At 40.1% G+C, this 116,839-nt stretch overlaps 6 protein-coding genes across 12 annotated transcripts; 4 read left to right on the top strand and 2 right to left on the bottom strand.

The window, feature by feature from the left end:
- Nucleotides 1-13,822: 13,822 nt before the first annotated feature.
- On the top strand, nucleotides 13,823-25,336 carry plrg1 (pleiotropic regulator 1). The gene is made up of 15 exons (XM_084094515.1): nucleotides 13,823-13,962; nucleotides 14,167-14,273; nucleotides 16,463-16,599; nucleotides 16,730-16,783; nucleotides 16,914-17,007; nucleotides 18,129-18,219; nucleotides 18,908-19,006; nucleotides 19,215-19,307; nucleotides 20,534-20,683; nucleotides 20,788-20,889; nucleotides 20,982-21,084; nucleotides 21,215-21,323; nucleotides 23,536-23,675; nucleotides 24,304-24,497; nucleotides 24,727-25,336. The coding sequence occupies exons 1-15, from the start codon at nucleotides 13,954-13,956 to the stop codon at nucleotides 24,784-24,786; spliced, it is 1,542 nt and encodes a 513-aa protein (XP_083950641.1). The 5' UTR covers nucleotides 13,823-13,953; the 3' UTR covers nucleotides 24,787-25,336.
- Nucleotides 25,337-29,846: 4,510 nt separating this feature from the next.
- Nucleotides 29,847-34,037, bottom strand: fgg (fibrinogen gamma chain). The gene is made up of 9 exons (XM_084105833.1): nucleotides 33,759-34,037; nucleotides 33,609-33,665; nucleotides 33,314-33,497; nucleotides 32,066-32,150; nucleotides 31,818-31,948; nucleotides 31,590-31,723; nucleotides 31,087-31,271; nucleotides 30,421-30,698; nucleotides 29,847-30,315 (listed from the first exon to the last, which is right to left on the bottom strand). The coding sequence occupies exons 1-9, from the start codon at nucleotides 33,816-33,818 to the stop codon at nucleotides 30,134-30,136; spliced, it is 1,296 nt and encodes a 431-aa protein (XP_083961959.1). The 5' UTR covers nucleotides 33,819-34,037; the 3' UTR covers nucleotides 29,847-30,133.
- Nucleotides 34,038-44,185: 10,148 nt separating this feature from the next.
- Nucleotides 44,186-45,940, top strand: lrata (lecithin retinol acyltransferase a). Its single transcript, XM_084095818.1, has 2 exons — nucleotides 44,186-44,722; nucleotides 45,022-45,940. Exons 1-2 carry the CDS (start codon nucleotides 44,204-44,206, stop codon nucleotides 45,172-45,174), a joined length of 672 nt encoding a protein of 223 aa, XP_083951944.1. The 5' UTR covers nucleotides 44,186-44,203; the 3' UTR covers nucleotides 45,175-45,940.
- Nucleotides 45,941-46,925: 985 nt separating this feature from the next.
- LOC311071422 (lecithin retinol acyltransferase) lies at nucleotides 46,926-50,587 on the top strand. Of its 2 annotated transcripts, none has more exons than XR_014603833.1 (2): nucleotides 46,926-47,008; nucleotides 49,883-50,013. XR_014603833.1 is itself a non-coding variant. In XM_084095827.1 (2 exons), the coding sequence occupies exons 1-2, from the start codon at nucleotides 47,828-47,830 to the stop codon at nucleotides 50,036-50,038; spliced, it is 663 nt and encodes a 220-aa protein (XP_083951953.1). In that variant the 5' UTR covers nucleotides 47,787-47,827; the 3' UTR covers nucleotides 50,039-50,587. The 2 variants fall into 2 exon arrangements, 1 of the variants encoding a protein (XP_083951953.1); XM_084095827.1 differs by lacking the exon at nucleotides 46,926-47,008 and adding an exon at nucleotides 47,787-48,334 and having other exon boundaries at nucleotides 49,883-50,587.
- Nucleotides 50,588-53,752: 3,165 nt separating this feature from the next.
- npy2r (neuropeptide Y receptor Y2) lies at nucleotides 53,753-56,185 on the top strand. The gene is made up of 2 exons (XM_084106688.1): nucleotides 53,753-53,979; nucleotides 54,706-56,185. The coding sequence occupies exon 2, from the start codon at nucleotides 54,728-54,730 to the stop codon at nucleotides 55,871-55,873; it is 1,146 nt and encodes a 381-aa protein (XP_083962814.1). The 5' UTR covers nucleotides 53,753-53,979; nucleotides 54,706-54,727; the 3' UTR covers nucleotides 55,874-56,185.
- Nucleotides 56,186-57,785: 1,600 nt separating this feature from the next.
- On the bottom strand, nucleotides 57,786-114,822 carry map9 (microtubule-associated protein 9). 6 transcript variants are annotated; one of them, XM_084096532.1, is made up of 14 exons: nucleotides 114,250-114,305; nucleotides 114,070-114,158; nucleotides 113,763-113,886; nucleotides 112,978-113,595; nucleotides 112,128-112,327; nucleotides 110,630-110,729; nucleotides 110,408-110,463; nucleotides 110,112-110,182; nucleotides 79,050-79,206; nucleotides 78,850-78,939; nucleotides 78,287-78,448; nucleotides 71,135-71,280; nucleotides 58,625-58,760; nucleotides 57,786-58,190 (listed from the first exon to the last, which is right to left on the bottom strand). In XM_084096532.1, exons 2-14 carry the CDS (start codon nucleotides 114,142-114,144, stop codon nucleotides 58,071-58,073), a joined length of 2,055 nt encoding a protein of 684 aa, XP_083952658.1. In that variant the 5' UTR covers nucleotides 114,145-114,158; nucleotides 114,250-114,305; the 3' UTR covers nucleotides 57,786-58,070. The 6 variants fall into 6 exon arrangements, with proteins under 6 accessions (XP_083952658.1, XP_083952663.1, XP_083952662.1 ...); XM_084096537.1 differs by lacking the exons at nucleotides 114,070-114,158; nucleotides 114,250-114,305 and adding an exon at nucleotides 114,359-114,822 and having other exon boundaries at nucleotides 78,287-78,442; nucleotides 110,630-110,726; XM_084096536.1 differs by lacking the exons at nucleotides 114,070-114,158; nucleotides 114,250-114,305 and adding an exon at nucleotides 114,359-114,797.
- Nucleotides 114,823-116,839: the final 2,017 nt, after the last annotated feature.

Raw genomic sequence — 116,839 nt, 5'->3', positions numbered from 1 at the left:
AACCACAAATTATCCATGGTTTTGCTACACTAACCATAGTTTAACAATGGTATTATTTGTTGTAAAACTGTTATATGTTAATCAATCCGACGGTATCCCATGGTTACTACACTTTTACTTTTACTATAATAAAACCATGGTAAATTTTCGTATGATGATTTATTGAATCATCCAAGATATTTTAGGCAAATAAATTTAAACTATTTTTAGTTGTTATAGGTAAAATCATTATAGTAAGATCCCAGTGACCCAGTGAGTTCAGAATTAAATATAAATAGCATAGACTCAAAAAGGAACTTTCACTGTTTTACTGAATGTCTTGTCCATGTTACTCAGCAAAACAAGAAATGTCCTCTCACCTTCAACTGCTTTTATTTCCAGTGTTTTTACACCCTTTTTAAGGTTTTTTATTCTGATAGATATTTGAAGCTAACAAGATGTAGGCCTACTTCCCCTGTTTTTGCATAGTTGTTTTTAAGGTGGTTGTTCATTCTGCTATGTCTCTAGCTGTTGCCCTGGGGAAAGGGGCTTGCACACCTTTGTATTAGATGTAACAGTGTTGGGGAACCTCCAGGGAAACGTGAAGTTGGCCTACTACTGGCCTATCCTGTGGGTCCTCAAAATTTAAGGCCATAAAATATCTTAAATATCTTAAAAATCTTAAATTGTATAAGAAAAGCCTTAATTACATTTTCCAGAGGACTTGAATTTGGGGACGAAGCAACAGAACTCACAATATGGCATAGTGTGATTATTAAACTTTAAAGAGCTATGATTTAATCACACATGAGTGCTGCATGTTTCAAAGCACACACACACACACACACACACACACACACACACACACACACACACACACACACACACACACACACACATATATGTCTGGTTCACTATCTTTGTGGGGACTCTCCATAGACTTAATGGTTTTTATACTGTACAAACTGTATATTCTATCTCCTTACACTAACCCTACCCCTAAACCTACCCATCACAGAAAACTTTCTGCATTTTTACATTTCCAAAAAAACTCATTCTGTATGATTTATAAGCTTGTTTACCCATGGGGACCTCTATTTAGGTCCCCACTGTGACACGAGCCCCCATGAGTCTGTGTGCATTCAGGTTGAAGTCCCCATCGGGATAGAAAAACATGAACACACATTACACACACACACACACACACACACACACACACACACAAGGAAATCAAGGTCTTCAGGATTATTAGGGTGTGTCTCACAATCAGCTCCCTAGCTCCCGAGCTTGTGAATCAGTATATCGTGTTCACAAAATCAGACACTGGTGAGGACAGTAAAGGATGCTGGCTCACTAGGACACTGCTATTTCCGGTGTTGTGACAATGTCCTTATTGTACAACATCACTACTGGTATTTATGAACAACAGCACAGCAGATATCTTTCTGACATTATAATGATTATAACTCTCAGAAAATAAGGTAAGCTGTCACTGGGACAGTACCCTTCAAAAGGGTACTAATACGTACCATTTAGGTACTAATATGTACACTTTTGGTACCAAATGTATGTTTATGCTAATATAATAAAATAATGGTTTGAATCTTTTAAAAACATCCATCATGTGTCATTATGTGTAGTGAGTTGGCTCACAGGATTTAAGTTTCACACTGCAGAACTTCTGTAGCCTAACATAGTGAGCATCGATGCTCCTTGGTTTTCACGGTGAATTGTGGAATTTTTCAGGGAGCGAACGTTTCAGTGCCCTGGAAGGATTTTGCGATTGAGACAGCCCTTAAAATGGCCAAGACCCTGATCAGTGCCCTGACTGAACTAGGGAGCTGAGCTCTGCTGGAAAGTGAACCTTGAGGGCCAGAGTTGAGAATCCCTGGTTTAGTACGTTACTAGACAATGTCCTTCCCCGCTCATAACAATTTAAGGCTTTTTAAGATCTTTTTTAAGACCTGAACATATAAAATTAATACCCTCAAAAGGTATTAATTTTATATGTTCAGGTCTTAAAAAAGATCTTAAAAAGCCTTAAATTTGATTTTTAAAACCCTGCAGATTCCTTTTAGGCTGGCTGTGGTGGGCCTAGAGAGCCCCAAGTGGTGTGGTGGACGGAGTGATAGACAAGAAATGTCAAAAGATGTCAAAAGATGTCAAGATGTGCTACCCATTTGACATCATTTATAAGGTGTTCAGTCTGATAGATATGTCAGATGTTCTACACCTCTATATCTTTAATAAAATGTTATGCTATATATTATATTAAAATAGAAAAAAATATATACTGGCAACCCAACTGATAAATACGTATTTATTAGGATCCGTAAAAGAAAGGTATTTAGTGATATATGGAGATCACAGATTTCTTTCCAAACTATATTAAACTCTGGAGATACTGTAAGTGTGCAATGGTTGTAGAAATGAACATTTATTTATGTGAACCTATTGAACTATTAGTTAATTAGTTAATTAGTTTAGCTTTATTATCCCCCATGGGGCAATTTAGTTTACAGCCAGCAGTCACATACAACGTACCATCAACACAAAACAAAGAACACATAATAAAATAATACATTAAATATACTCATTCATTTAAAAGACTAATCGCTCTGGGGATCATGGACTTTTTGAACCTGTTGGTGTTACACCGTGGAACATTATAACGACGCCCGGAAGGAAGCAGTAAAAACTCTTGGCACAAGGGGTGAGAAGGGTCAGCAATGATAGCCTTAGCCTTCCTCACACATCTGACCCTGTACACCTCGCTAAGGTCATTTAAGACAATTCCAGCAATTTTACTACACACTTTGACAACATCAAGATGGTTCTTTTGCTTCTCCAAGAGGAAACCGTGCCAACAGATAAATGAGAAAGTAAGAATTGATTCAATAAAACAGGAATAAAACATTTTCATAAAAGTAGTGTCCAGGTTAAAATTTCTAAGTTTCCGATAAAAATAATGTTGATGAGCCTTCTTGCAGACAGCACCTGGGACTCAAAGCGCAACTTATTTTCAATGACCGTCCCCAGGTATTTGTAGTTCTCTACCTGATCCACAGCCTGGCTGTTGATAAGAGCAGGAGGAAGAGACACAGGTGACCTGCCAAAGTTGATGTACATTTCTTTAGTTTTGTTTACATTTATGTTTAGAAAGGCAGTTTCACACCACTCAACAAAATCTGATAAAACAGGACCATGCCCACAGTCTTTCTGACTTAGAAGTGAAACGATGACAGAGTCATCTGCAAACTTAACAACATGACGACCTGGATAGCTGCTCTGACAGTCATTAGTATACAGGACAAATAAAAGTGGCGACAGGACACAGCCCTGCGGAGATCCGTTTGATGACAAAATAACATCCGATTGGATCCCATTCACCCTGACTTGCTGAGGCCGCTCTGTTAAGAAGTCCATCAGCCAACTGATCAAGCCTGGATCAATGTTGAAGTTTTGTTTCAGTTTATCAGCTAAAACATGAGTCTGAATACAGTTAAATGCGGAAGAAAAATCAACAAAAAGCAAACGGACCAGAGAACCTGCCCCTTCGAGATGTTTAAAAAACAGATTTAAAAGTGTTCCCGTGGCATCATCCACACCTCGACCTGGTCTATAAGCAAACTGTAAAGGGTCCAGTCTGTCCTGCAGAGTCCATTATGGCAGTCTTCACCAGTTTTTCAAATGATTTCATCACCAGGGAAGTGAGTGCTACAGGTCGAAAATCATTCAGTAACTTTGGGGCTTTAATTTTTGGGACTGGAACAATTATAGAGTCCTTCCAAAGACGAGGGACCATATGCAACTGCAGTGATAGTTGAAAGATGTATGTGAAGATGTCCGCCAGCTGCACAGCACAGTTTTTAAGAAGTCGTCCTCCAATATGATCAGGACCAGGGCTTTTCCGCTCTTTAACTGATCTAAAACCTTTAATGACAGCACATTTATCGATGTGAACATTAGGGGGAGTACAAGCAGTATCCTTAAAGACAGACACCTCTTTGCTAAAATTATGCTCATCATAACTATTCAAAAAAACATTAAATTCATTTGAAAGTTGTAAGTCATTTATCCCATTAAGTGAGACTACACTCTTCTTTGTTGGCATACCCATCATATTTTTCACACCTTCCCATGCAGGGCGTGCATTACCTGCACTCAATACGTTTTCAACTTTATCTTTGTAAGCGAACTTTGCAAGTTTAAGTTCTCTCTTAACTTGCTTTGAGAGCTCCCTATTGTTGCGTGTCTCTTTGATTAAAAGAAATATTCCTCTGATCAGTGATTAATCAGTTTCTTGACGGATTTTGAGACCCACTGTTTATTATTAGCATAAATTGAACGGGATTTCTTGGGGACAATGTTTTCACAAAAAGAAATGTAACTAGAAACCGTTTCTGTTAATTCATATATCCGTGCAGGCATTCTTAAAAACGTCCCAGTCAGTATCAGCAAAACATTCTTGTAGATCCTGCACCGATTCATCCGACCAGACCGGCACCAGAGTTCGCTCAGGCTTGTTCCTCTTCAGGACAGTTTTGTATGTCGGAACAAGATAAACAACACTGTGGTCGGACGCACCAATGGAGCTCTCGGGAGCGATTTATATGCTCCTTTGACTGTCCCAAAACAAAGATCAAGACACTTAGAATGCCGAGTCGGGCAAGTGACATATTGAAAAAAGTGACCAAGCGCTTTCCCCGGGTTTGCAGTGGTTAAAGTCTCCCATTACAGTTTTTCTCGATTGCTTAAACACATTTCTTGAAACTATGCCTCGTATTCTCAAAACTATAAACACAAATCCATAACGTCTCACCCAGTTCCCCAAACATCCTATTTTCAGGTCAAAATGAAGCTCTACACTCAAAACCATTCACTCTTGCTGAAAAACCAAACTTTGCCCTCAGACAGGACACACAAGCCCTCAAAATCACACACACTACAACATAGTCTAACACACTGGTGCAATAAATTCAAAACAACATTTCCAAAACTGGTAAGTTATGTTGCTTGTGGTTCCCCCCCTCACAAACCTTTTCACATGATGAACACAAAAGACACAACCAGTGGATACATTGGCACATTTTTATTCATACACAGAAAACACACACACACAAAAATATTTTTTTTTTCCTGTTTTACTCTTTTTTTTTTTTACTCTTTTTTTTTATTCTCTCCTCTAATTTTTTTTATTTATATTTACTTACAGTAAGATTTGTGTGACCAACATATGACAGTAAAAGAGCACACACAAACCATATTCTAATATGGAATTCGAATTGTATTGGAATAGTAAAGAGTGTTGGTCGTGACAGGAGGGTCTCCACTCAAGGATACAATATGATGGATACGTCTAAGGATGTTCCACATATGGTTGAAATACCATCACTGGCCTAGAAAGACAACATTCTGGGAGTCAAGACTATAAAGGATGAAGGATGCCCTCCCTTCACTGTCACACTCTGCAGCCACTCTGTGTGACTGTACGACTGCTGGCCTTGTCTTGCAAGAAAATAAACCTCATCAAAGACTATTGGAAATGTTTGTCTCTTATTCAGTGATAGAATTTTGTTTGCCACCACACCTCCCTGAAGGTTCTCGAGGCGACGGTAAAGCGACTCAAATTTGGCCTTACTCGTAGCCCAGCCTCCCTCATAGTCATACCATTGACCAGGGGCGATTCTAGGATTTTCATTTTAGGGGGGCTCAGCCCCCAATGAGGGTATGATTTAAAAAAAAAAAAAAAAAAATTATGGTCTAATGCTCATTATTAACTAGTTTCATTAATTCATCCAGTAACGTGCATATGGCACAGTTTTATAATCACTGAGGAACCGAATGTGAGGTATTTAGGGGGGTTGGGGGGCATGCTCCCCCGAGAAAATTTTGATTTCTCTGATCTACATATGTGCATTTTAAGATGTTTTGAAGGCCAAAGAAATTGGATAACAATAGCTTTAAAATCATGTGCGGGCAGCTGTTTTTTTCTCTCCTCATCAGCATCACACTTTTTCTCTTTGTTTTTCTCTTGCTCTGTCTCTTCCCCTCCTAAAGCTGAGCTTTGACTGATATAGGCTTTTCATTTTTGTCTGTCAGTGAAGAAAGTAAACATAGTGTCAACTGATAGGTTGATTTATGAATAATTTTTTCAGACAAAGCTACCAGGAAAGCTAGGTAACTAAGTTTATTAAATTCATTCACAATATGTACACATTCATTATTGATCTAGGCCTAATATATGGCCATAGACAGGGCTTTATAATTAAAGAGGTCATACATTTGAGGTTGTTATGGGGTTAAACATTTTTATTTCTGATATGTGCATTTCAGGACGTTTGAAGGCCAAAAAAAGGATAAGAAATAGATTTAAAACCTGCTCTCTCCTCATCTCCATCACTGTCTTTTTCTCTCAGTCTCCTGATCTTGCCCTGTCTCTTCCCCTCCTAAAGCTGAACTTTTTTAATTTACTGAAGGCTACAAATTGTATTATATTAATTCTCAACATGTACACATGCATTATTAATCTTGTGCCTATGAAAACGGCTTTGTTAATGTTTCTTGTCCCCTCACAATGACATAATTACACGTTATATAGGCCTATTTTCAGCTTAAAATGGCGAAATTAGACAAAAGTTTATTAGTTTTCTAATTATTTTTGTCATTCGTTTAACATTTATGACCTAAAAAACTGTCAAATATAAAATGTTTAGTTTAGCTACTTACATCTTCTTAACTCGCACTTGACCGTAAACTGAAGCGTCAGTCGTGCTGCTAAAATTCGCGCACAGCAGCTTCTGCGAACACGCATTTGTGTAGCCTACACTTAATCACAAATGTTTAGGGGGGCTAGGCAGAAGTTTGAAAAGGGCCTAGTGACGCCTATGGTTCTCACTCTGCGTGTGTTTCGCGCTGGATGACGGTCGTGCTGAGCGGTGCAGGTACAGAGAAGTAGAAGAGAAGAGGATGACACCATTTGCTAAGCGGGGATGTTTTCATTTTCATCCTTACACATACATTTTAAACCACAAACTACGGAGTATGTTTTGGACATTATTTAACCTTGTCAAAGACGAATTTTTTTTTAGAATAACATTTCTTACTCCAAGTTTTAGGGGTGCTGAGCTCCTTTTTAGGGGTGCTGAAGCACCCCTAAAAAGGGGCTAGCCTCGCCCATGCCATTGACTAACACATGGGCAACTAGAGTGGCTTGAATTTCATCTGAGACTGCTTGTCTTCTTGTCCTTGCCCTTCCTCCTCCTCATTCTTATCCCTCTTCCTTCATGTCTTTCTGGATCCATTGTTCCAACACGCAATAAACTGATTTGGGCCCTTTTATATATCTATTGAAGGTTCTGATTGATGTGTGTTAAATTTTGACTCTTAGTGTTTCCACCTGGGTAATTGTGTGCTAACTGAGCTGAAGCTGTGCTAACTCGAGTGGACAATTTTGAATGCTAGTGCTTTCTAAATGACAACATGGTCTAAGCAATGAGAAATGAAGGGATTTGTGTGTAGAGTTTTGCAGTGACAGTTCAACAAATCTGACTCATGTGTCAAAACAGGGAATAGTGTTTATAGTTTAGTGAAATGGGTGTGCTTTTTGATAAATGGTGTTATGGTTTTGAAATTTTAGTTCAAAAGCCTGGTTATAGTGTTTAAGCAATCGAGAAAAACTGTAAAAAAATCGGCGCATCCAGCGCGCGCGCTTGAAAGCTCTACTATTTACAGTAAAACTATTTACTGATGGCAAACTATGAGACCAATAAAACAATAAGACCTATGAGAAAAGCAAGTGGACAACATTAGTATAACAGCCTTCCTTGGTCACTTATATTGATATAAATGGCTGATCATTTAGAACTTGCTGTAACCAAGCGGCAACCTCCCCGTCTCTCTCTTGAAACCAACACGGAAGTGAGTTAAACTGCAATTCGTTGACTGGCCGCTTGAGGCTGTTGTCAGAAGTGAGTCAAATCTGTATCTCCCCCATGTTAAAATGCCAAATTTTACAGCAGAAAAAAACGTGTTTAAAGCCTGGTGTCTGTATGTGGATTTGGTCTATACAGCTAATTTTGCCCTTCATAACAACTGTGAGGGGGGTGAATTATTTTATAACTCGTCCGTTTAACGTTAGTTGATTAATATTTAAATTTAAGGGTGTGGCCAAGCCACTTGAGTGACAGATGGATTGCCGCTGTCAGTGCTAGCCGTTTGTCTGCTGTTACTAGCCGTCACTTCACCTCAGCAATGTTAGCTGCTGAACTTGCCATCTCTGCAGTGTTTGTGCTTTTTTTCGGGATTATTATTTCATACAATTTAATACTTGGGTAACGTTACAAAGCCCACGTCTTTGGATTCCGTCGTTATCGTTCGAGAGAACAGCCAGCGCTGTATTTCAGTTGTTTTCCTCTGTGAACATGCACTAATGGTTGTCTGACAATTTCGTTGCTTTTTGGGGTTTTCAAATTTAAAACGTCAATAAATGCTCGTTCGTTCTGCTCCCATGGAACAGATGGATTATAATATGCTTATGTAAGTTACCGTCAGGTCAGATGAAATCATGCAGGCGTCGGCGCTTTCTCCGTCCGTGCAATAAATGCACATGAATGAGCGTGGATTTTCTAGCGCATTTACTTGCACTTCAAAGGCAATATATCTATGGTTTAACGGTTAAACCGTAACCCATTTGAGAGACGGCCAACATCAGAATTTAAAATGGACTGAATAAGCTCTCTACGAACTTGAGCGATGCCGCGCTGACGGACCATGAAAGAGTGACTGACATGTATGCACATAAATCACTGTCATACACAAACACTCTCGAAGTAATACAGTCTCACTTGTAGCCATGTCTTTTAACTATTATAATATTTCGAAGGGCAAAAATAGGAACGTTTAATTGGCTTTACATCATCAGCTAACTCGATCACGTCGAGCTAGGTGATTTCAGATAGCCAGGCTCCTCAGCTCCACTCACGCCCCGCCTGTTTGTCTATTTTCTGTTATCCGGGAGTGATGCAAGGCCAAGATGGCGACGGCCGGCTCCGCCCACTTTAGGCTTCAAAAATGCTCTTCAGAAACCTACGGGTGACGTCACGGACACTACGTCCATATTTTTTTACAGTCTATGGCTGTAACCCTCTTGCATCAGAAATATTTTTGTATATTTTCTCAGAGTGTTCTGTTTTTCATGTTTACCAAGTTTGAACATAGTGTTCACAATAAATAGTCATTTATTATTAGTCTTTAGTCATTATGGACCACTCCCCAAAATATTAAATATATGCTGAATGATTAAATGTAATTCATGTTAATGTAAAGGGATAGTTCACCCAAAAATTAAAATTCTGTCATAATTTACTCAGCCTCAAGTTGTTCCAAACCTGTATGAATTTATTTATTCTGTTGAACAGAAAAGATATATTTTGAAGAATCTTTGTACCCAAACAGTCGGTGGGACCCATTGACTTCCACAGCGTTTTTTTTTCTCTCTCCATACTATGGGAGAAGTCAATGGGGCCCATCAACTGTTTGGTTACCAATATTCTTCAAAATATCTTATTTTGTGTTCAGCAGAAGAAAGAAATTCATACAGGTTTGGAACACCCCCTTTTTAGCGCAATTTTCCAACGGACAAAATTGCGATTGTTAACTCATGATTTCTGTTCTGTCTGTGCGCACCAATCTTGCACTTCTATCTACTCCTCAACCAGACCACCTAGAGACTTCGGGTTTTCGGCATTATGTTAAGGAAGGTCTAATCTCGGGAACGCACAAAAAACAAAACAAAAAAAAAAACAGGAAAAGATTTACTATCTCTTAGTGTTGTGATCCCATGAGGTGAGAAAATTGCGCTAAAACACTCACCGAGTTCTTATTACTTGTTTAACATAGATCTGAACTTAACCCTCTATGATACAAAATATGATATCACTGAAGAAAAAAAATATTATTTGTAATATTTTTCCCGCTTAAAATTGGACACTTTAACAAGATCAATAAACATTTTCATTATTTTTACATTTATTTATTTATTTATTAAAAGTTTGTGGCCTCAAGGCAACATTGTACCACACCGAACAAATTGAAACATTTGACATTTTCATGCAGAAAAAAGAAATATATTTATTGAAAACATCAATTTCTTGAACCAAACACTTGAATAAACAGATGTTGCCTGCTTTGGCCATCGTACCATCGTGGAACACAAGTATTACCAAACCATCATATCATCAAGTTATCATATCAAACATTAAAATCAGTTTTGTTTCATGGTAAAACATTAAAAATCACCATAACCTCCTCCTAATATACCTTATCCTTACAAGCATGCACATACACACACAAGGACCTGCATACACACAAAATCTCCTTCCTCACTGCTTGTGAAAGTTGAGGAGGAAATTCCTCTCAACAGAAAAACACAGATAAGTTGCCAATTTTGAGCACTGCACTTTTACAGTGCCTGAACAACCTTGGTATTTGCATTGCCCCTTTCTTTCAACCCAAACCGGCCAATGACCTGTCCATTGTCCATTTACCAAAGCAAACCAGCATTAATAGTCGTGGTTCTACAGTGTTTTTTTCAATGATTTTCAGGCTGTTCTTCTTATTCATCTCCTGCATTAAATCATAATGTGTGCAGATACAGTATGTGAATTACTATTCTTATAAATGCATTACAAAATCATGCAAAAATGCAAATACATTAAGATAATTTGAACTCTTTTCCTTACAAATTAAAATATACTTGTATTCCATAGTATGCCTGGTATGCCTTATGCGATTCCATTACGATACAATGTTGCCTCAAGGACACATATCACTTTTTTGTAATGTCCTGTGATACATCTGATGATATTGTAGTGTAGGAAATTTAAGCTGACTACGCTCCTTATTCAAGGCAGGAGGAGCCCTCCACAGATCATACTTGATTCTAAGCAGCAAATGTAGTTTGTAAGAAAATCACAATTTTATTGTTCCAACACAGATCATCAAAGATCAAAATACTAATTAAAACATGTATCCATAATAAAATCCACGGAAGTAGGAAATAGTTCTCCTCAAGACTGCAAGAGGGTCGGGCCTGCTCTTATGGACCTTCTGCCACCTGTAAGAGACAGAAGAAGAAAACAGAATAAAACCCACAGCATCCCGCAAATAAGAAGTAACCTTTAACCACCATTACAGTGCCAACCTTCTGGTACCCACCACACAGCAGTGCCACACCACCCAAATCACCTACACCAAGGGAGGTTAAGTGTCAATGCAGGCCTGGCCCTGTACAAAGTCACTGAGCACTGTAACACACAAAGAGAGGAGAGCAGTACCACAGAAACAAAAAGCAAATAACACAAACAATATTTAATATAAATTGCATTAAACATCAATATCAAGTAAAAGAAGAAATAAACCACAATAGAAAACTTAAATACACAATTAACAGTGGCTGGTCTGCCCTTTAGTGAAAGGGCAACTGCAGCACAGTTACCCAATATCAGCTCTCAATCCCCAAGCATGATAAATAAAGGTACGGTTATGCAGCATTCCAACACGTCCGTCAGCCCATTGAAGGTAGCGCAGCAATAAATGTTTGTCTGCCCCGCTTCCCAGACAGAGAGTAAAACATCTTATCAGTCTATATGAAAGGGTACAGAGGCTGCACGTTGAGCACAATTTCAGAAACATGCCAGAACTGCAGAAATCTCACCATCTGTTGTTGCAACAACCATTTATGCTGTCTTGGTCATATGACTAGCCACCTGCACCTGAAACTGATTGCTGGCCAGTCTCCTCCCAAAATATATAATTTAAAGTTTTCAAAAATACTTCTTTACTGTATGTCATTTTGATCCACACTCCAGTCAGTGGAGGTAATACACCATTTTGTTGTTTGTCAACCAGCAATACAATTTCAAAAAGAAGAAGAAGAATACTTCTTTACTTATCAATGAAGTGATTATCTGGATGAAAATGAATGAAAAATCACAAAAATATGGAGTCATGTGCACATGTGCTAAAAGAGGACACAAAAGGCTTGTTCGACTTAAAGTCCCCGTGAACCAGAAGTTGCAAACGACTTTTCTCCAGTGTTGTGACGTATTTCCAAGTGAAACAGAATATTGAACAGAGGGCAGGGTTTCTTTAGCGCTCCTCCTCTCCATCTCTGCTCATGGCAGACTAATGGTTTGAGGGGAGTGGTTAAGCATTTTCAACCCAAGCCGTCAAACTGACGTCATCAGAAAAGGAACGCCATTTCAGACCAGAAGTAACTTTTCAGATTTTGATTAAACATTACCACGGCAAAAGATTTTTTTGTGTGTATTAACTTGCACGGATTAATTGTTCACCACAAGACTAGTAATATGCGCTAACAGAGTAAATAGGGTTAATTTTGATTTCATGTCGACTTTAAAGCGGCGCTGCACAGACCAATCGGTTTATGACATCAAAGTACCGCAAGAGCGATTCAAAGAGCTTATGGAGCTGTCTGCTCTATAATCACTCTCACAGAACTTTGATGTCATAAACTGATCGGTCTGTGCAGCACCGCTCTAAGTTGATCAAGCCTAAAATGGACACCTGTGGGTCATGTGACCACTTTTTTTGCAATTTTATTGTTTAGTATTTGAGTTCTCCTCCCCTGCGATGGCATTGACCAATGAATGGGTGTCTTATTTTATATAGGTCTATAGCCTTTTTTTAAATGAATAAAATAGGCTATATTGCCTGGAGCCACCACCATAGAGGGTTAAATGGTCATTCATAAATGCTTTGGAATACAGACCTATATGGTTGGTTTCTTTTTAAAGAAGACACTCAACACCTTATTGCTGAAGGAAAAGCAGCTTCAAAAAATAAAAGCATTAAGAAGTTATAGATGATTATGTTTGCTGTAAAGCTTTTTTTAGTCTACAAAATGTATATTTTACAAAATAATTTGGACAATACATTAGAAAAAGCAATATGTCTAACCAAGTTGTGTTCCAAATTTGAAGTTGATATCACGAAAATTGAGCCCACTAAAAGTTAATGCAGTCCATTTTCAAACCGGTTTGCACAGAATGAATTTTGAGTGTGATACCAAGTGTCCGGAACACTGACAGTTAACAGGTTAAACTGTGAAAGTTGTCTTTGGAAGTTAGTGTTCAATTTTCAGTAGTCAACACTTCACATCTAATACATAGGAACAGAACAGAACACTACTATTAGCCCTTAGTTAATGCAGTTTTCAGGGGTATTTTTTCCTCCAGCCAATTGACTAGCTCAGCAGTGTCCAATCCTGCTCCTGGAGGGCCATGTTCTGCAGAGTTTATCTTAAACACACATGAACCAGCTAAGCAAGGTCTTACTAAGCATATTAGAAACTTCCATGCATGGTGTGTTGAGGCAAGTGTGAGCTAAATTCTGCAGGACAGTGACCCTCCAGGGCTGAGTTTGTACTCCCCTGATTTAGCCTATACCTTAAACATTAGCCTACTGTGCTTCATGTTGTCTGTCTAAAGTGGCAGCCAGTATAAATAGCCTACATAAATTACCTATTCGTACATGAATGAATAAATACATGAAAACTGGATATCGTTGCAGTGTACTTTTAAAGTTTAAATCTTGAAGTTAAATGAAAATATTAAATATGAAAATATGTTTGAATATTGCTTTGTAAAATTACAAATATAAAATATAAAAGTTCGTACGAAATAAAAAATAGAGTAACCAAGGATGACCAAACCTAACCGTATGTTACTGCATAAATGTGTACATTTCTTATAAATCCAGATTATTTACATGTAGTTCCATTTTATAAGCGGACTTTTGTGTCATTCTGACGTAACGCTTTACCGGAAGACAGTTTGTCGCGGCCGGAAGTATTGTGTTCATGTCCGGTTCAGGTTGTGATTGTTTGGTGTGTGGCGAAGTTTTTATATTTAAGTTTGAGCATCGTGTTCGTGTTTTGGGGAACCCACAAACATGACTGAGGTAAAGCGGTGAATTTGGTTAATTGGCGAGTGTTTCAGATTGGTAGTCAAGCTGCATAGTTTCGTGAATAGTTTGTGAATGAAAGCGACGTGCTGTATTTCTGCACATGTTTGGTGTTCTAGATATACAAATCTAATAGTAACATATTTCTGTATGACTAAACCGATCATCTGATTTTGATATTCTGTGTTTTTATTCCTATAGGACGTGCAGAAGCACTCGGTCCACACGCTAGTGTTTCGCTCTTTGAAAAGGACACATGATATGTTTGTGTCGGATCATGCTAAACCAATAGCGCTGGACGAACAGAGGTAATACACAATAAATACACCATCCTGTTGCTCTCGGTTTTATTAACGTAGAACGGTAATCTGGAACGGTGGTGATACGATGTAGTCAGAGCCGTTGAAAAAGACAACGTAGTTACGACAGCCTTGAGCTGAATGGTTTTATTAAGCGGAACAGATAGCAGCAGCTAGTATACATATATGTAACAATATAGTACAGTTATAGCAACACTCTTTTGAGCTGTGGAGTGACACAGTTAATATTTTTCTGTTTAATTTAGGATGGAAGGGGGTTTGGGATTTTCATACTTTTAGATGCCACTGACCGCCATATATGATCACATTCATGCGAGGAACTCCCATCCTAAAATTGAAAAGGCAGCTATAAATTATGTAAAGACACAATGTATACTGTAAAAAAAAAAAAAAGTACAAATATTATTTGGAAAATATTTAGTAGTACTTTTTTATTAGCTTTTTTTTTAACCTTTTATATTATATGTAATTGTATTCATTAATATATTTATTTATTAAATTCAAGCTAATGTATATTCATTTATTTACATTAAATTTGTATTTTTATAATCATTCAAATACGTATGCACAAGTGAATATAATTTTTTTCCTATTAATACCAGCCACTGCTCACTTTAACCCTAGAAAGAAGTTTGAGCAACGGTGCAAAATAATCAAGGTGACCAATTGCACCCAACAAAACATTTTATTATATACAATATATTCTGGGAGAGGGTAGATAAGCCTTTCCTTCAATGGGCAGTCTTTATAGAAACTCATTCAGGGCTTAATATAGGTGGTTTTGCTTAAAAAGTAGAATCATTTTCTCAAGCCATAAAGGAACACGTAATCTTTCGTTTATTTATGCATTCATTTTATTAAATCACCACATTTGGAGATACGTTTTTTTACTGGACAAGAATGGTATGAAAAATTGTACACTGAAAAGTAATTACTGCAGTAACTTAAGCTGTCAGACAAATGTAGTGGAGTAAAAAGTACAATATTTGCCTCTTGAGATGTGGTGGAGTAAAAGTATAAACTAACATTAAATGGAAATACTCAGGTAAAGTACCTCAGATTTGTACTTAAGTACAGTACTTGAGTAAATGCATTTCAGTACATTCCACAACTGGAAGCAGAGCATGTCATAGTCCCCAGACGAGTCGAGCCTGTTGCTGCTGGAAAGATCTGAGAGTAGTAAAAAAAGATGAAACTGTGTTAGTTAGTTTATTTGTCATTTGCACACTGCATACAGGGCACACTGGGATTTGAAATGCTTATGACAATGCTTGGGTCACAGAAATAAGGATGTACAATACAATAACATGCACATATAATGTACATGCATATATTATACAGTCACACACACATAGTAAAGAATGGCATTCCATCCATTGAAATTAGGTGTACTAATACGATACAGTCTTATACTAAGTGTAGTTAATTTGAACAACAAATATAATCACAGAAGATAGTTTGTGTTTAAATTACTCTAATGACAAAAACTCTAATTTATTTGATGTAAATTAAACCAAACTGACATCTAGTTATGCTAGTTGCTCACGTTATATAACTGGAATTCAAATCTAACTAGCTGTTAACTGACGATAAACAACTAAAGCTAGCTACATAAAAATACCACTATTTATAGACTCATGACAGTTAAAATGTCAAAAAATGAGTCATTTCATTAACTGAAATCAGTGGGGTTCAGTGCTGGAACTAATGTTTTCCCCACGACACGCATTTTCCAATTCCTATGGAACTCTATGGGAGTGTCGCAACTATTTTTCAACGGCTCTTGATGTAACCATTGAACATTTACTTTTTTCTTCTTTTTTTTTTTTTAAAGTTCAGGTAGTGTAGTATATCTTTCTGGGCTAGTAACTTAATGACTGAAGTTTTACACTAACATTTCACAAGCTGTTTATTATAGAAGATTCTTTCTGCCATGGAAAAAAAAAAAGTAATTGCGACTATATCTCACAATTCTGACTTGAAATTGAAATTGTTAAAAAAAGGTCAGAATTTCAAGATATAAGCTCGCAGTTGAGTTGCAAATTGAGTTATAAACACAAATGCAAGTTATAAACTCGCAATTCAAAAAAGTCTGAATTGTGAGATGTAAACTTGCGGTTGTGAGGGGGGAAAAATAAAGAAATTTACTTTGTTACTTGTTCCTTAAATGTTTTTAGCTTCAAAATGAAGATGGCAGTGAAGATGAAAACTGAGTACAGACCTGTGTTAGACATGCCTGTGCTGAAAGAGGGCAGAGACAAAGGGCCACTCCATGCCTCTGACTCGTATGGCCAGCCGGAATACCCACTGCCTGGTACGTCTCTTTCTTTTTGGCCTTTGTTGTATTAATGTTTTTTTTGTGTGATTGAAGCTCTCAAAAGGTTTGTTAGTGAAATCAGCAACATCGATTCAATTTACTGTAATTTTTACTTTTATTAATGCAGATACTAGTCCAGATTACTTGGTGACAGGAACTCATCCATACCCATCTGCTCCAGGTAAGACTTGAGGTTTTCAGTGTCCTTTCCTTTAAGCTTGAGAACCTAGATGCTGAACATTTTACACTGTATTTTCTTCTGAGGCCTAATCAAGGTTTTTTTTTCTTTTCTTTTTTTCTAATGTTTTCAGGAGTGGCCCTCACAGCAGACACACAGATGCAGAAGATGCCCAGTGAAGCAGGTGTTCACTCCATGGCTTTGGCTCTTCCTCCTTCTCAAGCTAGGTACTAAGCTAAACGCCAATACTTCACACTACAATCTCTCATTTTCTTCTAAAGGCCCAGGTATACAAAGGAGTTTACTCCTTTGACTTTGAGCGTGAATAGATGTGCTTGTCGTATGTGCACTTTCTAGTGCACCATTGTTTTCAAGTGCTCAACTCACTCACACATGCTAAAGTTTTGACCATTCAAGCTCTATAATCTGTGAAAGAGAACTGATTTTGCAATTGCATGCTGTCTGAAAGGCGGCTTTGCATGCACGCACTTCAGGTCTGAGCCAGGCAGCGAGAGTAGCGCATTGAGAGTGTTGCTTATTTGCGCTTCCATGGCTTGAACAAACACACATAAACACAATTTCTCAAAATACCCATCTCCAGGGCCTAAAACAAACTTTTTGCTACACCTGTCAATTATCTATGCTTGTAATTTGTTTGTTTGTTCTTAATTTATTACTGACTGTACACTTGCCTTTAATAATGTTTGAAATGTATTAGTTAGGCTTGTAGTTTTTGCTATGGTTTCGAAGAACTTGGTGTTTTCTTTAAGTAAAGAATAGAAAACAAAGTTGTTGTTTTTTTTGCTGATCCGTGACTCAAAAACGTAAGATGATCCTTGTGTTTTGTGATCCATTGCAGTCCTATTAAAAATAGCGGATCATGAGCTGCACGTGCGTAAAAGAGCATGGTGCCATGCTTCACTATGAAACAAGCAGTAGCCTACATGTATTTTTTAAATTGCAGCGTTTGTGAATAATTGCACTAAGCAATATCATGATTTTGGTTGTATTTTGGTTAGTCATGGACCCCTACTCTGTTCTTGATTAAAAAAATTTTTTTCAGTTTCTATCCACAGCCTATCCACTAAACTGATAAAAGTGAATTTATATGTGGATAATTCAAGATAAACACAAAATCCCTTGAAGGGTGCTTTAGCGTTTGCACTGTAATTGTGATGTAATCACATGGGTTTTTGAATATCTAGGAATGTGGTTTGTGTTTCAGTTGCAAAACATTTTGGACCTTGTTCGACTCCTGTATTTAGTGCTGTTCACTTGTTTGATCATTTTGAGACAAATTAAAGTGTAAATTAGGTTTTTGAGATGTTTATTTTTCTTTGCTTTGTAGGCAGGAAGCCAGTCGAACTGCAGCCAGTGTGGCAGATATCCACAGACATGCAGGAGGTGCAGAGAGATCTCACCCCCCACAACACGCACTGGTGAGCACCACCTTTCATATTTGTATTTTCAGTTTTCATTTAAAAGTTTTAGTAATTTTATGTGCTTTAATTAGTTTTGTCAGTTACTGACCATGATTTTAATAATAGATTTTTGTTTCTTGAAAGCTTGTTTCCTTGATTCCAATGTCATTTCATGAATGAGAGATGACTGACCTTATCCATGTGTATTTTAGTAGGCTACCTTAACCTAAAAATTAATAAAATAATGCCAAAAAAAAAAAAAAGTGTATATGTAAGGGATAATGTAGAGCGAGGCCGTTATAGTGAATACAACCCCGACAGGCTGATCAGGCTTGAATCAGCCTGAAGGGGTTGTATTCGCTATAACAACCACCTTGCTCTACATTATCCCGCTTATTACATGGCTACCTACCAAATAAATCAAATAATTTGACACAAAATATTGAGAGTTTATTGATTTAAAAATGATTGTATTGCTTCCGCTAAAGAAAATAGTCCGTTCCGTCTCTACGGTTAGAATCCTGCGTCCATAGCAACGCACTGTTTTTCATGGCAATGGTGTGTTATACTTAGCAGCGGTCTGTTATCAAGAAATAACAGACCGCATTCTACATTAGAATTCAACCAAGCCATGTAATAACAGTATGTAGTTGGTTGCACAGTTTTTCAAAGATGAAGCATCAGCTTTTCCTTTTTCCTGTTGCAGTCTCTTATGGAAGGAGGCACAAAGAGTTCTGGCCTGGTGCCAAGAAAGGCTCCTACCATGCCCAAACCTCAGTGGCATCCACCATGGAAACTGTACAGAGTAAGTGCTTTGTCTCCCTCCAGGAGTTAATCAGCATGTTTGTTCATATGCCTGAGTACTCGTGAATAGAAAATTTGTCTTTGTGCTTCATGTTATGTTGTATGTCTGTGGCTTAATTTTTAAAGACCATTATCACACAGGTCCAAAAGGGCAGTTTACAATGATGGTGTTTCATTTGTAATGATGTTCTTCTTTGGTTGTCTCTCAGGTCATCAGTGGCCATCTGGGCTGGGTGAGATCTATAGCAGTGGAGCCTGGAAACCAGTGGTTTGTAACTGGATCAGCAGACAGAACAATAAAGGTGATCTATGTGACTTCAGATTAGGGCTGCATGATTTTATATATATATATATATATATATATATATATATATATATAAATAAGATGCACCGATACTAAATTTCTCCGCCATTAGCCGATTATTCAGAATGATATCGGCTGATACCGATAGTTGGATTTTCCTTAAAGGGATGGTTCGGAGTAAAATCAACCTAGGGTCCTTTGCACCATGACCTCGAGCCAAACACCCCCCAGAAGCCTTTTTTCCCTTGGTTGAACATTAATAAAGTTGTTTGGCTCGAGGTCATGGTGCAAAGGACCCTAGGTTGATTTTACTCCGAACCATCCCTTTAAGGAAAAAAAATCTCTCCCAAATAATGCTGCAAACTATACAGAGTATACTCTCATTTGGTACACTATAAGATTAGAGGTTAAAATTAACAACAGGGCTAATATATTCAACTGCTATTTATTTCCAGATATAATATTTACACTCAAATAAAAGAGGACATGTTTTTATAGACCTCAGTTGCACATAAGGTAGATTTCATAAACACTTCATGGCAAATTTATTCAAACATACATATATAATTAACAGTAAATAAGCTCTTCTCTAGTGTTTTTATAGCTAGCTAACTAACAAACTGTGAACACTGGATAACTTTCCTGAGGTAAATGCAACATTAAGTGATATTGTTTACAAGCTGTTTTGGCTTTTTTCCGCGGTTGAAATGGACTGAGTGATTACATGAGTCATGATACGGATTTCGTTAAGTTGTACTGTATCTTTCAACATACCTTCTGATATTCATGCATTTTTTTCTAGATATAATTTGTATTAAAGTAGAAGAAAAAAAGACTCTCGCTCCGCGCTGGTTCTTGAACTAAAGTGCTAGTGCCTCAGTGATGGATCTGTCACGTCACATTTAAGAGCACCCTGGCTTGAACTACGGGTAATTCATAGGGTCAAATAAAGCCTGCATTAACGTCGCTATTTTTTTACTGTTAAAGCGTTATTGTCTCATTAACTTGCCCTAAATTCAACTCAAGATTTTCTTCCTACACAGTATGAGTTGCAGTCTGACAGTTTGCAGTCGTGCAGTTTTCCTCACCATTTTGATTGACAGGATATAATTGTCCCTGATCATTGGCTATTTTTAAACAATCGGTCGATTTTTGGCCGATACATTGTATCACTGTTTATTATGTATCACTGAATAGTGTTAAGCTTTTGTTCTGTAATGCCAGATCTGGGATCTTGCCAGCGGTAGGCTGAAGTTGTCTCTGACGGGTCACATCAGCACGGTGAGAGGCGTGGCCGTCAGCACACGCAGCCCTTACCTGTTCTCCTGCGGGGAGGACAAACAGGTTAAATGCTGGGATCTAGAGTATAACAAGGTACAAACTTTAAATACAAATACAAACAATGTGCATTCATTTTAAGCTTTACCTAAAAGATACCGACCGATATAGGTACATTTTGAGTTTTGTGTTGTCCACAGGTAATAAGGCACTATCACGGTCATCTAAGTGCAGTCTACGGCCTTGACCTCCATCCTACCATTGACGTACTGGTGACCTGCAGTCGAGATGCCACAGCAAGAGTATGACACTTTTTTTTTTTTTTTTTTTGTGTGTGATAACTGATCATGAACATGTTATGCAAAGTGGAATGTATGTTTTCTGTGTGTGGTAGGTTTGGGACATCAGGACCAAGGCAAATGTTCACACCCTTTCTGGACACACCAACACAGTGGCTACAGTCAAATGTCAAAGTGCCGAGCCACAGGTGATTACAGGTATGCATACATTTTATTTTTTTGACTCTGCCTTTTGAACAGACTTCTGCTGCTGGTGCATTTTTCAAGGAAATCCATGCATTGTTCTAGGTTATGTTCATGTTTCATGTGCTTTATATCCTGTCTTTAGGAAGTCATGACACCACCATTAGACTCTGGGATCTGATCGCTGGCAAGACAAGAGCCACACTGACTAACCACAAAAAGTCTGTCAGAGCGTTGGTGCTCCATCCCAGGCAGTATGTTGAACAAAAAGTCATTTTTTTTAAGAAACATGACTAATATAAATTTAGGAAACCTGTAAACGGAATAAAGTAATAAATTAAGGCCCTATGAAATGCACTTTATTTTTTCTCATTTTTTTAGCTTGCCATAATCTGCATTTCCATTCCACATTTCCAGTTTTACTGGATTGTGTTTTATGGTTAAAATATTTTTTTTTTTACATTAAATAAAAAAAACGAAATTTAGTTTATTAAAAAAATTATGTACAGCGCAAATTTCATTTATCAGATCAATGGCTTCAATTCAGAGCTTTACAGTATAATTTTGCAAACGTGCTTTACAGCAGTTTCACTGTATAAGTGTTATTTTTAGTATTGTTCGTATAGTATTTATTAATATTTTGAATTGGCTTTTATTAAAAAAAAATCTGTTTTAACACTAGAACTACCGGAATTCCATAACTACTAGAACGACCATAGCGGTCATTCTGACCGTTCATACTTTGACGTTCACATGGCCGTACTGAACGTCATTTTCGTCATGTCATATCTATTGTACATGTTAACCTTCTCTTTTCCAATGAAGCTTTTAATTCCTGTCGTCATAGCCCTTAAAACAAGCACAAAAGAAAGATTCCCCCGACAGGTGCTGCCTCTATTTGAGGAACGTTTTGCGTCAAAATATTTTTTTTTACCGGACTCACCACGTGAATAGACATGCACAAAAGTTAGGAAACGTCAAAGCTTCATACTGTTTAGTACAGCCCTGTTTGTAAATAAGTTCAATAATCAATACAAAATCTAAAAATAAATGGATCTACAATGATAGGTAATAATAAACAGGACACAAAATTTTAATTCAAATGAATGTGAAAATGTACACAAACAGGCTAAGAAAAAACATGAACATTAGCTAAACAAGAAAACGAACTGCTTTAGAACGATTAGTTTCAGTGAACAAAAAATATCAACGAACAAAATCAGGTTAACTGCCCATTTGAACGGCGCAAACACCCCGCATCATTGACGCTTACGCACATTCCACACAGGTAAACACCGCCTTTCGTGTGCAGTACACTTTGTGACATCTGGCACATGTCTCCTTGGTTTTATTTTGTTTGCAGTTCCTCCAGTTGTATGGCTTTTTATTCCATGTGGTTGGAGCGAAGTTCGCTCGCCAGTCGTGATGAAGTCCCTCCGCGAAACTTGCAATGTAGCGGACTTATGATATTTATAATGCGTGCGGTCAAAATGACCGTTATGGTAATTCTAGGTAGAAATAGTCAGAACTGTTGTGTGTTTTGTGATTTTAATAAAATAAGTGTCAGAATAAAATATGCACATATTTAGGAAAAGTCAAGAGTCCTACAGCCACATTTATTTTATTTTAACAAAGTTATTACACTGTAAAATTTAAAAACGGTCAAAATGACCGTCTTGGGAGTTCTAGTGTTAAGTTATGTAGTTTTGTGCTTTTGTCTTTTTATTAGTTTTCTTTATATTTCTATAGGCCTTAATTTTTAAGTTGTAATTTTAATGCTTCAGCTTTAAGCTTATCTCATTACTCATCTCATACTTGTCAAAGCAACATACATTTTTCGTTTGTTTTTCATCTAAAATGTAATAGTTTTTGTTAAAAATAACAACAGTGTCTAAGACCAAATCACAGCTGTGCTGATGTCAAGGTCCTTGCACACAGAGTATGAAATTTTTGTATGTGTTTTTTGTATTCGTCATTCGGTGGCTCTGAATTGTCAAAACACCTATCAAAATGCTTGCTATGGATGCGATAAACGCAGAAAATCGAACCCGATCTGAATTTTTTGTATGATGGATGAAAGTTTCGGAGGCAGTGTAAGCGTGATTGACATAACGTGAGGTCGTATTTATTTTTTAGCGTGCGAAAATTTCGGTGAGACTCAGTGTGAAAGGACCTTTAGTATGATACTACATATAATGCTGCTTTCAGTAATTTAATAGAATTATTATTTAAAAAAGTTATATTAATGTATTATTTCATGCATCCAGTTAAAAAGAGAGCTAAAAAGATATTCTGATTTTTTTTTTTTTTTTGCCATAATTTGTCGAATTTAATTCAGGTTGTGTTTTCCATATCACAGAAAGCGTATGGCCCTAATCACACACTCCCACACTAACTAAGTTCCAGTTCCCTGGATCTGTTTCAAAGTATTCTTGTCTTTTTAAAATCATATCCTCTCGTTAACAGGTACACCTTTGCCTCTGGCTCTCCAGATAACATTAAGCAGTGGAAGTTTCCTGATGGGAACTTCATCCAAAATCTTTCAGGACACAATGCCATTATCAACACACTGGCTGTCAATTCAGATGGTGTTCTGGTGTCAGGAGGTGAAATGCTCCTTCAAACGATTTATGTTGCAAAGCCAGTCATGCTAAAAAAATTATTAATTGTATTTAAACCATATAAAATTATATCCACTACATTTGTTTCCCCTTTGTCTTGTTTGGGCTGCATTTAACTCCACTTTTAAACATATACTTGCAAACTTCCATAATCACTTCCCCTCAGGAGAATCCCGGCCGCCATTTTGAAGTGTGTTCAGCTTCAAGTGGATGAGGGAAGTTTATTTGGACAGACCCTCGACGACTCAATTTTGTCAGAGGGAGCAAGTCTACTGATATGTATCACCTTAGGCAGATCCACAGATCCAATGCAACACGATTGCGACATCACACCCAATAAATTGGCAACCCCAGTCTCCACGGTGGGCTCCAGAGTAGATTCCAAGTGATCAAGGGCTTAGGGTGTTCCATTTAAACCCATTGCAAGGGTTCTGCCAGTTGTGGGTTCTCGTGCAACTCAAGCAATGATGGTCATCCATGTGAAAGAGAAAAAGGGTAGTTAGTGAGGGAAAGGCATAACAAGTGGACTTAAAAGCAGCCTTTTTTTATTCACTTCTGTCCCTCAATTGTTGCATCTTGTTCTGACTATCCTTTCTATTGTTTTTCACATCAGCTGATAATGGAACTATTCACATGTGGGACTGGAGGACTGGCTACAACTTCCAGAGGATTCATGCAGCAGTGCAGCCCGGTTCTCTGGACAGCGAGTCAGGGATTTTTGCATGCGTGTTTGATCAGTCTGAGAGTCGGCTCATAACCGCAGAGGCTGACAAAACCATTAAGGTCTACAAAGAGGACGAAACAGCTGTAAGTTCCCAGTTCACTAGTAATACTTGTTTAAAACTAAGTATAATAATTAATTAAAATAACACATTGACTTAAATGTTTATGATGGAAAAAGGTTATAGTGAATTTAAAATCCTCAAAGAGTTCTCCAAACATTTAAATTCTTGATTGTAGAGAACTGCCTTGATGTGATTTTTGCAATTTTCCAGTTTTAATTCTTCATTGATAAATATATATTTTTTTCTTTCAGACTGAAGAATCCCACCCAGTTAATTGGAAACCTGAGATCCTGAAGAGAAAAAGATTTTAGGGTTGTTGCTTTTTTATTTTTTATTTAATTTTTTTAATCCTTTTCATTGTTACATTTTAGCTGTCTGATTTCTATGGCAATGTCTGCTTAAGGCATAAACAAACAACACTTTAAGTGAAATCAGGAGACTTGAGATCAGATGAGACATTTTGCTTTGCTCTATCTAAATAACAATATGAATATTGCGGTTGTATACATGAGGAAAGGTTTCTTCCCTGTCTACTCCAAACACCATTTGCAGGTCTATGTGACACGGTCTGCCCAGCTATTCATTCTGAACTTCAAGAAATCCTACAGAATAATAATACTCTATTTCATATCTGTGCATTGTTGCTGATCTCAATCAGAGACAAACAATACAAATGTCATTTTGCATATGTACTTGCTTTGCTTTTTTTTTTTTTTTTTTTTTTTTTTTGTCAATTTACAGCAAATTCCTGGAAATTCAAAAAAAGGAAAAAACCTATTCCATGTATCTCTCATGTCTGGAAAAATGTTGTATTTCCTGACGAAATATTTTGTAAAATAAAGAACCCTAGTTTAAAACCCATTGTTTTCATCCTATTGAACTGATCGTCATCATTTCATGAAAGGCATAAATTCAAGGACAAAAAGTTGAACCTCTAGTGCCCTCATTCACAAATAGAATTTTTTTTGTGGTCTTGTGCTGTGTTCCAGTTCAAAGGCTGCATTCTTCGAAAGACTCAGACTTCAAAGGCCATGCCTTCGAAGGTCGGACATAGCATTGTTAAATGGGACGTGTTAACTTACGGAGGACTGTTGTCGCCTAGCAATTATGACAGCTGCCGTTTGATGAGCAGTAGTAATGTTTGTACCAGACCAGCTGTTTTTTGCCTAGAAACAAAACAAGGTTCACAACCTGTCTAAATATATTCACCGTGGTTCATTTATGTAAATAAAGAGTATAAACTATAAAATTGCATCTTGGTAAGATGTCAACATTTGAACTGATTTAAAGTTTGTTTGTTTGTTTGTTTTTTGACATTTCTGTCAGTAGATATTTGAGTAAGTTGAAACCGATTACTTGTTTTAAAAGTGTAATTTGGCAATTTCTCTCTAAAAAAAAAAAGTCCTCTCACTGGTGCGGGGATTAGGGTAAATTGCTAAATTGGACAAGCTCAGTGCCGATTCATTTTCTGCAAGTTATTTTTGTGAAGTTGAATGTGGGCAAAGGATTGTTAGTGATTGGAGGACGTGAAGGATACATTTGATATATACACTCACCTAAAGGATTATTAGGAACACCATACTAATACTGTGTTTGACCCCCTTTCGCCTTCAGAACTGCCTTAATTCTACGTGGCATTGATTCAACAAGGTGCTGAAAGCATTCTTTAGAAATGTTGGCCCAATATTGATAGGATAGCATCTTGCAGTTGATGGAGATTTGTGGGATGCACATCCAAGGCACGAAGCTCCCGTTCCACCACATCCCAAAGATGCTCTATTGGGTTGAGATCTGGTGACTGGGGGGGCCATTTTAGTACAGTGAACTCATTGTCATGTTCAAGAAACCAATTTGAAATGATTCGAGTTTTGTGACATGGTGCATTATCCTGCTGGAAGTAGCCATCAGAGGATGGGTACATGGTGGTCATAAAGGGATGGACATGGTCAAAAACAATACTCAGGTAGGCCGTGGCATTTAAACAATGCCCAGTTGGCACTAAGGGGCCTAAAGTGTGCCAAGAAAACATCCCCCACACCATTACACCACCACCACCAGCCTGCACAGTGGTAACAAGGCATGATGGATCCATGTTCTCATTCTGTTTACGCCAAATTCTGACTCTACCATCTGAATGTCTCAACAGAAATCGAGACTCATCAGACCAGGCAACATTTTTCCAGTCTTCAACTGTCCAATTTTGGTGAGCTCGTGCAAATTGTAGCCTCTTTTTCCTATTTGTAGTGGAGATGAGTGGTACCCGGTGGGGTCTTCTGCTGTTGTAGCCCATCCGCCTCAAGGTTGTGCGTGTTGTGGCTTCACAAATGCTTTGCTGCATACCTCGGTTGTAACGAGTGGTTATTTCAGTCAAAGTTGCTCTTCTATCAGCTTGAATCAGTCGGCCCATTCTCCTCTGACCTCTAGCATCAACAAGGCATTTTCGCCCACAGGACTGCCGCATACTGGATGTTTTTCCCTTTTCACACCATTCTTTGTAAACCCTAGAAATGGTTGTGCGTGAAAATCCCAGTAACTGAGCAGATTGTGAAATACTCAGACCGGCCTGTCTGGCACCAACAACCATGCCACGCTCAAAATTGCTTAAATCACCTTTCTTTCCCATTCTGACATTCAGTTTGGAGTTCAGGAGATTGTCTTGACCAGGACCACACCCCTAAATGCATTGAAGCAACTGCCATGTGATTGGTTGATTAGATAATTGCATTAATGAGAAATTGAACAGGTGTTCCTAATAATCCTTTAGGTGAGTGTATCTTTCAAAACAGGGCGAATGAAGGATGTGAAACAAAGCCTGTCTTTAAAGGATCCTTTAAATTGAGATGTCCTTTGACAGAGCTTGATGATGTGGCAGCCGAGATATGCAGCCTTACTTGGACGCAGCCTTCCATTTGAGAAGCACCCGTGTAGTGTTGGTGTGCCTCCAGGAACAGTGTTTGGAAACACTTTAGGCCATTCGTTTAGGTTGATTCCTTGCCTATATTCTCGAAAAGAAATTAAGGTTTTTGAGGAAAACATTCCAGGATTTTTCTCCATATAATGGACTTCAATGACAACCAATGATTTGAAGGTCCAAATGTCAATCTTAATGCATCACGTTGGAAAGGTCACGTGTGACATCGTTAAACATCCAGGATGTGCACACTTAAGGACCATTTTAAACAATAAACTGATACAAAAACATAAATATGCGTCATTCAACACAATAACTTTGAACGGTCCTCATACTCCAAACTTGTAAACACTGGGTCTGTACTTCCGACTATGTCACGCGTGACCTTTCCGATATAATGCGTAGCGCATCTCAGAGATAGTAAAAGATGGGCATTTGTGGTTAAAAAGTATATCATTTTTATTTATTTTTTAGAAAATGACCGATCGTTTTGCTTGATAAAACCCTTATTTCAAGGCTAGGATCATGTCGAGCCTTTGAAGCTGCATTGAGACTGACATTTGAACCTTAAAACCGTTGGTTGCCATTGAAGTCCATAATATGGAGACAAATCCTGGAATGTTTGTCCTCAAAAACCTTAATTTCTTTTCGACTTAAGAAAGAAAGACGTGGACATCTTGGATGACATGGGGGTGAGTAAATTATCAGGAAATTTTTATTTGAAAGTGAACTACTCCTTTAAGTCAAGCAGTTGTTCCAAAGTGGTTGCTGTGATTTAAAGAGTGTCAGTGGCCCAACTGATAGTGACAGTGAACTATGCCTCCAAATGCAGAAAATATTTCAGCAAACAGCATTACAAAATGTTGAAAATTATCTTGCTACTTGTAAACTAATTCAAATAGCTTACCTTTTTTATGATTGCTTAATAAAAATGGGAATACGTGCAACAAAAGAAGATAATAATCATTCACATATTACCCAATGATTAAACTTACCCCTTGTCCTGATAGTTTACCCCTAATATAAGCAAAACATTAACAGCGATGTTAAGGTTCCAGATAGAGTTGTATTTCTGACACAAACTACAGGTACATCTCTACTGATGGATTCATAATAGGTGAGATACAAAAAGTCATTGCTATGCACTTGATGGCAATAAACTGTCCAGACATTTTAATTAATCAAGACTGATAGTGTTACGTAAGGCTATGCCTGATCTGGAAAAATTCACAACCACAATGCAAACAAGAAGGCACTTGTTTCCTGTGTCAAATATTTAGTCAATATTTATTGATTGATGCTCCACAGCAGGGATGATGAAATCCTTGCATCATTCAGGGAGCTTGGAGTGCAGCCTGATCGGGGTGTTCTGTCACAGTACTGGGGCAATATTGATTTACTGACCATGTGGTCCACAACTCCTACACAGAGGTTAACACACCTACACAAAACCTGAATAACAAACAATGATGCACTCCCATGTTCACATTTTGAATAGGGTGATGTAACAGGCAAATTAAATGGTAAACATAAGAAATAATTTTCTGAGCCGTAGTTTTTTTTTACGACGTATTTTGATACCCTTTTTAATGAAACTACTCTACAGTGTAATTACACAAAAAGTAATATTAATTAGGTTTAGGGTTCAGTTAAGTGTTAGTTGCTTGTAATTATGCATAATGTATTGTTATTACAACAGTAATTATGTGTAACCTGTGTAACTAGGGCACATTAAAATAAAGTGTTACCCATTTTTCTGTCATGAAGGTTCAATGTATCTGTTTTTTAAATATAAAATTAAAATAAAATTTGTGTACTGTGGGATTACAAATTTAAGAATTTGTATAAAATCTGCTGATCTTATGTCCTTACCTAACATAACATGAAAAACTAAGGTAGAGTACATTGAATTTAGCATTTAAGGTTACCTTCATGATCTTCATCAAGGTTATGATGATTATATCAGCTGTTAAGCAAAGTTTCCAGCAAGAGATTCCTGCCAGTCCTGTTCTCTGTATTGCAAATTAAATGAGTCAGATTACTGAGACTCTCACCCTTTTTCTTTAATGGCCCTTGGAGCCCCTGTCCCAGTCTTTGAATAGTTATGCTGATTGGATTAGGATTGGTAACACTCTAGAGTCTGGGGCGGGTTCCTATATCTGTATACGTCATTTGCATGCTTTGTTTAACGTCGTCACCCAGGTGCTTTGTCTCCATTTCTAAGCACTGCCCTTTAAATGTATATAAACTACAATGTACACTGCCTTAGATAGACTTGATTACTGCAGCTATACCGACAGCTCGTGTTCTCAATAAAGAATCCTGCTGAAGATATAACCAAGTCTCCTGGTCTTCGCTTCTGAGTTTCCTACAGTACCTTTGTGACATACCTATTTTAATTTGAACTTCACCTACATTGTCAGTGATCACTATATTAAGTAAAGAGGACTACAGAATACCTTTCATTTACAAAAGACAGAGAATTTTTATTAATTCATTGACAGGTGCAATGCGTTAGACCATTTCATTTTAAATGAGTTGATAGAATTTAAAAACATGACCAACATGACTTGTGTACGAAGCTTTTGCAGACCTAATTTTTGAAGAATGGAAAATATCAGACACCAATAGACATGTTTACACTCACTTGAAAATGCTTTGCCCATGTCATTCCCATGTATTTCAACAATTGCTTCACAAAAACAAAATGATATCTCAGAACAATGGGGAGAGCTTTGGTAAGGTCTTTAAATGTCTCCCAGGCCTCCAAATTGCTTGACACCGCTTTCCTGCCCTCCAGCAGTGATTCTGTTGATGGGAATGATCTTCATGGTGGTCTCCTTCAGAGAATACCAGCGACTGTGCCACGTGGCCCAGATAATGCCGTTGTCATATCCATGCTGTGTGTCTTTCTCTGAGTACTTGCCACCTGTAAAGACAGAAAAAAATACATCAGTAATGAGATCAGTATAATATTGATGGATTTTGGAAGGAAGATCATCTCCTATGAAGAGGAAAGAGTGTAATGGTTTACCCTGGAAATATTTTCCATTGAGATGAGCAGCATGGCAGCGGTTCATCCACCAGCCAGACCCTTCCTGCAAGGCACAGTGTTCCCCGAACTTGTCATTGTCTTTGTCAGGTGTACTGAACTGCATGCCATTGTGAGATGTGTAGAATTTGTCACTGGCATCGTCGCCAAAGTCGTAACCATCAAAGGCATCGCCAGCATCTCCGCCAAAGTAATAAGCATACGTCAAGCGGTATGCATCAACTTCTGGTCCAAGTTTGAAAGTGGCGTAGTCGGCATACCTGAGAAGGCAAGTTTTACAAGACAAAATTTGTGACAAACACCTACAAGCCTATTGATTGCTGTGCACCCTAATGTTCAGTTTGATCTGACTGAAGAGGTCATGAAATGTCACTTGACAAAAATCAATTTTGGTAGCGGAGCAAAGTCCTGTTTGACAACTGCAGATAAAGAAAACTCTTGCATTTGGAATTCATGGATAAATCTTGCTTAGGTTTGACACTAAATTGATGTCCAAAATTAAACACCATTCCTGTAACCCAAACCATAGAAAGTCAATTTGGATAAAAGTATTCCAAATGCAAAAATAAAATGATTGTGGAACTCCACTTGTGAGATTCAAACATAAGTAAGAGTAAGAAAAACTCATGTTTTCCCATGGTTCATTACTTTTTGTTGCCTTCCCAATCGACCATCTCTATCCTTAGCACATAAGGAACGCTGGACTGAACCGACAGCAGATGTATCTTCTCATTCCCCAGCCAGAACTCTGTTCTGTCATCTGGTGAGAGGTACCCAAAGCCTTCCTTATACTGAATCCAATTTTTGTTGAAGTCAACGCTGCCATCCCGTCTCTGGAAAACATATAATTAATTTTGATTGATCAATAAAGTAGCACACATTTGTAACTGGTCCTACTCACACCACATCAAGTGGGATTAGAGCCAGCGTCAACCGGCATGGGAGACAAGTGTGGTAAAAAGGATGTGGGAAGCATGTAAAGTCTGTCTTTTGTGCACCTCTTGAGGCCAGGGGAGTGAAGTTTACTTGAACAACTACTGGACTCACCACCCTAAACCTCACTCTCATCTGGGTCACGGCACCAACAACCCTGTATCTCTTTTTTTTTAAAGGAAATTGAGTCACTGTGCATTGTCTGTTGTGTTGCGTACCCTCTGAAGTACAGTCCATCCACGTCCAAAGCTGTCTATCTCACAGTAGACCAGGAACGCCTCAGGAGCCCTGGCTGGTTTCACATAGTAGAGCCCACTGACCTTACCACCTTTGTTTGCAATGTCCTGACAATCTGGGGAAAAGTACACATAATTCAGCTCTCTAATCGTATGTAAAGAAAATTCACCATGTCAGTTGTCATTAAGATGTTTAAATGCTGATTTTACCTTTGCCTGTGACTGTCTGAATCTCCACAGTGTCTTTGCAGGGCTCTTTGCACAACTGGTCCAGCTGGAGAGACATCTGCTTTAAATCAGTTATTCGTTTCTCATTAGCCTGTAGGATTGACTGCAGTTGACTGGGGAGGGGGAATTAAAAAAAAGTATATTTAATAAGACTATTGATTTATATAATGACATTTAATAAACTATCAGGACATGAAAAGTGGTATAAAAAAACAAGAAAAAGTACTCACTATATTTGATCTTCCTGAGCGAGAATGCTTTTCTCAAATCGCAATACATCATCCAGCATGCTTGAAGATTTTTTGATGTATGTATCTGGCAAAAGGATTGTGATTAACCTCATGAAAATCAAGTGAAGTTTAACATTTATTTTAAAAATACAATTCATACATGCAATGACTATTCAATGATAAGCACGTTTTACTTTCTGTATTTAAATTAAGTTTTATTAATTTTGACAAGCAAAAAAAAAAAAAAAATGTATTTTTTAAGGCCAGACAAGTAATCTGGTGAGGTCAATTTGTTAAGAAAGACTACACGCCTGTGCACATATATATTCAAATGTACATACCTACAGACTTAACACGTAATACGCATGTGCACACCGTCAGCGTTTTCATAGATTTGCATTTTTGAAGTTTACGCGGAGATGACGTTTTTAATAACGTTTTTAAAAAAATTTCACCGCTTGCACCTTGGAACCTATTTCAAGGTTTGCGTTCTCGAGCCACCAGGCACTGTTGTTGTGTGAATGAGCGGGCCGGAGCACGTTAAGGGTTTTCTGTTAGAAAGGTGTCATCATCTTTGCCATGGAAGTGAATCAATCAAAACTAAATGTAGCTGGACAATAACTTTATTCTAGAGCTGCTGTAAAGCCAAAACAATCTCTGTTACTTTAATTTCCTATTATCACTGTAAAGCTGCTTTAAAAAATCTATATTGTTAAAAGTGCTATATAAAAGAATGTGTTTTTAACAATACTTAAAATATAAGATAATTTTGGGTTGTAAACAGCTATGTTGTGCGACTCCCGTAATCTGTATTATGAATGAATGAATAATGATTGACATTTTAAATAAATAAATAAATAAACTATTATATTTACTTTTTTTCAAAGTAACAAGACACAAACACACACACGCACGCACACACACACACACACACACACACACACACACACACACACACACACACACACACACACACACACACACACACACATATGTATTCAAGGTGTTAGAAAAATTATTATTAAATTATTAATAATAATAATAATATTAAATTAAATTATTTGTTGCTTACACCACATGGCAATTTTCATGACATTCGGGGCCCTTATCTATAATTTCAAATAACAGAAACCTGCATCAACCCAGGAGCAGATTTAAAAATCTCAAAAGCTCATCCGAGACAACTGTAACCTCTGTACGCATGTTTTGCATTTTTGTTAAATCCTAATTAATGAAAAATTGTGCTACCTGGTGCTTGTTTTTGTGCTTGTGTTTCTGAGTCTTTCAGGTAGACCACTTTGTCCTGCGCTCCTCTGGTAAGGTTGGCGATCTCCTCCAAATCCTGTTCCATTTCATCCAGCTTTCTGTCTATATCAGGCTTGTACCTCTGTAGGTAATCAGCAACTCCACATGTGGTAGGGCAGTATGTCCCCTGAGAAAGTAAGGACGGAGAGTGACTGTTAAACCAATGACTGTTACAATGTAGCATTTTAATTGTGAGTTTATTACTTAAAACAATCCAGAGCAGACAATCTGTACTTACAAACCCATCATTTGGGTTACACACATCTTGCGACGGTGAATAGTCCCCTCTCATTTGCTTAAGGTGAAAAAGGGAGAAAAGACAATCAGTAAAAGGCATTATAACATATTTACTATTACAATAATAATAATAAAAAGTTCAGTGTCTCACCGCTGACGTTAATGTGGACAGCAGCAGGATGGAAGCAACCACATGCATTAACGAGGCCATGTTGGACCTGCAATCTGTGTGGTGTACCCTTGAGATTGTGTGGGACTGTTGACTGCCGCAGGGTATTTATCCGAACAAGGTCCTCCTCAGAAATGAAGATAACAGTCCACTATACAAATAAAAGCTAACACAATCCTTCTCTTACTCACTGTCTGAATCAGAGCTAACCGTAAATGATGCAGAGATGGGACAATGTGTTCAATTCCTGCAAATGTACATACATAAGCAGGGACAACTTGTAAGGGTTTCATTACTGGTACCTGAACATTATATTGATCAGGGTTATTCAACCTTGTTCAGACCAAGAACATTTTGGGGGTTTTATATTGTAAAGAAATGTGACTGCTGGTATTTAAGCCTTGACCATAGTAAACATGAAACATACATTTTAGTCTGGGTTAACTTAATGTTTTTATGTTTCTTATTTTTTTCTCCCTAAAAACAATTAGATTAATTAGACTAAATTAGACTAATTGGTGGACGGCCTGCACTATCCCCTTTTAAGGACCTTTAGATTCAATTTTATGCCTTCCAGCAATTTAATCACTGCTTTGTTAAAAATTGTTTTTCCTAATACATAATCATAATATAGGCATAAATAAGCCAACAAACCAAAAAGACAAACACAGACCCATCGCTAGCTAATGGGTCATTATCCTATTTTAAGTTAATGATTTGTAAGTTTTTTCTTTTCCAATAATTTGAGATTAAATGTTCCACAAATCTCTACATCACATGTACACACACGCACAGACGGACACTTTTGCTGACATGTTTTAATCTCTGCCACCTGAGTCACTGAGGCAAAATTGTCTTTCTTCATTTGGTTATGACCAAAGCAAAGAATTCAAGTGTTAAACACACACACACACACACACACACACACACACACACACACACACACACACACACACACACACACACAAAACAGGTTGAATAATGTGATATGAATATTGAATATTAAGCAGTATTTTAACCTATTACTAAACACATTTTAACAGCCTGATTGATCATTTGAAACTTTAGTTATAAACTTTTTGAGAATTTGGTGTCTGAATACCACTGGTAAAATTGAATCGCTTTGAATATCAATATTGTTGCTCAATACTTGTATATGTTTTCAAAGCTACAAACATCAGTACCAAAGGTGAGAACATGTCTTTACCAACTAAACCACTAGGGGATGTTGCAAATCAAAAGTATTACATGATCCTTGTTACCAGAGAAGCAATACACACATTTGCATCTGTTTAAAATTAATATAGCCCTAAGCTACTTGATATACTGATACTTGTATACTCATCTGAATGGATAAAAATGAATTAGTTTCAATAAGCTAAATTGAGGTACATTTGTAAACTAGTGAGTAATAATTAGAAGGTATGCAAACACACAAATCTTGTATCTGAAAAATCATATTGGTTACTTTCTTGTGTAAATGTGTCTCCAGGAACCTTTTATGTAAGCATAAAGAAAGAGTCTTGTAGTCTTTATGTGTTTGTATTTTCCTTGCAGATGGTCCCTTTGGACTTGTCACTCAGCCGATAGCTCATAGAGATCAATTTATATTATAAACCACGTTTTGAGGAAAATTAGGTTGTAGCTCATTGTCTACGTTACTATGATTATAAATAGGTGTCATTTGTGTTCAGAGGTGTATAGTCCAGGGGGCAGAAAGTAAAAGTCCTGCCATATGTTTATTCCACCCATGAACTTAGCCAGCTGATTTCACTAATTAGCTCTATCTCCTGGCTGAAAAACTGTGCTAATTAGCAAATCCAGGTGATTGGAACAAAATACTGAGGAGGACTTTTACTTTCTGAACCTGGACTTTCCACCTCTGTTTGTGTTATAACAATGTTTAGCTCACAAGTTATTGATCCGGGAAGTTCAAATCTATGAATATATTGCCAATTTTACTGAACTCCTTGAGTTAAGCACTGACCGCATTTCTTTATATTTCTTTATATATTTCTTTATATAAATTCAAATACTATGAACCGCTCCACAGTTAACATACGGAGCTCTGAAACACTGTCAGTGGGACATTAAACAGGAAGTGTTTGTCTGAGCTCACAACAGGTTTTGTGAGAGAACGCAAACATTTTGCGAGGGAACACAAAAGATTTGAAAAATATTTTTTTCTCCCATCCCAAATTTTTTCCACCACCATGTCCCTTTAGGGGCTTTGTAGAATCTGAATGCAGTAGCACACATTATTAATATTATTATTACAACAAATTAATGCTTTTTTATTTTATTTTGACTTTTTATATAGACATTTCTTTCGTCTGTGGAACACATTTTGGTGGGTTTATAAATAACATGAGTGTAGTGGTAAAATCACTGTTCGGTGTCTCCAATTTTGTCCCTTGTTTCTTATCCACTGTGGGAGATGTTGATGCAATGTTTTGCAAAGTGGCATGAACAGATTCAGAGGCCCATTGAGGATTCAAACAATGACTTAAGTTTATCAAAATAAAGATAGATTGCAATAAAAACCAAACAACTTATATACTGCTTGCAAGTGTGTTACACCATGCCATCCTGACTCCATGTGCAAGGTCAAAAGACTGAATGTCGTTGCACCAGCGCCCCCCTCCTGTCAGGGGTGGCATATCCTTTAAATGTTATTTCCGCATATAGAGGGCACAATCTCACAGAAATAAACAACACTAACAATATTATAACCAAAAGATTTTGAAATTAACACATTTGTAAAAACTAAAATAGTAAGTATGACTCCTAAAATGAAGGTGAGTAAATGTTGAGAGTGAAATATCGCTTTAACCATCATCATGCTCTTTAGACTAGATTCCTTGTCAATTTTTAAAAAAAATTACTGTAGGAAAATAACACATGCAAGTTTATCTATTAAGTCTGAAGTCTAAGCTAAGAAAAGCTGCATAGCTGGTAAACCTTTGTTTTGTAAGGACTGTATTGCAAATGCATGTTGATAGGTGCAATGAATGCATTCGACTAACAAAACAAATTTTGTAGCATCCATGCATGAGGAGTTTTGTGACAAATCTCCAGCTGCCATTGGAAAAGATAAAACTATTATAAACAATAAGTGATAAACAATATTCAGTGAGTCAAGCAAAGGTCAGTGCTGTTTTTCTTCTTTAACTGTGGTAGCAGTAATAGGTGTTTAAATGAAGACTGATCTTATTCTCATTTAAAGCTCTTAATTAAAACAAACCTGATTTGATACAGTCAGCTTTAAGACATAAACATACTGGATTCAGTGTAAAATACAAAGAGAGAAGCTGATCTACAATAAATCCACAGAGTTGTCCAAAGCAGTACCTGGTAAAATGTTAAAGCTGTATTTACTGGAGTTTGGATTTGCAGCTTTGTACCCTTGCAGGTCATGGCATTGGGTCTAAAGAGAGCTTTATTCTTTACATTTCTACAAAGATTCACAACAGGCTTTCTTCATTCTGTTTTTTTTTTCTGCTTAGGTGGATCATGAAGCTCTGACTCTGCCAATAACATCAATAAAGTGACCAGGCTGTGACCTGATTTTATGGTGCGAAACCATATTGAACGTGGTAGACGACAGATATAAGGCATGGCTGACCTCAACTTGAGGTCAACTTGAGCGTCTGTGAACTTAAACAACTCTGAACTGTGCCTGAACCTCTCTTAAAACCAGATGGAGAGCTGCTTCCATTTCACAAGTCCCAAGAAGCAGCCTGCCAACTCTGTAGTCTCCCAAACAAATGATAAGAAATGTCACCACCATTGCAGCCATCATGGAAGGTCATTGCCGTCTAAACTGTACTGAAACGCACACAAAGTCTTAGGTCATTTTGAGGTTACTTAGTATAATGCCTGAATTAAGCCTGCATACCAAGCTGAAGTCTGTAAAACTGCCAGGCTTGTAATTTTTATTGGTTTGTATACAAATGGCATATTGTATTGTGAGGACTATGGAAAAATGCTATAAAGGCCTGTTCACCAAATATTAAGATAATAACTAAAGATAAGTATATTGGCATCCACACCAACACACAATAACGTTCTGTTTATTATAAGCGATCCCGCGCTGCAGTTATGTTGTTTGCCGCTTTAAAGGCTTGAGCGAGACGGATTCTGATTGGCTGTCAGTATTTTTATCATTTATCAACTGACAAAAATGTATCTGAAAGTGAATCAAATGATATTGCTCCTCTTGTCATCGTTATGTTTGTGGTTATAGCTTTGCTATTCTAATACATTTAGAATGATTATAAATCTTTATTGTTATTGTTATGATCCTTGTTGTGAACGGGCCTTTAAGGCACAATATGTACATTTTCACCGCCAGAGGTCGCATTTTCAAAACAAAAACAAAGGCGAAGCTTGATGACGCTATGAAGGAGAATGGAGCGATGGGAGAAGTCATTTTCACCATCCAGAGTATGGAATTCACGAATCATGTTCACAGATGAGGTGATGAATTCGTTTTTGTATTATCTGTACATTTGATCACACTATTTTATGTCATCACATTTTATGTCATAAGGAACGTGAAATGTAATGCTGTATTAGCCTGTTATTGATATGTGACTGTTTGACAAATGATTTGGTGGGTTAATGTTTTTTAACCATTAACCCACCAAACAGTTTAACCAAACAGTTTTACGTGTTTAAAACAATGGTACTAAAAGTAAATTTGAATGAACCCACAGTCTTTGCAAGTAATGGTTGAAAATTTTAAACACATAGCCTACTGTATTTAATTTCACTGCCATAGACTTGGTCACCATACTTGATAAAAAAGCATTACTGATAAACAAAGTGCAGTATAACTGTATGTGTACAATAAATAATATACTTTTGCTTACCTGTCTATTAAAACACATGCGAGCGAGGAGTTTCTGTCAAGTCCAAGTTTGTAGCGAAGCTCTCTCCATCTCGAAAATGGCAAATTTGATCCTTGTTTTATTTTTACGTATAGTGGCCCATTGAAACTGCCTCTAATGAGGCACCTATGTGTATATACAGTGAGGAAAATAAGTATTTGAACACCCTGCTATTTTGCAAGTTCTCCCACTTGGAAATCATGGAGGGGTCTGAAATTGTCATCGTAGGTGCATGTCCACTGTGAGAGACATAATCTAAAAAAAAAAATCCAGAAATCACAATGTATGATTTTTTAACTATTTATTTGTATGATACAGCTGCAAATAAGTATTTGAACACCTGAGAAAATCAATGTTAATATTTGGTACAGTAGCCTTTGTTTGCAATTAAAGAGGTCAAACGTTTCCTGTAGTTTTTCACCAGGTTTGCACACACTGCAGGAGGGATTTTGGCCCACTCCTCCACACAGATCTTCTCTAGATCAGTCAGGTTTCTGGGCTGTCGCTGAGAAACACGGAGTTTGAGCTCCCTCCAAAGATTCTCTATTGGGTTTAGGTCTGGAGACTGGCTAGGCCACGCCAGAACCTTGATATGCTTCTTACAGAGCCACTCCTTGGTTATCCTGGCTGTGTGCTTCGGGTCATTGTCATGTTGGAAGACCCAGCCTCGACCCATCTTCAATGCTCTAACTGAGGGAAGGAGGTTGTTCCCCAAAATCTCGCAATACATGGCCCCGGTCATCCTCTCATTAATACAGTGCAGTCGCCCTGTCCCATGTGCAGAAAAACACCCCCAAAGCATGATGCTACCACCCCCATGCTTCACAGTAGGGATGGTGTTCTTGGGATGGTACTCATCATTCTTCTTCCTCCAAACACGTTTAGTGGAATTATGACCAAAAAGTTCTATTTTGGTCTCATCTGACCACATGACTTTCTCCCATGACTCCTCTGGATCATCCAAATGGTCATTGGCAAACTTAAGACGGGCCTTGACATGTGCTGGTTTAAGCAGGGGAACCTTCCGTGCCATGCATGATTTCAAACCATGACGTCTTAGTGTATTACCAACAGTAACCTTGGAAACGGTGGTCCCAGCTCTTTTCAGGTCATTGACCAGCTCCTCCCGTGTAGTTCTGGGCTGATTTCTCACCTTTCTTAGGATCATTGAGACCCCACGAAGTGAGATCTTGCATGGAGCCCCAGTCCGAGGGAGATTGACAGTCATGTTTAGCTTCTTCCATTTTCTAATGATTGCTCCAACAGTGGACCTTTTTTCACCAAGCTGCTTGGCAATTTCCCCGTAGCCCTTTCCAGCCTTGTGGAGGTGTACAATTTTGATTCTAGTGTCTTTGGACAGCTCTTTGGTCTTGGCCATGTTAGTAGTTGGATTCTTACTGATTGTATGGGGTGGACAGGTGTCTTTATGCAGCTAATGACCTCAAACAGGTGCATCTAATTTAGGATAATAAATGGAGTGGAGGTGGACATTTTAAAGGCAGACTAACAGGTCTTTGAGGGGCAGAATTCTAGCTGATAGACAGGTGTTCAAATACTTATTTGCAGCTGTATCATACAAATAAATAGTTAAAAAATTATATATTGTGATTTCTGGATTTTTTTTTTTTAGATTATGTCTCTCACAGTGGACATGCACCTACGATGACAATTTCAGACCCCTCCATGATTTCCAAGTGGGAGAACTTGAAAAATAGCAGGGTGTTCAAATACTTATTTTCCACACTGTATCTATATGGTTTCTACAAGCGGAAACTGGATAGTGCGGATATTACGTCATTGATAGACGACAATGACACGGCCATTATTTAAAACTGGAATTTCTCTGGATTTACAAATCCTTGCGAACTTTTGGGATAATGTAAGTACACAACTGCATTAAATATAGCACACTGTATATCACATATATCACAAAGTGTTTTTTTGTGGATATTTTATTACACAAATCTTACATATTGTGCAATTAATACAATGTGGTGTAGAACTAAACATAAGTAGCTCAGCTATGCCCCATCAAGACCCAAACATGAAAATCCTCATTTCCCAGAATTATATGGTCCAACCAATATAATAATTTTTTGCATATAAATGAATTATTGTACAAGGGGCCTTTTAAAGAAGTAAAACAGGAGGTGGTGTCAACACCATACATCTGAGTTTAGGCTAACCCTTAAACACATAGCTACCTCATGTCTTCATCGACCCGGGACTTCATTACCCTCCCCTTTATTCATTTGTTAAAGTTAGACATCAGCCTTCTTAGTATTCCTCATATTTATTATAATCAATCTAACAGGAAAAATAAAAGAATGTCTGTTTTCTAAAAAAGTTTTTGTAAAAAGTGTAGGGTCGGCTGTGACCTGAGGTATGTAAGAATGTATATTTTTTTTCAAGGTGGCAATGTCTGATACACAATGATGATGTGATTTCACTCATGATTACCACTGGCATAAAACAAGAATCACCAGCAAATCTTGAAATGACTCAGCGATTTATCGCAATCAAATTTCACTGATGGTGGATCTGGTGAAGAAGCTGCCAGAGATCAAAATTTTGATTTTGAAGATGTTAAAAACGATAGTTTTGAGAACATGGTTGAGATCGTGAATGAGTCAGATGCTGAATGTACTTGGGAAATGAGCTCTGATGAGGACAGTCTGCTCAAATTGAACCCTTTGAAGATTGAAAAGGTAACGAAATATGCTTTATTTTATTATTTTGTAATTGTTATGAAAATATCAGCAGTTTTATACTAGGCTATTGCAGCAGTTAGATATCATCCATTCTGGAAATAGATCCGGGTCACTAAAGACCCGAATATGTAATAATGATTGGCAGAACATACATGCATTTAAGGGTTAACATTTAACCCTGTAGTGCTTTTTTTACTTTACGAGCAAAAAATAACGTTTTTAATTTTGTCAGTTCAAATACATTTGACAAATCAATTAAATTAAGTTTAGTTTAGTTTTGTATTCGTTGTCATCTTGGACTTGAAATGACAGCCAGTTAATTCTGAAAAAAAACCTCTTCCTAACTCCCCCCTGGATCTCTCCAATGGTTGGTTTGAATGAAAATTGCAAAATCACAATATAGGTCATGCATTGTTATTGTGATGTTTGCTGAACCATCATGACTTCAGGTGACGTGTGTTAAAAACTGCAGTAACGTAATCAAGTTTTAATTTTATTTCTTTATTTATTTTTTAAATAGCAAACTGCTTCTAATGTTTCCCAATGGGATTGTTTATGCTCATGCAAAGCAGTTACTCAGGTTTACCTCTCCTGTCTATTTGATTTACTGAAGTCCTCTATCTTCTTTCCTCCACTTTAATCCGTCTCCCCGAATTATGTAAACAGGATTGGAAGGAACCAGCACTGAAAGGATAATCAATAAATGCACAACAACAGTAGTGAGAGTTAAGTATAGTGCATTTGTTTTCTCAACAAGAGTACTCTTATCTGGCATCCCATAAATATGATCACAGTGAATTTGTAAGTGGGAGGTCTTAGCAAGGGCAGTGTAAGTTCAGCGGCTGTCACTTCAAGTGTAGTTCTGCAATGACCGCAGTTTCACATCTGCCCTTAAGACCTCAGACTGCCTGGTAAGCACAGCTGCCAAATATTTAACACAAAATAAATGTCTTTGAAGGCCACAATAATGAAAATGAATTTACTATTTATCTGGTTTATACTAAACAAGATGGGTATGGACAGATAATTTTGTATAAATAAGGAAACAGAAGACAGTGAACGTGATCACAAACTTGTGTTTATTTTTTATTTTTTAAATAAAGGATCTCCATTTTGTTGCATCAGTACACTGTTGGTGATTTTTCTTGCATTGGTGTTTTAACTATTGCACTTAATAGATATGTGTATGAAAAATGCCCACTTAACAAAAAGTTTTCACAGCCAAAAGCCTGTGCTACTGGACATACAGCACCTTTAAAACTGTTCTAGGTGCAATGACATTTAGTCATTTTAGTTTAATGTTCAAATCTTAGTTGAACAAAGGAAAACAAAACTGGCCTGTAATTAGCTATTACAGATGCCTTGAAAGATTTATTGGTTCCTTCTGGTGTTACCATCTGTGTTAGACCATTTTTAGACCTTATGATTACTTTATTACAGTTGTACCTTCATTACCTCTCCCAGTTTGTCTAATAAACTGGTAGCAATCTTACACAGAACCACTGTGTAGGCAGACTTCTTGTGTTAAAATTTGCTGATCTCTATTTTATTTGAATAATGTTGTATTGATTCTGAACCAATGGCATTGCTTGCTTTTGTATTATAAGCTAAAAGGAAGAAGGAGAAAGAATTATGTGAGATTAATGTTTATAACATTCATGAAAAAAATACAGTTTTTATCATTGTGGACAAAAAATAATAATCTTGTAGTGTTTTTCTGTGAGATGTCATCAGATGTCACTGTCTCTTCTGATTAGCTGCTGATATGTTAAATAGCACTTGGAGCCAAATGTTGTGGAGGAAGATATTCTGATTTCATAGATTGGACAAATGGGTCTAATGATTTAAAAAGAAAGGGGATCTGGAAGAATCTGGGAATAATATTCAGGTTTATCAGATGACCTGATTACGACAAAGAATCTCTATTCCAGGCCACTGCTAATTACAGTCACTTCTTCCTTTCACGGTCGCAGAAATCTTTTAGGTGCTTAGGAGAAAGGCTAGGAGGCTAAAAGGCTGGACCAATGCATGTGAGAACAGCAAGTGGTATTGTTATAGGATAATCAGCTCCTGTCTCTAATTAAAAGGCTCACGTTTCACAGACAAAATCAGCTCAAAGTGAACTTCAAAACATGTTCAAGCAGAGGGGAAAATAAAAAATGGTTCTGGATAAGCCTTTGCACATGTCTGAAACTATTGAGGTCACAGACCTAAACGTTTGTGGAAAAAGTGTAAATGTACTATATAATGGCCACAAAAAATATGGGTCTAATTTAATTTTAGATAACAAAGTCTCATTGTGGAGTTGGTTGTTTTCTGTTTGCTTTTCCTACATGTGAATTTACAGTCACACAGTTGAATTAATAAACATATTAATTAATTATTTTGTGTATAAGATTAATTACAATGCTGATTGCAAGCAGTTTAAACAAATATAAAAAGTAAATTTATTGTCAATCAATTTCTATTAATATTATATATATATATATACATACATACATATAATGCTATAAAACACAATATTTTAATATAGTAATCAAGATTTCCTACTATTTGATAGCTAATTAAATTCATTTTATTAATGGTATTATGAAGTGTAAACCAACAATCTTACTGTTTATTTCCAAAAAAAAAAAAAAAAAAAAAAACAACAACAACAACTACACAACATTAAGTAATCCAGTGTTAAAGTATTAAAGTGGTTTATTGTGGGAATGTAACTTCCAGCCAATCAGAACGTTGGGAACCTCCTCAGTCCAAAACCACATGCCATATATAAATTCTCAATCGACTGTGAGGTCTTCACTGTCATAAAAACACTAAAATGCTAGACTCGCTGACATTTCTATTTGAGAAATTCTTTCTTTTCTCAAATTTTTATCTTTTTAAAAGTATATGGCAGGGGACGGAGGAGTGTGCAGTGAGATGTCCAATGCTCAGGAGAGGAGATCTATTGGAGGTGCAGCGCACTCTCTTCATTCATTACGGCATCTATCTGGGCGAGAACAGAGTGGCGCACCTGATGCCTGACATCATGCCCATATTAACTAACGAAAAACAGCTCATTAAACCAGTTGTCACCAACAAAAGACTCATTTTAGGCTGCATTTACAGAAACGCGAGTATACGCGTCGATTCGGTTGAAGATTTCGCGTATGGAGCTCAGATTCTTGTGAATGATATGGATATGAAAATGAAGTGTCAAGCACTGGCGAGCGAGGACGTCGCGAGAAGAGCAGAGAAACTGGTCGGCGACGTTCCGTACAGTTTGTTATGGAATAATTGTGAACATTTCGTGACGTATTGCAGGTACGGTACACCTGTGAGCCAGCAGACAGAGAGGGTGAGTTATCTTTTATACAAAACGTGGAAAATATAGCCTAGAACACACCTTAGTCTGTTGTACTTAATAATTAAAATAGCAGAATTAATATTAATATTAAAATTAATAAGTAGGCTATTATATAATTAATATCATGTTATCAAAATGTCAATATTGGATAACAAATGATAAAATATAAATAAAATGATTATGATTATTTTTAGTGCCTGCCCTAAACACCTGGAATTTTGAAAAGTAATCAGTAAATTGAATTTGGACTAAGTCTGTTAATGATATCTTTAATGTATTTTCTTGTGCAGTTCTGTAACTGTCTGAAAACCATCATTCGGGACCAGAGAAGTGTGGCCTTAACCGTTGGGATGGGAATGTTGTACATCCTTTGCTTTGGCTTGGCACCTTCAACTACATTACCCACAATCCTTATCCCCTTCATTCTGTGGATGGCTGGCTGAGAGACAATTTCAATACATCAACAACACAGTCCAGTCTTAAAGGGGACAAAACACAACAATGCAATGCATCAGTGCAGAAGTGGAATATGTAAAATCTGATTATGTAGTCAAGCAATGTTTGAGCATAGTTTGCATTAGCCTATGTTAAATTGTAAGCTTTATCATTCAAGCAATTCATGAAAACATGCCATTAGCACTAGCTTGCTGCATATTTTTCATTTTAAATCATATACTTAAAATTGGTAAAGCCAATATTGTTGTAGCTTAAAGTTACAGATTTCATGTATACTGCTCACTAAAAGTGCCTTTAAAGACATACATTATAGTTTTTTATCATTATTTTTATGCTTGATTGTGAATTTGTACAGTTTAAAATAATATATTTAATACCTTAAGTTTCTGAACAAGAACCAGAAGAAGAACATTTAGACATGAATAGTAGATGTGTAAATAGTACAATTATTTCTGGTTTGCTGTAAACAGTTGATTTGATTTATTACCATATTTTCATCAAAATAAAGCCAAAATGTTTGAATTCCAAACATTCTCAATGTTTGACCTGTGGTTGAACCTGTGGAATTTGCAAAGGTTCTATAATCTGAGCTGTGCACCTGATTTACCATCACTGAGTGTTTTTAGGCCAGGTCAATGTTCTGTGTTAAAGAAAAAAAAAAGCCTTTCCTTTTTTTAAAAGGAAATATTTTCTAACTTTTATTGCAAAGTTCTTCTTGACATTAAATCATACATAATAAAAAAGGAGAAACATTTTAATTATTGAATTATGTCACTTTAGAATGGATGTGGGTAGGAATTAATTGTCAATGTTCACAAAAAGTTGAAAAATGTTAGAATTTTATTTAGAAAGTAGTAGTGTTTGGGTCTAAAGCAGTGGTTCTCAACACTGTTGTCCCAGCGTTGTTACAGACACTATTAAGAGGCCCCCTCATGTGAGTGCCCCCCTACATATGTTCTCTGGTACTCCTGCTGTAATGATGAAATATATATATATATATATATATATATATATATATATATATATATATATATATATATATATATATTAAGATGATTTATATTCATTTTATATCGGCCTATTCCCAATGCAAATTGATGCATGAAACTCAATTTGTTACCACGCTAAAAACCGTGGCTCCCTTCCTGCACCTTCTAGGACACCTTTACTGAAGGCTGGGGTATTTGTAAGGGTGGGCTTTGGGGATGGGGACAAGTAAGGTCCCAAGGTAGCAGGGCCAGCAGGATGGAGAACCACAGTGGACCGGATGGGTCGGAGAGCTGTGGTGGAGTCGAGGGATCAGAGGACCCAGGAGGAGCCTAAGAGCCAAGATAGTCCAACAGGCCGGATGGAACCAACAAACTCAGATTGGGACAAAGGGCTATGTATGGAAAAGGGAAAATGAGGAACCAAACCTGGTGGAACTAAATCAGTAAAAATGGAAACTAAAAAGGACATACTAAAAACCAAGGAAACAGGAACTAAACACAAAGAACCAAAACTACACAGACAACAGTTAATATGTTGCTCTTATTACTTCTTTATAATATATACACAGAGGTGCAAACAGTATCTGCCACTAAATAAGTAACTATTTTTACACTTTGTGCAAATTTAATCTAACTGGCTCTGGAGAAAGGATGAGGTGTGAGGGAGAGCAGGATCCTAGGGCTGGCTGCAGGGGGCAGTATACGGGAGACGTCCCTGCCGCTGCTCCACCACCTGGAAGTGTTGCAGGATTATGAGTGGCTCCCGGGTGACGAATCAGCAGCCAGCCCAAATGGCACCGTTGGATGTGCGTCAGGCAGAAATGCCTTGCAGGTATACCCGTGCTTACAATTTTTTACAAGTACAAATGTGCAAAGAAATGTTTGAAGTTTGCTGAGGCCCCCTCAAAGTCAGAGTACAATCAAAGTTTCACTACTACCAATGAATACACTTACTAATCTCTAACACTCTTATATGAACAAATTATATTGCATGAATGATAGCATGGAATAGATAATAATGCCTCATAATAATAATGCCTCATATACCTCATAAATACTATAAGCATGTATAGCATTTCTTATTCAAATATTTGTTTGGTTTTGAGTTGGCATATCAGTACTTTTAATATTGAGGTTCTCAACTGTAAGGTCTTACATAACAGAAGTGCAAAGCAACACTTCCTGTGAAAGACTCTCATTAGTAATGTGTATTATCCAGACAGGCCTATGCCTGACCAGACCTGTGTGTACATAAATGACAAACTGTCAGGATACATTTGAATTTAATTCTTGGTAGCATCCTCTTGGTCAGGGTGCATACATTCTTCTAAAATTGTTCTGTTCAACCTATTTCATCAAATAAGCATTATACAACTAGCACTCTGCATTAATCTCGCTATTGACCCGGGACTTTTACCTCCTGGCAATTAAGACTGACTTATTCAGCAGGCCTATTAATATCTATTCAGACACAATGGGGCTTATATAAAACTTGTAAAATCACCTTGTCGTAGTTAACATGTGATGCCCAAAAGCTGCTTAATTAAATTAACCACATCACTCCTCTCAGATTAAATACTCCACTCCACTCCTCGCAGATTAAATTGAGTAGATGTGAAGTGAACTGCATCACTGTCCACTGCCTTCCACCATGATCGCTCTCAGATTGTTTAATTTGTTCTTCATCACATCAACACTGGAGGATGAGTGTGAAGAAGACAGAGGGATGAAAACTTACGACATCTCCCTTTACAAGCACGGTGACCTTTTGGTGGTGTCAAGGACTCTTTTTAAACATTTTGGAATCTACTTAGGTGAAGGTCGCGTCGCTCATTTTATCCCAGACATCCTACTAGTATTAACTAAAGAAAAGTCCATTGTTGAGCAGATGGTGACCAACAAAAGACTGATTTTTGGAGTTTTGGCCAAGGCAGCCAGTGTTCGTGTAGACCCTTTGGCTGATTTTGCATATGGTGCTCAGATTCAGGTCAATAGTACAGATAGTATGGTCAGTGTACAGCCACTGAATGGAGAGGAAGTGGCACAGCGGGCGGAGAAGCTGATTGGATCTTTCTCCTACAGCTTACTGTGGCACAACTGTGAACACTATGTCATGTATTGCCGCTATGGTGTTGCATTTAGCTTCCAAACCTTCCAGGTAAGAAAAACAAAAACAACAACAACAAAAAAAAAAAAAACAGGGTGGAGAGTGATATATGTGGAATATAGATACAAAAGTTTGGTGTTGGTAATATTTTTTAAGTCTCTTATGCTCACCAAGGCTGCAATTATTTTATCAAAAATACTTTAATATTGTGAAATATTATTACCATTTAAAATAGCTGTTTTCTATTTGAATATATTTTACATGTAATTTATTCCTGTGAAGGTAAAGCTGAATTTTCAGCAGTGATTAATTCAGTCTTCAGTGTCACATGATACTTCAGAAATCATTCTAATATGCTAATTTGGTGCTCAAAAAACATTTCTTTCACTATAAGCGCACCACTGCATTTATTTACTTGTCCATTTTTGTTTTCAAATTCCAAGCAGGATATCACAATTTCCTCCTACACAAGTACTGATTATGTCTAATTTGAATATGTCAGTGAACTTTTATCCTCATTGTTTAGTCCCCATAAATAGAGCTGAGAAAAGACTTGTGCACATCTTGTACATTTTGTAGTAACCTTAACCACATGTGCTAAGCTGCTGAATGCAACAAACAGGATAACTGTCAGAGCACAAAAGCCAAGTTTGAGCTATAACAACAGTTATGAATCTTGTATTTGGAGCCAAACAGCTCAGACTATGATTATGCTATGCTATGTATGAAAATTAGATTCAATTAGTTACTTCATTAGGTAACATATGGACTAACAATGACAATAGTATTTAGAAATGTTTAGGTTAATGTTATTTTTTTCACATTTCAAGTTGTATAAATGAATATTAGATTAAAGTCTATAACTAGATTTTAATTTTAAAATAATATTATTTATAGACTAAATTCGATAGGCCTAAGTTTAATAAAAATTAAATAAATGTTGTTTATTGCTAGTTAATGATACTTCATGCATTAACCAATGTTAACAAATTGAATATTTTTATAAAGTGTAACCAAAAACATTTTTTTTACACAACATCATTCAATAAAATAATATAAAATGAGCATGGTTCTTTTCCTATTAAATGTGATGAGCTTTTTTCATTTGCTTTTACATTTGCAATTGATTTTAAAATATATATATAAAAAAACGAAATTCCTGTATACTCCTTTATATCTGAATAAATTCTGAAAAGGTGAAAATGAAAAAGCCATTTTATTTTGCATTTTGAATAGCATCAAACAACAGTACCAGCGCCATCTAGTGGACAGTTGTAATTCATTACCTTACACCAGGGATGGTCAACTTCGGTCCTGGAGGGACACTGTCCTACAGAGTTTAGCTTCAACCCTAATCAAACACACCTGAACAAGCTAATCAAGGTCCTCAGGATTACTAGAAAATTACAGACAGGTGATTTTTTCAGGGTTGGAGCTAAACTCTGTAGGACAGTGGCCCTCCAGGACCGAAGTTGCCCATCCCTGCCTTACACAGTGACAGAAAAAATAATCAGTTTGTAAAACCTGCAGCAAAGGTTTCTAATATAGAGCAAAAACATCTGATTCCATTCTAAACATGTCCTCTCCCCTCTCTTTCAGTTCTGCAAAACAGTAAGGACAATACTCTTCAGCAGGAAGATGATCTTCCTGTCAGCTATAATCGGGGTCTTCATCATTTTATATCTAGGCGCTATGACACCTCTCACCACCCTCCCCATTGTCATCATTCCCTTTACCATCTGGATGGCATCTTGAAGACACTCCGGGTGGAATTTGTCCTTTAATGTTGATCCAGAAATTGCCACAAAAGCATCAAAGCATTTACTCTGTCAACAACAGGCTACAAAATCTCTTGGTATCTGGGACAATATGTGTCTGGTATGCAAACTATAGCCTAAATGTTACAAGAGGTGGTGATAATGGATTATTCATAAAACTTTGATTAAATTGTTGTATGTGTTATCACATACTGTATCATAAGATATAGGTCCTTTGTCTAATGCTTATCAATGTGTATGATAATTATGATTATCAGTTTAATTTAACCATTTTAGCATACATTTTTTGTAATAAATAAAAACTTATCATGAGAAAACAACACTATTTGCAATGTTTAATGTGCACCAAGATCGCAAGACATCTGCCACTGCCCACAGCAGAATTGAAACCTGGAATAAGTGAAAGTGTCACTGGGTATTACTGAAGGAAACAAACAAAACATAAAAATAATCCCAGAACCATGCATGTAGTCGATTTATATTCAAATATGTGAGTGTTAATTATACATAAATGCATTAACAATTTATAAAAGCTTCCAGTATTTACTTCTCATCACATGCACTTTTTCAAATCATATGCAATGGTCTTTATGAGCAATATAACACATTCTGTATAATTTATGTCCAAATTTAAGGCAGTGCTATTTCATACAAATGCTATTCAGCAATTATGGGTTACAAATAAACAGTAAGTAATATTTGGATGGTCCTGAGTTCCATGATGTAGTCAGAAAGAATACTAATGGGGATAATTATGATGAATGGCAGTTATTGGAGAGATGCTGCAGACAGTGTTTACAGCTAATGTCCTACACTGAGCCTGGGGGAAATTAAGAAAATTCTACTGAATCCACTTAAATAGGTACTATTCAGGCTTGTTTGTTTGCAATTATAATAATGACATCATTCAGTTATTTTTAGATTAATTGAGCAGACAGGTACTATTTCACATTTTAATTAAGGGGATGCATTACTTGCAAGAAACAAATCATTTTTAAGTTGATAATGAAGTAAAGTTGAGCATACATTTTTCAATAGAAGTGTGAAATAATTTAGGTTTCTTTCTTTACCTTTGAGATAATCACGGAGAGAAAACTTGCAAATATCCTAAAGTATAAGGCCATGAATCTGTCATATTGGAATAAACCGCAGATAAAAAGCTGCTCTGATCATAAAAACAATGTCTCTAATAAGTTATAACTGCAGTCCCACTTTGACTATGACAGATATATTTCTTTATATTTCATGGTGTTATATTTTTACCCTGAAGTAAAACAGCTAACAGCACTATAGATCACTGGATTAACATCAGAACAAGCAGCGCTTTAGGGAGCTGGTTATTTTTGTCTTTATGTTCTCTGTAGTGTTGTTGCACTGATGCTATTTATGTCAATTTGCCTGGCTGGACATTTACCTCAGTCTCTAGAAGTGAATGAAAATCTATACCAATTAATTATACAGCTAATAAGAGACTAAAGCTGCCAGCTCAGTTCTATTAGAAACCTATTGCACTGAGATTTAGGGGTGTTTAGCTGTATTATTTTACATAGATGCCATAGCAACCAAACTGCAATTACTGTTTCAACAACCTAGAATATGAGAAGAAAACACATCACAAGACAGATTTCCTGTGGTATGAGAAAAATCAGGGATAGGAAAGCTCTTTAGACAGTGTTGTTCGTATACAATCACTAATAACATGCTGTGGATTTGAATGCTATGGGGTTTGATATTAATGTTGTGCCAATAATATTAAAGAAAATAGATCACTAAGATTTTCCCAAACTCTGCTTTTAAGGACAATTATTCAAGGTATTTCATTAATCAAACATAGAAAGTTATATTTTTTGTTTCATTATGGATCCACCCAAAATTAAATGTCACATGTCTGAAAAGATTTTTTTTTTTAGGGATCAACATTTTTATGATTTAAATAGTACTAATCCATAGCCTAATCCATAAATCAAGCTGTAAAAGTCTTCTGAAGATACACGATTGCTTTATGAAAGATTTAATTTAGGCTTTTATTAACATATAAACATAGATCAATGCAAATAAATAGAGCATGTCAAATATGGTAAAAGGACATTCATTTTTGTGTGTGCTTGTTTGTCACAAATATTATATTAATTTTTGCTCCAAAGATGAACAAAAGTCTGAGTTTTGAACAACATGACATGAGGGTAAATTATGAATTTGAGTGAACTATCCATTGAAAGTATGTTCTTACTGTGAACAATTGTAAGAAACAAAATTATTCTTAAACCAAAAGTAATTTACTCTTCCTCTGGGTTGCAAATGGCAGTTCATGTTGACTTTATCCTTAATCAATATTCTTTACGAAGCACAGCACGACTAATCTAACTTCTCCTTAAAAGTAAATGGCTTCAGAAAAACCTTATGGAAAAAAATCAATGACACTATCAAATTCAAATTTGGAAAATGAAGCGATGGTGGATGAGAATTGGAAAATGCTAAATCACTCAGATGTTCAATGCTGTGATATTTAATGAGAAAGCGAGACAAGAATGATTAACATTTATAGTCTCAGTGCAGTTCTGCATGTTTGAGAATATTATGCTCAGGCAGTTTGTGAATTTTTAGATTTAATTATTGCATGCATTAGTCTGGTTCATAAAAGCTGCCATGCGAAAGATCATAATTGCTGTCTCACTTCGAAACAAAACCTAATGGACTAAAATTCAGAGTTTCTTATGTCTCTGTTTCTAAATGTAAAGTGGCTGGCAGGTTACAACTATCACTGATTAAAACTTTTACTGTATCAGGTCCTTATTACATTCATTACTAATTATCATGATCACAAGATAATGCATACATCATCATCCAAACATACCTGTACTCCATCAGATGAGAACGTGTAATATAAGGGAATAATTCTAAAATACCAACCTTGTAATAGCCTATGTATTTTTTAAAAAGACAGGCATGGTGATGCTATCAACACCCGACAACAGCCATAAACAGATATTATGGCCTACAGCAAAAAAAAAAAGAAAAAAAAAAAGAAAAAGAAAAAAAAAGAAAAAAAAGAAAAGAAAAATATTGCTACGGGCATTATTCCATTTATTCTGTTTAAATTGAATAGGTCTGGCAACAAAACGGGATTTCTTTTATTTTGATTGTTTACATCATGTGTCCATTTCTACCTGATGTGGATCAGGAGGACAGACATTTGTCCTTTTGTTGATTACATTTCCTGACATTTGAAACCCTCTTTGTATGTATAGCCAACCCATACCATCTGCAAAGCTCAGCTGACAATGGAAAAAAGCTGAGAAAACAATGTTAAATTTTTTTTAAGGATATCATGATGATTCATGAGGTTAATTAGCTCTATTACTGCAGTTACTGGAATAAGAAAATAGATAATTGAGTTCTTTTCATGTCAGTATTTTTTTTAAAAAACACTTCGTAATAACTTTCATTAACACTAGTAAAGATGATTAGCAAACATTTTATAGACTGGTGCTTAACAGATAATTCATGTACTTTCAAAGATTTAAATGTTAAGATCATTAGATTCATTCATTTTAATAAGAAATATGAATTAGCAATTAAATATTCATAAACCTCTTATCTGTTATATTTGTAATTTTAAAGCAAACTGTGGCTCATTATGAAGTCCGATGTCAATCAACAATCTCGCGAGTACTGGTGGATTTGCGCACGTAGATCATGCAGAGGCAGCCAGTAGACTCCCAGCAGACTCTCAGGGAAGCGGTCCTTTCCCTTTCAATGCATCAAATTCATTCGGACTCGTGTTACTGACACTTCTTGAGGTCTGACGTAGGGTTATTCAAGTTAATGTTGGCATGGATTTGGTCTGTTTTTTTCTTCTTCTGGCAGATATATGTAGCCTACGTGAGCTTATGTGGCATGAAACTTCACAAATTAAAGGTAAGAAACTATCTAAATTAAGTGCACTTTTGCACAACATATTTTGCTCGGATCACTCCAAGCTGTAACACTTTTAAGTGTATGCATTCTTTTTTTAATCTATATGATTTAATGACCGCGTAGTGACAGTAAATTAACACTTGGTGCAAACGTGCATTTAACATTATACATACACACACATACATATACACACACATATACATGCAATTTTCTTTTTACAGATGATAAATAGAAATTCAAACAGATGAATCCAATGAACCTTTGATTTATTTATTTATATATAATTTAAATTAACATGTTTACATTAATTAAATAATAAAACGTAATGCATTAATGTATTTCACTTTTATGAATTAAAATAAGATCCACTTCATAATACTTTATTTTAAAGTGACATGGTTACACATTACATGTAGCCTACTTACTATAGTAATAACAGTAAATTATGCATAATTACAAGTAACTAACCCTAAACTAAACCCTAACACTGTAGTAAGTACATTAATAATTATTACTAAGTAGCCTAATCATTTGTGTTATTACACTGTAACAACATCACCTTAAACTAACATAAACTCCTTGTACCTCCATAATTTATCCTTCTTAAAAATTTTATTCACTGAATGATATAAAATATATATAAAAAAAACAGGGCATCCAGCATCTTTTTTGAAAACAAGAGTTGTTGTTTTTTTCACTTCACTTAACTTTTTTTATTTTTTTCAGAATAAGTGACAAAAGTGAACAAATGCTAAACATGGATATAAGAACCGAAACAAACACATCTGAAGACGAAACCCTGAACTCCGTAATTCAATCCACAAACTGTTGTACACCAGCCACTATCCAAGTTGAGGGTGTCTTAGATGGTCTGGAAGACAGTACAAAACTGGTGGGTGTTCAAGTGATCTTGATTTTGGCTTACAGCACCATCATCGTCTTTGGCGTGACCGGTAACTCTTTGGTCATATATGTCGTGTACAAGTTTAGAAATTTACACACGGTTACTAACTATTTCATTGTCAACTTGGCTGTGGCAGACTTGTTGGTCAACACATTGTGTCTCCCTTTTACTTTGATGTACACTCTCTATGGAGAGTGGAAATTCGGACAGGTGATGTGCTACTTGCTGCCATACTCACAAGGCTTAGCCGTCCACGTTTCGACCATCACGCTAAACGTTATAGCGCTGGACAGGTACCGCAGCATTGTCTACCACATGGAAACCAAGATGTCCAAAGACATGTGCATAGTCGTGATTGCGATCACATGGGTGGCAAGCGCAATCCTTGCCAGCCCTCTAGCTATCTTCCGTGAATATGTGACCTTCGACCTAACACCTGAGCAGACAATTCAGGGTTGCGCAGAGAAGTGGCCTGGAAGTAGCGCGGATGGGACAATCTACAGCATCGCCATGTTTTTCCTGCAGTACGGGCTGCCACTGTCTATCATTTCTTTTGCTTACACTCGAATCTGGAACAAGCTAAGAAATCACGTCAGCCCCGGCGGTGGCCGTAGCGACCGTCATCAACGGCGACAGAAAACGACGAAAATGCTGGTGGCTGTAGTGGTGGTCTTTACCGTTAGCTGGCTGCCCTTTCACGCCTTCCAGCTGGCTGTGGATATTGATAGCAGTGTATTGGAAATGAAAGACTTCAAATTGCTCTATACAGCTTTTCATATTGTGGCCATGTGCTCCACCTTTGCCAATCCCATCCTCTATGGCTGGATGAACAGAAACTATAGAAGATCTTTTGTGGCCGTTTTCAAGTGTGGAAGGTTAAACAACGGAATGAGAAGAGTTTGTAGCAGTGAGGCAGTAAGTGAGAAAAGTACACGCAATAAGCAAAACGCAATCAGTGTAGCCTTTAAACAAGAAAACACTCTGCTGTGATGGCCATTTGATTTTTGAGATTTCAAAACAAAATGTAAACATAAGGAGAAATATTAAAAAAAAATTCTACTGTAAATAAGGACTGTACGAAAATCTGAACACTACAAATATATGAGACAATTGTGGTGAATTTGAGACTAAACACTTTGTTTGGAATGTTGTATTTTGTTGTTAAAATGTAATATGTATTTGGTTATATTCGGAATTAGCATTTGATCTGTGAAAATAAAAAGTCAGTGAGACAGGGATTTCATGTTAAGTATATTTTAGTTTTTTCTGTTTGTTTCCTGTGAAAATAAAGGGGATTTTATGCAAAATGGTTCTCAAAACATTAAAAAGGCAGCAGTAGGAAGACATCAGGGTAAGTTGGAATCAAGTGTTTGCATTTGATCCCGTCTATAAAAAATAATTTCTGACAGTGCAGTAGTCATTTTTTAATATATATATATATATATATATATATATATATATTTTATATATGGTTTAATTTATATAGAGAAATAAGCACTTAAGTCAAAGTATTTGCTTGGTTGTCTGTACAACTCACTTGAATTTAATATATTGGTGTCTTGAAAGCTGGTCTGAAACAAGTTTAACAAAAGTATAAAAGGTTTATACAAAAATGCATGTGAATCAACAAATTCATTGGGCAGCGAGGCAGCAAGCCAGCTGCTTTCTGTTTCAGACGCCCCATGTCTCGCATGTAATTAGGTTACATGGTCTCTAATACTGCACATTGTTCACAATAAGATGTCTAGGATCACAAGCAATGCCATACTACACCATTTTGATTCCAAGAGCGAAGTGTTCCCTTCTAAAAACCGAATACTCATTAAAACACAAATATTCTCATAAAATGATGTCTTAAGTTCATTAAACAGGAAGTCTCTCTGGTGGGATGTTGTCTCAACTTGTCTCTTATGGAGATTCCATATTGGGCAAGGATCATGCGCAATGACAACCCTATATTGGAATTAGAATTATAAGATCATAAAATATATATTTTTTGTATTATAGTATTTTGCATTATAATTTTTTTTTTTTTTTTTCATGCACCAGACAGACACTAAAACAATAAATAAATATGGTTTACAAATGGAATGTACTCCATTAAGATCAGTATTCCTAATTCTGATAGCCAATGGCCCCTGAAAGATCAATCAACTGACAGGAACAGACCAATCAATACTCATTGCACAACAACATAAAAATAGAATAAGAGGGTCTCAAAGTATTGATCCTGTCAATGACTGTCCTGCCCGTCTTCGAATGTCCCAAAAGCCATTTTTATTATATCTACAATTCACAATTGAATTCCTGTCTCTGCACAAAACTATTTATCTACAGACATTATTGCATTAGGGATTTTTATTTCAAGCAGATGGCTTTTAGCCTCAAAGCTTATAGGCATGTGCATTACCACTATACCGCTAAGGATTCCAGACACATAAGCTTTAAGGTAGTTCCTAGTACTCACCTCACTTATTTCACTGTGGATGCCAAATTTCAATTGCTCTAGTGTTAAAGTCTTTGATGCCACAAGCAACACAATTTCCCCTCCTACAGGGATAAATAAAGGTTATTATATACTTTATACAATAGCAGGACTTTGATTGGTAGGGCAAAGGGTGCTGATGGGTAAACTCATGCGTTATTTAAATATTAAAGCATAAAGATCCCAGGCTATGACTTTGAAGAGACCACTTCAGCAAAGTGCCTGCAAGGCTCAGAAGGCTGATCAACTGGAGTTTGAGATAATATAAAACACAGATGTACAACTTCAAGAAATGTTATATAAGATAATTAAATACAATAAAGTTTAACATCAGAACAAAAAATGAAAAGGTCCAAACTGTGAATGTTTAGTCAACAAGTAAACAAATTCCATAAAATAAAAAAATTGAACACATGCTTTAAAAACAAAACACACATTTATTGTAAAAAAGGTTAAGGCTCTGATAAACCTATAATGCGATGATAAAATAAACAGCCTGTATTTATCGCCATCTCTCTTATCTTGTCATGTTTATGATCAACTTTATGATATTTAGACAAATATCTTAAAATCGCTTTATAACTTAAGTGTTACTGCATTACATTAAGGGAATTTTAGTTTGATTTATTTACATTTCAACGATTCCTGAAATAATGATATCAAATGTCAAAAAAGCAGGTTAAAAATCGAATTAAATAAAGCTCATTTTCCAAATGGGATGGTTTTATTAGGTGGGCTCCAGGGTGGAGGGGGCTCATCCTGAAGAATAGCCTGTATCCTTTTTTCATTTCTCTCTCGTTTTTGTTGAAACTCTTTTCTTCTCTGTAATAAAAGGACCAGGACCACATAAATTCAACATCAGTCAACAGAGGCAAAACAATGAAAAGCTTTTGTTTACAGCTTTCTCATTAAAAAAATAATGTAATTTAAATAGTCTCAAAACATCTGTTTAAATGTGTGTATATACGTAGGAATCTTTAGTGCATTACGTGACAAATGAGGACTGAACAACCCCACTTAAAATAGAAATATGACTGATCTGCCCTTTACACACACATAACATACGCCATAATAGCGAAGATTTAATGGCAAATGCTATTTAAGAAGAGTTCAAGAACTTTTTACTATAGAACTAACTTTTTAATACATAATAAACAGTAATGGCATGAAAATATATTTTCTACAAAACTGTTTTACAGTGCAAAATGATATGTGTGATTGGGAAATTGTGCGTAAATAAATTTGCTGTAACATACCAGCCATTTGTCGTACATCTCCAAGGCCATTTTTTCATTTTCCTCCTTTTCATATTTCTCCTCCACTTCCTTTACTTTCTCCTTCCTGCGTTCTGCCCTTAACTTCTCTTCAATGACATCCTTTTTTCGGTCACTCCTATGTAATATGTAATATGTAAAATAATTAACTGAAAGTCATGTTCTGCAAGACGGCACAGTCATTAAATTCGATCTATAACCTGAGGCTTCACAAAGGGCACATTTACATCTAAAAGGGGTCCTATTATGCCCCTTTTTACAAGATGTAATTTAAATCTCAGGTGTCCCCAGAATGTCTGTGTAGTTTCAGCTACCCCACAGATCATATTTTATATCATGTTGTAAATGTCCATTTTTGAGTGGAAGGAAAAACATGCTGTTTTCGTCCATGTATCTGAGCTGCTGCTACCCCCCGCCCCCTGCTTTCCAGAAGAGGGTGGACCTTTACAGATCGTGCCTCGGGTACTCTGACAAAAATGAAAACATCTGTTTGGTTTTGATTATCATCTATATCGCAGTCACGCTCACGTGACATTGCAGTTCCCTTTCAGTCTGGCACGCTCTATGTAGTTGAGTGATTGGGATCACACTAGGGAGCCTGTCATCTTTGAGTATTGTAAAAAGGAGCCAATGGACACTGGCGTGCGTGAATCGCATCACATGCCCCGCAGCGCGGGTATAAATACGGAAGTGGATGCACGCACCCAGTTGTCTTTCGCTTCGGAGCCGATCGGTTCATCTGATGTCTCTGAAGAGTGTTGTTTCACAATGAGTGAGTGTGTCTGTGTTCTTCTAAAAGACTCTCCCAGTGCTGGTGTTAACAGCAGTTGCAGCGGTGATCGCGAGCTATGGAAGCTCTCAACTGCTGTTTTAACAGCATTTTTATAAAGAGTGTTTTGTTGACGGCCGGTTGAGGGCAGAAGTGGTGAGTGCTTCACTGTAAAGCGTTGCCGCGGTTGTTCCCCTGTGTGCTCCGGCACTGGTGACGGGTCCCATTTCCTGAAGAGCAATTCCATTCTCAACGGTCGGTGCTTAGAGGTGAGAAAGGGTCCCACTGAATAAACTTCAGAGGCTCCTGGGGCATATGTGAGACGCATATATTTCCTCCATATAATGACCACTTCAGCACTGACTTATGACCAAGTCCCTAGGTGGCTGTGGCAGAGCAGCACGCTCCGTGTGTTAACAACACCTGGTATGCTGCCAAACTCTCAGCGGTGTTCAGACCTTTTGTTTCTCCGTGCTATCCGCTCCTAGAACAGAAGAGTCTACAAAACACTAGCTCAGGGGCCATGTATAACGGGCATGCAGTAAGGAGGGCTTGGGCATACCTCACACAGCTTTGGCATTCAATTGCCTCGAGTTGTTAGCAGTTTCCTTGCTTGATGCCACTGCTCAGCAAGATGCACTGCCCAGTACAGTGACCGTTGCTCATACGCTTCCCTCGCATGTCACAACTCGCCCGCCACTTCCTCCTATGCAGTCAGAAGCTTCTGAGGTCGCTTCTTCCACTTTAAATTCCGGCCTGCTCAATTTGCCGAACAGCCTGTTGCCGAAGAGAGTGGAGACTCCATCCCGAGGCGTTCCCAAAAGAGTCTGGCTGCAGACTTGCACTTGCACTCTCAGACTTGCACTCTCAGACACCAGCGCTTCCTCTGCCTGTGACGTCACTTGCAATCGACACAAATTAACCGGAAATATGTTTCCAGCAGTAAATATTATGTAATAAAAAAAAAACTGCATATTTTTTGAGTTATTAAACATTGTATCGTTAAGTTGGTATTATACCTTATATTGCTATCATATACTGTTGTGTAGCCTACCAACATTTCCCCACAATCATGTTTAATCGGAGATACTAGATTTATGTCTTGGGAGCAGGGAGATACGAGGTTACGCTGTCATTGATAAGAGTGGTACGGACACAGACGTCGCTGCTGCCAGCAGTGTTCATCAAAGTCTGCGGTCGCATTGAGCCTTTTGACAAGAGATAAGGCTTTAAGAGCTATTCAAATCTAATGATTGTGGTTACATACATATTCCTAAACTCCATTTTAAACGTTTAAGAGATATGAGTGATGCAATACCAAAATACTAGGCTGTCTAATAGGCGGAAATTAGCCTAATCTGCACGCAAACTTACCTTTGTGGATCACAGGCTTCCTTCTGCACCGAAGCATTACAGCTATCGATTTTTAACAAAACATGCCTACTCAAATGTATCTAACCTAACTATTTTCACTCGTTATTGTCTAAAAAACATACAGAATTATCCAAAGACAGGCTTACTTGGCGCCAGTAACTTAGGCAGACCTTTTTTCTCCCATAAATAAAACCTGCTAGGGGTATTTCACATACACAGTGCCAACTTCGAGTCACTAAAATAATAATAAAAACAATAATTTAATGCTGGTAGCCAAAAAATTTAATTCAATTCAAGTATTATATTAGATACCTTTTAAAACTTCAATGCACACGTGTAATAAGTAGACATTTAAAATCATCAATAACTGATATCATAGTTTAACAGATAAAATCAGAGTTAAGGCTTGCTTTACGTGTTGCTCAACGAGGATTTCTTAATCGCTGCGACTTTCAATCCTGAGGAGACAAAATGCCGCGCGCGGAGTGAAGAATTGGTGGAGTTATGAGGATTCTCAGACAGTTGAAGTGTCCAATGGAGTTTAGAGATTTTCTCTCTAGCTATTTTCAACACTTTAGATTGGTTAATAATTTGTGACAAAAACAGAACCACGTGGGGACTGAGCAATAGCATCGATTTGTGAAAAAATATGAAATTGACAAACTTTGGACATACAAGGTTTCCGCCCGACAGCGACAAAATATATTTATTTATATGTATATACTTACAGAAACGATTTTTGAACGACATTGGGAGCTGTTCTCAATCCGACACAAACCACACTATGCGTCGATTGCAAGTGACGTCACTTGCAGAGGAAGCGCTGGTGTCTGAGCGTGCAGGTCTGAGAGTGCAAGTCTGGGAGTGCAAGTGCAGGTCTGCAGCCAGATCCTTCTCGGCGTTCCAGCTGTCCGGGATATCTTCGGGGCCGCACAGTTACATCTGTTGCCGCTCTGATCTTGTCCCCTTGCCAGTTGTTTACTCCCTTAACACACGGAAACACACCGGCTTACAGCTGACGCCTACGTAAAATGTGTTAATTCCCCAGTGAGCCCTCTTGCACATCACTGTGTTAAGTCAGGTAAGAAGGAGCAGGTTCTTTTAGTTGCCCCGTAATGGCCCAACTAGGACCTCGTTCCCTAGACAGCCTTCATGACTCATTCCTCTGAGACTTCTCGCGTGTTTTTTCAATTGTTTTCAATGGGAGCGCCGCGTTTTTAAAACGCCATGAGCATAGCGAGGTGCTGAGCGTTTTTTTCACGCTGAAGCGCCGAGCACTCGGCGTTTTTTACAGGTCGCCGAGAGTTGAAGAATGTTCAACTTTGGGTAAAACGCTGCGCTCATCACTGTCACTTTTTACCCAACCAACCAATCACAGTGGAGGAGGGGCGGGACTAATACCACACCGACCAACCGTCACATTCTGATTGTACAACGTCAACAGATGACAACAACAAGCATAATAACGGAACAAATTCATTTAAAACAAGAGCCAGAGAAAATACATTACATTGTATCGACATTTTAATATAGAATCAACACAGAAACAAAATATGTGAGAAAGGAGACACTAGTAACACTTTCGCGGATATTCTGTATCATAACAAGCAAAGCGTCTCAACTGAAAAAAACGCTCTCAAGCGCCCACAGCTAGGCGTTTTCAGCAGAGCGCATAGCGTTTTCAGCTGGCTAAGCGTGGGCTAGGCGACACCAGCGCATTCGCTAAGAAATTAGCCTATGTGTCGAAGCCAGATTGACCTTAGCCCGGTTTTAAGTGTCAGCTTGCTGCGCCATTCCCCTCCTTTGGACTGGATAAGTGCGCCTTTTTGCTCCAGTTGAGTTCCCTTTTCAAACCCTGTTGAGTTCCTCCTCACCCAGTCGGTGTTGGACGTGGCGGAGCGTCCGATGCTAGACCTATCACTTGTATGCTTGTGTAACTTGTGTTAGGTGGGGTCTATATGTTGTGATCCCTATGACGATCCCATATGTGTATTTTTCCACTGTTTTGACTCTCTGCGGCGAGCCCGTGTCTTCCCTTGGCAGAGCCTGCTCTGCCGTCACTGTCCGGTTGCGTCTACCCCCTGTTATAGGCTGGAGCAACCTCAGTGACATGCCATATGTTGTATTGCTCGCTAAGTCGCTCAGTCCATATGTGTTTCTCCACATGTTACCTCCTTCGGGCAGGATGTGGCTTCCGCAGCGTTGCCTTTCAACAAAAGGTACGCTTTTCCAGTGGTCCTGTGGAACAGCAGTGACTTCCTGGCCTAAGCCCTGTCCTATTCCAAATTGGGAAGATCAGGAGGCTTGTCTAGGCACTGGAAGGTGCCAATGCAATTCATGCACGCCAATGTCCATTGGCTCGTTTTTACAATGCTCGAATATGACAGGCTCCCTAGCGTGATTCCAATCAATCAACACGACAACTACATCTCCGTTCCCTCCTTCAGGGAACGAGGGTTACATACGTAACCTAGATGTTCTTCATCATCATGAAAGTTTATTATCTGCATGCGTTTTAAAGCCATAACAGTCTAAACTTCTGATATATGGTTTTCTGAGTGTACACATTGAAGCCAGGCACAGAAAGCTAGATGTCAGACGGCGTATCCCATGAGTATTAAACTAAGTTCTCTTTCACGTGTTATTGCACTTAAACTGTGTGTTTTTGACATAAACTTCTGTGTATTTGACAAAGTTCACATAAACACACTCGGTTATGACTGATCGTAAACATCAAGTAAAGAAATCGCATGTGTATGTTAAATCTGTGTATTAAAGTGAAAGCAGTGTAATATACAGTACCTACTGCTATATATGCTGTTAATATGAATCAAACAACAAAAGAAAAGCCGAAGTGCAGGCGCTAATGGATCCAAGGTTGTATCTCCTAAATTACCCCACTAATAATGCCCAGAATGGTACCAAACTTCTACAGTAGTACAAATAGGTTCTGTATTCATAAAACGAGGCATTGGAAAGTTTGTAAGTACATCCGGAGTTTATTTAAATAACACTTTCCTGATGGCTTATGCTACCGCTAACCCGGACGTCGAGGTCACTTCCGTGATTTGGGAAAAGCACGTAAAAGTCCTGGCAGAAAGTGACACATAAGGATGTAGTGTAACGACGAATTATTATTTTTTCCGAAGTGTTGACAACTTAGTGTTAACTAAAAATTGTAGCAAACTGGTACTACCAAAAAAATATTAGAGCATTCCTGGAACTGGGCGTTGTTACACTACATCCTTATTCATCGCTTTCTGCCAGGACTTTTACTCGGCTGGGATCAAGTAGAGCTGTATTGAAACTGCAATTTGGACCTTCAACCCGTTGGTTCCCATTAAAGTTCACTATATGAAGAAAAATTCTTGAATGTTTTCCTCAAAAACCTTAATTTCTTTTCGACTGAAGAAAGAAAGAAATAAACATCTTGGATGCCATGGGGTGAGTAAATTATAATTTTAATTTTGAAGTGAACTAATCCTTTAATTGTTACTAGGAGATTACTCCAAAAACAGCAATTTTAATTGTTACTTTGCCTGCAGCTCGTCGTGGAATCTTTCTACCGGTGTGAAGGTACATTCCAGCGGTGTTTACATCCAGATTTGCTGTGCAGCATACAGCACTCGGTGCTTCAGCTAAAAGAGCAGTTCCCTAAAAGAGCAAGCTGGGGTGGTCAGCGTCTTTTCAAGATGTCTTTCCATCCGTGTGTTTTTGGATGAGGTAATTTCCTGACTGGATGATTGGTTCCTGGGTGCCGCGCCCCGCTCCAGTGCCTTTCTTCCCGGAGGTGCATGAGGAGGTTTAGAAGTTGTGGAAGGCACCTTTCACTGCCCGAAGCTGTTCTTATCCCTCCTCTGCTCTCACTACCCTCGATGGCGGGGCCGCCAATAGCTACGTGGACGTTTCAGAGGTGGAGCGTGCAATTGCCCGCAAAGTGCCGCCACCTGGCAGAAACGTCTGCACCTCCTGTCCAGGGTGAGTAAGACAACAGCAGCCCTGGCTGCTAAGGCTTACAGCGCCGCTGAACAGGCCGCCTCCGCCCACGCCTGCCATGGCCATCCTGCAGGTCCATCAGGTAAAAGCTCTCAAAGAGCTGCACGAGGGTAGTTTTGAGCCAGGATTGTTACAGGAACTGCGCACGGTGACTGACGAAAGTCACGGCCACTCTGGTGGTCCAGGAACATCATCTCTGGTTGGACCTGGCTGAGATGAAGGACGCAGACAAAGTTTGCTTTCTCAACGCCCCCATCTCCCAGGTCGGCCTCTTCAGCGACACTGTCGAGGACTTCGCCCAGCAGTTCTCGGCAATCCAGAAGCAGACGGAGGCCATAAAGCACATCCTGTCTTGGCATGACTCTGCCACTCTCCCACCAAGCTGCCGCGCGGTGGCCCCCAACCTGCTCGTCACCGAGGGCATCCCCTTGCGGCTGCACCAGCTCCGGGGAGACCGGAGTCATCCTGTCAAAGCGGCCCTGAGACAGGAGGCCCAGGGATGGAGGGAGCTGCTCTGAATCAGGAGATGGCAATGGCACCCCTCTGTTCATTTGATGTTAGCTGATTTAGCTCATTCAACAAACTCTCTCTCTACTTTCACTCTGACTACCTCTGCTGCCATAACTGATCTAATTGTGAAGTCTAATTCCACATCCTGCCAGCTTGATCCTACACCTACTGTTTTGCTTAAGATGTGTGTCCCCGAGGTTGCACATTTCATAACACATTATGATAAACTAGTTTAACATCAGCCATTGTTCCAGCTGAATTTAAAATGGCTGCAGTGGCCCCAATCCTTAAAAAAACCTTGACCAACTAAACATGGATGATTACAGGCCAATATATAATTTACAATTCTTAAGTAAAATTCTTGAAAAGGCTGCAGCTTCGCAATTAAGTTCATATTTAGATGCTAATGGTCTTTTTGAACCTTTTCAGTCAGGATTTCGCCCATCCCATAGCACTGAAACTGCTCTTCTTTGTGTGGTTAATGACATTATTGTTTCCATGGATTCAGAGTTAATAAACACAGGGCTCCAGACTAACTATTTTATCAGGAGCAATGTAGCCCGACTTAAAATTTTAGGAGCGCAAGCAGAAAATTTAGGGGCACACCTTAAATCACCTTGCAATGCAATTATTCATACCCCCCCCCGCGCGGTTCTAAATTTAGTAGAAAACCTGTAGTATTTTCGAATTACCGTGCTTTCCACCCTCATATCCCCCTGAGAGGAGAGATTTATGTATTTTTTGTCTGGAAAAAATCCTCCGATGACGCAAAAATCATCATTTTGCGTCATCGGAGGATTTTCTGGCCAGAGGCTAAAGACTACTGCCAGTAGGAGGGGCTGTTCCGCATGTTTTCAACCCGCCCATAGAGGGTGGGATCTCACTCACAGAATGTACACAGTGTCAGTCGTCTTTCTTTGGAAGCTAAGCTAACAGGCTCTTGTTCTGTGGAGAAAGCTGAGTAGTAGGAGAAAGCTGAGTAGTAGGGGTTACCATCCTCCTTTTCCTGGACTTGTCCGGCGGGCGAGATCGTTCAAAATGTCCGGGATTCGGCTTTTGCTTTATGCGGTCGCCATTCATTGTTTACATGCACACCTTTGATTCAATCTAACTGAATTCATTCCGATCGGTGAATCTGAATGTAGTGTTTACATGAACGCTAAACAAGTGATCGGTTGATGTGCGTTTTAACATTGCTAAGAAAATTCCCACTCCTCCGTGAGAGATGCGAGACTGGCGCGTCTCAGTAATGACGCCACCGGCCTCGCGCCGTTCTCCCGCGGCCAGCCTCGTCCTGCTCGCCACAGTAAACATGATGAATGGCGACTGTAGAACGCAAAAGTTCTCGAAACTTCTCGAGAACGGGCGATCTCGAAATCCAGGGCAAACTCGTCACGGAGACTCACTAGTAGCCTAACCTTGTTGTTTTCAACTGCGCTCTCTAACCGGTAGGCGTGGCTTGGGAGTGGCCTCCTAGGGCAGCGAAGCAAGTGCATTCTGGGAGTTGTTTTTTTTTTTTTTGTATTTTGAGTTTTCCTACTTCTTCTAAATAGGGACAATCTTTAAAGGATGAACAAAAAAATATTTGGTCAACACATTAAAAATAACATTTAAATATGATATTATAGTTTTCAAGTGCTGGAAAAAGATACGTGTAGGCTACTGTTATAACCATAGTTACAGTTAGTGTTACTACAGTAAATCCATGGTGAATGTTGCTGATCTGTGGACCTAAAGTCTTCTATAACTTGTTCGTTCATGGCACGATGTTTCTCCTGGTTTCCACATCAGTGCTGTTTGATCTGATATGGTTAATAACAGAATTCTGCGTCGAATCTGAATGTTTCTCACTGGATCTCGCAGCAATGTTATTAATTCTGTCGCGAACTCAATGGATTTCTTCATTGGATCTCAACGATGTAACGGTGTTGCGTTATCGAGATCCGCCCGCGACTGGCGAGAGAAGCTCTGCGCTGTCTATTATTGGTTCGAACTATTAAACGGTCTGTGAAGCAGAAATGAGTAGCGCAGTTTTTTCCGCTTTCATTTTGTTTTCATTTATTAATATGTCACTCTATGCTTGAGGCTGAGATTGTGTCAAACTAGCGTATTGTGTTTAAACTGCGAAGTGCCTGCACTGTCTGCAAACTTTGTCTCCGTTAGTCTGATGCTGAAACCTAAATTCATGCATTAATCACACCACGTCTGGATTATTGCAATGCTCTACTTCTTGGTCTGCCCAAAAAACGTATTGCAAGATTACGGTATTTTCAAAAATGCAGCAAAGAGTTCTCACCTCCACCAGGCATTCTGCTAACATTACACCTCTGCTGCATGATCTTCACTGGCTACCCGTGGCATCATGTATTCACTTTAAGATATTACTTCTAACGTTTAAGGCACTAAATGGTCTTTGACATCCATATCTGTCTGATCTATTTTATTCCTAGCCCTGCCCAGTCCCTAAAATCAGCCGAACTTGGTTTCTTGTCCATCCCTCGTTTTCAGTTGTCCACTGTAGGTGTAAGGTAATTTAATGTTAATGCTCCTACATTATGGAATTCTCTACCCCTTACACTTTGTAAAACCTCATCTGTGGCTACCTTCAAGACTCAGCTAAAATAATATCTATTTAACATTTATTTTGGATAATGTGGCTATATCTGTCCTTATGTGTTTGCAATGTGTGTGTGGGCTTGTAAATATATTGTAATGTACAATGCAAAGCGACCTTGAGCTACGGAAAGGCGCTATATAAATAACACTTCTTCTTCTTCCTACCCCCGGAGGAGGGATAGGTGGAGAATCTTCAGTTTCACTTAAAGCCCACATTCTCAATAAAAGAACAAGTTCCTCAACCTCTGGGCCAATACTAGGTCTGTGCTGGCAGTGAGCGACGCTCCGCTTCCTCACTCTCAGCCACACCCTCATTCGCCATAGGCAGGGAGTCTGCACTGCCTCCTCACACCTCCCTACCCAGTCCCACAGGGGACCCACGGAGCCAGGTAAGTGCATCACATTCACCGTCCCTAGTCCAAAATTAATGACAGACATGGCTGCTGTCGCTTTAAGAGCTTGTGCACGGATCCTGTGTTCATCATTCTGTCACATGCGTTTTATGCTTATTTAAGACATAACCGACTGTGTTTAGAGGATACTCACCAAGACCAAAATTTTGACATAATTTTGCATGTTTTTGACTGTTAAAGCGATGTAATCCGCGAAAAATAACTTTTGTTACTCGCAAGCTGTTTGTGAGGCGGCTTTACTCTATGTATGTGTGCAGAGAAAATCATCTCTCAGAGAGTGCACGAGTACTGAACAGTTTAAAATCGCTTGAACGTTTAAACTGGCAAGACTTCCAAATGGTAAACTGTAGTCACAATGCAATGCTGGCCCGATTGTGCAAGTGAATATTCCGTCATGTCCCGACTCCCGAAACACGAGAGTATAGTATCAGCGCCCTTGACGCTTGCCTTGTGCAATCCATGAGGCCCATAAACTTAGTTTGCTAACGAGCCCGGGATGCGGATCGGTGCAACTCGGTGTCGGACAAACAAAAGAAGAGAGGAATATATTTAGCATGTAATGGCAGCGGTGATGATGAGGCTGGATGGCGATCAAACGGACAGGGCGGCGCTATCACGAGTGGAGATAGTCACTCCACAAATCATGCCAGTTTTTGTTTTTTCTTATTTCGGTTGTTTTGTCATACATTATGCTGCCATATTACTCCATTAATTGATAGGCTACTCTAAATATATTTCCCAGCTTATGAAATGACCATTAGCATGACTTCTTTATCAGTAACGGTCTCTCTACGTAACAGTTTATAAAGACAGTTGACATTTTAGGGCTGGGCGATATATTGCCCAGCCCTATGACATTTTACAAGTTTATTTCCTTTATCTGCAAGAGCTATTTTCATCAGAGAGAGAGAGAGAGTTTCTGGTGGTCAATTGAAGAAAATTAAATATTAACATTGTTGCTGTTTAATAACAACAATGGCAAATCTATCATAGCGGAGAAAATTACTCATAAATGGAGGTTTTAATAGCAGGTTAAAATTCTAATCTCCGATTTGTTAATCTGTGTTTAAAATTAAGTGGTGCAACACAACTTGATTTAAAATAAAGCCCAGATCAACAAATCCTAGATTAGCTCTAAACTGTGCCTAATTTAACCCACCCTGTGTGGATTAATTTACTAATACCAACCTACATGCTAAAGTGAATCAATGTTTGCGGGAATTTCCCATATTATAAATGGGAGACCTTGCAGGAATGATTAAAATTATGTTCAATACCCGCGTCGATATTCAAGCCCTGGGAACTGCTAAAAAAAATACTGTTTAAAATGAACATCACTTAATATGACCCTTTCGTTAGTTGAACTGTTATATAAAATCAATGTCACATTTGAAATCGTATGGATATTCGGGAAACATTAAATTCTTGCTCGTAAAATATATGACCAACATTAAAAACAAGAACTCACTCAGGGTATGTTTTTTTATCGAAGAGAGTTTGAATCTTAAATCAATCTCCATGCACAGTCTGTGTCTATATTTGGTCTTCATGCTAGTAAGTGCTAAATTCCCACTTTTAGAAAGGTATATTGTTGAGAATGGCAGTAATTGCGACGCAACCTATCATATGCACGCTGCTTGTGTGGATGCAATCAGTTTTGACCACGAAAGATGAGGTAATTTGATCAGATGTCATGTATTTATGGCATTTTACCTGCTAGAAAGGCATGATCCGTTTTAATGTTATTTTAAGGTGGGGTAGAATTAAATTAATGGCAAAAATCAGTATTTTGTTAGCATACCCCCTCTGTCACCTCACGTACCGCAGGGGACTGTAAAATATGGACGATCCGAAATTTTATGGGACAGGTGGCAACCCTACTGTTAAATGCTCTGGCGAGGAGATAAACATTCACTCAGGGCGGGGTCTATGCTAAGGGGCCGATCACACCTAACGCGTTTTTCAGGTTCGAAAACGCGAGGTGCATAGCATTTTACCATGACACAGAACGAGCAGTGCGCTGCGTTTTTTATGTTGCTAGGCAACCACTGAAACAGCTGTCCTGTCAGTCAAGTAAACATCAAATCAGCCGTTTATTAACTTTATTTACTTACTGTTAACATTGTGGTAGTTACGGTTCGTGAAGTCGTTAAGCTCCTGGTAACCCGCAAGAGCACCACAAGTTTATCCTCCATCATCGCACTCTCCTGGCGTTCAAGCAACTGTAGCTTTCATCACTAAAACGGAAGGCCCGCCTCTCACTTCATTCGATTGGACAGTGGAAAAAAACGCGATGACGTCGGGCGCTTTTTCCGCTCGGAGTTGCTTTTTTTTCAACTTCAAAAATGCGAGGCGCAGCGGGCGGTAAAACGCGAGGCGCAGCAGGCGCATAAACAGCGCGCAGAACGTTCGCTGCCATAGGAAACCAATTGAAAATAGGCGCCTCTCACTGCAAAAAACGCGTCAGGTGTGATCGGCCCCTAATAGGGCAGAGTCACAGTCGTGGGCGGCGCCTAAGCATTTGTGATGTCACATATGCAAGAATCTGCAAATGGCTTGTTCTGAGACACTGCTTATGATTTATAGGGATTAAAAAAAGAGAAGTGAGTGGATTTTTACCATTATAGGGTGGTTGTGTACACACGCTGCTGACACACATTTATGTTCAAATGTACAACAGGTATAATACATTTTCTATAGTGTATTAATCAATACATAATTGCATAATAACTTCAGCATGATCAAATGTGAGCTATTTAACAAGATAAAAGGAATAAATTAGGTTATCATATGTAATTTAAATGTCTTTCTTACCATTCAGTGAAAGCAGAGGTGCAGTCCTTTTTTCTTTCCTCTTTCTCTCTGACCTGCTGTAGTTTTTCTTTTCTCTCAGTCTGCTTCTTTTCCTTTATCCTGTCTTTAAGGATACTGTCATGCTCCTCTTTCCACTTCTCAAAAACCTGTTTTTGTAAATTAGATTGTGATATCTTTGTGAATAATAGTACTAAAATTGCATTTAGTAGTATTGATACTTTGCACGTGACGTCATAAGTACTGGCTGGCGGGCAAGAACGTCGTTCTCCAGCAACGAAACCCAGTAAACTAATCAAGGGTCGCCAGTTTTACTATACAAAAGTTGGTGTTTTGAGGTGTAAACGACATGCCAGATAGTTGTTGTGCAATTGGATGCACTAACCGCAGATGAGATAAGCAACCTTCACAGTATACACGGTCTGTGCATTACCATCAAAGGTAATTTCAACATTTGTTTGAATACAATGGGTGTATGATCATGTAATTAATCGTGTCTTTAAGTTACTGTAGTTTTGTCAATCAACACCACCAGTATTCACCAGCTGGTTCGGCGAGTCAGCTGTTTGTGTTATGAGTCTAAGCTAGACTAACTGTACGTTCACACCGCCGCCGGCGAGAGCGGCAAAATTCATTGAAAATGAATGATTTCCGGGCACTTTGACGCTCTCGCCGGTGGCGGTGTGAACGCACAGTAACAGCTGTCGTCTTTTGCTAACAATAACAGAAGTGTGTGATGGGTTGTTTTGAGGTTTGCGATATCTATGATTTTCAATGAGAACCAGAGATGACCCAACAGTAGAGCTAGATTATTTACGGAGGAATTATTACTGCTCGATTATCTTAAAAAAACTTGTCTGCTTTACACAATTTAGCTACCTTGGAGTTAATCCTAGTCCATAGTTATGCAGCTAGCTCGCTAACAGACTTGATAGCTACTAGAAAGACCTGGAACTACAGGACTCAACGTTGAAAATACCTGTTTGTTGCCCGCCAGGTATCCGTGGTAGTCACGTGACTGCAAAGTATCAATATACTGCTGGGTATCATTTCGCTCTCTCTCTCATTTTTATTTACCTTTATTTAATAATGTTTCATTTTTAGTCATGTGCTGTGGCAAATGGATTTTTAAAACTACAAATATTCCATGGTCTCCCAATAAATATAATGAAGTCACCAAAGCTGCAAGCATTTATAAAACAATTAGCAAAATTAATATAGTCTAAGGTAAGTACAGTACATCACAAAGCAGGATATGTCAACTTCCTATTATTTCAGGACAGATACTGCTTTCTCCTAACCCTACACACACCTGAATAACTAATGATAAGAGTAAAGCCTTCAGACCCCGAAACGTCTTGGTTACGTATGGTAACCCTCATTCCCTGAAGGGAAATGGATACATACGTTGTGACCGACGAATAGGAATCTTTAGACCTAGAGAGGCCAATATACTTTGAGTGAAACTAAACGAGCCAATGCACATTGGCGTGCAATCATTTGCATCAGCTGCTCAGCCACGCACCGCGGGTATATAATGAGCAGCAGGTGCAACTGCACTTTAGTTTTTTGCTGAGGAGATGAGCCGATGAGCTGGCTGCCCCGGCGGGTAACAGCAGATGTGGCGACGGGACGTATGAACGTAATGAACGACGAATAGGAATCCCTACCAAAGCGCCACAGCTACTGACCCCTGCGCCTTGTACAAGCCTCTTGCCCCTTCTTGCCTGGAAGGACGATAGGAGAGGACTTACACAGAGTGTATCTGTCACTGTTGTTGCGTGATAACCCATACAGTGAGATTATTGGATAACACAGGGAAAGCGTGCCCTTTCTGTTAGGAAGGAGAACGCTGCGGAACCCACATTCTTCCCCGAAGGAGTTATGTGGAGATATACATATGGACTAACCCGAAGGTTGTACTGCATATGAAATACTGGGTGACTTAGCCAAAGGGAAAGACACGGACTTCCGTTTAGGAGCACCCGTGGAAGAAATACACATATGGGATGCCCGCAGGGTCACACATATGGGACCCTGCCTAGACCCGGTTCTCAAGGATTCAACAGATAAAGGCCTGGCGCCGGACGCTCCACCATGTCCGGACCGAGGGTGTTGGAGGACCCAACAGGTTTTTTCACTCTGGAGCAATAAGGGTGCACAGAAGGGAGCCGGGCCCAGCCGAAAGAGCCGGGCCTCTCAGTGCTTCTATCCGTTTAGGGTGAGAACATGGGAGGAGACCGGCTCTACACGTAGGCTATAATATCTAGCGAACGTGTTAGGTGTCGCCCAGCCCTAACCCAGCCGGTTTGTCAACCGAAAATGCCTGCAGGTGTTAAGTACCTCTGGGGGTAAGTAACCTAGAACCTCCGCCTCCCGTCCAGGGACCACACATGAATTTCCAGAGGTCCGGACACGGGTGCCATAGGGTGCCCCGTCTCTGAGTCAGAAGGTCCTTCCTCAGAGGAATGGGCCAGGGAGGGACTGTCACGAGGAGCATGAGTTCTGGGAACCAGGTCCGGATGGGCCAATAGGGAGCCACCAGAATGATCAGCTCCTCGTCCTCCCTGACTTTGCACAGGGTCTGTGCAAGTAGGCTCACTGGGGGAAACGCATTTTTGCGGAGGCCCCGGGGCCAGCTGTGTGCCAGTACGTCAGTGCCGAGTGTTCCCTCGGTCAGGGAGTAAAACAGCTGGCAGTGGAAGGTCTCTGAGGAGGCAAACAAGTCTACCTGAACCTCCCCGAACTCTCTCCAGATCAGCTGAACCACCTGGGGGTGGAGTCGCCATTCTCCTGGGAGCACAGCTTATGACAACTCGTCGACCATACGGTTGAGCACACCAGGGACATACATGGCACGAAGCGACCTCAGATGCTTCTGACTCCAGAGGAGGAGATGGTGGGCGAGTTGCGACATGCGACGGGAGCGTAGACCACCTTGTTGGTTGATGTACGCAACAGTGTTGTCCGTACGGACCAGCACGTCCCTGCCCTGTAGCGGCCTTATCAAGGCTCAGAGCGAGACATACTGTTAGCAACTCAAGGCAGTTGATGTGCCAATGCAGTTGGGGGCCCGTCCACACCCCTGAGACTGCATGCCCGATGTACGTGGCACCCCAGCCGGTGGCAGAAGCATCTGTGAACAAGGGCACTCCTGCCGACAGGAATGAAGGGTCTGACCACGGGCTGAAGATCTGGCTGCACGCCAGTGTGATTGTCACCCGGTGAGAGCCGTGATGCCACGTCCATTTCGGGACTCGGCCGTGAAGCCAGTGCTGAAGCGGTCTCATATGGAGCAGCCCGAGCGGAGTTACCGCTGCTGCCGCTGCCATATGCCCCAGGAGCCTCTGAAAGAATTTCAATGAGACCGCCGTCCTGCCTTTGAACGTGTTCAAGCAGTTCAGCACCGACTGAGCGCGTTCCTCTGTGAGGCGCACTGTCTGTGTGACCGAATCCAACTCCATACCGAGAAAAGCCATCCTCTGCACGGGGGAGAGTTTGACATCTTCTGGCCCAACTGGCTGAGGTGCCTGAGCATGAGGTCCCTGTGTTCGCATAACTGATCTCAAGAGTGTGCTAGTATGAGCCAGTCATTGAGATAGTTGAGGTTTCGAACGCCCTGTTCTCTCATGGGAACAAGGGCCCTCTCCGTGACTTTCGTGAAGACACAGGGAGACAGGGACAGCCTGAAGAGCAGGACCTTGTACTGATATGCTCAACCCTTGAACTCAAAGTGCAGAAACGGCCTGTGTCAAGGACGAATCGAGACATGAAAGTACGCGTTCATCAGGTCAATCGCTGCAAACCAATCTCGGGGACAGATGCATTTGAAAATGCGTTTCTGCGTGAGCATTTTGAACGGTAGCTTGTGCAGACTCTGATTCAAAACTCGCAGGTCCAAGATCGGTCATAACCCACCACCTTTCTTGAGTACAATGAAGTAGGGACTGTAGTACCCTGACCTCATATCAGCTGGAGGGACCGGCTCTATTGCGTCCTTCACCAGTAGGACTGTAATCTCTGCCCGCAAGACATGGGCATCAGCTGCTCTCGCTGTAGTGGAGTGGATGGCCCGAAACCTGGGGGGATGTCAGGCGAACTGAAATCGCATAGCCGAGCCTGATGGTCCGGATGAACCAGCGAGACAGACTGGGGAGCACTAACCAGGCTCACAGAGACCGTACAAGCGGGACCAGAGGGACCGTAGGCATACCCGCAGAGGGGTAGCGAGGTGGGACGCAGGGACGCAGCTCGGGAGGCTCTCTCTGGGAGGTGTGCTGTCCAACACTTACCTGGTTCCACGGGGCAGAAGGCGCAGGAGGAGGCTTGGTTGCGTTCTTGAACTGCTCGCTACTGCCCGCTGGTGATAGAAGAGGCGGATGAGAGTGGTGAGGATTCTCTCCTCCCACTGCTCTCCAGGCCCTCTTCAGAGCCAGGGATAGAGGAACTGTTTTTTTGGGGGTTTTTTTTGAGAATTTGGGTACCACTCTGACAGTGGTGGAACAGAATTTTGACTCAAAAGATTAATTTCCCGGCCCTCCACCGGGAGAGAGCAGCTCCACCCATCTCTTGGTCACCCGTCTCAGGGGTGATTGTTTCACCGACCACTTAACAGCGGCTGAGACAAGCGTGTCATCCTCCTGCGGTGGACATAGTAGAGCAGGCTGTGTCGGAGTTTTTTTTTTTTTTTGCAGGGGATGACACTCCTGGCGACGAGTAGACTGACGGGTGGCCCACGAGGCACTCTTGTGGTACGTCGGGGGAAGCGCTTCAGTCTGCTGCTGACTGTGGGGGACTGCTGGGCCAGTCCTCAACAGTGTCGCTGAAAAGGCCACCTTGTGAGATGGGAGAATCGAGAAAGCGTACTTTGACGACCTCTCGCACCTCTGCAAGGACAGCCAGGGCCGCATCTGGATCACCAAGGTGGACATCGTCTGACCGAGGGCCTGCCGTGTGACTTGATCACGGTCAGTCGACAAGTGCAGCTCAACCCCGGCTCAGTGGAATAAGAGTGCCTTGGCCTCACATGCAGGGCAGAGGTGGCCTGCCAGAGGCACAGCCACCCCACCGTCGAGGGCAGTGAGAGAGGTGAAAACTTTTATATAGAATTTGGCACTTTTGGTGATCCATATTTTGGCACCAATATAGCTCCATACTGCTAAGTTTTTAATGCACATCCGAGAAAGACCCGGGAAAGCATGGCTGTCAGGTCTGAATCTGATTCAGCATAAGCACACACACTATTACAGTGGGAACTCAGCATCATCCTCATTTATGATGCGAAACAGCCCCTCTCTCCAATGCAACAATCGACATCTGCCCTCAGCTGGAGCCCTGAATGAAACGCTAGGTTCCTCCATTTTTTTTTTTTTTTTGAAGGACCAGCAATCCCATCCAGAAGCTGCACAGCTTGTGATGCGCTAGAGGGGTAGGGGCCCTAGGGGGTTGGTTCCCCGAAGGAGAAGCCCTCAGCTCTCAAAAAACCCAAGCTATTCTACTGAAGTAGACCTCTCCTGGTGGCCTCACACCTAGTGTGCAGAGCGAGCGCTGGGTTGCCGTGACAACCCGCGCTGCAGCCCGGCAGCTCTACGGCATACGACACGCTGAGGAGCAAGAGACCCGTCGGGTTTTGCCCGGCGGAAGCTCTCGGTGATCTCCATAGTCTCCCAGAGTGTCGAGCAGACCTGCAGCTGTGCTTTTACACACAAGCAGCAGCTGGCCAACAACAGAGGGGACTCAAGCTTTCCGGAGAAAGAAGAGTCGACCAGCGTAACGACGTGGTCATGTTCCCGTGCGGAAACATGAACCACACACAAACACAGTCTCACATGTTTCCCAGGCATGCGAGACAGTGATTGTGTCCGTCAGTGAGGACAAGAAATGACCGCATCCAGAAACACATGGGTGGAATGTCAACTTTAGAAAGACGCAACTCACACCCATGTAAACTCTTTCAGGGGAATGCTCTCCTTGGTGCTGAAGCACACAGGAGAATGGTCACAGCGGACACAGACAGGAAATGTGCAGCCTGTCGTGCGCTGTCTCTCTTCACGGCGGTCTTACCAGCCTTAAGAACGGCTATTCAGCGCTCTTGGCACACCGTTACCAGCTGTGAAAACATCCTTTTTTTTTTGCTCAGTAACACAAAAACAAAAGAGAGAGAGAAAGTAAGACCCCGCTGCCGCGCTGTATCGCCCACACCAGACACGAGAGCTCCTCCTGAAAGCACTTGCTCGTTGTTTGATCACTCAGTAGATTAAACAGCATTGAAATGCTTCGCTCCAAAGCAAAAAGCTGAAGTGAAATCGCCTATAATGCTGATCATTATATACCTGCGCTGCGTGGCTGAGCAGCTGATGCAAATGACTGCACACCAATGTGGATTGGCTCGTTTAGTTTCACTCGAAGTAGACTGGCCTCTCTAGCGAGATTCCTATACAGACAACCCAGACATCAGAAAAACAAACAAAAAACAGACATGACGGATAGTTCTGAAAGAGGCTAAAATGCTGGATCGTTATGACGTCCTTGACGGGCATGTTGGCAAAGCAATGCTAATTGAAGGGACATTCCAAATGAAAGTGAGCAACTGAATACCTCCACAAAGGTCCCTTTCACAAGACTTTTAGCAAAGGGTTCACAAGGCTGCTAAACAGTCTACTGGCCAGTACAGCAAACCACATTCACACACATAAACTATACAAGACAAATGTGATGCATTTCATGTATTTGAGCTACAGTATGAATATTTTTTTAGTGTGACAAAATATAGTTTCTTTTCTCAAACCATTATTATATTCTAACAACTTTGACTGGGTTGAGCAACTGTCAGTCTGGGCACATCAGTGCCACCTTGGACTTTATGTGGACTGGAGTGTATTTTTCTGACATATTTTTCTCTTTCTCGAAATGCTTACTATTGATGTGAAAGCAAAGAGTTTTTTTTATTTATTTATTTATTATTTTTTTTAACCATGAAGTATGACTGTTTGAAAATATAGTTTTGGTGTCTTGCACACCTAACGTGTGCATATTTGTGGATAATTTACAAACAAATGTCTAGAACAAATCCCTTATTTCTTTTTAATACAGTAAACGGTTTACAATATTTCAAATAAACCAAATTTTTTATAAATACCAATGAAAAATACTGACCTGTTTTGCAGTTTCCTTTTTTTCTTGATTTTTATCCATTTCCATTTGTTGTAGATGGATTGACTTCTGTTTTTCTTGGACTATCTTTCTGATGACTTCAGATTTTTTCTCTTTCCAGGCATCATAAGAGGCCTTTGCATCTGCAATTTTAGCAAGCTTTTCCTCGAAGGGAAATTACAATAAATAAATCATAACATGACTGTGGTGACTTAAGAATTCAATGAATTTATTGCAGAATAAATGTGCATTGAACATTTTCTGGTGCGTCCGAACTCGCATACTGTCTGAGTAGTTACTACATTTGAAGTTGAACTTCATGATGGTTAAAAAAGTACGTTCTATGAATGCATGTTGTTACTGTCATGTGACCTACAAGCATCAGTTGCGTTGCTTCACTGCCTTTCAATAATCCTCTCCCATGGCCTCGTGGGAAAGTAAAGCCTTCATCGAATGTGCACTTCAGTTTCTCGGCAGATTCTCAGGTTCTTTTGGCGTACTGTTTTTTGCATACTATAGTAGGGAAGTATTCGATTTCGGACGCAACATTGGTTTATGTTAATTACCTCTTGCATTTTCTCCTCTTTTAATTTCTCTTCCTGCTTTTTTGCCCTCCTTATTATTTTTAAAGTTTCTTCTTTCTTTTTTAGCCATTCCTGTTAAGAAAATATTTTTCCCAAATTTAAATAAAAACATTTAATAATAAAAACAGCCTCTAGCTGTAACTAATTATTATGATGTTTTAGTAAGTCTAAATTAGTCTAACCTGGTACACAGCAGCTCTTAGTGAATCTGCTGCTTCTGGAACCTGTTGGATTTCCTGTGTCCTCTGATCCAAAATCTTCAATGTTCCCAGGTATTTAGACTCCACTATATATGAGCTTTTGCACTTTCTGGAACTTGATGACCGGGAGCTTGAAGGTCTAACATCCAAAATATATTCTTCTTTGAGTTTTCAATGTTTGGTGCATTTAAGTAACACTCTTTAGCACTCTTTAGGTGCACCAAGTAATTGTTTCCTCATTATAATATATATATAAAAATAACATATATGAATAAAGGAAGCAAGGTGGGAAAAAAATAGCATGAGAAAATAATTAACAGAAGTGTTGAGTTGGTGAGACTTCCATGTGGCTTGGTATCAATAAAGTATGTTAATGTAAATGACAATATCCATAAATTCATGTAATATCTTCAGTTCCCTATCAGTCAGTCATGTTCGACATTAACGTCAGTGACTGACAAATTGGGATTCTTGCCTGAGAGCCCAATTCACCTTCAAGTGGTAACAGAACAAGCCAAGGCAAGTGAGATTTGCATCACAAGCCGCACCCCCGTTTCCGGGTATATAAGGCAGTGTGCAAATACTCACATTAAGCTTTCGCTTCAAAGCCGGGCAGACATTTGTCTTCACTCCGCTCTCAATCATTGTTCAGTGTCTACAGAACAAGAGGGAAGCTGTTTGTGTGTGTTAGTGTGACAGCGTGTTCCAGCGGAGGTCACGTTGCTGAGTGAGTGCACGGTCAATTGCAGAGGCTGTTCCCCAGGCCCTAAAAGAGTAAACGTGGGTGTGATGTTGCGTCTTTTTAAAGATGTCCTTCCACCCGCGTGTTTCTGGATGCGGCCATTTTCTGGCCCCGTCTGACAGCCATGATCTCTGCCTCACGTATCTGGGCTGTAAGCACGCTGAGGTGGCGTTTCTCATGCTGGGCCTTCTCATGGGAGGTCCCAGCATCTGCATTGGAGGGCAGTCTAGAGTCCTCTGGGGATGAAGGTTCAGCTGCGTTGCCCCCTTCAGGGAGAGTAGGGTTGTTGTAGTCCGACCCGAAGCTGATTGCCAAGCTTTCCCGGGCCGGCGTGAACATTGGGATTGAGCGCAACCCTTCCCCTGGACGATTGGTTCCTCTGGGTTGGGCATGCTGAACAGCAGCATCCATTTTATTTAGCCAAGGCTTACAGTGCCGCTGGACAGGCCGCCTCTGCCCTGCACGCCATGGCCCTCCTGCAAGTATCCCAGGCCAAGGCACTAAAAGAGCTTCACAAGGGTAGTTCTGACCCAGGGTTGATGCAGGAGCTGCCCTACGGGTGACAAAAGTCACTACGCGGTCCCTTAGGCAGACGATGTCCATGCTAGTGGTCAAGGAACGCCATCTCTGGCTGAACCTGGCCGAGATGAAGGAAGTCGACAAGGTTTGCTTTCTCGACTCCCCCATCTCCCAGGCCGGCCTCTTCGGCAACGCTGTTGAGAAACGGGGCACCTAGTACAAAGTTCAACAGCGTCCAGTTTACTTAAGTGGTAGACAAGGATGCTCCTGTCCTGCGTGCAGAAATCGCAATCCTATTGGCGAAGGACGTGATAGAGCCGCGCCCTCCAGCCGACATGAAGTCAGGATTTTACAGCCCATACTTCATTGTGACCAAGAAAGGTGGTGGGTTACGACCGATATTGGATCTGCACGTCTTGAACCAGGCCCTTCACAAACTACCGTTCAAGATGCTGAGGCAGAATGCAATGTATTCGCAGCCAAGATCGGTTTGCATCCTGCAAGAACGTGTAATTTCATGTCTCGATCCTACCTCGACACAGACTGTTTCTGCACTTTGCATTCGAGGGATGGGCATACCAGTACAAGGTCCTACCCTTCGGTCTGTCCTTGTCACCCCGCTTCTTTACGAAGATAGCTGAGGCTTCCCCTAGTACAAATATCCAGGCATGTTGTTGTCTCAACCGATTCCTCCAGCACGGACTGGGGTGCTGTATGCGACGGGTAAACAGCCTTGGGCTCCTAGACAGGACCGCACCTGCAGTGGCATATCAATTGCCTCGAGTTGCTAGCAGTACACCCTGCCCTGCGCCAGTTTCCGCCATCGTTGTGGGGCAAGTATGTACTGGTCCGGAGAGACAACACTTCCGTACTGGCCTACCCGAACCTGGTTCCCAGAACTCATGCTCCTCTCGACAGCCCCTCCCTGGCGGATTCCCCTGAGGAAGGACTGGTTTTCTCTGGGACGGGCACCATCTGGCACTCGAGTCCAGACCTCTAGAATCTCCATGTGTGGTCTTTGGACTAGGTCTGGGTATCGAGTTCCACACTTTTTAGGCACCGACCGAATTGCCTCATACCATTGAGTACCAAAAAATTTCTTGTCGTTCGATACCAAAATTCGATACCTAAGGGTTTAATCTCGTCAACGTCAGTGAGCCAATAAGCTTGCAGCATCATTGGCTGTGGCGAGGCATCAAGGAAAAAAACTAGTTTACGCCGGTTACAACCAGAGACGTGGCTCACACGTGAGGCTGTAGTGTGTAGCGTCCCAACCCCATAGATTTGGAAAAGATCAAAAGTGTGGCTACATTTCACCAGGCTCGATGCCAACAGCGCACAATGCAATATTTGCAACAAGATAATATCTGTCAAGACTGGCAACATGACAAATCTGATGAAGCACTTGACAATGCACGGAATAAACTTAAGGGCAGAAAGTTGCTCAGCCTTAAACTGGAGGCATGAGAAAAAGGCATATAGAAAGCTTGAAATGTCTATAATTTTAAATCGAAAACAAATACTCTCTGATTATGTAATCCATTTTAAAGTTCTCTCTATAGGTGCGCATCCCAACCCCCATAGATTTGGAAAAGATCAAAAGTGTGGCTACATTTCACCAGGCTCGATGCCAACAGCGCACGATGCAATATTTGCAACAAGATAATATCTGTCAAGACTGGCAACATGACAAATCTGATGAAGCACTTGACAATGCACGGAATAAACTTAAGGGCAGAAAGTTGCTCAGCCTTAACCCTAAAACAGGCAACGTGACTCACGAGTCACATAGTTTTTATTGTCTTTTTTGGGGCATAAGAATGATTTCTTCATGAAATCCTTTTATCATTTATCACAGCGTGGTCTGTCTTGAGTATGCTGGTCACATGATTTGCTTCAATTTTTGTGTGATAAATTAGTCAGCCTGACCTAAATCCAACATGGCTACTGGTGGTGGAGGACATTCAGATTTTGAGGAAAGTAAATATATATTAAACTTACTTATCTTCTGGAAAAATAATAATAATACTGCTAATATTAATTGTGAACATTGTCTTAAGGTGCTGAAGAAGAAAATTTATTAATATGTTGTTCATGTTGTTATTTAGCACGTTTTGAAATATATGTGACTCCTGAGTCACGTTGCCTGTTTAGGGTATAAAAAAGGGATTAACCCTAATTTTGACCATCTTTGTATTTTTAAGTTTTAATTCACTATATTACAATTAAATCCTAATCTAATAATGACAAACTATATATCGTTGGAAAGGTCTAAGACTCCTAAATAGATATTATAGCACTGTTTTTTGTTACAAATTATGTAGGAACAGTAATAGATGAATTTATGACAAGAGTGCACCTCAAAAAATTTACATCATTACAGGAGTTCTGGCGTTTGTCACAAAAAGTCGATGCACACACTTTTAATAATTGAAACTTTGGTTTTCATGCTAAAAGTTCATAATAAAACATATAAACTAGTATGTCAATAAAAAATGATAAAATAATATTATCCTCTAAAAAGTATAATATATATATATATATATATATATATATATATATATATATATATATTATCCTCTAAAATATAATATTATCTTTTTTATCGCCTTTTTATTACATCACATATTTTAGTAGTTATCATAAATTAGGTATCATTTGAAAGTTTACAAACTCAGAATTCATCCTGTGAAAACCGTTTTGAAATTGGACGTTATGTTACCATAGAAACGGTATTCTAAATTCTTTTATCTGACTCCACCTCTTTTGGGCGTAATCATGTTTCATAATTTATGATCAAAACCTTTTCTAATATTGACAAAATATTGTCAGAAAGGTCTGAGTCTCAAGGTTCGATATTTTGTGACAGAAGTGATATTTGGACAGAAATTTATTAATTTGTTACGGCAGAATGCATACAATTAAATTCAATGCAATGTATGTCACCCGGTGGCTATTTCTTGTATTACGCCTAAACAAAATCTCATGGGAACTTCAAGTTTTGTGATATCAACTTCAAATTTGGAACACAACTTGGTTAGATATATGGCTTTGATTTTATATAAATTTTAGAGTAAACAATATTTTGTAAAATAGATATTTTATATAAAAGAATATTAAGTACAGTATATTTGATTTACTGTAAATTTAAACTTCCATAACTTTTTCATATTTTAATTTTTTTAAGTGCTTTCACTTCAGCAATAATCTGCTGAGTATCTTCTTTTAAACAAGACCAAATCCAAAAGCATTCTCGAATTACAACCATTTAAGTTTGAATAGTGCATTTTAATGTCCATTCTCAAAAAGGGGGTGACAGTTAAGGGGTTAAAGTACCATTTTTTATATCCGATTTCAAAACAGTTTTCACAGGCTGAATCTTGAGTTTGTAAGCTTTTGAATGATATATAATTTGTCAACATTAGATCAGAAAAAGTATAGGATATAATTGTTTTAAAAATGCAGTGGCAAGTGGGCCAGTAACAGTTAACAGATTAATGACTTGGTCCTTTTTTTATACCCTAATCAGGCAACGTGACCTGGGTGTCACAACTCATAAAATCCAAAATATATCAAATATTTCAAAAATTCTTTTGGATACGTTTTACTTAAGTCCAGATGATATAAAAAATTCCATGAAATGATTTTTTGCTTATCATTTTCTACTCTTGCCTGTTTAAGGGTTAAACTGGAGGCATGAGAAAAAGGCATATAGAAAGCTTGAAATGTCTATAATTTTCAATCGAAAACAAATACTCTCTGATTATGTAATACATTTGAAAGTCCTCTCTATAGGTGCGCGCGTGTGCATGTTCACTATACTGGATGACGAGTCAGCAATGTCAACTGCATCTTTGAAGCCAACACTGACTCAGAAAACACTAAAAAACACTTTATTAATAAACAATTAAAATTTCTCCTTGCTATTTTTTCCTGACACATTAATCTTGATAAAACAGATTTCAATAAAACTGGTACCTATTATGCAAAATTCACTTTTATAAGGTGTAACCTTTTTTACACAGATGTGTCCACAGTGTGTGTAAACAACCAGCCTATAATGGTAAAAATCCACCCAATACTTTTTTTATAAACCCCATATATCATAATCAATCTCTCACAACAAGCTGTTTTAAATTTCCCTAGCCTGGGAAAACCCAGACGAACTTTTAGCACATTTAGATTTGCTCTGCAAGTCAGCCTGGCCAAGAGCCCATTCAAGCCCATTTCCAATCTTTCCAAATCTTGGCACCAATCACAAACGTTGAGGCGGGCATTACACGATGATCGCTCTGATTGGTTTTAGGTCTATCCAATTGTGCCTAGAGGCATTTGAGTGACGTCCATTGGTGACGCTCCTTTGGAAATGAGACTGTTACGACTAAAGGCCTCATTATACTTCTGCGTCGGACCTACGCCGGAGCCTATACGCCGTAGGCAACGTGTTGGTTTTAATTTATGCTTCTGTGTCGTTGTCCGCGTTGACGCGCACCTAGGGAGCATGTGAAACACCGAGGGAGGGGTTCTGGCAGACCAATCACAGCGCTTGTGTCCGCGTAGAATTGACGCGTTGTTACATTTTTGGAGAGGTGCACGTCAGGGTACGCCGTAGGGTACGCGCGCTACACACAGCCTACGACGTAGCTACGGCGGCAGTTCGACGCAGAAGTATAAAACAGGCTTAAGAAGGGTCTGGTGTCAATCAGGCTAAAATTTCCCCCTACTTCTATGAAAAAAGTAGGGAAACCCCGTCCACGACTGGTAACAATCTGCACTAGATCCCGCCCTGACTGAAGCAGCAGTCCGACATTATAACCGTAAACTAAACCCTACCTGCTTTATCTCCATGCAGCATATATTTTCTGGCTCCGTGGGCATCCTAATACAGTTCACACAAAAGCACCTATACAATAGTTCATAGATTAACGTGACGGTACAGGCCAGTCGATGAGATGAATCAACGTAACTCCACAACAACTAACTTACATAAATGTATCCACTAACCATTCAGAAACGTCCATATACAGTCTAACAGTTGCACCCTCTTCCTGAGTCTCTCCATCTGAGTCTAACTCCAGTTCAAACATGTAAGGCTGCACTCCGCTACTGGGTATTATTGACATTTTACCTGAGAGAAATTCAGCTGCTATGTTGTTCCCATAGTATCCGAAGCTTGTGTAGGGATCGGCCTCTTCTGAATGGGGGCAGAGCAGCAGCTCATTTGCATTTAAATGGACACACACAAAAATGGAGCGTTTTCCCTCACACCCAAAAAGGGGCAACTTTGACAAGCTATAATAAAAAATCTGGGTGTTTTTTTGAGCTGAAACTTCACATACACATTATGAGAACATCAGAGATTTATATTACATCATGTGCAAATGGGCATAATAGGTCACCTTTAAGTGGCCTACCTCCAGTGGTAGTTGACACTATCACATTAGCTAGAGCCCCCTCTACGAGGAGTGGTAACGCTTTGAAGTGGAACCTCTTTGTTGATTCCCGCAGGGAAGACCCCCGTAGATGCCCTGTCAATGTTGTGCTTTCTTTCCTGCAAGACAGGGTGGAGCGAAGGCTGTCTCCCTCCACCCTGAAAGTGTATGTTGCCGCTATTGCCGCACACCACGATGCAGTAGACGGTTAGTCCCTCGGGAAACACAAATTCATCGTCAGGTTCCTGAGAGGCGCCAGGAGGTTGAATCCACGCCTCATCCCCTCTTGGGACCTCTCCTTGGTCCTGATGGCCTTACAGAGAGCACCATTTGAGCCCTTGCAGTCAGTAGAGATTATAAACCTGTCTCTTAAGACAGCACTCCTGACTGCGCTCACATCCATTAAGAGGTTGGGGGACCTGCATTCATTTTCTGTTGACAAAGTGTGCCTGGAATTCGGGCCGGACACGTGCCCAAAGTTCCCACCTCTCCTTTCAGGGACCAGGTAGTAAACTTGCAAGCGCTGCCCCCGGAGGAAGTAGACCCAGCCCTCGCGTTGCTGTGTCCTGTTCGTGCCTTGCGTTTGTACGTGGACAGCACACAGAGCCTCAGGAGGACAGCAGAAGGGAAAGGCTGTCTCCAAACAGAGGTTGGCCCACTGGATAGTGGATGCCAGCATACCATTACCAAAACGGTCCGTGCCCCCTGGGAGTGAGAGCTCACTCAACATGGAGTGTTGCTTCCTCCTGGGTGTTGGCGCACAGAACCTCTCTGGCAGACATTTGCAGAGCTGCGGGCTGGGCACCAAGCATAGATTTACAATTTCTGGGTGGAGCCGGTGTCTTCCCATGTATTGTCAACAAACAGGTGATATGCAGGAGGGATGGTGCTCAGTGTTTCGCTTTGTGCGCCATTCCCCTATTAACCCTCTGAGGTCGGCAAATGCGCGGGCGCGTTTTGCTGGATTTTCTCCACATTGTAGCACTATAAACTAAAACTATAAATATTAAATTACTCCGTCATTTATGGTCATACAGAAAAAAGAAATATAAAAAAAGAATCTGTGATATTTCTACTTTTGTATGTGTCCACTTACAATCAAATCAAAACATTGTGCTTTTGTAAAATAAAGAAAATAAACAGAGTGTGCGTTCTGCCTCTCCGTCGCGGTGAACTTTTTTTTCTTGAGCACGTCTATAAACTGAAACAAAACTCAGCGAATACTTGTCACACATTTATGAGCCATATACCTTTATAAACATTTAAGTGTGTACTTTTAAATGATCGGATTCAAACTGAAAACAAATATTCTCTGTTTAAGTAATTTGTATAAAACCAACAAGATGTCCAGCTTCTCAAACGCTTCCTAATTATTTTTTAATTTACCACGCCCACTCGCGCAAAAGAGATTCACATGCAAATCTCCACATGGAACGCGATCGCGCTCATTAGGCCTACCTCAACAACAAAACACCAAAACACTTCACAAGTCTCTGCTTTTAAATGCTTGAGCTTACATTGGATTTACATCAGAAGAAGAACGCGATTTGAAGACAAGAAAGATGTAAGGTAAGAAATTCTTACATATTAGTTTGCTATTGTTGCATAAATTTCACATTGCAGTTGAACTGTTGCTAGATATATGGTGAATATTATAATATTTAGACCCGTGTTTACTGTTACTGTGTTTGTGGATATCTGCTCAAACGTAGATATGTATATGGTAACCATAATGTTTTATATTTGAGCGCGATCGCGTTTGAATGTATCATATTTTGCAGCGCGTTCGCGTTTGAATGTATCATACTTTGCAGTGCGATCGCGTTTGAATGTATCATATTTTGGATCGCGATCGCGTTTGAAAAGCAAACGGCTTCATGTTTTTACTATTATCTCATTTCATATCATCATAACGAATGGAAACATTTGAAGTAACATGATAATCAATATATTTTTCTCTAGCTTAGTTGTTACTGAAATCTTTTGGAAGATTTATACTGCTATAGGTTATTAAGTTGGCTTGAGAAAGCCAACTTACTGAAATCCTATTTAAACTTATTATTAGTGGTGCTTGCTGAAAGCAAGGCATCACTAGTGTTCTCTTGCATACTTATTATTAGTGGTGCTTGCTGAAAGCAAAGCATCACTATTGTTATTGCTCATACTTATTAGTGGTGCTTGCTGAAAGCAAGGCATCACTATTGTTATTCCTCATACTTATTATTAGTGGTGCTTGCTGAAAGCAAGGCATCACTATTGTTATTGCTCATACTTACTAGTGGTGCTTGCTGAAAGCAAGGCATCACTATTGTTATTGCTCATACTTATTATTATTATTCTTATTAGTGGTGCTTGCTGAAAGCAAGGCATCACTATTGTTATTGCTCATACTTATTATTCTTATTAGTGGTGCTTGCTGAAAGCAAGGCATCACTATTGTTATCCTCCATACTTATAAAGGCAAGGCATCATTAGTGTTCTCTTGCATACTTATTAGTGGTGCTTGCTGAAAGCAAGGCATCACTATTGTTATTGCTCATACTTATTAGTGGTGCTTGCTGAAAGCAAGGCATCACTATTGTTATTGCTCATACTTATTATTAGTGGTGCTTGCTGAAAGCAAGGCATCACTATTGTTATTGCTCATACTTATTATTATTAGTGGTGCTTGCTGAAAGCAAGGCATCACTATTGTTATTGCTCATACTTATTAATGGTGCTTGCTGAAAGCAAGGCATCATTAGTGTTCTCTTGCATACTTATTATTATTAATGGTGCTTGCCAAAGGCAAGGCATCATTGGTGTTCTCTTGCATACTTATTATTAGTGGTGCTTTTTTGAAAGCATCACTATTGTTATTGCTCATACTTATTAATGGTGCTTGCTGAAAGCAAGGCATCATTAGTGTTCTCTTGCATACTTATTATTATTATTATTAGTGGTGCTTGCCAAAGGCGAAGCAACACTATTGTTATTGCTCATACTTATTATTATTAGTGGTGCTTGCTGAAAGCAAGGCATCACTATTGTTATTGCTCATACTTATTATTCTTATTAGTGGTGCTTGCTGAAAGCAAGGCATCACTATTGTTCTCTTGCATACTTATTATTAGTGGTGCTTTTTTGAAAGCATCACTATTGTTATTGCTCATACTTATTATTAGTGGTGCTTTTTTAAAAGCATCACTATTGTTATTGCTCATACTTATTAGTGGTGCTTGCTGAAAGCAAGGCATCACTATTGTTATTGCTCATACTTATTAGTGGTGCTTGCTGAAAGCAAGGCATCACTATTGTTATTGCTCATACTTATTAGTGGTGCTTGCTGAAAGCAAGGCATCACTATTGTTATTGCTCATACTTATTAGTGGTGCTTTTTTGAAAGCATCACTATTGTTATTGCTCATACTTATTAGTGGTGCTTTTTTGAAAGCATCACTATTGTTATTGCTCATACTTATTATTCTTATTAATGGTGCTTGCTGAAAGCAAGGCATCATTAGTGTTCTCTTGCATACTTATTATTAGTGGTGCTTTTTTGAAAGCATCACTATTGTTATTGCTCATACTTATTAGTGGTGCTTGCTGAAAGCAAGGCATCACTATTGTTATTGCTCATACTTATTATTATTCTTTTTTTTATTATTATTCTGGACAAAGTTTGGCGCGTAACTCGCCCCGCACCGTTTGTCACAGACTCCTGAGTGAGGTGTCAAATCGACCGGCTCATTGAGGAGAGGTGTGCTATGACTTTTCTAAGCGATCGGGTGTACGATTTTCGCACAGCGGACGAAAAAGCGGCCAAAAAAGTCCCATTGACTTTACATTGGGAGTTCTAAAAATATTTGAATCCCAACCGACGTTTTCACACACACAGACTCCAAAGGGCCTGACACCCCTGCATCTCTCCCTCTCTCTCTCCCTCAGAGGATTTATATTATCAAGCAACCAATAAGTAATGGCCTAAAATCTTCATAGCCACACCCTAGCAACCAGTTTCAGCACCCTAGCAACCACTAAGAGCTCCCTAGCAACCACCCTAAACCAAAAAAAAAATTTTTTGTATATTTTTTTTATTTTTTAAAGCAATTTTACTCTCGTGGCCTTGCGATATCGCTCCATGCTTGTGCCTATTCGGCCATAGGCACGAGGCCGCAGGCCGAGTGCCGTACTGAAGGCACTCGTTATTAAAGATTTTAATAACTCTATAAAAACTCCATAGTAACCATCTTTGACAACTACCAACCACCTAGTAACACCATAGCAACTAAAAAAAAATACCTTAGCAACCATCCTGAACACCCTAGCAACGTCGAGAAACGCTCTAGTAACCACCAAAAATACCGTAGCAACTACCCAGAACACCCTAGCAACTGTCTAGCAACCCCCCAGAACACCTAGCAACTGCATAGCAACCACCCAGAACACCCTAGCAACTGCCTAGCAACGCCCTAGCATCCACCCAAAATACCATAGCAACTGCCTAGCAACACCATAGCAACCACCCAGAACACCCTAGCAACGCCCTAGCAACCACCAAGAATACCCTAGCAACCACCTAGCAACCACCCAGAATACCCTAGCAACCGCCTAGCAACACCATAGCAACTACCCAGAATACCCTAGCAACCACCTAGCAACGCCCTAGCAACCACCCAGAATACCCTAGCAACCGCCTAGCAACACCATAGCAACCACCCAGAACAGCCTAGCAACCAACTAGCAACGCCCTAGCAACCACCAAGAATACCCTAGCAACCGCCTAGCAACCACCCAGAATATCCTAGCAACCGCCTAGCAACACCATAGCAACCACCAAGAATACCCTAGCAACCGCCTACCAACCACCCAGAATACCCTAGCAACCGCCTAGCAACGTCCTAGCAACCACCCAGAATACCCTAGCAACCGCCTAGCAACACCATAGCAACCACCCAGAACACCCTAGCAACTGCCTAGCGACGCCCTAGCAACCACCCAGAATACCCTAGCAACTGCCTAGCAACGCCATAGCAATCCAGAATACCCTAGCAACTGCCTAGCAACACCCTAGCAACCACCCAGAATACCCTAGCAACCGCCTAGCAACGCCATAGCAACCACCCAGAACACCATAGCAACCACCCAGAACACCCTAGCAACCACCTAGCAAAGCCCTAGCAACCACACAGAACACCCTAGCAACCACCTGAACAACATGAATAAGCCATATCTCAGCACCAGAACATCGTACAAACATGTTTGTTGGCTCGTATGCAATCATGTACCACACTTTAGCAACTGAGTGGCGAGTTTTGCCACTGCAAGCACCACTTCACATTTTCTTCAGGAAATGTACATTCTAGTTAAGTTGGCTTGAGAGAGCCAACATATTGAAATCCAATTTAAACTTATTATTAGTGGTGCTTGCTGAAAGCAAGGCATCACTATTGTTATTGCTCATACTTATTATTATTCTTTTTATTATTCTGGACAAAAGTTTGGCGCGTAACTCGGCCCGCACCGTTTGTCACAGACCCCTGAGTGAGGTGTCAAATCGACCGGCTCATTAAGGAGAGGTGTGCTATGACTTTTATAAGCGATCGGGGGTGCGGTGTTCGCCCCAGGGGCGAAAAAGCGGCCAAAAAAGTCCCATTGACTTAACATTGCGACGAACTTTGACCACACGTAGCTCTGAGCGAGGATTTCGCAGAAACGTGTGATTTGCCACATTTGAAGAGGCTAACAGGCTCTGTAAGAACATACCTCACAATGGGGTAAAAGTTGCACCCCTGGGGGGCAGGAGATGCCCAAAGTTGCCCCATTGACTTACTATGGGGAAGGAACGTCCCGTGAAACACACATGCATTTCCTACTATGGTAAATTGCATAGGGACTTTGTATTGAACGTAGCTCTGGATCACAGTGTCATAGAGACAAAAGGGAGGGCTCATTTTACTCAGACGACCAATCAGTCTCTCAGGATCATTGTGAAGCTATCAAGCCACGCCCTAGCAACCATTTACAGCCCCTTAGCAACAAGTTCCATAGACTTCCATTGAAAGAGTTCAAAGAGATATCTCCAGACTGAATTGTCATAGAAACATGAGGGTGGTCTCAGTTGACTCAGGGCAGCAAACAGCCAATCATGAATCACCTCAACACTTCCAAGCCCCTCCCTAGCAACCATTGTCGAGCACCTTAGCAACCAAAATCCAAAGAGGGATATCTTCCATTCTGAATGTCACAGAGGCATGGGAGTTGGTTTATATCATTCATAGTGACAAGAAGCCTTTGGACTTTAATGATTGGCAGCTGACAAGCCACTCCCTAGCAACCAAACAGAGTACCCTAGCAACCAAAATCCAAAGAGGCATATCTTCCATTCTGAATGTCGCAGAGGCATGGGAGTTGGTTTATATCATTCATAGTGACAAGCAGCCTTTGGAATTGCATCTTTGGCAGCTGCCAAGCCACTCCATAGAAACCAAACAGAGTACCCTAGCAACCAAAATCCAAAGAGGGATATCTTCCATTCTGTATGTCACAGAGGCATGGGAGTTGGATTATATCATTCATACTGACAAGCAGCCTTTGGAGTTTCATGATTGGCAGCTGCCAAGCTACTCCCTAGCAACCAAACAGAGTACCCTAGCAACCGTTTAGCAAAACGTATATCTCTGCATCAGAACATCGTATAGAGATGGGAGTTGGTTTATATCATTCATACTGACAAGAAGCCTTTGCAGTTTCATCATTAGCAGCTGCTAAGCAACTCCATAGCAACCAAACAGAGTACCCTAGCAACCATTTTACAAGACTTACATCTCTGCATCAGAATATTGTATAGAGATGGGGGTTGGCTCATTAGTTTCAGTTGGAAAACTGTCTGTAAATATCACCATGGTAACTGTGTATTCACACCCTAGCAACCGTTTAGAGCCACCTAGCAACCATATTGCAACATATAGAAGCCATATTTCAGCTCCACAACATCGTACAGACATGGTTGTTGGCTCGTATGCAATCATGTACGACACCCTAGCAACCGAGTGGCGAGTTTTGCCACTGCAAGCACCACTTCACATTTTCTTCAGGAAATGTACATTCTAGTTCTTATTATTATTCTTCTGTTAAAAACTGTTGACTCAAACTCGTCCTAGAGCTTTAACTCTACATACTCCAAACTCGGCTCAGACACTCAAACTGATCTGAAGTTAGTTGCTATATCTTTTCAGACTGATCGGACTTACGGTTTTCCTAAAAATGACGATCAAAACTCGGAAAAACTCCCAACTCCCAATTCAAATCCAGATTCAAACTCACCAACCGACGAAAATTCAAATCTAAATACCTTGAAGACTAAACCAAACTGCCGTTCTATATACTATATTAGCCAATGAGACTCATTTAAACTAATAAACTCTAAACTATAAACACTTATAAACTAATTAACTTATAAACTCATGAATTCATAAACTTATGAACTCTTAAACTCATAAATTAATAAACTCTGAACTCTTAATCTCATTTAAACTTATAAACTCTAAACTGATTTAAACTTATAAACTCAAAACTCAAGAACTCATACACTTATAAACTCATCAATGTATACACTTATAAACTCTAAACTCAGACACACACACTGAGTTTATGAGTGAGTGTGTGAGCGAGTTAGTGTGTGTGTGTGTGTGTGTTTGTGTGTGTGTGTGTGTGTGTGTGTGTGTCTATCTAACTTATTTATCTATCTGTCAAACTTCAAACTACTGTAAACTTCAAACCACTATAAACTTCTTAAGTTTAAATCTTCCAGCTCCCAAGCAACTCCATAGCAACCAAACTTGAGTACCCTAGCAACCGTTTTGCAAGACCTATATCTCTGTATCAGAACATCGTATAGAGATGAGTTTTGGCTCTTTTGACTCATGCTAGCAAACAGCACTTCCAACATGCTACACATGCTAGCAATGAATAGCTAAATGCTAATAGCAATTAGTTAAGTGTTAAATCATGCCAAGATCATGCTAAGAACTCTATAAAAACTCCATAGTAACCATCTGTGACAACTACCAACCACCTAGTAACACCATATCAACCGCCCTGAATACCATAGCAACCACCCAGAACACCCTAGCAACCGCCTAGCAACCACCCAGAACACCCTAGCAACCACCCAAAATATCCTAGCAACCACCCAAAATATCCTAGCAACCACCCAAAACACCCTAGCAACCGCCTAGCAACCACCCAAAAGACCCTAGCAACCACCTAGCAACCACCCAAAATATCCTAGCAACCACCCAAAACACCCTAGCAACCGCTTAGCAACCACCCAAAAGACCCTAGCAACCACCCAAAATATCCTAGCAACCACCCAAAACACCCTAGCAACCGCCTAGCAACCACCCAAAAGACCCTAGCAACCACCCAGAACACCCTAGCAACCACCCAAAAGACCCTAGCAACCACCCAGAACACCCTAGCAACCAACCAAAACACCCTAGCAACCACCCAAAACACCCTAGCAACCGCCTAGCAACCACCCAAAATACCCTAGCAACCACCCAAAAGACCCTAGCAACCACCCAAAACACCCTAGCAACCGCCTAGCAACCACCCAAAAGACCCTAGCAACCACCCAAAATATCCTAGCAACCACCCAAAACACCCTAGCAACCGCCTAGCAACCACCCAAAAGACCCTAGCAACCACCCAAAACATCCTAGCAACCACCCAAAACACCCTAGCAACCGCCTAGCAACCACCCAAAACACCCTAGCAACCACCTAAAATATCCTAGCAACCGCCTAGCAACCACCCAAAAGACCCTAGCAACCACCCAAAATATCCTAGCAACTGCCTAGCAACCACCCAAAAGACCCTAGCAACCATCAGAAATATCCTAGCAACTGCCTAGCAACCACCCAGAATACCCTAGCAACCACCCAAAACAGCCTAGCAACCACCCAGAAAACCCTAGCAACCGCCTAGCAACCACCCAGAATACCCTAGCAACCACCTAGAACACCCTAGCAACCACCCAAAAGACCTTAGCAACCACCCAGGACACCCTAGCAAAAACCTAGCAACCACCCAGAACACCCTAGCAACCGCCCAAAATACCCTAGCAACACCATAGCAACCACCTATAACATCCTAGCAACCGCCTAGCAAAAAAACGTTCTGCTCCAAACTTTCTCAAGCCAACTTAAAGTTTGTCTCGACGAACTTTCGCATCTAGTTATTATTATTATTCCGAGACTAAAATTTCTATATGAAACTCCTCCTAGAGCTTTAACTCTACATACTCCAAACTCGGCTCAGACACTCAAACTGATCTGACTCGCGTTGCTATATCTTTGGATTATATTATCAAGCAGCCAATAAGTTATGGCCCAAAATCTTCATAGCCACACCCTAGCAACCAGTTTCAGCACCCTAGCAACCACTAAGAGCTCCCTAGCAACCACCCTAAAACAAAAAAATATATATTTTTATTTTTTTTTATTTTTTAAAGCAATTTTACTCTCATGGCCTTGCGATATCGCTCCATGCTTGTGCCTATTCGGCCATAGTACTGAAGGCACTCGTTATTAAAGATTTTAAGAACTCTATAAAAACTCCATAGTAACCATATTTGACAACTACCAACCACCTAGTAACACCATAGCAACTAACAAAAATACCTTAGCAACCACCCTGAACACCCTAGCAACTGCCTAGCAACCACCCAGAACACCTAGCAACTGCCTAGCAACCACCCAGAACACCTAACAACTGCCTAGCAACCACCCAGAACACCCTAGCAACTGCCTAGCAATGCCCTAGCATCCACCCAGAATACCATAGCAACTGCCTAGCAACACCATAGCAACCACCCAGAACACCCTAGCAACCACCTAGCAACCCCATATCAGCCACCCAGAATACCCTAGCAACCGCCTAGCAACACCATAGCAACCACCCAGAATACCCTAGCAACTGCCTAGCAACGCCCTAGCAACCATCCAGAATACCCTAGCAACCACCTAGCAACACCATAGCAACCACCCATAATACCCTAGCAACTGCCTAGCAACGCCCTAGCAACCACCCAGAATACCCTAGCAACCGCCTAGCAACACCATAGCAACCACCCAGAATACTCTAGCAACTGCCTAGCAACGCCCTAGCAACCACCAATAATACCCTAGCAACCGCCTAGCAACCACCCAGAATACCCTAGCAACCGCCTAGCAACACCATAGCAACCACCCAGAACACCATAGCAACCACCCAGAACACCCTAGCAACCACCTAGCAAAGCCCTAGCAACCACCCAGAATACTCTAGCAACCACCTAGCAAGTCCATAGCAACCACCCAGAACACCCTAGCAACCATGCATTATATTAGTCATATGCTTATCATGTTATCATCTTGCTAAAACTTAGCTAACTGCACCCTAGCAACCGTGCCGAATTTTGCCACTGCAAGCACCACTTCACATTTTCTTCAGGAAATGTACATTCTAGTTATTATTCTTTTACTTCTTTTTATTATTCTGGACAAAAGTTTGGCGCGTAATGCGCCCCGCACCGTTTGTCACAGACCCCTGAGTGAGGCGTCAAATCGAGCGGCTCATTGAGGAGAGGTGTGCTATGACTTTTCTAAGCGATCGGGTGTACGATGTTCGCACAGCGGACGAAAAAGCGGCCAAAAAAGTCCCATTGACTTTACATTGGGAGTTCTAAAAATATTTGAATCCCAACCGACGTTTTCACACACACAGACTCCAAAGGGCCTGACAGCCCTGCGTCTCTCCCTCTCTCTCTCCCTCAGAGGATTTATATTATCAAGCAGACAATAAGTAATGGCCTAAAATCTTCATAGCCACACCCTAGCAACCAGTTTCAGCACCCTAGCAACCACTAAGAGCTCCCTAGCAACCACCCTAAACCAAAAAAAAACATTTTTTTACATTTTTTTTATTTTTTAAAGCAATTTTACTCTCGTGGCCTTGCGATATCGCTCCATGCTTGTGCCTATTCGGCCATAGGCACGAGGCCGCAGGCCGAGTGCCGTACTGAAGGCACTCGTTATTCAAGATTTTAACAACTCTATAAAAACTCCATAGTAACCATATTTGACAACTACCAACCACCTTGTAACACCATAGCAACTAACAAAAATACCTTAGCAACCACCCTGAACACCCTAGCAACGTCTAGAAATGCTCTAGTAACCACCAAAAAACTCTAGCAACCACCCAGAACATCCTAGCAACTGCCTAGCAACCACCCAGAACACCTAGCAACTGCCTAGTAACCACCCAGAACACCTAGCAACTGCCTAGCAACCACCCAGAACACCCTAGCAACGCCCTAGCATCCACCCAGAATACCATAGCAACTGCCTAGCAACACCATAGCAACCACCCAGAACACCCTAGCAACTGCCTAGCAACGACCTAGCAACCACCCAGAATACCCTAGCAACTGCATAGCAACCACCAAGAATACCCTAGCAACCGCCTAGCAACCACCCAGAATACCCCTAGCAACCACCTAGCAACACCATAGCAACCACCCAGAATACCCTAGCAACCGCCTAGCAACACCATAGCAACCACCCAGAATACCCTAGCAACTGCCTAGCAACGCCCTAGCAAACACCCAGAATACCCTAGCAACCGCCTAGCAACACCATAACAACCACCCAGAACACCCTAGCAACTGCCTAGCAACGCCCTAGCAACAACCCAGAATACCCTAGCAACCGCCTAGCAACACCATAGCAACCACCCAGAACACCCTAGCAACTGCCTAGCAACGCCCTAGCAACCACCAAGAATACCCTAGCAACCGCCTAGCAACCACCCAGAATAACCTAGCAACTGCCTAGCAACGCCCTAGCAACCACCCAGAATACCCTAGCAACCGCCTAGCAACACCATAGCAACCACCCAGAACACCCTAGCAACTGCCTAGCAACGCCGTAGCAACCACCCAGAATACCCTAGCACCCGCCTAGCAACACCATAGCAACCACCCAGAACACCCTAGCAACTGCCTAGCAACCACCAAGAATACCCTAGCAACCGCCTAGCAACCACCCATAATACCCTAGCAACCGCCTAGCAACATCATAGCAACCACCCAGAACACCCTAGCAACTGCCTAGCAACGCCCTAGCAACCACCAAGAATACCCTAGCAACCGCCTAGCATCCACCCAGAATACCCTAGCAACCGCCTAGCAACACCATAGCAACCACCCAGAATACCCTAGCAACCGCCTAGCAACACCATAGCAACCACCCAGAATACCCTAGCAATGCCCTAGCAACCACACAGAACACCCTAGCAACACCCTAGCAACCACCTGAACAACATGAATAAGCCATATCTCAGCACCAGAACATCGTACAGACATGTTTGTTGGCTCGTATGCAATCATGTACCACACTCTAGCAACCGAGTGGCGAGTTTTGCCACTGCAAGCACCACTTCACATTTTCTTCAGGAAATGTACATTCTAGTTATTATTCTTATTTTTATTCTGGACAAAGTTTGGCGCGTAACTCGTCCCGCACCATTTGTCTCAGACCCCTGAGTGAGGTGTCAAATCGACCGGCTCATTGAGGAGAGGTGTGCTATGACTTTTATAAGCGATCGGGGGTGCGATGTTTGCCCCAGGGGCGAAAAAGCGGCCAAAAAAGTCCCATAGACTTAACATTGCGACAAACTTTGACGACTCCTAGCTCAGAGCGAGGATTTCACATAAACTTGTGATTTGCCACATTTGAAGAGGCTGACAGGCTCTGTAAGAACATACCTCACAATGGGGTAAAAGTTGTAGCCCTGGGGGGCAGAAGCTGCCCAAAGTTGCCCCATTGACTTACTATGGGGAAGGAACGTCCTGTGAAACTCACATGCTTTTCCTACTATGGTAAATTGCATAGGGATTTTGTATTGAACATAGCTCCTGATCACAGTGTCATAGAGACAAGGGGGCGGGCTCATTTTACTCAGACGACCAATCAGTCTCTCAGGATCATTGTGAAGCTATCAAGCCACGCCCTAGCAACCATTTAGAGCCCCTTAGCAACAAGTTCCATAGACTTCCATTGAAAGAGTTCAAAGAGATATCTCCGGACTGAATTGTCATAGAAACATGGGGGTGGTCTCATTTGACTCGGGGCAGCAAACAGCCAATCATGAATCACCTCAACACTTCCTAGCCCCTCCCTAGCAACCATTGTCGAACACCTTAGCAACCAAAATCCAAAGAGGGATATCTTCCATTATGAATATCACAGAGGCATGGGAGTTGGTTTATATCATTCATAGTGACAAGAAGCTTTTGCAGTTTCATAATTGGCATCTGCCAAGCCACTCTATAGCAACCAAACAGAGTACCTTAGCAACCAAAATCCAAAGAGGGATATCTGCCATTCTGAATGTCACAGAGAAATGGGAGATGGTTTATATCATTCATAGTGACAAGAAGCCTTTGCAGATTCATCATTGGCAACTGCCAAGCCTCTCCCTAGCAACCAAACAGAGTACCCTAGCAACCGTTTAGCAAAACGAATATCTCTGTATCAGAACATCGTATAGAGATTGGAGTTGGTTTATATCATTCATACTGACAAGCAGCCTTTGAAGTTTCATGATTGGCAGCTGCCAAGCCACTCCCTAGCAACCAACAGAGTACCCTAGCAACCAAAATACAAAGAGGGATATCTTCCATTCTGAATGTCACAGAGGCATGGGAGTTGGTTTATATAATTCATAATGACAAGAAGCCTTTGCAGTTTCATCAGTGGCAGCTGCCAAGCCACTCCCTAGCAACCAAACAGAGTATCCTAGCAACCAAAATCCAAAGAGGGATATCTTCCATTCTGAATGTCACAGAGGCATGGGAGTTGGTTTATATCATTCATAGTGACAAGAAGCCTTTGGAATTGCATCATTGGCAGCTGCCAAGTAACTCCATAGCAACCAAACAGAGTACCCTAGCAACCAAAATCCAAAGAGGCATATCTTCCATTCTGAATGTCGCAGAGGCATGGGAGTTGGTTTATATCATTCATACTGACAAGCAGCCTTTGGAGTTTCATGATTGGCAGCTGACAAGCCACTCCCTAGCAACCAAACAGAGTACCCTAGCAACCAATATCCAAAGAGGGATATCTTCCATTCTGTATGTCGCAGAGGCATGAGAGTTGGATTATATCATTCATACTGACAAGCAGCCTTTGGAGTTTCATGATTGGCAGCTGCCACGCTACTCCCTAGCAACCAAACAGAGTACCCTAGCAACCGTTTAGCAAAACGTATATCTCTGCATCAGAACATCGTATAGAGATGGGAGTTGGTTTATATCATTCATACTGACAAGAAGCCTTTGCAGTTTCATCATCAGCAGCTGCCAAGCAACTCCATAGCAACCAAACAGAGTAGCCTAGCAACCATTTTACAAGACCTACATCTCTGCATCAGAATATTGTATAGAGATGGGGGTTGGCTCATTAGTTTCAGTTGTAAAACAGTCTGTACATATCACCATGGTAACTGTGTATTCACACCCTAGCAACCATTTAGAGCCACCTAGCAACCATATTGCAACATATAGAAGCCATATTTCAGCTCCACAACATCGTACAGACATGGTTGTTGGCTCGTATGCAATCATGTACAACACCCTAGCAACCGAGTGGAGAGTTTTGCCACTGCAAGCACCATTTCACATTTTCTTCAGGAAATGTACATTCTAGTTCTTTTTATTATTATTCTGGACAAAGTTTGGCGCGTAACTCGCCCCGCACCGTTTGTCATAGACCCCTGAGTGAGGCGTCAAATCGAGCGGCTCATTGAGGAGAGGTGTGCTATGACTTTTCTAAGCGATCAGGTGTACGATGTTCGCACAGCGGACGAAAAAGCGGCCAAAAAAGTCCCATTGACTTTACATTGGGAGTTCTAAAAATATTTGAATCCCAACCGACGTTTTCACACACACAGACTCCAAAGGGCCTGACACCCCTGCATCTCTCCCTCTCTCTCTCCCTCAGAGGATTTATATTATCAAGCAGCCAATAAGTTTTGGCCTAAAATCTTCATAGCCACACCCTAGCAACCAGTTTCAGCACCCTAGCAACCACTAAGAGCTCCCTAGCAACTACCCTAAACCAAAAAAAACCATTTTTTTATTTTATTTATATTTTTTAAAGCAATTTTACTCTCATGGCCTTGCGATATCGCTCCATGCTTGTGCCTATTCGGCCATAGGCACGAGGCCGCAGGCCGAGTGCCGTACTGAAGGCACTCGTTATTAAAGATTTTGAGGAACTCTATAAAAACTCCATAGTAACCATATTTGACAACTACCAACCACCTAGTAACACCATAGCAACTACCAAAAATACCTTAGCAACCACCCTGAACACCCTAGCAACGTCTAGAAATGCTCTAGTAACCACCAAAAAACTCTAGCAACCACCCAGAACATCCTAGCAACTGCCTAGCAACCACCCAGAACACCTAGCAACTGCCTAGTAACCACCCAGAACACCTAGCAACTGCCTAGCAACCACCCAGAACACCCTAGCAACGCCCTAGCATCCACCCAGAATACCATAGCAACTGCCTAGCAACACCATAGCAACCACCCAGAATACCCTAGCAACTGCCTAGCAACCACCCAGAATACCCTAGCAACCGCCTAGCAACACCATAGCAACCACCCAGAATACCCTAGCAACCGCCTAGCAACGCCCTAGCAACCACCCAGAATACCCTAGCAACCACCTAGCAACACCATAACAACCACCCAGAACACCCTAGCAACTGCCTAGCAACGCCCTAGCAACCACACATAATACCCTAGCAACCGCCTAGCAACACCATAGCAACCACCCAGAACACCCTAGCAACCACCTAGCAAAGCCCTAGCAACCACACAGAACACCCTAGCAACACCCTAGCAACGCCCTAGCAACCACACAGAATACCCTAGCAACCGCCTAGCAACACCATAGCAACCACCCAGAACACCCTAGCAACCACCTAGCAAAGCCCTAGCAACCACACAGAACACCCTAGCAACACCCTAGCAACCACCTGAACAACATGAATAAGCCATATCTCAGCACCAGAACATCGTACAGACATGTTTGTTGGCTCGTATGCAATCATGTACCACACCCTAGCAACCGAGTGGCGAGTTTTGCCACTGCAAGCACCACTTCACATTTTCTTCAGGAAATGTACATTCTAGTTAGTGGTGCTTTTTTAAAAGCATCACTATTGTTATTGCTCATACTTATTATTCTTCTTCTTTTTCTTATTATTCCGGACAAAAGTTTGGCGCGTAACTCGCCCCGCACCGTTTGTCACAGACCCCTGAGTGAGGTGTCAAATCGACCGGCTCATTGAGGAGAGGTGTGCTATGACTTTTCTAAGCGATCGGGTGTACGATGTTCGCACAGCGGACGAAAAAGCGGCCAAAAAAGTCCCATTGACTTTACATTGGGAGTTCTAAAAACATTTGAATCCCAACCGACATTTTCACACACACAGACTCAAAAGGGCCTGTCACCCCTGCATCTCTCCCTCTCTCTCTCCCTCAGAGGATTTATATTATCAACCAACCAATAAGTTATGGCCTAAAATCTTCATAGCCACACCCTAGCAACCAGTCACAGCACCCTAGCAACCACTAAGAGCTCCCTAGCAACCACCCTAAACCAATAAAAAATTTTTTTTTAATTTTTTTGTATTTTTAAAAGCAATATCACACTCGTAGTCTTGCGATATCGCTCCATGCTTGTGCCTATTCGGCCATAGGCACGAGGCCGCAGGCCGAGTGCCGTACTGAAGGCACTCGTTATTAAAGATTTTAAAAACTCTATAAAAACTCCATAGTAACCATCTTTGACAACTACCAACCACCTAGTAACACCAAAGCAACTACCAAAAATACCTTAGCAACCACCCTGAACACCCTAGCAACGTCTAGAAATGCTTTAGTAACCACCAAAATACCCTAGCAACCACCCAGAACACCCTAGCAACTGCCTAGCAACCACCCAGAACACCTAGCAACTGCCTAGCAACCACCCAGAACACCCTAGGAACTGCCTAGCAACACCCTAGCATCCACCCAGAATACCATAGCAACTGCCTAGCAACACCATAGCAACTACCAGAACACCCTAGCAACCTCCTAGCAATGCCCTAACAACCACCCAGAATACCCTAGCAACCGCCTAGCAATGCCCTAGCAACCACTCAGAACACCCTAGCAACCATTCTGGACAAAGTTTGGCGCGTAACTCGCCCCGCACCGTTTGTCACAGACCCCTGAGTGAGGTGTCAAATCGACCGGCTCATTAAGGAGAGGTGTGCTATGACTTTTATAAGCGATCGGGGGTGCGGTGTTCACCCCAGGGGCGAAAAAGCGGCCAAAAAAGTCCCATTGACTTAACATTGCGACGAACTTTGACCACACGTAGCTCTGAGCGAGGATTTTGCAGAAACGTGTGATTTGCCACATTTGAAGAGGCTGACAGGCTCTGTAAGGACATACCTCACAATGGGGTAAAAGTTGCACCCCTGGGGGGCAGGAGATGCCCAAAGTTGCCCCATTGACTTACTATGGGGAAGGAACGTCCCGTGAAACACGCATGCTTTTCCTACTATGGTAAATTGCATAGGGACTTTGTATTGAACGTAGCTCTGGATCACAGTGTCATAGAGACAAGGGGGAGGGCTCATTTTACTCAGACGACCAATCAGTCTCTCAAGATCATTGTGAAGCTATCAAGCCACACCCTGGTAACCATTTAGAGCCCCTTAGCAACAAGTTCCATAGACTTCCATTGAAAGAGTTCAAAGAGATATCTCCAGACTGAATTGTCATAGAAACATGGGGGTGGTCTCATTTGACTCGGGGCACCAAACAGCCAATCATGAATCACCTCAACACTTCCAAGCCCCTCCCTAGCAACCATTGTCGAGCACCTTAGCAACCAAAATCCAAAGAGGGATATCTTCCATTCTGAATGTCACAGAGGCATGGGAGTTGGTTTATATCATTCATAGTGACAAGAAGCCTTTGGAGTTTCATGATTGGTAGCTGACAAGCCACTCCCTAGCAACCAAACAGAGTACCCTAGCAACCAAAATCCAAAGAGGGATATCTTCCATTCTGAATGTCGCAGAGGCATGGGAGTTGGTTTATATCATTCATAGTGGCAACAAGCCTTTGGAGTTTCATGATTGGCAGCTGACAAGCCACTCCCTAGCAACAAAGTAGAGTACCCTAGCAACCAAAATTCAAAGAGGGATATCTTCCATTCTGAATGTCACAGAGGCATGGGAGTTGGTTTATATCATTCATACTGACAGGCAGCCTTTGGAGTTTCATCATTGGCAGCTGCCAAACCACTCCATAGCAACCAAACAGAGTACCCTAGCAACCAAAATCCAAAGAGGGATATCTTCCATTCTGAATGTCACAGAGGCATGGGAGTTGGATTATATCATTCATACTGACAAGCAGTCTTTGGAGTTTCATGATTGCCAGCTGCCAAGCCACTCCCTAGCAACCAAACAGAGTACCCTAGCAACCAAAATCCAAAGAGGGATATCTTCCATTCTGAATGTCGCAGAGGCATGGGAGTTGGTTTATATCATTCATAGTGACAAGAAGCCTTGGAGTTTCATGATTGGGAGCTGACAAGCCACTCCCTAGCAACCAAACAGAGTACCCTAGCAACCAAAATCCAAAGAGGGATATCTTCCATTCTGAATGTCGCAGAGGCATGGGAGTTGGTTTATATCATTCATAGTGACAAGAAGCCTTTGGAGTTTCATGATTGGCAGCTGACAAGCCACTCCCTAGCAACCAAACAGAGTACCCTAGCAACCAAAATCCAAAGAGGGATATCTTCCATTCTGAATGTCACAGAAGCATGGGAGTTGGTTTATATCATTCATAATAACAAGAAGCCTTTGCAGTTTCATCATTGGCAGCTGTCAAGCAACTCCATAGCAACCAAACAGAGTACCCTAGCAACCAAAATCCAAAGAGGGATATCTTCCATTCTGAATGTCACAGAGGCATGGGAATTGGTTTATATCATTCATATTGACAAGCAGCCTTTGAGTTTCATGATTGGCAGCTGCCAAGACACTCTCTAGCAACCAAACAGAGTACCCTAGCAACCAAAATCCAAAGAGGGATATCTTCCATTCTGAATGTCACAGAGGCATGGAAGTTGGTTTATATCATTCATAGTGAAAAGAAGCCTTTGGAATTGCATCATTGGCAGCTGCCAAGTAACTCCAAAACAATCAAACAGAGTACCCTAGCAACCAAAATCCAAAGAGGCATATCTTCCATTCTGAATGTCACAGAGGCATGGGAGTTGAATTATATCATTCATACTGACAAGAAGCCTTTGGAATTGCATCATTGACAGATGACAAGCCACTCCCTAGCAACCAAACAGAGTACCCTAGCAACCAAAATCCAAAGAGGCATATCTTCCATTCTGAATGTCGCAGAGGCATGGGAGTTGGTTTATATCATTCATAGTGACAAGAAGCCTTTGGAGTTTCATCATTGGCAGCTGACAAGCCACTCGCTAGCAACCAAATAGAGTACCCTAGCAACCGTTTAGCAAAACGTATATCTCTGCATCAGAACATCGTATAGAGATGGGGGTTGGCTCATTAGTTTCAGTTGGAAAACAGTCTGTAAATATCACCATGGTAACTGTGTATTCACATCCTAGCCACCATTTAGAGCCACCTAGCAACCATATTGCAACATATAGAAGCCATATTTCAGCTCCACAACATCGTACAGACATGGTTGTTGGCTCGTATGCAATCATGTACAACACCCTAGCAACCGAGTGGCGAGTTTTGCCACTGCAAGCACCACTTCACATTTTCTTCAGGAAATGTACATTCTAGTTAGTGGTGCTTTTTTAAAAGCATCACTATTGTTATTGCTCATACTTATTATTCTTCTTCTTTTTCTTATTATTCCGGACAAAAGTTTGGCGCGTAACTCGCCCCGCACCGTTTGTCACAGACCTTTGAGTGAGGCATCAAATCGACCGGCTCATTGAGGAGAGGTGTGCTATGACTTTTCTAAGCGATCGGGTGTACGATGTTCGCACAGCGGACGAAAAAGCGGCCAAAAAAGTCCCATTGACTTTACATTGGGAGTTCTAAAAATATTTGAATCCCAACCGACGTTTTCACACACACACCACTCCAAAGGGCCTGACACCCCTGCGTCTCTCCCTCTCTCTCTCCCTCAGAGGATTTATATTATCAAGCAGCCAATAAGTTATGGCCTAAAATCTTCATAGCCACACCCTAGCAACCAGTTTCAGCACCCTAGCAACCACTAAGAGCTCCCTAGCAACCACCCTAAACCAAAAAAAAAATTTTTTTTTTTTTTTTTTTATTTTTTAATGCAATATTACACTCGTGGCCTTGCGATATTGCTCCATGCTTGTGCCTATTCGACCATAGGCACGAGGCCGCAGGCCGAGTGCCGTACAGAAGGCACTCGTTATTAAAGATTTTAATTACTCTATAAAAACTCCATAGTAACCATCTTTGACAACTACCAACCACCTAGTAACATCATAGCAACTAAAAAAATACCTTAGCAACCATCCTGAACACCCTAGCAACGTCTAGAAATGCTCTAGTAACCAGCAAAAAACTCTAGCAACCACCCAGAACATCCTAGCAACTGCCTAGCAACCACCCAGAACACCTAGCAACTGCCTAGTAACCACCCAGAACACCTAGCAACTGCCTAGCAACCACCCAGAACACCCTAGCAACGCCCTAGCATCCACCCAGAATACCATAGCAACTGCCTAACAACACCATAGCAACCACCCAGAACACCCTAGCAACTGCCTAGCAACGCCCTAGCAACCACCCAGAATACCCTAGCAACTGCCTAGCAACCACCAAGAATACCCTAGCAACCGCCTAGCAACACCATAGCAACCACCCAGAATACCCTAGCAACTGCCTAGCAACGCCCTAGCAACCACCAGAATACCCTAGCAACCGCCTAGCAACACCATAACAACCACCCAGAACACCCTAGCAACTGCCTAGCAACGCCCTAGCAACAACCCAGAATACCCTAGCAACACCATAGCAACCACCCAGAACACCCTAGCAACTGCCTAGCAACGCCCTAGCAACCACCAAGAATACCCTAGCAACCGCCTAGCAACCACCCAGAATACCCTAGCAACTGCCTAGCAACGCCCTAGCAACCACCCAGAACACCCTAGCAACCGCCTAGCAACACCATAGCAACCACCCAGAACACCCTAGCAACTGCCTAGCAACGCCGTAGCAACCACCTAGAATACCCTAGCACCCGCCTAGCAACACCATAGCAACCACCCAGAACACCCTAGCAACTGCCTAGCAACGCCCTAGCAACCACCAAGAATACCCTAGCAACCGCCTAGCAACCACCCAGAATACCCTAGCAACCGCCTAGCAACACCATAGCAACCACCCAGAATACCCTAGCAACCGCCTAGCAACACCATAGCAACCACCCAGAATACCCTAGCAACGCCCTAGCAACCACCCAGAATACCCTAGCAACCGCCTAGCAACACCATGCAACCACCCAGAACACCATAGCAACCACCCAGAATACCCTAGCAACCACACAGAACACCCTAGCAACCACCTGAACAACATGAATAAGCCATATCTCTGCACCAGAACATCGTACAGACATGGTTGTTGGCTCGTATGCAATCATGTACAACACCCTAGCAACCGAGTGGCGAGTTTTGCCACTGCAAGCACCACTTCACATTTTCTTCAGGAAATGTACATTCTAGTTCTTATTATTATTATTCTGGACAAAGTTTGGCGCGAAACTCGCCCCGCACCGTTTGTCACAGACCCCTGAGTGAAGTGTCAAATCGAGCGGCTCATTGAGGAGAGGTGTGCTATGACTTTTCTAAGCGATCGGGTGTACGATGTTCGCACAGCGGACGAAAAAGCGGCCAAAAAAGTCCCATTGACTTTACATGGGGAGTTCTAAAAACATTTGAATCCCAACTGCCGTTTTCACACACACAGACTCCAAAGGGCCTGACACCCCTGCGTCTCTCTCTCTCTCTCTCCCTCAGAGGATTTATATTATCAAGCAGTCAATAAGTAATGGCCTAAAATCTTCATAGCCACACCCTAGCAACCAGTTTCAGCACCCTAGCAACCACTAAGAGCTCCCTAGCAACCACCCTAAACCAAAAAAAAACATTTTTTTAAATTTTTTGTATTTTTTAAAGCAATTTTACTCTCATGGCCTTGCGATATCGCTCCATGCTTGTGCCTATTCGGCCATAGGCACGAGGCCGCAGTAATATCTTCACTAGAGGGAGCGGGGGCCGGTGAGAGGATTTTTCACGAGTGAAGATATTACTGCGCCAAGTCGAAGTGCTTACAAGCACTTGCTATGGTATTCCGCCATACAATATAGTTATCTATTTAACACGCTTAGAAAAGCGCAACGTTTTGTTTTGTGTCACCGTCCTAGGTCGAGTTACACTACGCGAGTAACTGTATTTAAATAGGGAAAACGTGGAGGTGTTTGGTAGCTTCTCTGCTTGGCCCATATTGAATGAACTGGGCTAAGCTAAGTGCTAACAAAGTTTCGCCGCAAGACAGAGCGATTGAGTGCACGCACTGAGACGAGAGAGGTATGTATCAACTCGTCTTAGTTAAGGGAATAACATAGTTTAATATGAAAAAACGGTGGAGTATCCCTTTAAGTAGGATTACACTGCAATGCATTCTGGGTAAATTAAGACACTTTTCAAAACAAAAAACATGGCGGATCGAGTAAGCGCATTCAACCGCTCAGTGCAGTTTACCCCAGCGGAAAATATGTGTTTGTTGGAGGAGTACAACAGTTACAAGGACATTTTACTTGGGAAATTTAGCAGAGAATGTAGTAACAAGAAGAAATGTTTAAATTATGAGCCATTTTCCCTTTTCTTTTGGCTGTTTGTAATGTAACTGATTGTTATTGCTGGTTGCCAAGGTAACAGAGTCTTAGACCTAAGTTAGCCTGGGGGTAAGGTGTCTAATTTATTTGGTCTAAATTAAGTCAGTCTTTATTTTTGTGAAACAGTCTAACTTGCATTAGACTAGTCTATGAGCAAATTTTAGACTTGTCTAACACTATAGACCGGTCTAAAATAGCTTTGTGAAACCGGCCCATGATCTTTACTTAATATCCTAATGATTTTTGGCATAAAAGAAAAATCAATAAATTTGACCCATCCAATGTATTGTTGGCTATTACCACGAACATACCAGTGCTACTTGTGACTGGGTTTTGTGATCCAGGGCCACATATGTGTATTCTTCCATGGTATGGCTTCCCTGTTGGTGAGCATGTGTCTTTCCCTTGCAAAAGAACTGCTACAGAGCACTGCCCTGACGGTCAGTCCATTTGTGTAACTTAACGTTACCTCCCTATGGGCAGGATGTGGTCTTTGTAGCGTTCCTTTCCAGTTGGAATAGGCACGCTTTCCTAGTGTTATCCAATAGTCTCACTGTTCAGGGTGAATGGAACATCAGTGATTGACATTCTCTGTGCACAGCCCTGTCCTACTTCTGCCCCCAGCTGGCTTGCTTAAGGCGCTGGAAGAGGCAGAAGTTGTGGCGTCTTCCCAATTCGTCAGTCACTGACGTTAACATTGCACGTGACTGACTGATAGGGAACGTATAGGTTACTAATGTAACCCCTGTTCCCTGAAGGAGGGAACGTAGACATTAATGCCTGTCGCCACAATTCCAGTACCTCCGCTGGCGGCCCCGTCTCGGGACCCTGTCTCGGCTCCTCAGCGAAAAACTTGATGGGAGTATTTGCACATTGCCTTATACCCAGAAGCGAGAGAGTGACTTTTGATGCAAATCTTACTCGCAAATGTGCTTTGGCTTGTTCTGTTACCACGTGAAGGTGTTTGGGCTCTCAGGTGAGATCCCAATTCGTCAGTCACTGACGTTAACGTCTCCGTTGCATCCTACAGGAAACGGGGGATACATTAGTAACCTAGATGCTGTGTTTCGAAGATGAACGACGGACGTAAGGGTTTGGAATGACGAGGCTGAGTAAAGGCTGAAAGAAACTTTTTTTTTTGTGAACTATCCCTTTAAGTGTCCAGTTAAATGGATCTCCAGATGATGTTTGAGAATCAATGGAAAATAAATGTACACTTTTTATAAACTTAGCTTCCTTATTTCAGAAGTTCACCACATGCACATCACTGCCTGTGTCAGCATTAAGCATTAAACAAATTCACTAACCTGTCTGTGGATTTTCTAGACATGTGGCTTTGTGTGGTTGATGTGTAGTCAAGGTCATCCTGGGAACTCTCCTGATTGGAAAAGTGTGAAGAAAGATTTAATTAAGAATTGCATTAGCATTTAAATGTTGACAAGGCAGTTAATTTACCTTAATTTGTAGGGCACTGCATCCTTTAGTAACAAAGAAAATAAAAGCTGTTTCTTATTTCACTGTTGACAGAGATGCAATTTCCGGAAGAGCCATCTTTTAGAATAATCGTTAAGAACAAGATCTTTTCACTCTTAATCAGACTTACATGCTTTTCTTCAAATGATGTTGAGTGATTTCTCTCTTTGCATTCTTCCGAGGCAACTAGAATGAAAATTACAAATGTATTTGAAATTATTAATAAAATACTTAACTATAATTTACTTTAAAATATTAGATGTTAGGTCACAGATCAACAATACCAAAATGTAATCTCTTTACAATAGTAAAAGTCTGAACATTAAAAGAGTCTAAATTCATTCCCACATACCACTGTCTGCAGTGGCTGTAGCCTCAGACACTTGCTCTGCTGTTGAACAAGACTGTGTAATGGACTTTTCTGACATGGCATGATGTTCATCTGGACCCTGCTGTAAAAAATAGGGTTAACCCACCTATTGGATTCAGGTACTTTTTTTTTTTGGTGTGGTTAAGACTGTCAAAATACACATAATCTCTTAATCTCTTTCTTACACTGACACACACTGGGACTATATTTTGTTTAGAAACATGCTTGCGCATGCACACACAATAATTCTTAAATTAAAATAAAATGACAAACAAATTACGGTAATGTTTTAATGTGTTTGTAGAGCACAAGTTCATAGACCAAGTAGTCTACATTTAAAAAAGGAAAGGTTTGGACATGGTAACATTTAAAACCTTAAAACTTTTGTGAGAAGTTTTAATGAGAAAACATTAATGAGAAGTTACTGATTAGATATACAATATGGTTTTAGTTGAAAAACATTAAGCTATGACTGTTCTATACACCCTGGAATGCAAAAGGAGTATAAAGGTTTTTTTTTAATGCATTTGGAGGGTTAAAAACAAGGATCTGTTAAAACATTTGCTTGAATCTGGATTTAGACCTGATCAGCTTGTCTCTGTTGTGAGATATTAACTACCGCTAACCAGTGGCAGCTCGTCAGGGGAGGCAAGTCAGGCACAGCCTACCCAAAATTGTCTCAGAATGTGTATTTCTTGTTTGTAATTTCCCCACTGTAAGTGTAACCACCGCGCGCCTCTTCCCCGAATGTGCCAAATCTGCGAAACGCAAGTCTGAGGGGATAGAGAAAGGGAGGGGGAGGCAAATCCATAGCCGGAGACTTGTTCCTCCGTTGGTAAAAAAAAAAAGCCAATCACCATCGAGTATTTCACTTACAGCATGCCTCCCTTGGTATATAAACCAATCATTAACAAGACATAAATTATGTGATATTAGTTTGAACTGCTACCGCTGATGTAACTATGGAGAGTAGAGATACTGAATATTTGATTGCAAACAAATTTACTAAACTACCATTAAAACAACAGCTACTAATTAAAAATGAAGGAAGACCCCATGCCTAAATTGGATATAGGCTAAAGCAATCAGCTTCACTAAAAGGCAGAACGTGCTCTTATAACACAGACATTTAAAAGGACAGAAAGATGGATTTTTGCTTCAAGAGATAGGCTAGGACGACTAGGTGGGTGAACTTATGTTTATATTGTCTTGATGTACATGTTGTTTTCAATAAATATTCTGTCTATTAGTGACCACGAAATCCGTTTTAAAGCAGTTTTAAAAAAATTGGTGTTCCTCCTCTATTTTAAAACACACCAGCCGCCACTGCCGCTAACAGTCAACATATGACTCCACTAAATTCATTACTGTAATTGAAAAATTTAACACCTTTTTTAAGGGTTTTAGTATTTACAGCCGAGCGTTTAAATTGGTTTCTGCTATTTCACATTTTCTCTTTCTATCATTTACACATTTTCACCTGAACACTTTCAGTGGTAGAGGTTTGACTCTTCTCAGAAGAGGATCTGTTGGAGAAGGGTATAGACATAGAGGATGTGGCTGTTCTGCTGAAGCCAGGAGTTTCTGCTTGTGTTTCCTCTTCTAACTGACCAGTGTCACACACATTTGCTGTCCTCTGTCTGGGCTTGGGCCTGGGTGACATGTCTTGAGCAACGTAACCTTTAATTAAAGAACGTGTATTTTATTTGTTAGTTTCTGACATTTCTTGAGACAATTTTACAAACAAAAATCTGTCTAGCTCAGAAAACCTTTCAGAAGTACACTATCGGTCTATAGGTTTGGAATAATTAAGATTTTTTATGTTTTTGAAAGAAGTCTCTTATGCTCACAAAGGATGCATTTATATGATGCCAATACAAAAACAGTAATATTGTGAAATATCATTACAATTTAAAATAACTGTTTTCTATTTTAATATGGATTTTAGCCCTGTGATGGCAAAGCTGAATTTTCAGAATCATTAGCTACTCCAGTCTTCAGTGTCACGTGATCCTTCAGAAATTGTTCTAATATGCTGATTTGGTGCTCAAGAAACATTACTACGGTGAAAATAAATTAATACTTTTATTCAGCAAGGACGCATTAAATTGTTTAAAAGTGACAGTAAAGACTGTTACAAAATGTTACAAAAGATTTCTATTTCAAATAAGTGCTATTATTTTGAGCTTTCTATTCATCAAAAAGTAATAAGAACCATTATTAATAACTGAGCACCAAAAAAGCATTATAATAAACAGTAATAATAACTGGTCTTACAAAATACCACAGATCTTAAACAGCAGCACATATGCAAAGACTGTAGCCCTGACCTGTAGAGAGTTTTGGTTTAACACTTCTCTCCCTGGGTTGAGGAATAGGTAGATCACCATCTTCACCAATCCTTTGTTTGGCCTCATCTTTTTCTGAAGGCAATGGTACTGGACTGTCCCACTGGTAGCCTTCTGATGTAAGGGGGGTGGAAGATTCCCATAGGCTATTCTCAGAGTTTAGTGGCAGTGGAGATTCTGACAGGCTCTTCCTCACCACAGATTCTGTTTGGTTCCTCAACGTCATTACTGATTTTGACTGTTCATCCTTTTGTAGTAAAGTGAATTCTGGTTGAAACTTGTCAGATAGAGAGGAAAAAAGGGAATCTGACTGTTGATTTTTCTCTGGAGTGTAAGAATTGCTTGGACTTTGAGAAGTATTCCTGGACTGGGTGGAATGGAAAGAACTAATCGGGCCATCTGCACTTCCCATGGAGTTTAGCTGTTCAAAATGCACAGGTGAGCTGGTTCTTTTGGTTTTCATGAAAGACACTTTTTTGGGTTTGACATTTTCTTCTTCATCATCTGAAAGCTTGAAATCATTGATTTTGCCTTTTGTCTTCCCAGCTTTAAATCTCTCCTTTTTCTGTTTTTGTCTTTTAAGAAGTTTGTTCAGTATGTCTGAACAAAGGGAAAGAACAACATTAAATTGAAAGTGAATAACTGTTTATTGGGGATAAACAAACTGATTCTATGTAAGGTTTAGCCTATAGTTCTGAGTAGGCTATAACATGAACTTGAGCCATGTTTTGAAGATGATTTAGATAAGCATGCCATTCTGTACCTACCATCATCACCACCACCATCATCATCATCATTTTTACCATCTTCTTCATCATCATCATCATCTTCAAAGTCATCAGAGTAACTATGCTTGTTGGCTTTAGCAGACACAGCTTTCTTTAGCTCATCCTGAAATTCAACAACATGCACGTGTCTTAGACATAATACTGACTTGCATTAGAGAGCATTAATGCGGTTACGAACGTTCGATTCGAAACTAGGCAGCTCACTAGGCTTTCAGACAAAGGCTGATGTGTCTGACAATCTAAAGAAAGATTTCACTTAAGCACACTAATTATTAGACGCTAATACCTGAAAAGTTGTTCTTCTGGATGTTTTAGGGCTTTTCGTGTAAGCAAGCGTTGTAGAAAAAGGCTCGTCATTCATCTTATCGAACGGACTGTTTAAATGCAATCATTTGTTAACAAGCAAATGATCGTTTTAGATATAGCATTTAACAATCATCAACCGTTCAAACAATTAAAACCTAACGTAGCTTCCAAACAAATGTGAGGTAGCAAGCGTTGCTCAACTCATCATGGACGCCATTTGTTTAAGCGAGTTACCAAGCAACTACCGGATGACAATGTACGTAACCTACTTCTTCTTCTTCTTCTTTTTGTTCCATGGCCGTTGACTCCTTAGGAGTATTACCGCCACCTACTGTTTACTTAGTACATATGGTTGATGGATCTGATTTGCGAAAAAAACAAAACATCCCTTAGGATCAGAGCCCACTTTCAGCTGGCGCTGCGTGTTCAGCTCCTCCAGCTTACACATTAAGCTCTTCACCTCCAAGATGATCAGATCTATACTTTCTCCTCTTATAGTCTAAATCCGGTGATCTAGTCCTGTAACCTCTAAAAAAGTTATTACTTCCTTAATCCTCTGACTATTACTCAAAACCTTTCCCAATATATCCATAATGCCCACTGGTCTGTTCTTTATATTAATAAAAAGGTCTTTACGCTGTTCTTCATATTTACTACATTTTAAAAACACATGTTCTACTGTTTCAACAACACCACATTCATCACACATACCATTTACGTAACCTACTACGACGAAGGCTAAAATTTAAACGAGGGCGTGGTGACGTTGTGGCAAACGCTTTTTACATTGAATGCCCTAAATTTTACCAGTTCATCCAATTTGAATTAATTTGCAGAGGCTTTTGGGTTTGAAAACCTATGGAAGCCCATTTACGCCACATAAGAAAAAAAAATCATGCTTTTAAAAACAGGAGTTTTTAAACCTTAACTGATTGTGAAATGGTTGCAATGCCAGGGACACACTTAAAGGGATAGTTCACCCAAAAATGAAAATTAGCCCATGATTTACTCACCCTGAAACCATCCTAGGTGTATATGACATTCTTCTTTCAGATGAATACAATCGGAGATATATATATATAGGCTATATAAAAAATGTCCTGGCTCTTCCAAACTTTATAGCCTAAATGGAGTGAATGGCTGTTATGAAGGACTAAAAATGACAGAACGAAAAATAAATAAATAAATAAATAAAAGTAGAAATAAATAAATAAATGCAGAAATAATAGTGAAAATAAATACATTTTGGTATTATAAATGGCTATTTCTGTATTTTTACATGTATTTATTTATTTATTTATGCATTTTTATATGTATTTATTTATGTATTTATACATTTATTTATATATTTATGTATTTATATATTTATTTATTTATGTATTTATATATGTATTTATTTATACATTTATTTATTCCTACATTTATTTATTTCTGTATTTCCACATTTCTACATTTATTTATTTCTGTATTTCCACATTTCTACATTTATTTATTTCTGTATTTCCACATTTCTACATTTATTTTTCCCTGCGCATGTATGCTAATTGACCAATGGCTAACCACGCCCCCTCCACTCACTCGGACAAACAGTCAACATTCGGTAACAGGCGCTGTGTACGGTGTACATTTTAGGACATCCTCAGACCTCAGACATATGAAGAAAAGGCATCATGCCTCAGACTAAAAGGCTTCAGTCATTGGACAAAACGGCATCGCGCCTCAGACTGAAAAGCTTCAGGTCTCAGGAAAAACAATGTCCTAAAACAGCCTCAGACATAAAGGCATCAGACATAAAGGCATCGGACGAAACGGACTCAGACTAAAAGGCATCAGACATAAAGGCATCGGACGAAACGGACTCAGACTAAAAGGCATCGGACGAAACGGAGTCAGACTAAAAGGCATCGGACGAAACGGAGTCAGACTAAAAGGCATCGGACGAAACGGAGTCAGACATAAAGGCATCGGACGAAACGGACTCAGACTAAAAGGCATCAGACATAAAGGCATCGGACGAAACGGAGTCAGACTAAAAGGCATCAGACGAAACGGAGTCAGACTAAAAGGCATCGGACGAAACGGAGTCAGACATAAAGGCATCGGACGAAACGGACTCAGACTAAAAGGCATCAGACATAAAGGCATCAGACGAAACGGAGTCAGACTAAAAGGCATCGGACGAAACGGAGTCAGACTAAAAGGCATCGGACGAAACGGAGTCAGACTAAAAGGTATCAGACATAAAGGCATCGGCGAAAACAGACTCAGGTGGAGTTTGTTGATTCCCATTGCCCCGCCCCATGTGACGTCACATGTAGCCTACGCGGTTCATAGCTCGAAAGAACGCTTTACTCCACGATAGTTTGCCAACATAAAAACTAGCTAGTTGAAATATGGCATCTAAGTTTTTAAATGTGCAAATAAAACTTGCGAAATGCATGTTCTCTTATGTAAACAACTTAATTAGTGTAACATTTCATTAAAGCATATATATATATATATATATATATATATATATATATATATATATATATATATACTTTATATATATATATGCTTTAATGAAATGTCTTTTGTAAATCTTTTCAGTAATTTGGGGTCAGTAATTTTTTTTCTTTCTTTTTTGAAATAAATCAATACTTTTATTCAGCAAGGATGTGTTAAATTGATAAAAAGTGAAAGTAAAGAAGATTTATATTTTTATATATATATATATATATATATTTTTTTAATAAATGCAGTTCTTTTTA

This window comes from Abramis brama (genome assembly GCF_963993115.1).
Source record: "Abramis brama genome assembly, chromosome: 2".
In the NCBI taxonomy this organism is placed as follows: Eukaryota; Metazoa; Chordata; class Actinopteri; order Cypriniformes; family Leuciscidae; genus Abramis; species Abramis brama.
Note: the sequence above shows the minus strand (reverse complement) of the source record. Positions and strands in the feature narration are given on the sequence as shown.

Excerpts from the sequence above, each read along its gene's own strand:
- lrata (XM_084095818.1), top strand. The coding sequence starts at position 44,204 with ATGCTAGACTCGCTGACATTTCTATTTGAGAAATTCTTTCTTTTCTCA. Across the intron at positions 44,723-45,021 it reads TGAGCCAGCAGACAGAGAGG|TTCTGTAACTGTCTGAAAAC; the intron begins GTGAGTTATCTT and ends TTTCTTGTGCAG.
- fgg (XM_084105833.1), bottom strand. The coding sequence starts at position 33,818 with ATGGCCTCGTTAATGCATGTGGTTGCTTCCATCCTGCTGCTGTCCACA. Across the intron at positions 33,498-33,608 it reads GTAACCCAAATGATGGGTTT|GGGACATACTGCCCTACCAC; the intron begins GTAAGTACAGAT and ends TTACTTTCTCAG. Across the intron at positions 30,699-31,086 it reads GATTGGGAAGGCAACAAAAA|GTATGCCGACTACGCCACTT; the intron begins GTAATGAACCAT and ends TTGCCTTCTCAG.
- plrg1 (XM_084094515.1), top strand. Across the intron at positions 16,784-16,913 it reads TCCATACCCATCTGCTCCAG|GAGTGGCCCTCACAGCAGAC; the intron begins GTAAGACTTGAG and ends TAATGTTTTCAG. Across the intron at positions 21,324-23,535 it reads TTGGTGCTCCATCCCAGGCA|GTACACCTTTGCCTCTGGCT; the intron begins GTATGTTGAACA and ends TCTCGTTAACAG.
- npy2r (XM_084106688.1), top strand. The coding sequence starts at position 54,728 with ATGCTAAACATGGATATAAGAACCGAAACAAACACATCTGAAGACGAA.
- LOC311071422 (XM_084095827.1), top strand. The coding sequence starts at position 47,828 with ATGATCGCTCTCAGATTGTTTAATTTGTTCTTCATCACATCAACACTG. Across the intron at positions 48,335-49,882 it reads TTAGCTTCCAAACCTTCCAG|TTCTGCAAAACAGTAAGGAC; the intron begins GTAAGAAAAACA and ends CCTCTCTTTCAG.
- map9 (XM_084096532.1), bottom strand. The coding sequence starts at position 114,144 with ATGAATGACGAGCCTTTTTCTACAACGCTTGCTTACACGAAAAGCCCT. Across the intron at positions 58,761-71,134 it reads ACCTCTGCTTTCACTGAATG|GAGTGACCGAAAAAAGGATG; the intron begins GTAAGAAAGACA and ends CATATTACATAG. Across the intron at positions 58,191-58,624 it reads AGATGTACGACAAATGGCTG|AGAAGAAAAGAGTTTCAACA; the intron begins GTATGTTACAGC and ends CTTTTATTACAG.